Genomic DNA, 144,179 nt, shown 5'->3' on the forward strand with positions numbered 1-144,179 from the left:
GGGTTGCCATTTCCTATTCCAGGGGATCTTCCCAACCCAGAGATCAAACCCATGTCTCTCGCATCTCCTGCATTAGCAGACAGATTCTTTACCACTGAGCCACCTGGGAAGCCCCTTTGTAAAGGGTAACAGACAGTAAATATTCTTACTTGCAAGCCATTTGGTCTCTGTCGAAACTACTCAACTCTCCCATATAGCACTGAAGTGGCCATACACAATAGAGAAACGAATAAGCATGGCTGTATTCCAATAAAGCTTTTTTTCATGGGCACTGAAATATGAGGGTTATGTAATTTTCATGTCACGAGATTGATCTTCTGTATTTTCTTTCAACCATTCAAAATTGGGTAGCTTGCAACCGGTACAAAATAGTAGGGGATGCCAGATTCAGTCTAGGGGCCATAGTTCGTCCATGTCTGTTCTGCACGTGAGCAGGACTAGCCCCTCCAGTGACCACGCCCCCAGCAACATCACTTCCATTTTGTGATTTAACGTTTCGCCTTTGCCTTGTTCGTTCCTAACTCTGGCTGCTACTGGGTGATGGCCAACAATGATCCAGAAACTTGGGTATTTTGGTTAAATCTAAATGCACAACACAGCAACCCAAGGGGTAGTCTCAGGGGGGATCAAGACCAGGCCAGGAAGGAGGCTAGGTTTCTGATTTCCTCTCCTGCTGTGTTAGTGTATGCAAAGATGCAGTTAGACTTTTTTCCAGAAGAGGCAGCAGGTCAAATCACAAAGCAATGTAAAAAAGGCATTTTTTACATAATACCTTTTGTAATGCCCGTTCTGCATAAAGGCTCCAGGCATCTTCTCCCATTTAAAACTTGAATTGGCAGCAAGGAAAGATGCCTGGAGTCAACCGAAATCTCTGATAAACTTCCCCCACAGAATGGAGAGAGCTTATTCCAACCCCTTCAACCCTGTCTGGGAACTTACACTAATTTCACAACTCCCAAAGATTCACTGGGACCGCCTCCGAACAATTCACAGTTGAAATCCTTGGAGGGCACCATTTCAGGCCTCTTCTAGCTTTTCCCTGTGATATTTCCTTTTGTCTCAGAACCCATTTTGATTTGCTTGTAACAACATCACATGCCGAGCCAGAAAGGAGCATCTCTCACAAAAATCCTCCTGAGATTTATTGTTTTGGTTTGATCTGCTGTTTTTTTTCTTAACTGTGGTACTTAAACCCTTCCTCAGCATGACTGGTACAGCTCTGAAAGCATTGATTTATCCCTTAAAGTTCATCCAGGGAACTGCCTGGGAGCATTTATAGAGCAAATGCTTGTTTTAAAACAGAACATAATTAACACAACCATGTAAATCAGCTATACTTCAATTTAAAAAATAAAAGGGGAACATAACAGGTTGAATATTGTAAGCAATTTTATGATTTTAGAAAATTTTGATCATTATTTTCACTAATTTAAAACATAATTTTTTTTCGTTTACAAAAGTAGGGGAAACATGGTCCTAGTGAAATTCACAGCTAACTAGTAATTTCATGAATAAGTTCCTTCAGTAAAAATGACAATTATAAATACATACATACACTTTTTTTTATATCTGCCTCTATATCTATGTCTGTCTACATTTTGATCAATTGATAGATAAATAAAACAGCAGCTAATATTTGAGCTCTATGTAGCAGGCACTGTGTTTAGTAAAATCTCATTGAATTCAACTCTTATTTGAGAAGGGGATCATTTACCCCACTGAAACTAGTCAATTCTAAAGGAAATCAACTCGTCAATGTTCATCAACGCTGAAGCTGAAGCCCCAATACTTTGGCCACCTGATGCAAAGAGCCAACTCAATCAAAAAGACCCTGATGCTGGGAAAGATTGAAGGCAGGAGGAGAAGGGGACGACAGAGGATGAGGGTTGGATGGTATCTCTGATTCAATGGACATGAGCTTGAGCAAACTCTGGGAGATAGGGAAGGACAGGGAAGCCTGGCGTGCTGCAGTCCATGGGGTCGCAAAGAGTCAGACATGACTGAGGAACTCAACAGCAATTACAGACCAAGAAAACACTTCCTCCATTATTCTTAATTTATAAATCCATGAATCTGTCCCTTTCCAAGTACATTTTGCTGAGGATTTTGACTCGTAAGGGATGCAGGCAAGATTCAGTTAAGTGTCATCAGCTAAAGAACTAGAGGGGACAGATACGTGGATGTAGAGCATAGACATGTGGACTTGGGGCAGGGTAGGGTGGGACAAACTGGGAGAGTAACACTGACATATACACACTACACTACATATACACACTACACTACATATACACACTACCATGCGTACCATAAATGGCTAGCGGGAACCTGCTGTACAGCACAGGGGGCTCCGCTCAGCACTCTGTGATGACCTAGATGGGTGGACTGGGTGTTGGGAGGGAGGCTCAAAAGAGAGGAGATATATGTATGTGAGTGCTCAGTTGCTTCAGTCATGTATGACTCTTTGCAACCCTTTGGACTGCAGCCCACCAGGCTCCTCTCTCCATGGGATTCTCCAGGCCAGAATACTGGAGTGGGTTGCCATACCCTCCTCCAGGAGATCTTCCCGACCCAAGGACTGAGCCCACCTCTCCTGTCTCCTGCATTGCAGGCGGATTCTTTACCCACTGAGCCACCTGGAAAGTCAGATATACATATACAAATAGCTGATGCACTTTGTTGTACAGCAGAAACAAACACAACACTGTAAAGCAATTATACTCCGATCAAAGGGAAAAGAAAAGAATTTGAGGGGAGAAACACACTCAAAAGAATCAACTCGAAAAGAAGGCAATGTTCTGAGTCACAGGAAGAAAGACCCATCACTTACCTGCAAACATATTTCAAGCCTAATTCCGTCATTGAACTACATACCCTAGAATTCAACTTTGCAAATGAAAGGAATCCACTGCCTTTTATTTCAAAGGTGTCCGATGGCCAGGGCTGCTGGAGGCTCCAGATAGTTGGCACTGACTGTGCTCACATCTACCGTCTTCTGTAGCCCCTCATGTGACCTCTGAGACAGGACTTGGAGGCAATTTTGAAGCATTCTTCAAAACCCCCTGGAAACCCTGAGGAAAAGAGGACACAGAAAGGCCCCATTCCAAAATGTCACTTAAGACGTGGAAGGCTCTGTAGCCCCTGCCCAGCTGAGTCATTTCAAGGCTTCCAAGGAATGAAATGTGAGAGAAGATAAACTCTGCTTTCATCTTCAAAAACATCAAAAAATAAATAACATCAAAATGCAGGCTGGATAAGGAAGGCTCCAATGTGCATACATAAGTAATGGTGCATTAATCGGTCCCAGGGGATTCTCAAGCTCACTAGACTTTATTTGCTATAAAACTGGGGATCTGGGGAAAGATGCACTCAAGGATTTCAGCCAGAAAGTGTCTCTATCCCTCTGCATCTGTGAGTGCTTCCTTCCTTTCTCAGTCAAAAGGAGAGAGATGGAATTGATCAATTTCTCAGGCCCTCCACTCCGGGAAGCTCCACTGATGCTTCTTTGCTATATTGGCCATTTTATAGATGTCAAAGCTAGCCAGTTTTGTATTTATGTATTATGTATCTTTGATCCATGATCTAAGTAGCATTTCCTCAACTTTTAAAATCTTGAAGAAGACACTTTACACCCACTAGCTATAATAAAAAGTATGAACAATAACAAGTGTTGGCAAGAATATGGAAAAATTGGAAACTTCATACACTGTTAGTGGGAATCTAAAATACTGCAGCTGCTTTGGGAAACAGTCTGGCAGTTCCTCAAAGGTTAAACACAGAATTACCTTTGACCCAGAAATTCCACTGCTTAGATAGACTACCAAGAAAAATAAAAACATGTGACTACACAAAAACTTTTACACAAATGTTCATAGCAACACTTTTCCTAATAGGCAAAAAGAGGAAATAACCCAATATCCACCAACTGATGAATGGATAAATAAATGTGTATATATCCACACAACGGAATATGATTCAGCAATAAAAAATGAGTGAAGTATGGATACATGGTACGGCACAAGTGAACCTAGAAACCACTATGGTGAGTGAAAGAAGATAGACACGAAGACACAATATATGATTCCATTTATATGAAATAGCTAGAATAAGAAAATAGTACATTGGTGTTTGCCAGAGCTGTGAGAAGTAGGGAGTGACCACCAAATGGTACCGGGCTTATTTTTGGAGTGAGGAAAATGTTATAGATGGTGATAATGGTTGCACCATCTTGTGACTATCTACCAAAACCAAAAAATCACAAATATACAAATCCTCAGGAAGAGAAAATTGTTTATTAATAGTTTAGCAATTGCCAGGGCTGAGCTAAGCTCCTACGGGCAGCCCTTATGGTAAGACCATGAGGCCGGTGATAATCAGTTTTAAAGTTGAGGAAATAAATGAAGGTCCAGATAGAATCCATGACTTGCCCAACATCACCCCGCTCTAAGAAATAAACCAAACCAGTTCCCTCCCAATCCACCATCCATCGTCTTTCTTCTGGACTGCAGAAGGCTGCTGCCTTGCTTGTGTTTCCTAGGAACCTCAAGTAGAGCCTCAAATTCCTAATCTGTAATAGCGGAGGTCTCTGTACCTGGCCCCGCTAGAGTCTGTTTGTTATATAGTACAAGCTAGCAGATCATTGTCTGGTTCCCAGGACAGGGGCTGGTCGTCAATCCTTAGCTGTTCAAATATGCCGTATGTTTTACCGCAACTGCACGTTTCAGTCTCCTATGCGTGGGATCAAAGACACGCATCTGGTGGAGGGAAGCTACCTGAGGTTACCAGGGATGGAGAAACTGAGTGTGGAACAGAGTACCTGGTTCTCAGGCAATCCACTGAAGGCCCAACTTCTCCTCCCCACTCGTTACCTGCCCACCCTGTCCGAGGCCACCACCAGCCGGACTTTGAGGCAACCTCTTGAATCTGCCCCCTTCCAGGCTGGAGACAGCAAGGTCAGGTACCCCTCCTTCCTCACCAGCATGCCTGACTTTTGTTCATGTCTCGATGACAGTCACACAGCGGTTCAACTAATTCCCAGTGTTTCCTTCGGTCCTAGGGTGAGAGGGCGGGGGCAGCCACAGGCTTTAGGATTCTTATCAAGCCCTACCTATGTGTTTATTAGGAGCAGGTTTCAAAAAAAATTATGTCTAAAAAGCATCTCAAAAAAAGCACCTCTCATCCTTCCCGTGGACCACATTACCTTCCTTCTCTTCCCTTCCTGTGTCCGATTCTTTTCGACCCCATAGACTGTAACCTTCAGGCTCCTCTGTGCATGGAATTCTCCAGGCAACAATACTGGAATGGGAAGCCATTCCCTTCTCCAGGGGATTTTTCCAACCCAGGGATTGAACCCTGATTTCCTGCATTGCAGGCAGATTCTTTACTGTTTATGCCACGAGGGGCGCCCCCTTGATGATGAAATCTAATTCTAAAACTAAAATAGCTATCAGCTGGTATAGGATAACAACTTACTTCATCTAGTAACAATATAATTTACATTGTAAAAGCCATAAACTGCCCCTAAACAGTCTCAAAAATATAGAAGATATATCATGAAATTGCATGAACATGGAGCATCGAGTCCTTCCTAAAGCCTGGCCAACCAAGCACAGCCCACTGGTGAAGATGGCCAGAGGGCTACAGAAGTCTTCCTGTATACACGTGACTTCCTTAAAAAGGCTGCTTTCACCTATTTTTAATTTTTTTTTAAATTGAAGTTTAGCTGATTTACAATGTTATCTTTTTCTTTTTTGGCTGTGCCGTGTGGCTTGTGGGTTAGTTCCCCGATTGGGGATTGAATCCAGGTCACAGGAGTGAAAGTGCTGAGTTCTAACCACTGGTCTGCCAGGGAATTCCCATATTATCCTGTTTTTTTAAATCCCGTTCTTTTAGGTGGTATTATACCCCTGTCCTGATAACAAATAGTGCAGGAGATTGGCAAGTGCAGAACGAGGGCTGAGGTCACTCTTCAATTGGCTGGTGAGACCCTCGCTTCACTACTGGCCTCAAACAGAACAAAGATGCCAAGGACGGCATCCCCTTTGTCTTTTTTTCCCAAGAGAAATACTTTATTCTGAACTGAAAAGTTGAGTTCTGGCCAAGGACGGCACTTTTTAACCACCAACAGCCCCAGAGGGTTCTGAGACCGTGGCTTAAGTTCAGATGCCAGATTGTTTTTGTCTTCTTCTGCTGGTGTGAAGGCTGGCAAGCTGATCTAATGAGGCCTTAAGAGTCACAGATACATATTTGTTAACAGGCAAAATGCCGTTTCCCTCTTCAGATTCTTGGTGGCATGGGAACAGTACAATTATTTTAAAAATCTGCTCAAGTTGTCTTTTTGAAAATTTGAAGCAAAGTGTTGTTTCCATACATCATGAGGAAGACAGCTTAAAAGGTTTCAAGGCGCCCAGTATCCAGAGCTTCTAAATATCTCCCCTCTGATGGTCTCCCATCCTTAGAACAGCTGCGCTTCCACAAAGCTCTCTCCCATGCCCTTCATTTGCTCCTCTGGGAGCAGCGAGGGCCCAGAAAGGAACACAGACTACTCTGGGGTCCTAGGAAGCAATGAAGCCAGGATTTGACAGCCTTTTCTGATTTTCCACTAGATACACCTGTCCCAGGTACTGTGGGTCCTGGCCAAGACCTCTGAGAAGTCACCTGTTTGTAGCAAACACAGACCTCCCCAGCTCTGCCTTCCTTCCGGGCGATCATACCACGCAGCACTGAGTCAGCGCCTCCGAGCACGGGAAACCACTTGGTAAGACACAAGGGTTAAAAAAATAAGCCGCATGACATTTATTTTGTCTTGTTAACATTAATATCTGTAGAAACATTTTTATTGTCAGTATAAAAATTAACAGGTTTTATTAAATACTTTCTCCAATTTCATAACACGTTAAAAATCAGTGTCATCCGCATTCATGTTGCACAGCCAGAGCAGAGTGAGAAGGTGTTTTGAAAGCAAAACACAACACGTTCATACAGAACGAACACCATGGCAGTAACATGACATTGGCATAGGGCGGGATCTTTCGGTGAGATCCTGCCAGAGGAGGCGGAAGCGATCCCTTAAAAAGATGGAAGGATCCCCCAAACTATCAGCAGAACAACTCAGTGTTTCCATTTTCTCCGACAGGGCGTGAAGATTCTAAGAGACTTCTCTGTTGCCAGTAAATCTGGAAGCTGTGATGAAGATTCGCCAAAGAGAATGCAGGCTGATCTGATCAATGTGCAACTTGGCGGGGAGAGGGGCAGAAGGCCAGCGGCTGGACAGAACATTCTTTTAGCATCTCGATGAGAGTTCCTCCTTTGAGGAACAGATTAAGGCATCTTTTTAGGAGAACGCTGGTACCGTTTGTCTTGGGGAGCCCAGTGAAAGGTTTATGGGCCCAATGACCAAGCTGCACCAAGACAACACACCTTCTCATCAATGGGCTCTTTCATACGGGCAGTTAGGTGGTTAAAGACCAATCATCTGACAGCAGAGCTGAAATACAAATAAACCAAAACTTCACTTCCCCCAAATTAGTCACATTTTGTAAATATTTCTCTTTTCAGAGGATCTGGTAACTAGTTAAGTTCAAGCAAGAGATTAACTAGTCTGGTGTGCTGCCTGCATAGAAATGCCACTTAAATTACCAAAAAAAAAACACAAAAAACGATTGTTTTGTATATTACCAATTCATTAATAAATTAATGTCATATCATTTTTCCCTGAAAGCAAAAGTACTTTTCCACCTCTGCTCGGTGAAAATTAAGAAATTCTATGTAAGAAACAGCATTTAGCAAATAGCTATTTTTTAAAAAAAGAGAGAGAGACCAATTTTCTAGGTGCGCTGGGACATCCATTTAAAATCAATACAAAAAATAATTCCTTGTAAATATATAATATATATTTATACATAATTTGAATATATTTACATACATCCAGCACCTATATACTGCAATTGTGCTCTATAAGTGTGCGCTGACATATATTTTCTCCAATTATTACAAAATTCACAAGGCAGGCAGAACGGGTGTTTGCCTCAAGTCCGGCTGGTCCACAGCCAGTACCCACGGTGGGTCACAAGCACGTGGCGGCCCATGGCAATCCATTGCCCCCACAACCTTCTTGTTCTCCTGGTGAAGATTACAAGTCTCCAACTGGATAAATTCTTTACACGTGTGCTGATCACTTTTCCAAATATTTACTCCTCTGATCCATATATACAAGCCAAGCCAACAGGCTCCTGGAGGCAAGGCCCCCCCTGCTCAGTACAGCTAAGTTCCTGATGCCACCCTGTTTGGGGACAGGGGGACAGGCCCATTCATGTTTTAACACTGCCGTTTCTATGTGGATACTGAGGAAGGCAGGGTTCGTAAGGCATGGGGTCCGGAGAGAAAACAGAATCATCTCCCGAAGAGCAAGAACTCCTTGTGTCAGGGTAACTAGGTGAATATTGTTCAAGAAGCTGACTGAGGTCCAAGTATTCCTGAAAGAAGGGAAGAGAGACGTTTTATTTCATCTCGGGTCAGGATAACAAGGTGAATATGGTTCGAGAGGCTGACTGAGGTCCAAGTATTCCTGAAAGAAGCGAAGAGAAGACTTTTATTTCAAACACAGGCTCTTGGGATGTTGATATGGGAGTCAGGACAGGATGGGGGCACCCCCAGCAGGGAGATACCCACCCAGCCTAGCTCCCACAAAGACCACCTTGAGACCCTGACTTTATCTCCTCTAGGTTACCCTTCAATAGTTACAAACTATTGCCAAGTGGGGAACCCTAATACCCAGCTGAATGGTCACCTCGATGGGCACAGACCCCAGGACTCGTTGATAGACCACATGGTTCAAATCCATGCCGAGCAAAATGGGGAAGATATAAGAAGCTGTGGAAGTCCAGGACCTCCTTCCAGTGCTGAGACCCTGAATATTTATGTCACGAATTACATCTTACTATTGTAGCTTCTAGGATAATTTAAAGGGAATATGTCTTCATTCAGCGGGTAATTTCACAGATGCAATTCATTACTCTCAGAAGCTCTCTGAGTTGAAAATGTAAACAGGTTCAAAAAAGGCTTGGATAGACTCATGTGTGTTACATCCATAATGGACAGCAAAAGAACAGTTCAGGAAAACGCAGGCTACATTTCAAAGTTTTGCAGGTTTGAAATTCAAAAAGGGCTCTTCTGCTCCCTGAAGCTGGTGCTGCTCTCGGAAAACCCACCCAATGGCCCCCAGATAATATTTCTTTCGACTTAAAACAGGGTGAAAATCTTCTACCTCCTCTTGTGCAGCCCGTGAGCTAAGAATGGCTTTTAACTTTATGAAATGGTTGGGAAAAAGGGGGAAAAAAAAAAAAATCAAAAGACGAATAACATCTCATGGTATTAAACTATGTAAAATGTCCTAAAATTTAAATTTTAGGGTTCATCCAGTTTTATCTGAACGTAGACACATTTATTCATTTACACATTGTCTGCGCCTGTTGCTACAGAGATCCACAAAGAGGCCCATGAAGCTAAAAATATTGACTGTCTGGCCCTTGACATAAAAGGTTTGCAAACTATGAAAAGATTTTTAAACTGGGGCCCTACTGGGTCTCACTGCCTCATCCAGGCTAGCATGTTGGGGTGCTTCTGCTCACACCCCCAAAAGCCAAGGAGTATACCATGATGCGTGGTTTTGCTGAGAAGGGGATAAAAAGGTGTAGACCACAGCACAACTAGCCTTGGTGTTATCAGAGAAGGGCCCACAGAATGTTGGCAACTATACATTTTAACAGACAGGAAAAAAGGAAAAAAAACCCAACCCACCCCTATAATTCATCACCAGGTTTGGCAAGAAAAAGAGTCCCCATCCAAGAATGGGGGATGTGTCAGCTCCAACAACATCAGCATGAACCACACGACTGGAAACAAACACGCCCACCACATCAAAAGAGAACTTTTTTGCTTACAATGATAAAAAATGAAATTTTGTCCTAAATGGAACCATTTTTCTCCAGCATGTGGTAATGATTTTCAGAAGGAAAGAACTTCGATTTTTATATCCGTTGGACAATATGGCATTCTGCTTTTTTTTTTTTTTTTTTTCAATTTTAGGATGCTAGATGTAAGTTTCAGGGTGAAAACAGGCTCACTTTAAATGTAAATATATAAATAAATGGCATAGAGCATGGATACAGGATCATTAAAATGGAACTTTAGTGCTTTTTCAGTTTCTAACTGAAGCCATAAATGTTCAGATCTGATAGGGGAAAAAAAAACCTAGAGATATCAGTGAATTCCAAGTCTAGGGTTAAAGGAACTTATACTAGAAACAACAGTTTTGGCAGGAGAAGAAAGTTGGTTGTTTTTTTTTTTTTTTTCCCCTTGAACTGTTCCTTTCCTTTCAACTTCTGAAGGTCAGCTGTATTCATTTAAATGCAATCTCTCCCTTTATCAGCCACAGTCAGACACACAGATAATATTCCTGGCTTAAGGCTTCAAATCACAACATTTAATTATTTTTAAAAAATCAATCTGAAACTATTAAATACATTATTTTAAAATAAATGTATTCTTTTCCTTCTAAAATGTTTAGGCAGTTTTAATCTTTTCTGTTGTTATTAAGACAATTGTGGGGGTTTTCTCCCCCTGTCTGGGGGAACACTGTTCTATATCCTCATTAAATATCTCTAATTAATTCACTATTTCTCTCTATTGTGGGTTTTTTTTCTGGCTTTGATGGGTTTATCACCTTTCCTGCTCACATCACTTTCTTTCTACAACCAAAGATCACTCTCTCTGCATGAAGTAGCCACTGACATGGCTGAGTGTGGACAGTGAGTGACAGAAGGGGGTTTCTTTTGTTGTTATAGGTTATAACTGTTTTATAGAAGATACATATTTTATCAAAAGTTTTCACTCATTAAAGGAGTGACTCTGTATGTATACACTATGACCATCCTGCGTTATATAGAAGCTGGAATGGCACAACTTACTTCATCCCAACAAGTTCATTGGTAATGGACCACCAGCAGCCCTCAGAGTAATGACCAGCAGCCCTCAGAGTAATGACCAGCAGCCCTCAGAGTAACGACCAGCGGCCCTCAGAGTAATGACCAGCAGCCCTCAGAGTAATGACCAGCAGCCCTCAGAGTAATGACCAGCGGCCCTCAGAGTAATGACCAGCAGCCCTCACGCTAATGAGCAGGGCAAGGAATCCAACCAGCACAGAAACCCCAGCTCCCTCCCACTCAAATCTAAATGCTGCAGTTTTGGACATCTTTTTCCCCTTCCCCATCTTCCTACACACACACACCGTGGACCCACCACCCACATGCCACAGTGAGGGGCAGCCTCAGGTGGGGCCCTTTGTGTCTGGTTTTGTGAGTCGCAACTCTCAAGATGAAGTTCCAAGAAAAGTCAGGGTTTGGGAGAAACATGGTTTCAGTCTATCTGAGCCCTGGAACAATGATAAACTGTACCCCAGACTTCCACTGGGGAGGCTGCATTTCAAAAGCTATACAGGGGTTCCCCAGCAAGGACCCTTGGCTTCTGGAAGGAGGCTCTTACCTCATTGGTTGTGAGTGTGAGAATTCGATCCAAGTCTTCTACCAACTGCTTGAAGGTGGGTCTCTGTGAGGGTACCGCATGCCAGCAGTCTCTCATCATCATATACCTGGAAGAGATGGATTTCCTTGGTGAGTTACTTCCCTGAGGACTAGGGGTGTGGCTATAAGCCACTCTTAACAGTCAGTATGGAGAGATGTCCTCAGTTATGAAAATGTATCAGAACTGCCCTAGCAACTGAATTAGGAGGTGGTGATCCACTCTGCCAAAAGAGACACTGCTTAGTTTCTCTGTAAGGCACTTTGATTTACAAAAACATCACTTTATGCAAAATGCTTTAGGACAGTATCTACACCATCAAAAAAGACACTTCTGGGAATTCCCTGGTGGTCCAGTGGTTAGGACTCAGCGCTTTCACCACCAAGGACTGGGCTTCAATCCCTAACTGGGGAACTAAGATCTCACAAGCGATGTGGTACGGCCAAAAACCCAAAAAGACACTTCTGTTTTCCTGGTTGACTTCCAGTATCCCTGTGGCAGTGACTTATAAAAGGGCATCACATTTCCACACTTCTGGACACTGTGGGAAGAGCCAGGTAGGGGTGGGTGGGAATCCAGTTTTCCCTCCCCACACACCCCTGCCAGGACCAAAGCTGCTCTACTGTTATCTGCCTGACACTCTGGACAAAGGTTCCTCAGTTTTGAAAAACTGAAGTTTGATAAGCACAACATTAAGGCAAGGTTCTTATGAATTAATCTGTCGTCACTGAGCTATGCCTTCACTTCCTGATTAACTCCTGGACAGGCTTAGGCTCCCAGGCCTTATCTTGACGATGGGTTTCGACAGACCCTCTATAGTAGAAAAAGCCCCAGGAATGACAAGGAGCACAATAAATGCCTTTATATAATATACTATAAAATGTGACCATTCATCTGATGCCCACTGTGCACCGAAAAGCACTCATGGGATTACTGATATAAAATCCCCATGAAACAATACCCAAGAGACTGCAGTCTCTGGAACAATCCCTCTCCTTAGTTGACACTGGGAGCTGGGAGGAGAAACACCTTTTCAAAGCGCTGATTTTACTGCACAAGACGCTTGTCACCAACACAAGTAATTCCACTTAAAGTACAGGGTAGGTTTTGCTTGAAACCAGTTTTATAGTCAGATCAGGATTAACAGTCAGACTATATTAGCACCTGGACAAATTTTTAATCCTCTGCACTGAAATATGGCTAAAATATAGATAAGCAGACACTAGTTCATTCACCCTGAGGGCTGTGGTCAAAATCCATCTATAATAGCAATGGTCACAAAGAGGCTGCAGAAGCACCCACTCTCTACTCACAGTGCAGAGGCCACAGACCACTCATAAGAAATGGAGGCAGCCCCATGGGTCTCAGGCTTGTGCATGAGGGAAGGCTTGATGTATCTTCCTCTCACAGCGAGGACAGCACAGTGGCCCAGGAAGATTACTGTGGGGGCTCACTGTGGATGGCTGGGAGCCCTCGGCCAAGCACTCAACACCTCAGTGGGGTAAAGCTCACGCCACACCACCTCAGGAGGATGCTCTTTCTTTTGGACAGTCAGGCCTGTCCATGGAACTCTCTATCTCAGTTCTGGGATTGAGCCCAGAAGTCTCCGCTATTCTTTTTCTCAGGACGTATTTAGAAACCTGGGGGCCTAAGGAAACGGAACCAGCCAGGAGAAGCGTTAGTGGCGTGGTGGGTCCCCTTGGGGCATCAGGAGAGACAAGAGCCCTTACAGTTCGTTGGTGCAGTTTGCTGGCTTGTCCATCCTATGTCCTTCCTTAAGCAGCTTAAAAAGTTCCTCCACGGGAATCCCTGGGTAGGGCGAACCCCCTAACGTGAAGATCTCCCACATTAACACCCCGAAGGACCAGCTGCAAAGAGGGGAGAAAACAGCATTAGTAACCCATCTGAATCACAGAAACCTAAACACACCCAGTTAAGAAAACAAACTCCCCCGTGCTTCTTACATTCAAAGACAAATGACCGGGGCCCTCCTGCAGTTCATCCAACCTGCCCCTTCCTGCCCCCAGAAAGCATCCCCAGATGACAATGAGGAGATATTCTGATGGAATTTTCCATCAGCAGACAACAGATAAGTGATGGTAAACCATCACTCTTGGGGGAGGGTGGGAAGGGGAAACAAGGGATGGAAATTTGGTTCTTTCTTCCTCCGTCTACCACTTTCAAATAAAACTCTTTGTCTTTATGCAGCGTTATCAACATGAGCTTCTATGCTGGAAACACACCCTCACTGATTCTATTAGGGTGAGTTTCAGAAATGAAACTGACTTCAGTTTTGTATACAGCAAGAGAAGCAGCTCACTGCAAAACTGGAAACCACAAGGCTCTCCTTCTAGGACTGCTGAAGAGAACCAGTGGCCGTGGCACGGGCTCCATGCCTGCGCCAGAAACCCTCCTGCCCACACAAGAGTAGCTCAGCTAACTTTTTAACTTTTGGAATAATTATAGATTCACAGGAACTTACAAAAATAGACCAGCGCGATCCTCTGTACCTCTCACCCAGTTTCTCACAATGGTAACATCTTTCCACCAGATTTCCAAAGCTAGAATTCTAAAATACCGCTTGGAGCCTAGCCCTGATGGTATTTTTAAGCGTATCATAATTGAAATACTGTAGAGTTTTCACTCTATTGCTGTAATGTTATCAAGGCTGCAAAGACGAGGTTGGACATTTTTCAAAGGATAAACAGGGAGTAGGCTCTGTGGAGATCCCCTGAGTGGATCTCATCCCAACCAGCCTCCCTGTTAGGACAAACCTAGGATGGGGAAAATACGACAAACCGCTCTCAAGAAGGAAAAGTTGAAGAGCGCAAAGAACATGCCAACAGCTTGGCAAATTAGATGGCAGCTTTGTACTTGCACATCCGTGAGTGAGTTCAAGGGGGGAGCTTCCGCTCTGGCAGGAGCAGGTTAGCGGTTCCACCTCCCGTGTGCTTTGAAGCCAGGCAGATTAGTAACAGAGCATTGGTTACCAGCCTAGCAGAAAATCCGTCCTTTCTAAGGCTGGCTCCTGCACCTTCTCTGCGTGTGTGAAATGCAGCAGGCACCAAAGAAGGAAGGAAGGCGAGGAACGGACAAGATTTCTGCAAGTCAACCCCAGGGAGAAGGCAGCGACAAGGGAGTTACTCACACATCGCTCTGATGGGTGTACACTCTGTCGAAAAGGGCTTCGGGAGCCATCCACTTGACCGGAAGTCGGCCCTGCGAGCGTGGAAGAAATGTCAAACCCAGTATACTAAAACCACTTTACTTTAGCAGCCCTCACTGGGCTGTGCCCTGTTTATTTTAAGAGCTGACACTCTAATGGTTTTTGCTGGAGAGTCATTAGTGAAAAAAATATGCTCCAAAGGGACTATGCAGAGTGTGGGTGATGCACAGATACGGACATGTTGATAAAGGGTCGTTTCCTCGTGATCATACATCTTCCCCAGCACGTTGACACACCCTGGCCCGTTTCTAGGTGAAAATTAACCCAGAAACTCACAAGCTCCAATCTTTGCTAGGGAATTTCCGGACGAGGAGCCTTGTGAAGATCCTAGAGGCTGATTATTCAGTATATAAGACTGGTTCACTTTTACTGAGAGAGTCTTAACTCTTAGTAAGAGTTAAGCCTGAATTTGCTTATTGAGAAGTTTGTAAGGAGTAAAGCCAACGAGCAGGAATAAAAAGGCATTGGTTGTTCTAGTTCTGAACGTTATCTTTCACCTGGAATGCTCCGTGCCCCCAACACCCTCCCACCAAATCATCACCGTAGACTCACATTTGTGGTCTTTTTGTAATAGTCTATATTGTTGATATCTCTGGCCAGTCCAAAGTCAGCTATTTTCATCACGTTGTTTTCTGTTACCAAAACATTTCTGGCAGCTAAATCTCGATGAATGCACTGAAATTAAAAAAAAAAAAAAAAAAACTTCTTTCAAAATGCTGTAAGGATAAAAAGGTAACACAAGCACTTCTTACAATGTAGACAGAAAATACAACTGAAGTCAAAAATTGGTGTTTCTTTTCTAATTAAAGACTAAGGCCCCAACTATTTCAAAGAGCAAAGGTAGATAAGAAACCACATGCCTTTTTAACTTCAGTTGACTGGCATCCTTCACATTGTGAAGACTCAAATGGAATTTTTTCCTCTCTGCAGTTCAGGACCCTGTTTTCTTGCTCATTTTTGAGGCTGTCCCCCTGCTGAGTTCCACCCCATCCCTTCTCTTGGCTCACTCTCCTCCTCTCTCCCCACCCCTTCAGATTCCTTGGCTTAACTCCTCTCTCCCTCAAAACAGAGGACCTGTCCCATTAATTCTGTATATTTCCATACATCCTCATGGCTCCCATTCTTAGCTACATAGGAAAGATCTTCAAATTCTTATCTCTATCCTGACCTCTCTCCTGGGATCCAGATTCTCACTTTTATCAGGCTACAGGACATTGCCACATCCCTTTGGCACCTTAAGTTCAAGGTCTCTACTCTTATCTTCTTGGTCTTTTTCATACACACCTGTGATATACACACCAGACTTTTTTACACACTCCTCCCAAGTTCTTTTTGATTTCAACTCCCAAATGCCTCTCCGATCTGTCCACCCAGCTCCCTTCCCACTGCCACCAGCTTAGTCCGGGGTCTCATCACTGCCCACCCCCGTGCCCCACAGGAGGCCACAATGTCTGCACGGCAGTCTCTGTGCTTCCAGACTTAGCCCTGTTGCATCTTTTTTTCTGTTTCCCTCAAATTTCGTTTCTGAAGGAGCTGGTCATATCTGTTCCGGGCTTATATCAAAATCACTGCCTGTCTATCCAAATTCTCTGTCCAGTTCTCACCCAACACCTGGCCCCCACACAGGGCCCAACCTATATCTGCCACATACACAGGGGCCAGGCACTGAGATGCTTACTGCAGGGCAGTCGATTCATGGTACTGATGCGATCTCTTCAGTCTCAGAAAGCTCTAGTTCTTGTAACTTCTATATTTCCTTTCTCAAATGATATGCTTTTGTAAGCTGTTGAAAGCATTTTAGTTGTACTTTAATATACCAAAATTTCATCAGGATACATAGTAATTGGGGTCCCAAATCATCACCTCCTGTTTTTGGAAATGTAAGGTAGACAGAAGTAAACAAACATCCCTAACAAAGCCTTTTACACAGGTTCTGGGCAAAGGCAAAGTATTATATGAAGGAGAGACTCCTAGCAACCCCTCTGATATGGGTGAGATGGGGCTGATTTTAGATAGATACTACAAGAAACAGGCCATTTTAAAAAGAAGCAAGCCAAACTCTCCCTGAAGAATGAATTAGGAATCATTTCTTTCCACCCACCCTCCAACTAGTCCTTGTTTTAATCCCCGTCTGTGGCCCCCTGGATGGGCTAAGGTCATTGAAGAGAAAGCAAGAGAAGCCCACACGCTGCCTGTGCCCGGCCAGAATGGAAGCAGGAAATGTGAGAGCTCCCAGAAGCCGCCCGGGGATCCGGTCGGGGCAGGAGCCGGGTTCCTGGTTTTGGAGGCCTCTTCAAATGGAACTTCCAAGTCCTGGGCCAAACTCTCCCGGTGGTGTGCTCCCCGCCGACAAGACTCTGTGCGTTTGGCAAGCCATGCGGTCAGAAGAATCTGGCTCCCTGTGCACGGGGCTCCGACCACACATAAGGGCTCAACTCCGAGTCACCGTGATGGCGACCTCCATTTTCACTGTGAAAGCCAGAATCCATCACCAGCCTCCTGCGTCCCGGGGGGCTGGGAAACACCAAAGCCCACCCTCTGGGCTGAACAAGAAGAGACTTGGAACCAGTACCCAAGAAAAAGAAAATAATCAATGTCAAGCCAAACTTCCATCATCTGCAGAAATCTGAGTTGTTCTCCAGTGCAAAGAGCTGGCCGTTTTATATAACTAGAGCTCTTTGGAATATCTGGTATTCCTTTTTTTTTCTTTAAATAAACGAAGGTCAATGGGTCCCTAAGGGAAGGAAGACGAGTACCTCTATGACCCTGACAGTGTGCTGGGTGCCTCTGCACAGCTGATCACATTAAATTTCCAAGGCAACTTATGAGATGGGTGTTATCATAGCCATTATAAAGATGAGGAAGCTAAGCTTAAAAAAAAAAAAAAAACCAGCAAAAATAAAAACAGCTGTTAAAAGTTAAACACCTTGGAGGTTTAACTGTCCTTAAGATTTTATAAAAAAGAAAAATTAGTGTACTTTACACTAAAAATAGAAAGGCTTGCATAACTAGGATAAGGCTCAAATACCACGTCACCCACTGTGTTACTGTACACATCACAGTGTCTCTTAACTTGTCCATCTCCAGTGTCTCCAGCTTAAGCGCAGGACTGCAGGTTCATCTCTACACGCCCAGCACAGAGCCTGACCCCATCAATGTCCACTCAGCTGAATTTCTAATTACACTCCATCAGCAATGAGCCAGATGTCACAGCCAACAGTTCCTCAGGTCTCTAACAAACACATTGCCCTCCACTGGGACAGAATCCGTGTGGCACAGCTAGGATCTGACCTGTCCCCTGCTTTTCCATTTTCCACTACCCGAAATAAGCCCTCCAGTTTTAGAAGCAGGTTCCACTCAGGGCACCATCCTTAAGATCCTCATCTAGAACCTGCTTAAACCTGTTCTAGGTCTTTAATTACAGGTGGCCTTTGGCAAAGAGCTTTGGAAACACGACTGCAAAGCCTTAGGAAACAGACTCTGTCCCCTCAATTCCACCCTGGGTTGGCAAATGAAGCCCCAGCACACGGCATTTCTCCTCATCTTCTTGGTCTTCTTTATATACACCTGTGATACACACAGAATCCTTTACACTCCTCCTGAGTTCTTTCTTATTTCAACTCCCAATGCCTCTCCAGCGGTCCTCTTCTTGGTCCAGAGAGGCAGGAATATCTGAGAGCAAGATAGCTGAGTAGAAAAGCAAAACGCCAGGTCTGGGACCAGCCTCTTTATTCTCTGAACTGACGAGTCCTCATCTCAGAAATGAGCACAGTGACATACACACACCTGGGCTCAAAGGTTTCCTGGAGTTTCCTAACAGCCCCCAGCATATTTACCCAGAGGACAGGGATTATAAACACACCTGTTTCTGAGTTATTCTGGGGTTGCGGACAATACTGTATGTAAAATGTTTGCCCCAGGTCTGCTGGACATTAAGCTCTCAAAAAGTGGTAGTGATTAGTAGTGTAATTATGATTACAGTACTCCTAATAAGAGTACTTTCAGTTTGTCATTCTAAAATGTATTCTTTTCCCCATTTTGCTGAGTTCATCTGATCCTCTGTTCTCTTTCCACCACACCACACAGCAAAGCAGGAAGGCTCTGATCCTCTAGGCCAGGGTGCGATGCGGGTGGTGGGGCAGGACTCAACCATCTTCTGTCTCCTCCTTCTGCCTTCCCGAGACTCCTCTCTGGACCTCTAAACCACATTCTGGGTTTCCTCCTCCTCCTCTGAGGGTGTCTCCTCCGTCTTTTCCTGTGCTTTAAGTCAATCTGTGGACTTGAGAGGTTTCTCAGGGTTTGACTCCAAGCTTCTGTTTCTGCCTCTCCCCAACCTCCCTGCCCAAGGTGAACTCATCCGTTCCTGTGCCCTGAACCTATACCTTTTTCACTGGCTCCAGTGCCTCACCTAGCCCCCCAGAGCTGAGCTGCAGCCTTCAGCTTCCTGGCGGACATCTGCCTTTGAATGACCCTCGGACATACTGGAAATGCACCTGGGGTTTCCCACCGGAATCAATTCCTGCCACCGCCCCTGCCCCTCCCATCTTCCTCATCCTGATAAGCTGTACCACCATCATACCGCCGTCCAGTTTCTCAAGGTGGAAATCCAGCAGTCATCCTTGGTCCCTCTTCCTCTCCCTCCCGTATCTACTCCATCCTTTAACTGTCCTGATGGCAAAATATATCCCAAAGCAATCTACTTCTCTGGTATCTGTCGGAGCCAATAAACCTTAGCCAAAACCATGGTCACAAGTAGCCGGCTTTATACTGTGAACCTGATCCAAATCACTGCCCCTTGGAGGGGAGAAGGATGGCAACCTACTCCAGTATTCTTGCTTGGAGAATCCCAGGGACAGAGGAGCCGGGTGGGCTGCCGTCTATGGGGTCACACAGAGTCAGACACGACTGAAGCGACTTAGCAGCAGCAGTAGCAGCAGCCCCTTGGAGGCTTCCCCAGCGCTAAGAGCTGAGTCTTGCCTGGGGCTGTCAGCTTTGGAATGAGCAGGGCCTGCCTCCACACAGCCTGTCCCTCTGCAGGAGGGCTCAGCCATCACATTTGGTCCCCAAATCCTCCAACCCCCCATTCCTGCCCCCATGCCAGGGGCTTCCTCCACAGCACGATTCTCAGCCTTTCAACATGCTTACTTTTGTGCCCACGTTTATTGTTGATTTCTAAAACCAGCTTGAACATCTGGAAGTTCACGCTTCACATATTGCTGAAGCCTGGCTTGGAGAATTTTGAGCATTACCTTACTAGCATGTGAGATGAGTGCAATTGTGCGGTAGTTTGAGCATTCTTTGGCATTGCCTTTCTTTGGGATTGGAAAGAAAACTGACCTTTTCCAGTCCTGTGGCCACTGCTGAGTTTTCCAAATTTGCTGGCATATTGAGTACAGCACTTTCACAGCATCATCTTTCAGGATTTGAAATAGCTCCACTGGAATTCGATCACCTCCACTAGCTTTGTTCGTAGTGATGCTTTCTAAGGCCCACTTGCCTTCACATTCCAGGATGTCTGGCTCTAGGTGAGTGGTCACACCATGGTGATTATCTTGGTCATGAAGATCTTTTTTGTACAGTTCTTCTGTGTATTCTTGCCACCTCTTCTTAATATCTTCTGCTTCTGTTAGGTCCATACCATTTCTGTTCTTTATCGAGCCCATCTTTGCATGAAATGTTCCCTTGGTATTCCTAATTTTCTTGAAGAGATCTCTAGTCTTTCCCATTCTGTTTCTTTCCTCTATTTCTTTGCATTGATTGCCGAGGAAGGCTTTCTTATCTCTCCTTGCTAGTCTTGGTTTTAGAAAAGGCAGAGTAACCAGAGATCAAATTGCTAACATCCACTGGATCATGGAAAAAGCAAGAAAGTTCCAGAAAAACATCTATTTCTGTTTTATGGACTATGCCAAAGCCTTTGACTGTGTGGATCACAATAAACTGTGGAAAATTCTGAAAGAGATGGGAATACCAGACCACCTGACCTGCCTCTTGAGAAACCTATATGCAGGTCAGGAAGCAACAGTTAGAACTGGACATGGAACAACAGACTGGTTCCAAATAGGAAAAGGAGTATGTCAAGGCTGTATACTGTCACCCTGCTTATTTAACTTATACACAGAGTACATCATGAGAAATGCTGGGCTGGAAGAAGCACAAGCTGGAATCAAGATTGCCGGAAGAAATATCAATAACCTCAGATATGCAGATGACACCACCCTTATGGCAGAAAGTGAAGAGGAACTAAAAAGCCTCTTGATGAAAGTGAAAGAGGAGAGTGCAAAAGTTGGCTTAAAGCTCAACATTCAGAAAACTAAGATCACGGCATCTGCTCCCATCATTTCATGGGAAATAAATGGGGAAACAATGGAAACAGTGTCAGACTTTATTTTGGGGGGCTCCAAAATCACTGCAGATGGTGACTGCAGCCATGAAATTAGAAGATGCTTACTCCTTTAAGGAAAGTTATGACCAACCTAGATAGTATATTCAAAAGCAGAGATATTACTTTACCAAAGAAGGTTCGTCTAGTCAAGGCTATGGTTTTTCCAGTGGTCATGTGTGGATGTGAGAGTTGGACTGTGAAGAAAGCTGAGCTCCAAAGAACTGATGCTTTTGAACTGTGCTGTTGGAGAAGACTCTTGAGAGTCCCTTGGACTGCAGGGAGATCCAACCAGTCCATTCTAAAGGAGATCAGTCCTGGGTATTCATTGGAAGGACTGATACTAAAGCTGAAACTCCAATACTTTGGCCACCTCATGCGAAAAGTTGACCCACTGGAAAAGTCCCTGATGCTGGGAGGGTTTGGGGGCAGGAGGAGAAGGGGATGACAGAGGATGAGATGGCTGGATGGCATCACTGACTCGATGGACATGGGTTTGGGTGAACTCGGGGAGTTGGTGATGGACAGGGAGGCCTGGCGTGCTTCAGTTGATGGGGTTGCAAAGAGTCAGACACGACTGAGCAACTGAACTGAACTGAACTGATTGTTGATTTCACTTGCTGTCCCCCACAGTGCCCGCTCCAAGAGGCTGAGGATGGCATCCATTCCAGTCACCCACAGGGAGCCTGACCCAGCGCACCAGGCATCCGAATCAGGAACACTCAGGCATATTTGCTGAAGGATTAATGAAAGCACCAGGCCAGCCTTCTACCACTTTTATCAGGAGTAGCTCCTTGCTGAGCCCCCAAAATCATCCCCCCTCCACACCAGAGCAGCAGGACAGAGCAAGAAGGACTGGAGGGTCAGATGTGGGGGAGCCTGCAGGCAGGATGGCTTCCTAGGGTTTTACTTAGCAATTCTTCCAAGTTACAGAAAGGTAAAATAGAACAATGGATATCCATGTTTGCCAGATTCAATTCTTAGGCTTCCTTGCTCTCTCTTTCTCTCTATACCCAGACTCCCCCCACTTTCTCTCTCTCTCTCTCTCTCTCTCTCTCTCTCTGTATCTCTCTCACACACACACACACACTTTTTGTGGCTGAACCATTTAAAAATGAGTTGCAGACTTCATTAGCAGGTATCTCCTACCTTAACACAAGACCTTTATCACTGCCCCCAAATTTAACACTGAAACAGTCACATTATCTAATATACAGTCCATACACATATTTTAAATGCTCATAAATGGTTTTTACAAAAGCTGTCCCCCTACCTCCCACCCAGAACAGGAACCTAGTCCAGGATCACACATTTAGTTGTCATGACTCTTAAGCCTCTTTTCATCTGGAACCCTCTCTGCAGGATTTTTTTTTCAATCTTTTGTGACTCTGACATTTTGAAGCAATGTCTTGTCAAATGTCCCACATTCTGGATCTGATTGTCTGACACGTTAGCTGGCAAAGTCTGCTGCAAACACACACACGTACACATGCACACAACTTCACTCTGTCTTGGTTTCTTAAAATCTATACATTGGGAGATTTTATAGGAAAAAATATTTTTTTGAAAAATCTTCAACTCTGGACTCTTTTGCTAAGGAGAAAAAACCAGAACACGTGGTAACTCTGGCTGTGTTCCCACCTGACTACAGACAGCAGGGGCCGAGCTGCAGCGGGGCCCTTCCTGAATCGCTACGTGGTGTGATGCGACAGTGGCCACCTTGCCCCGTCAATGACCGCCATGGCCAAGATCCAGCGGGGGGATAGAGGGTCCACGCCCACCAGAGGCTCTTACTTCTTTGGGGACACGAGGAATTACTGATGTTTCATGACATGCCAGAGCAGATAAGAACTGACCCACCTCTGCCCAAGGAAGAAGCTATGGACCGTCCCCGAAGTGTGGGCCAGGGAAGGACATCTGGGGCCAATCCAAAATGCCCCAGGGGACATCTGGGCACCCGTCTAACTGCTTTCAGAATAATTCAGATGTTTCAAGTTCCAACTGCATGCGGCATGCTCGGAATGCAAGTGATTCACCTCAGGGGACCTGGCCAACTTTTAACCGCAGAGGGTCAGCTCACGAAATGAGACAAAATAAATCCCGAGAATACCTGGCTCTCGATGTCACCATAACATCCCATCATTTGATCTCCATTCCTAGAATCTTTAACTTGATTTCAAACTCCAAACCACAGAGACGACACCCAAAGTCCACATCCAGAGACTCAAGAACCACAAAACAAAGCCAAAAGATCATCGGCACCAAAGGCAGCGCCCCCTAACCCCGCTGCCGTCCACCTGGAAAGCTGGTTCCCCAAAGGGTGCCGGCCAGCCCATCTCTGAGAAGAGACATCTTCTCTGCTCAACTCTGCGGCGCTGCTACAGGTCTATGACGCAACTCTGGCTGTTAAAGAGTTCATCAAACCCCAGTATGAATAATGCAAGACATATTTTCCAGGTTGTACAAGACAGGCCAGGGCTTGATTCGGCAAACGAGCACATCCAAATGGTCTGTTTTCTTCACATATTTTTCACTGGAATCCATCCAACCAAGGAGAAGGGGAAGGACTCACTTTCTGGGAAGCCAAGTACTCCATGCCCCGGGCCAGCTGGTAGGTACACGACACCAGGTCCTTGAAGGCCATCTGCTCCTCGGGAACGCGGTTGATGTCGTAGGAATACTCCATCCCGGGTGGCCTCCGGGCGCGCAGGTATTCCCGAAGGTTGCCTTTAGAGGCGTATTCAACGATGACATAGAGCGGCCCTGTGGATGGAAAACACGAGCTGGAGAGGCAGCGAACCCTGGAGCTGCCCTGGGGCAGCTCTGCCAAGGGGTTCGTAGCTATTACAACTCAGTGCTTTATTATTATTTTTTTTAATTTAAACATACAGAACGGCACACACAAAAACAGAACACCTGCCTTCTAATCTCCCCCCAAATGACAACGAACACCCGGTCGAGGTAGACTCAACAGTCTTTAATAAAACAGAAATGCTTCGTGAGTGCCCCTTTCTTGTCATGTCCCCTCTTAGAAAGCAAGGGCTACCATAAATTTGCTGCTCTCATTTAATTTTAACAATTTTACAAACACATGTGTATCAATAAACGATGTATATTTTTAGCAACATCAATAAGTAATAAAGACACAGCTTTGCAACAGTTTCCCCCCACACATGATCTTTCTGGAAGCCAGTCAGGCTGATAAAAAATAGATCCAGATCATTCCGTTTAACGCTTACATAGATTCTACCATATAAATATACCGTGCTGTATTCATCCACTCCCCCGATGGGTGTGTTCAGGCGTGGGCCATTGCCCACGTTGTGCGACGAACTCTGCAAGCCAGTGCATGGCTCCTTACACACGCGTGCGATAATGTCCCTATGGCACAGACCAGCCTGTTTCCGTGTGTAAATGTTACTGGCACCCAGCGAGGCCAATTCATTTCTGTATTGTTTGTGGCAGCTTTCTCACTCCAGCAGTAGAGGTGGGTGGCTGCCACAAAGCCAAAAATACTTACAATAACCCTTTACAGTCTCCTGACTCCCGGTAGAGACCTCAAAGGGAAATTGCCGAGGCAAAAAACAGGCATTCCAAGTTTATTAATTATCATCAAACTGGTTCCCAAAGTGACACAGATCATTTATGAGAGAAGCCAGGGTTCTCACTCCCCGGAGGAAGATAACATGTCCTTCCTGTCCCCTCTTTAAGGCCACTCCTGGGGACTCACCCATAGCAAGACATGGTTCCTCAATCCCATTTCAAGGGAAGAACTTGTCAACCAAAATGCAGGATCTTACATTGGGAACTCTCTCTCTAAACATAATGAGATGGCCTTTTCCAAACACCCTCTAGGTTATGTCCAAAAAACAACAGGACGCTACAGGCCTTCCCATCCAGGGTCGCCCAACATCCACCTTTCCCCCTAGACCCCAGGCATGGTCATCAGGAGCGCCTTCCTGAGGTGGGTTTTATAAAAAACTTTAAACATGTGCTTAGGAGGCTCTAGGAGCAAGATCTAAACAACCATACACTTCTAAAATGACGCTGATGCTGAACCCTGGGTTATGTGAATGAATGCATTTTTTTCCTCCTACTCACCATCCTGAGTACAGGCTCCAAGGAGATTTATGATATTTTTGTGTTTCCCAATCATCTTCATCATCTCCATCTCGGACACCAGATCAGAAAGGTCTTTCTCAGTGGCATCATCTAGAACATTAGGTAAGTTGCAGATCAGTTTTGCTACTGCTGGTTGATGAACATTTGGTTGAAACAGAATGAAATTGAATTTCTGAACCAGAAAAAGACTTTCCAAATCACCACTCTCATCTTACTGGTGAAGCAGGAAATGCCCAGAGAACTGCCCTCCTCCATGTCAAATAGCTAATTTGGGGTCAATAGTGTCAAAAGTCAAGACAACTATATATGCCTTGGGCGCTAAGGCCAATTCTTTCCCAGCAAACCTCACAGACATGGGGGCATTCTTCTCTACCAGGAAATAATTCCACCCTCTGGCAGATAGCAGGTATCTCAGAAAACCACATCAAATTTCATGGGACCTAAAAGCAACTGTGAAGACTTCTGTGGAAGAGGAGGAAGGGGAGGAAGATGGGGGCATTTCACATACTTCAGACTGTCTCTGGATCACAGGCTGCTAAGCTGAGCCCTCAAAGCCCACAGGGCACTCACAGATGGATTCAGACAAGGACAAAAGTTCCCATACCAAGGACAAAAGTGTGCGTGCGTGTGTGTGTGTGTGTGTGTGCCCGCTCCTGCATCTTGAGGGGCTGAAGGTTCTCGCCTTCTATGGGCTTCCCAAGGGGCTGGGATTCCCATACTAAGATAATTAAAGTTTTTAAAACCTCTCTGCTCCATAATTTCAAACAAGAACAGCTTAGGTCCTGCATATCCTGGCTTGCAGTTAAGCTTCCAAAAAGTGGCAAGATTCTTCCTCAGGTACCTGAATTGAACTAATTCAATATGGGAAAATCTGAGCTCACCCCAAAAGGAGGATAGGCCATGGATAGAAGCCATGCTGCATAAAGCTCTTTGGCTTCACAAAAGGAAGAGCAACAGAAGTGCCTGGAGTGTAAAATCCACACGGACACCCATGGAGGAGCGCACACCTGCCCCTCAGAGGGCGAGGCTCCACTGCAGTGACACACGGCGTCCTCTCTAAGCTCTGAGATGCCCACTGGCTATTAAAATGACCACGGCTGATGTCTGTGGTCTTCCCAGGCATCACACCCAAAGTGGGGAGCAGCTCAAAATGTCCTCATTTTCCTGGGGAGCCATTCAGATCCAGAGCTAAGGAAAAACAACCAACAAAACACCCAACACCTTTCCAACGATTTCTACCCTGCTCCCTCCTCTCAGGAAGAGACGTGATGACTCAAAATCCCATGAAAGAAAGAAAAAGCCTGACCCTGGGTGTCCACAATGCGTGAGACTCCCCACCACTGCCCAAGCACACACATTCTGAGAACAGACCTGTCTGCCAGGACATGTGGGAAAAACTCTGCTTGGGGTGTCTTTTCTGAGATGCCCACAATGGGATTTATAATGTAACCGTTTCCTATAACTCTTCTCATAAAAGAATACTGTGGGAAGATGAAGTTAATGGTTAAAAGGTCTTTAGGCTCTTTGGCTGTAGGCATGAGCAGGGTTGGAAGGTTAACACATAAATATTCAGGCTCCCACGAACGCCTCTCGACGTTCACATCTCTGGGTCACTGCTCACTCGTCCCTGAACATGTGAGCAATTCTACACCCGCATCAATGCCATGCGCTCCCTCTTAGCTTCCTAAGCAACTCTCCCAGACCAGGGCCATTCCTGCTCAGTGCCTCTTGCAAAGGAGAAGGACTGGCCTCCTCTCTCTGAGCCTTCTTGGCTCCCCCTAAAAAGGCCAACTTCCCTTTATTTGTAAGCTAAGGTTTGTGTTCTGCATCCAACGTGCCAATACTCATCTAAATTAATCAATTCTATATGAGTCAATATTTTCTAAGCATTTCCAAATATAAAGGGAATGAGCTACCACTTTCTAACAGAACTGGCTTTTCTTTTTTATAAGTGCACACTGCTCAAGATAAATAGTCTGTCCGAGATGCTGATTTATACCGAAAACTTCTCAACCCCTAGGTCAACTATGTGCTCTTTGACCCCGCACCATGATAGAGTTCACACAAAAGGAACATCCTTGATAAGGCAACCCCTTTCTCCTCCCTCCCCACACCACCCCCTCACCTTTCAACATCTTCACGGCCACAGTGACTGCTTCCTTGGGCTTCTCCTTGTCAATTCCCACTGCTTCAGCCATGACCACTTGCCCAAAGCAACCTTCTCCCAGGGGTTTGCCCAGCGTCAGCCTGAATGTGTAAAGGGAGGATTAGTACACGGCATCTGGTACAGCGAGGGAAATTCCAGAACTCAATATAAAAATCTTTCAGCAGCTTACAAAAGCATGGAGCATTTATCATATGGAACTAATGAGACTTGGGGAACACACGCGTCTGAGTATTTTCTTAGTGACGCTTTAGGGAATGTCAGTGACTGCTGGAACAACTATTGAATGTCACATTTGTATTCTTGATTTATTTTCTTTAAGGAAGGTATCCTTGCGAGTCAGGTGGTCAGCTTTCCTAAGTGCTAATGAGGAGAAGCTTTGATCTTGAGCCCATCGAATATTTGTAATTTAGAATGTCTCAAAGAAAACCGTTAAACCTGTTATTTTTTTTTTTTTTGTCTCTGTGAAGTGATGTCTTTAAAAATCACTATTATTTAAATACCAATGGATTTTATGGTCACATTCTGGGCCAAGTTACAAGATATGAATCTTAAACACATTTCAAGGAATCTCTGTTTTTTCATTAAAGGAAAAAGAGAACTCTAGAGAGGGGGGATTTTTCTGACATATTAGTTCAGAAATCCTTATGACTACCCAAAATTAATAATGAAGAAAATCCAAAGTGAACACAACAAACTAAGTTTCTAAGGTCAGAAGTGCTACATGCATCATGCTAATAGCCATATAGACTCCTTGGACATCGGAAAAACCAACAGAATGGAAGCGACTTTGGAATACTTACAAATGTGGGTTTTCATTTAAGTATAACACAGCAAAGTACTGAGCTGCCACTAGTAAGCAGTACTTTTGCTAAGTACGCAATGGTTTGAAAAAGTTAAAGCAAAGACCAAGGGCAGCGTGTGCTATGCTGAGGTCATTCCCTTCCTACCCTGAGCTAAAATTAAATTTAATATCTTGGCAGAAAATAAACATTTGCATTGGAAAAATGGCTAATTTATGTCCTATTGCCCTGCTACTACAAACATAACAATCCTTTCTTTGTACAACGTCTGCCTCCAATCTAATAAACTGCTTCTAAATAGCCTTCATTCATTGGAAATCTGCTCCACCTATGGTTGTGCTAAACACTATTCTGAAACGCTTAGCACTCAGATTTTCCGCACTTAGGGTACTCTGGGTGGGAGCTGACAGACAGACTCCCACTGTTGCCGGTGGTGTCACAAGTGGCAAAAGCTATGGCTTGAACCTGGGAGCTACAATTTCTTAAAATATGATCACAGCTCCCCGACTCAGTCCTATATCCATAGGAACGTGCACAAGAACCCACCAACTTGTTTAGTCAAGCCCAGGCTCGTGAGAAACACCCCCTTCTCACACTCCACAGGTGAAGAAATCATTCTTGGTTTTTTTCTGGTGCCTCACTGGTAAGAATGAAGTAAACAAGTCCTGAATGAATGAACAAACAGCACACAAACAAACTGGAAATCACTTCCGTTAACACTCTAACAAAATGATACCAGTACAGTAATTTGGCTCTAATTTATGGCGTATATTAATATCTCTAAATGAGCTGTTAGGAAACAAAACTGATTGGAGTTGTGTGAGTCAAAGTTACAAGTGCCATGTAAGCTACCTCTCCTTCCAAAGAAAGGCTCCTCATCCCATCCAATCTCTGGAAAAGCTTATCTTTGTATTTCCAAATCTGTGCATGAGTTCCTTCTCTAGTCATTAGACACTTCTCCAACATAATCTCAAGAAGACAGAGCAAATGTCAAGACCAATAGGGTAGCTGTACATAAACAAGTCAAAAGCTTATTCCAGTTGATTTGATGCAGAGGTAGAGTCAGCAATTTCTACCTTCCATTACTCTCAAGCTGTTTAGACTCTAACCACTACAAGAGAGACCCTGGAAATGAGCTGACAGCCCTTCAATGACCATCATATTCACTTCAGAAGGTAGACTTGGGGGCTGGCCCCTGGCTGGAAGATCGAGGGCTGGTAGCCCAAGATCTGTCCACTGGCTGGATGTCCATCTTGCTGAGATTTGAAGTTCAGATCTCACCGGTTATGAAGGGAAATTCACAGGAGCCAAGAATTGTGCTCAGTCTGGGGAGGTCTGTACCGTGATCTTCATTTTATAGAAATGAAGTTCAAAAAGAATCAGGTAACTCATACAGGGTTGCCCAGCCACTGCTGGCAGAGCCAAGATTCAAATCCAGCCCAAGAGAATCCAAAGTCCATGAACTTGATGCCAGACCAAGAAATACACAGCTCTCAACAATGCCTTCACCAGAGCCCAGGTGGCCACACTTGGACTGATCTTATTGGAACATCTCTATATCACCCAATAAGGAAAATATTATGGACCATAAGAAATTCAATGGCAGGTACCATATTTGAAGATTTACAGCCCAATATTATATTAATAACTAGTAAAAACAGCACTGTTGGGTGAAGATTCTTAAGGCAATTTATATTCTATATCTAATCCCTCTAAAGAAATGAACCATAGGACTGTCATGAACCAGAAGTTAGAATGTCAATTCTGTTTTATAAATGGGATAATCCCACTCATATTCCATTTGACTGGATCTAAATTATCTAGAAAGTAAAAAAAAAGAAAAGAAAAAAATGCTAACAAGGTACCATTTTGTTTGCTGACTAGCCATGGCTTAGTAGCTCTGCTTTAAAAGAACTATTAAAAAAGAGCTCATGACAGAATCAGTTCTTTATTTTTCCTGGAGTTGGTTATTTAAAAATATAATCTTACCCATTCCTGTTGATGTCATCACAACAAGACTTTGGCAATTAAGCATCATAAACAGAAAACGTCAACCCAATGTCCCCATTTATACTTAAGTCTTCATTGGGAGAAGTGTCCCCACTCAAGTACTCACTTATCTCTTGGAAACTCCCATTTGGGATCTTCTGGCAGCTCGTACTCGGAGACCCCCGCCAGCATGGGGGTGTCTGCAGTTGAAGAGAGGCGAGTTGTAATCCTCACCAACGGGGTATTGGAGTTCATGGAGGAGCTGGACTCAGCAGAAACCTGGATACAAAATGCAAAGACACAGATGTAATCCTGGCTCCACCTGAGAAGACTGGGAGCCGGCCAGAGCCCAGCCATTGGTCAGCTCTTAGAAAGCAAGGGGAGGGTGGGTTGGCCAAAGTCATGAATTTAGGACCAAACATTTAGGAGCTGGATTCCAACTCCTCGGTCCTCCTATCCAGGCAGTATGTGCTAGATTTCATCCAGCTTGTATGTTCCTAAAACCAGACGTCCAAACATTTTTTAGACATTGCTTGATTTAAAAAAAAAAAAAAAAAAGTCTTGTTTCCGCCCTAAACAGTCAACATATCATCTGAGAACACAGAGCTAGACCCCCACAGGCTTCATTCTTGCCTTTTTGCCTGGGCTTGTATCAGAGCCCCAGATTAGCAATCTCCTCCTGGCATACCAGCTCAGATGGTGAATCAATGCTACGCTTATGACATTCCACAAAAGCTTCTGGAAAATCGGCTCCTCAATCAGCTCTATCTTTTGAAATGTAAAGGCGAATATGTCAAGGATCTAGCTCTAGAATTTGAATGGGAAAAGCATTCTGGCAGCAACAAGTGCCTTTATTCAAGGGTAACCAGAGACCCAGGCACTGCGGACCACTGTCTACTTCTCCCCCATTCCTTCTGGGAACTAGCTGATGACCAGGTCAACTTTGGTTTCAGAAACTAGTGAACAAAGAGTCAAGGGAAAGAAAAATACCTCTTTATTCACAATCTTGTGGGAAAGCTCCCCTCCCCATCCCCAACGCCCCCAGCAGCCTGCAAGGCTTTACAGAGTGTTCTCAGTTTACGCTCATTCATTATAGTCTGCATTTGAAAAAATAGCTATTTCTTAAATATATCATCTTCTCTGTGCTGGTTTCTGTAAAGGAAAGTACCATTACGGGCTGCCTGACCATCACCTTATTCTAAACCATGAACAAGACCGGCCCAAGAGAACTGGAATCGGGTTTGACGTGACCCCTCAAACGTGGCTCTGTCCCCTACGTGACTGTCACACCAACCTTTCTCCCCAGCAGTGCTTACAAACATTTTTAAAATCAAGATGGCAAGGATCAAGATGAACAAATTTAATGAGGATGAACTTTCAAGGCAGAGCCTGGACCATTCCCACAGGGAACCAGAAGATTGCTCTGGGAACGTCCTACTTAAAAAAACTTGACTCTCTCCTTAAACCCAGACTGCCCTTAAAAACAGGTAGGAAACCTGGGATATCCAAGAATAGATTGGGGGCGGGGAGGCGGGGGGATCATTTCAGGAACAGGAAGCTGGTATTAGTATTACTTATAATATCAAGAAGAAGGCAAATTTTAACATAGAATTTCTATCATCTTTTTAAATGTACATGAAAACATTTCTGAGCCTTCTGAGCAGTCTTTTGTCAAAGGGAATCATGCTTAAATTTTATTATGTAGACTCTATGATCAATGCTTACTCACCATGAGCATAGTAAACATATATATATATTTATGTGTGTATTTAATGATATATATACATATATGTATTTTAAAGGAAGTTAGCAGTCATTAGTTTTGGAGCTAAGAGGGGCCTCATGGACAGATAAAGTTCTAAGAGGCTTCACACCTAAGTGTCTGGGCCACAGAGGCAAAGAGCAGAAGCAAAAAGACAAAAAGGTAAAAAAAAAAAAAAAAAGACAAAGGTAAACACGAAAAGCCTGCAGAATCCACCTCCGCAATACGCTGACCTCAGCTGCAGGGCCCACCAGTAACACCATCTCCACAGCCTCCACTGACCCCATATATGTCTTGAGCTCCATCTGCAGGGAAGGACTCAGAGAGATTTCAAGGAACAGGTTTGGCTAAAAACACTTCCCCAAATCCTAACGCCCTACATCAGGTCATGAGCTATGGATGCCAAAGGAGATGGGTGTTCGCAGACGAAAAGGTGTCCCACATGAAGAAGCACAAATCACCACTCATCACGGTGGGAACCCAGCTTGAAGGTCACAGGCCAGAAGACTGGGAACAGCAGTCAGAGTCAGTCTGGCAATGAGACAGGACAGGCCCCAACCAGACGAGGTCTGGCAGAGTCCACAGCCAGAACACCCTCTCCAAGGCCAGTAGCGTAGCCCTGCCCACTGGACCTCAGGGATCCTAGAACCCCTGTGCAGAGTGTGCAGGGAACTTGGAGACGGAGAAACCCCTGGGGTGGTGATGGGGGGAGCGGCTCTGGGTGAGGAGGCCCGTCCCGCCTTCTCTGGTATCGGTGAGGTTTCCAGGACACGATGAGCGGGGGCCGCCTTCCCACAGGAGGTTAGAGGACACGGGCACTGAAAACAAGTCTCAGGAAGGATCTGTGAGAGCCTGAGCCCTGGTCACCTCCGGGGAGACAGGTTAGAAGTTGAGCAGGGAGGGGGTGGAATATATCTTATTCCAGAACCTTCTAAAGCATTTGCATTTGATTACCATGCATATGTATCTCTTTTACATTCTAGAAAAACAAAGAACTTTTCCTTAATGACAAAAATATTTTTAAGAATGAGAAGGATCTGGGCTGAGGCATGTCATGGGCAGGAGTCGGGGGCATGGAAAATGGGGCATATTCTTGAAATATACTGATGTCTAAAATGAGTCAAAAATGACGAGATCTTGGCTCTCATCTCTTCCCTGGGCTACAGGCTGGGTGTTGGGGCATCTCTGCATCCTTCCAGGTGGGTCCCCAGTGACTCCCCCAGCCTAGCTGGTGCCACCAATCCTAGCTGGCATCCTTCCCCTGCAAACTGTTTACAATGTGGGACCCTGAGTGGGGATAGGGGCAGTCCCACCTGGACCAAGTGCCCCACTGTGAGCTGTAGGGTCCCTATTCCAACACTAACTGTGAGAGCTTCCGCTAGTCACTTGACCTTCCTAAACTCAAGTCTCCTCGTCTGTTAAAAGGAGGCCAGAACAAGGAGATCCAACCAGGATCCAAGGAGACCCAACCAGTCCAAGGAGATCCAACCAGTCCCTCCTAAAGGAAATCAGTCCTGAATATTCACTGGAAGGACTGATGCTGAAGCTGAAACTCCAATACTTTGGCTACCTGATGTGAAGAATTGACTCATTAGAAAAGACTCTGACACTGGGCAAGATTGAAGGAGGGAGGAGAAGGGGATGATAGAGGATGAGATGGTTGGATGGCATCACCGATTCAATGGACATGAGTTTGAGCAAGCTCCAGGAGTTGCTGAAGGACAGGGAAGCCTGGCATGCTGCAGCCCATGGGGTCACAAAGAGTTAGACATGACTGAGCGACTGAACTGAACTGAGAACAGTTCCCATGTCACTGAATTACTGTGAGGGTAAAATGAGGTCATACCCACAAAGCGTTTAGCCTGGCACCTGCTAAGAGCTCAGTTTGCTACCAACATCACAATGGCTTCTCTTAGCATCTTCTCTTTTTTTGCCTGCACCCCAGTGGTATATGGGAACTTAGTTCCCTGACCAGGGACCGGACCCATGCCCCCTGCATTGGAAGGTGATATCTTAACCACTGGACCGCCAGGGAGGTCCCTTAGCATCTTTTTAGAGTCATTTGCTGCTCAGATTCATGGGAGTTTATGAGGATCCCTCTCTCTGGGGAAGCCTGCAGACTTGCAGCCTAGCATTGTTCTGTGTGTGAGATGCTGTCTGTCAGACGGCATGCAGCAGGGAGAAAGCAATTCCACCACATTACGGGTAGGATTTGCCTTAATGGTTTGACAGATGAGACCCTCTGCTCACAGCCAGGGTGGGTGGGTAGGGCTGGAGGAGTCCAGTGGGCAGAAGAGCAAGCCTCAGAAATTAAGGAGTCAGGGGACAGTCCCAGGGCAGGAGGAAAGCTGGAGAGTTAAGAAAGCCCTCATGACAAATAGGGCTTAGTGGCTGCCTCAGAAAGAAAAACGAAGCATTCAGTCAGAAGTTAACTGCTCCGCGGCTAACCTGTGACCCCAGAGGAATCTTTGCACAAACCCGTGACAAGAGTTCACACCCATACACATCTTCCCCCACAGACAGAGTGTCTCCCACAAGGTTTTAATGCGAAAGCTTTGAAAATGGAAAACCTTCCCCAACTTTGTTGCTGTCACTAGGATGAAGGTTATGGAAACTTTGTTCAGATTAAGGGCAGAGGTTTAGATTCCATGGACAGATCTGGAAGATACTTCTGTTTAAAAAAAAAATACACAAAGAGAAAAAAAAGAGAAGAAAATGTCCCGAGTGGAAGAATTGACAGAATTCAATCCCTCTGTCTACAGAAGGTATATCATAATTTTACCTCCATGCATTTTACTATGCTTTTAAAATCCCCTCTGGGACTGTAAAACATGACTGGCTTTCTCTTCATTCCATCTTACTCTGAGCGCTAACGTGTTTGCAGGGCTGGCCCAATCCCTTGCAGGCAATTCCTCTGAGGAACACCGTGTTTCTAGAGCTTCTCTCTTTTGGACCACATTCTCTAAGGAATTCCACTGAATTTCATTCTGAATCCTGCTTCTGCAACACAGGTAATCACTCTTTTTTTGGGGGGGAGGTGGGAACAAAATCAAAACCTTCCCTCCCAGATATGCTCCTCCAGTTCCAGGTTTCCTTTTCCTCTGATTTTAAAAGATCCCATTGATAGTGATCACTGAGTTACTTAAAACAATAAACACTAACACTCTAAAATAAGCTGTTTCCCCACTCCCAAATCCTGGCAGGCCCTTTTCCATCATGTTTTGCCACAGTCTCCACTCAGCTTCCTCTCTCTCCGGAATCTCTTTACCATAAATTCCTCGTGCCATAAATCAAGCTCTTAACCAAATGTGTTTTTTCTCCTATTTCCACAGCACATAAAGGAGATTAGGTAAGGAAGCGGGTTTTTTTTTTTTTTTTTTTTTCTTTTCTTTTTAAAGGGCCACCAAGACATTGTGTTGTCCTTTGATACTAGATTTGATTCATCAATGAGAGGGGGGCCTGCAGAGAACAGGGCAGGCAGAGGTATAGATGCCAGGAGGAGGAGGACTCACACGTGGACCACAGCCAGCCAGAGAAACCCTCTGACGCTCAGTCCACGGATCCACATTCTCAAACCAGAGCACGAGGCCCCAGAGCTAACACAGTGATGCTGTAAGTACCGCCTATCACTCCCCAATAGCAAACAAAGTGCCTTCACCACCTAGAGCTGGTGGATGAGATAAAGGGTCAAGGGATGGGGGAAGGGAGGATTTGTTTTCCTTCCATGACAAATTTTAGGTAAACAGGCAGGGGAGCTAATTTGACACTTAATTTCCTCCTTTAGCAAGTCTCTGCCTCCCCAAACCTCTCCCCAGAGAAACTCTATCAAACCCCGACCGGTCTCATCGGCCCAAACCCAGGTCTGATCTTAGCTGAACTTCGTGTCTTCTGGAAGCTGAGAGGAGAGAACAGCCAAGTGGGGGCCAGGCGCCCACATGCAAGGGCAAATTCCAGTTAAGCCATCCATGACCATCCGATTACCTACATGCTTGCTGGAACCAGCCAGTTCCATTAGACCACTTGAATGACCAAAATACAGAGAATGTTCCAAGATCACGCTGTTTAGCTGCTAGGCAGCAAATGCGCTTCTAGATGTGGGCCTGCCCTTCACAGAATTCAGTGGGTTTCATAACACGGCCCCCAGAACTGGCTCCCAAACCACACATGCCATCTTTGACCCATTCACGATGTCCCTGGGAATGTGTCCTTTGCCTCAAAGATACTGTTATAAAACATGACCTTGTCTGACCTTGATTTTTCTCTGGTTTTTGATCTATCTGTACCAGTAATCAAGAGGGTGAAATTAAAGTCTGGGGAAAGAAAAAAAAAACAAAACCAAAAACCAACCCTGCTGCCCCGTCCTGAGATGCTGGTGGTGAGCCAGCATGAGGTGCATGCATGTGAGGGGTTATCTGCTGATGCAAGTGTATCTCCATCCCGCCCTACGGAAGAGTCTGGCTCTCGAAAAAGACCTGGACGTGCTCACTGAGAAACCAACTCAACAAACCCAGCAATGCTGCCTACCTCCTGAACAAACAGCTCACTTCCTTTCACACCTCTCTGCCCCCACAGAACTAATGTGTGCAACACACGAAAAGTACAGCCTACCCGGCAACTCATGGATGTGTCAGGAAGACTTCCCAATGGCCACACCATCCACTAGCAGCCCTGGAGACCTGTACAAGAGCCAACAGGCTCGGGCAGACTACCCTCTCTGGGCTGGCTCTTGCTGGTCCCCTTGTCTGAGACCCAGCTCAGAACACGGAAGGATCCCTGCCAAAGGAAATGGGGAGACGCCCTACATCACCCACCTCCCCCACCAAAAAGCTATTTCTCTTTCCCCAAACATCAAAATCCATAAAGAGCCTCAACAAACTCATGGTTACCAGGAAATGATCACAAGGAATTTCTTCTTTGGTACCAGAGAAAAATATTTTTGTGTCAAAAACAAATAACAAACTCGTATGTTGGTCTTACACTGGTAAGTCCAGTACATGTTAGTAAATGTCAACAAAAAAAATCCACAAAAGGATAAAACAATTTTTTTAAAACCTGCTCTTGTTCTAAAAAGGGAGCAACGATGGATCTAGTGAGATGTGGTCTCTGCATGTCTTGGGAGGGGCAAGGATCAGGGCCAAGAAGATGAAATTCCAGGCACATGCAGGACGGCAAGTGCCTAGGAAATACTGAGGAACAGTCCATCCCCAAGACATCTAATTACAGCTTACCTGTCGCCAGGTAAAGGCATGCCTGGCATCCCTGTGGTATGCTCTCTGTCATCAACGTATCTGCAGGCCTTTCTGGGGCTTTTCATTCCAGCCACAGTCCAATAACCCTCTTTTATCCAGGTATCTGATAAACATTCTTCCACCAAAGGGGCCATGCTCATTATGGACGAATGGCTGTTTGTGAAGAATCAGTGGGTCCCACATGTGCAGCTGAGATGTGTCAACATCCCCCCAAATAAACGCCCAGAGATTTGTTTTTCCAGGGGACTGGTACCTGCCCACTTTCTACTGCTTCTCTTACACTATTTGACCCTACTGAAACACAAGGCCATTGCATCTCAAATGAAGGCCCCCAAATAACTTTGGAGCCATTGGCAAAGGCCACAGGCCATGTCTTGCATGAAACCTGTGTTAGACTAAGCACTCAGAAAATTAAGAAGAAAGGAGGGGCGGGAGGGATAAACAAAGAGGAAGAGCTAGAATGCTGCCTTCAGTTACACACAGGGAAGGAGAGGAGAAAGGAGCAACTTAGACTGAGATGGACAATGAAGAACACCAGTCAGCCAGGGAGAAACAGCACAAAGACCAGAGCTGAGTCAAGGGGATTTTAAAGGCATCTGCTTCTTCTATATGAAATAAAAAGAAGAGCACTATAACAGCTGCAGAAAAAAAAAGTATGATGAAATAATTACAGGACAATGGTCTAGCTACACCAAATTAAAGGTTTCTTCCAGAAGGTAGCATTTTTCCCTATTAGGAAAAAAAAATAATAGAGATGGGAATACCACTCCCTCTTTCAAGTCCCTAGAGTCAGGATCTCAAGATAGTAGCTGTAAAAATGGTCCAAATGGCTGTAAAAAATGGTCCTGAGGGTCGGGGAGGGGTGGCCACACCACCTGAAGGTCACTGAAGGTACCATATTATAAGAGTCATCTTAAGACTGAACTCTCCCAGAGTCAGGCAAGTGGCCTCATCATCAATTCCCTGGCCCCAAGAAAGATATGCTCAGTCGCTTCAGTTGTGTCCGACTCTCAGAGACCCCATGGACTGTAGCCCACCAGGCTCCTCTGTCCATGGAATTCTCCAGGCAAGAACACTGGAATGGACTGCCATGCCCTCCTCCAGGGGATCTTTCCAACCCAGGGATCAAACCTGCATCTCCTGCGTTGCAGGCGAATTCTTTACCGATGAGTCACCAGGGAAGCCCCGAGAGACAATGTGCCACTTTAATAAAACAGCATTCTTGGAGGCAGGGGGAACCAATGACAACTTTCTCCCCTGCCTCACCCTGCTGCCACTCTTAAGACCATGTGGGCACTGCCCTATACTTGACACACTCCAAATGCTACCCTCAGCCTCCACTTTTTTTTTTTTTTTTTTTAGCCTCCATTTAGAAAGACCTGCTTGAAACATAGATTCAACGAAGTCAACAAGGACCCATTCAGCCCAGAGTTCGGAGCTGGGCTGAGAACAGCCATATCTGTGCCAAAACCACTGCTGACCAACTGGTTCCTAATGTTTCCTAATGCCTTGTCCAGAAAATATCATTGCCACCTGCAGTCAGGCTGGGATTAATCCAGAGTTTCTCAGAGTGCATTTCAGAATCATCTGAGGACTTACTTCAGATGCAGATTCCTGGTCCTCTTCAAAACCTACTCAACCAGCATCTCTGGAGCTACAAGTAAGGCATCTGCCATTTTAACAAGCGTGCTGTACACACCGAGTTAGAGCCTGTGAGTTAGCCATTTTCCTCACTGTTTCAAAACTCATGTCCTTATTGGAACCAAGTACAAAATACTTTTGGAAACACTACCTTCACACCTGCCTTCCCCTTCCACCTTCGCAAGCACTTCCAGCCCCACCAGCTGTGCCAGGCTTTGGTTTAAGGCAGAGGTGTTGGCTCCAACTTGTCCCATTTGCCTGAAGCAAAAGTAAACCCACCGGGAGGCACAGACGATCAAAAAGCAACCAACAAAACTGAGGTTAACAAGCTCGAGGGTAACAACTAGTTGCCCGTTCAATATACAAATCATTCTGCCACCAAATCCACAGTCACGCTCATGGGAACACCCAATCAGAACATATTACAGGCATGTGTGTGTGTGCGTGCTCAGTCATGCGACCCTATGGACTGCAGCCTGCCAGGTTCCTCTGTCCGTGGGATTTTCCTGGCAAGAATACTGGAGTGGGGTGCCATTTTCTCCTCCGGGGAATCTTCCTGACTCAGGGATGGAACCTGCATCTCCTGCACTGCAGACAGATTCTGTACCACTGAGCCACTGGGGGGACTACAGGATTCTATTTTAAGAATCAGAGGTGGAAGCCAAATCCAGTTAAGACAGACCTCATGGGGTAGTAGTTCAGACACCTCCAGGTACAGGTTTCTGACCTTGACTTCAAAAAAAGTAAGTCCAAGAAAACCAGAATCCCTTCCTTTCCAACAGGCATCAGTCTATCGCCAAAAAAAGCATTCGATCACAGGGACAACGAGGGCTTATGCCACTGCACTTGAGTCCCACCAAACACAGCAGGGTGTTACCTCTTGGGTTATTTCCAGTCCTGCAGATGAGCTCAGAGTCTCGCACCACTGGGCTTTCTCACCCTCAGAACTGACTCAGCTGACCTTACCAATGCACCAGGACTTGACCTTCCAAGCTCCAGACACTGATTGGACAGACGCCCACGAAGAGACCGGTCAGAACCACTAGCACAGGGATGCTCCCAAAAATAGAAGCACAGAAGCAGAGGAAGAGACCCAAGAGCTGGCTGGGCTTGGGGAGTGGTAAAGTTCTTCAAACTCTTTATCTACTTTCTGTTACCTGTCTCCGCAGGGGGATGCGCTTGGTCAGCTTGTGCACAGCCGGCTGGCTGCTGAAGTCCGGCTTCTTGGTCGTGTTCCTCATCCGGCACAAGATGACCGTCACCACCATGCAGGCGATGAAGAACACCCCTATGCAGTAAATGGCTATTTCCAGGTAGTCTGGGGAAGCTGGGATCTCCTTTTCTCTTACAGGAGCTAGATTGCAGATCACAGGAGAGGAACAGATAAGCAGGCCACAGAGTTAGGAGACTGCACTGATGCTTCCTGGCGTTAACTACAGGAAATCAAAAAGTGACAATCATTTCCAAGGCAAGATGGGCCTCCCAACAGCTCAGCGCTGCAAGAGGCATGGGCTGTGGGCCTGCCGTGCACCTCTTCTAAACAAAAGTGAATAACTCTGGGCTCCTTGTTTTACCACTGGGGCCCAGGTAGTGTCTTATCACTACCTCAACGGACCTCCGGAATCCAGATCATGATGGATTGGCTGACTCCAAGGTACGAGGGTCAGGTTACAAGGTCACATTCCGTTAAGACATATGGGTAGGGTAGGACAGTCACCCACACCCACGACAAAAGGGCTGCCTTCTCCCTTGATGGTCTCTGATGCAAACCATTTAAAAATTCTTAAATATGAACGTGCCCACTTTCGTCTCTAAAGGAAGAATGCCTCTGTCTTATTTGGGTGAGCTCTTCCAAAGGAAGATGTGACCAAGTCATTTGCCCAGAACACAGTTTCAAAGCAAACAAAAAAATTATTCATCTACTGGGCTGGTTGGAAAAGGTTCATATTTCTAAATATAGTCCAGTAGATTATTTAACTAAACAAATGCTTTTAATAATAAAGACTGAATTGGTTATAGTACAGAATCATTATGTCTATACAATAAAAAGTATGTAACATTCTTTAATAACCATTTAAATTTTTGTGTATCTGGTTATACACATGTCACAACTTTTAAAGAAAAAACAGAGATGATGTCACATGTGAGGGCACATAAAACTGCTTAAGTTAGAAACTCTTACACTAACTTCCAATAATCTGCTCCCTCCTTGGTCCTCAATGATCAATCGACAAGCAGTGTATTTCCAAATAGTACTTTTCTCAAACTGCATTCTTAATTAATGTGCTCGTACTGTCAGGCAAATCGGTTAAGAAGTGCCAGTCGGGCACTTGTAAAATGCAATACTGCAAGTAAAAGCAAGCTCAATACACGAGGCATCTCACTGTCGCAAAGCAAATACTCAGAGCGGATTCACAACAAAAGGAAAAATGAATGCAATGGCATTATTTAAAGCTTATACATTTGAGTCAGAAAACTATTCGCAAGATAGTCAAAACTCTTAGCAGCACAGCACAAAATGAAATGATCAATTTATTTTTGCTAGATATAAGCATGCAGGTAGGCACCAAACTCTAAAAATAAGGAATTAATAACTGGAGTGGAACATATGAGCTGGCAAACCATAGTCTATGCAGTTTCACAAAGGAAATGACAAAGAGACAGATGTATTAAAGAAGATAGTAGTTAAAACTTGACTAGGGTAGAGATGTCAGTTAAAAGATTTAGACAGCGGCAGTGTTTAGGCAAGAGGGCTTCAGTGATGTTGATTTCTCTGTAGGGTAGAAATAACATCAAGCCCAAGATGGCAAGAGCATGCTTTGCAGTAAAAGCCTAAGAGTCTGTTCCATTACATCATGCAGCAAGCCACCGATCCCCAAGTAGATAACACACTGCTTCTGAACACCCTACACACAGAGGTATTTCTGCCCAGGAGCCTCAACATACACCCATCTATTTACATCTCATTAAAAACAGGAAGTGGAACAAAAAAAAAATTTTTAAGTACATATGGGATTTTAACAAAATGGAATTTGAAATGAGAAAAATCACTTTGAATTTTACAGAGTGATTTCAACTTCTTCCTTAAAAGAAACCAGGATGGGTGAATTTACACATTGACTCAATAACTCACTAAAAACATAAGATCTCTCGGGGTTTGAAGGGTAAAATTTCACTTGATCATAAATAAGTGCGCAGGTGGGATCTCATTGCAAGTGAATTTCCAAGGCAACTTTCTTATCCCAGGGGGGTAATTTTAAACATTTTGAAAAATCTTTATGTGAGGGGAAAAGGGACCATTCCTGAGAACAGAAGCTGTGTTAATTTCATAGCAATCAACCAAGAAGAGGGAAAAAACCATGGAGAGAAAGAGCAGTATATACCTGGCAGAACTGTCAACCATGCAGAGTGAAAGGATATCCCAATAGAATTACCCGCCAAGCACGTATATTCCCCAGCATCCTCAAAAGTTACATTCCGAATATAGAGAACCTCAATTTCTTTGTCCGTGGTATTAACACCGGCGGCCTAGAAAACAAGGAAAGCAAGAGAAAAGGCTAGACGACACAGGAATGATTGTGGAGGGGGCCATGGAACCACGAGGCATTGCACCGGGACCTCCTGCGGGTACCGGCCACCGGAAGATTCCAATCGCAGCCCATCCACAAAGCCCACAACCAAGAGACACTGAGCAACACGGAGCAGCTCACCTCCACAGGCCCGTCACCACACCGGCTTCACCACCTAGACATACATGCATGCGATCAAAGGCATGGAAAAATCAACCCACAGAGATCCATTCTCTGGGTCTTTGCTTGCTTGCTTTGGATGGAGGAGTGATTTTCCAAAAGTAGGGCACCCAGAAGTCCAAGCTGGGTTCTGGTCCTGTTGGCTGCAGACTCCCACCTTGAAAAAAGGATGGCTCTGTCTAAATTGTTGTATTGCAAGACAGCACACTGCAGGTTAGTCCAAGTGGATACTTGGCATATCCTTCCAGGCCTGTGAGAACCACCAGGGTGGGGTTCTGTGTTGGTTACTAGGCTCTGGTTACTTTTACTCCTGTACAACCACCTTGACATACATTGCATTAAAAGAAAATCGAAGAAAACATGATATTGATAGCAAAGAAACTGGGCTCTTTTTTTTTCTTTTTGCAACAAAAACATTTGCATGTGAATCATGACAAATTGGTGGCTCAGACAGTAAAGAATCTGCCTGCAGTGTAGGAGACCCGGGTTCGATCCCTGGGTTAGGAAGATCCCCTGGAGAAGGGAATGGCTAACCACTCCAGTATTCTTGCCTGGATAATTCCACAGAGGAGCCTGGTGGACTACAGTCCATGGTGTCGCAAAGAGTCAGACATGACTGACTCATGTCCCTTTCATATGAAAAACTGAGAAAAGCAATCTACTGTCTTTAATAGCCAGTCCGCAGTACATTTATTCACGGAGATGGGATATCCTTGAACTTGGGATAACAAGGTCAAGGACAGTATTCTGTTTAAGTATCAATTAGGTAACAGAGAAAACGGTGCTCTGTTGAACCAATGATATTTCTCTAAAAATCTGCGGTTGGGAAGGTATCAAATTCTGCTGTTATGCAAATGCCACGCGCAACAGGCACAATGGTGTGTGTCTGCAACAGTGCTGATGTGCAACAATGATGGGAGATGTGCAGCCTGAACAAGAAAAACCAGAAGGAACAACTTCAAAACTGGGTGGGGGGCGAAGGGCAATCTTCAAAAGAAATTAGAGCAAGCGCTTTGAACATGTGTGGGTATTTTTCCATGGCTGCTGGCATCCTACCAGCTGCATCACGGAAGAAAGATTATGATGAATATACCAAGACCACAGAATCACCCTATAAGCTGCTTGCAATCTCCCAAAGCACCAGGTCTTTTCAGCTTCTATATCCAGCCTTCTTTTAAAAAAAAAAAAACCAAAAAAAAAAAACCAAACAAAAACGTTGTTACCTTGCTGTTTTGGCAGGACAGTGAGCCAGGCAGACTGGTTGGCCTGCCCTATATAATTGGAGACCTTACAAATATACTCGCCAGCATCCGCCTCAGTCACATTGAACAGAGCCAGCACTTCCGCATTGGAACTATTTATCCCCGAGTGCTGGAATAGACACAGGACAACAATATAACGGCCAACCCGGAAGGACTTCACAAGGTCCCGCCACCAACACACCACCAAAAACCACCTCCATCTCATCTAAACAGCAGCACCAAAGGGCTGTGGGTTTAGAAGGAAGAAAAATAAGTCAACTGGTGGACAGTGGAAGTGACCCAGTGGAGAGGGGAGGGAGGGTGTGATCAATTCCCTTGAAGAAAGGGCCCACAGGTCCCCAAGCGGAGCATCTCTTTCCAGCTTTTTGGATCCTGGGTGTTTGTAGCTGGAGAGCACACTTTGGTGGTTTGATGTTTTGAGCTAAGCTACCTATGGTTCTACTGGAAGACTGTTCTTCTTAAGGACATTCTCTATGAGCAACTCAATGTGGGAGATGTGTCAGGCAGTGTGCTCAGAAGGATTTATGCAGACTCAGCTACCGGTTGCTATCACCATCTTGAAGAGCAAGACAGATCTAAAAAATAAAGAGGCTGGTGCTATTAAAACTGGGTCTTGCAAGGAACCAAAGAAGAACTCCATGGGGAAAAAGGTTTCCTTGTTCTACATTTCACGTGTGCAGAAATACCTTCTCAAGTTTATCATCTAAACCACGTGTGAAAGAACTTCAAAGGTTACGGGATTTCTTTTAAAAGGAAAATCTAAATTGTTTCTAAAAGGTGGCTACTAAAATCTGATCCTAACATCATATTAAGAAAAAACAACGTCAGTGGAACAATCAACGTTGCGACAACACCTAGAGTTTATAATGCTCTTTCCAGCTACTCCAATCCACTGATGTGCACAGCGCCCTGTGGGGGAGATACTATCACGATCCCCACTTTTATAGATGTGCAGCTAAGCCTAAACATCTCATCTAAGATCTCTGGGCTGATAAACAGCTCAACTATTCTGACTCCAACTTTAGTAGTCCTCCCACTGCCCCATGGCTCCCTTCTGAGATTTTATTAGCAAGCCTAATGATCTGCTAATTCTCAAACACACTCTGTGCTGAACACATACAAGAGTCATCTTCTCAAACTCAAAAGGAAATCAATGAACCTGTGGCCAAACTCATCAGGGGAAACCCAGTCGTGGGTATCTTTGGATTCAGAACTTGCTCACCTTCAGAACCTTGAGATAGGGCAGCCCGTCGGGCCCATATTTACTGCCGTTCTTTTCCACGTGTTTGATCCACTGGATATGGGGCTGGGCATCGCTGTACACTTTGCAGACAAACTCCACATCGCCTCCAACCACAGTGGAGGCATTTGCCGGCAGCCCGGCTTGGAGGATGGGCCGGTGTGGTGATCGCTCTGGTGGAGACACAGAAGGAAGGGGGAGCGGGGACGGGACACGGAGAGATGAACAAATAAGTCGTGTTGTCCAGAAGGCTGCTAGTGAACTCAAGCCAAAAAGGCCTTGAGTCTGCTGGCTGACTCTTTTGAAATAACACCATGGCCCGATGCATAACAAAAAACGACTTCAAAGGAGACGGCTGGAGCGCGACCCTTGTAAAAAGAGTACTTATTTAGAGAGCTGAGAAAAGAACCTAACTACATTCTCGAGTCATTGTTGTCCATGGCCACCTAATGAACAAGAATAAGATTTTATTTTGAGGATCTAAAAGACAAATGGTGAGGGAAAGAGTGCCTCTTCACTTATTTCATTTGGGACCATTTCAGAAACTCACCTTGATCATCAGCTTAACATCTCAGGGACTAACTTTTGAGGTCACCCTGAATTCCAAAATGGCATCTATAGGCAGTGTCTCCCCGCACCTTTCTAAGATGCTCTGGGGAAGATTTACAGCCCTTGTTTTGAAAGGAAAATAAACTAAAATCTAAAGCCCAAAGTAACGAACAACTGGTTTCATCCCTTTGCTGTGGAATTCACTCCATTTGGTCATTCTTTGTCCCGCGCCCCGTTCACCTCCCTGTAAGTACTCCGGGTCACTGTCTGTCCCATGCTAGATGCACAGGCAGACGCTCCTCAGCTTACTCAGATGTGGCACCAAAAGAAACACAAAGCAACACTGGTTCACAAATCCCGGCACCGTCTCAGACCGTCTTAAAGGAGGCCCCACAGTGGGTAAGCCAGCAATTACTTTCCACCCTCGCTTGTCTGCGTCTCTCTAGGGAAACTTTCCAGTTCAGGGGTGGTCTTTGCAGAAACCCTGCAGAGGCAACTGCATCAAGATGCAGGAACGACTACATAAGGTTCCTCAAGAATCAAGTAACAGACCAGCCTGCTGCATGATCTTGTCTACAAAGATAGTCCACAGAATCACAAATGGACCAGAGCCTCGCTACACAGCAGCTCGGTCAAGAGTCACACACAGAAAGAGAGTCCATGCACCAATATCACCCCATGCCCACCTACCTGCACGTACCTGCTCCTGTCTCCCTCCCCACACTGTGGGTACTGCTGCCTTTAACCTCCAGCCTAAAACATCACCAAGGGAAATGAGGACATCCCAACCAGCTCGATAAACCGAAGATGTCTCCACACCACGCCTGAGCATCCTTAAGCATCGCACTGGAAACAGCAAATTAAAACGACAGCTATCTAAGCCTTTCTATATTGGGGCTTTCAGATTAAAATGTCATTTAGTGGAATTTGTTGGACAGGAGCCAGACCATGTGCAAATTGATTTTACTGCGTAAGCCTGTGGCTAGCCTTTAAAAACTTAAAAAAAAAGAAAAGAAAAAGTGCCAGCAGTTACTCTTTAGCACATTTCATTCTAGAATCTTCCATCACTTCACAAACACCTTTATTTTTGCATTAAAAAGACAGGGTTGCAGAGCCCAAAGAAGGCATTCATTTGCCATGGTTTCACCCACATGGGCAAAGCAAAGAGCCCGGAAGTCGAGGCTCCTAGTCGTGGGGGCAGAAAATCCCAAAGCTGGAATCCTTTCAAGCATCACTAGAAACACTCACTGCTTGGCTAAGACGCCATCCCAGTGATGCGCCACTGTGAGCCTCCTGATCAGGCCTGGTGGCCAGGTGGATGCAGAGGGACCTGCCAGAGGCCAATAGGGACAGCGTTCTGGTTCAACCCCAGCTTACCCCATGCACGTGAAAAGAACAGAGTTAAGTCCACACACACTCTCCCCACCAGGCCTCCTCCTAAGAGACTTATCAGCCCAAGGGGCACTGGTCCCGCAGGCTGGACACTGCCGGCCAAGCTCACAAAACATGCTCCTTTGCACCTATCAAATACTGAGGCACTTTACTCCTTCCCACAGAGAATTGAATGTTAGGTATCAGTTCCTTCTCTGGCTCAGTTTTCCAGTTTTGTACGCGTGTGTTTGCGTGTTCTAAAGATAAATATTTACAGTGGACCTAAATATTTATTCTTAGAAACAAAGGTACTATAAAATCTTAAATGTCATAAGCCAGATCAACTGAATTTCAAACCAAGTCCCCTTTCTTCAACATGCTTGTTTCTCATAAATCGTTTCACAAGCAAACATTGTGCATGTAATACCAAATAATGATGCCGTGAACAATGAGGGCTTTCATACGGCACCGCAGCCCTGGTCTGCGCCAGGCTTCAGCAGAGAACTTCATCACTGGGGCAACACTGGCAGGGCCCACGATGGAGCTGCAGTCTTGTTTTACTTGTGGTCAACGTGCTGCTGTGCTCCAGTTATTAAGTTATTCCATTGCTATCCGGACTATGTTCACCCAAAAAAAGAAAAGAAAAAAGCACCATCTTCGCAATGGTTTCATGTTATTGCATTTGCAAATTACAGCATACCAAATGTTACCGCTTACAGTGGTGAATTCATCCTTTCAAATTTTCTCACCTTATACAAAATAACCTCTGAGCCACCCCCTCTCCCCCTCGGCCCTTTCTCACTTTAGGTACAAAAACTGCAAGCTGGATCGCTCTGTAATCGAAACCTTACACCGCCTTCCAAAACTTATTACAGCTGCCTTCAGTATAAAATGAAACCTTAGAGAATGTTATTTAAAATGTTTTTAAAAAGTCAGTAGGCCTCATGTTTCGTTTCTCCACATCAGGCTTTGATTTCCTTTGCAACCTTATTCTCTGCCCTTAAACAAGTCGGAGAACGAGGCCTGAAGCATCTTGGAAGAGATCCCAGGATGCCAGGCTCTGCCAAGAACGGCGTTCCCCTTTCTCAGATCCTTCAGCAACCACTCTTCCCTGTGTCCATCAGACCCCCAAGAACGGGGATCACCAGTGAGAGGATGACAGCACCTGGACTCCCGTTCTAACTTCTGAAAAACTGAGGTGAACGCAGGGTGCAGATGGCCGGCAGGAGAGCAGGCTGGGGGGCAGCCCCCAGGAAGCGGGCAGTCCCTCCGAGGCCCAGGCCAGCAGGCACTGGGAAAGCGAGACAGGGCCAGGGCCAGGCCAGTGGGCATGAAGCCCCTCCAAGAGCGAACGTGCTCTCCTCAGCCCTGGGGGTACTCCAATGCCCTTGGGTCTGCAACTTTTGGGGGCAGCAAGCTGATATGAAAAGAATTTGTTGTTGTTCAGCTGCTAAATCGTGTCCGACTCTGCAACCCCATGGACTGTGTGGTCCACCAGGCTCCTCTGTCCATGGGATTTCCCAGGCAAGATAGTGGAGTGGGTTGTCATTTCCTCCTCCCGGGGATCTGCCTGGACCAGGGATCGAACCCACGTGTCCTGCATTGGCAGGCAGAATTCTTTACCACCGAGCCACCAGGGAAGCCCATAAAAAGAATCAGTCGATGAATTATCTTTGGATGAAAGAATAAAACCCAGAGCTGGCCCATCTCCTGTTCTTTTGTAATCACAGAAGTCATATCTCCTCTACCAGGAAGGATTTCCTTTTAGGCAAGGGGTCTCTCACAGCATGTTTAACGCTCAGATATTATAGAAACCAGATTTTGCTCTTTATAAGGGGAGCAATATACATGTACAGAAAAGCCAACAGGCATCTCATATCTGTGTTTTTACTGAAATGTTTAAAAATACATATTCTGAGTTCAGCAGGTTGCTGATGCACAGTGCATGGGCCGGAAAGAAGATGAGCACCCTTACAGTAGAGATCCTGAGGTCCCTGCGTAAGCTCCAAATTTAGACAGAACGGAAGGCAGTCCAAAGGGTGCGGCTGCGGCCGATGGGACAGTTGGCTGCCTTGCTGGAATGAGGTTCCACCAAATAAACGTGTAGTAAGCACAGCCTGGAGTGCTTTAAAAAACACATTCTCTCCCCCGTATTCTCCCTTTGTCAAGTACGCCAAGAGTCGACTTTACCAAAGCAGAAGGCCCAGCTGCTGAGAGTCTAAATTTTGAGACAGGCTCTCTCAAATCCTACTCTGGAGCTGGGACCAAGGCTGCAGGAAGAAAACAGCCTGTTTCATTCCAAGGGGTAATTATTGAGAAGGAGAGAGAGAAAATACCTGAGTGACAAAGAATAAATCTTTGTTAATTGACCATTTGAAACTTTATAACATGCCCGTCCCTCCTCTGGACATAATAATAGGTTTGCTTGTAAGAGATCTACAACTTTTGCTTTAACATAGCAAAGGCCATAAAGAACGTCCACTGGGCAGAGAGGCCTCCTGTCCATGGGCTCCGTAAATACACATCCCCAGGATCAGGAGGAGAACCAGCTTCTTAAATTACACCTATAAATTAATCAAGCCCGGAGTCGCCGGTTTCCCAGCACACATTGGTCTTCTAAGTATTTCTCCACAAAGTTCAGCAGCGCTTGCCACAAAGAACCATTTCAAAGCCACACTCTCTGGCGGCAAAACACCGAGAGACTCCAATCACGGTGCATGCCCAGGACCGATCTGGAAAGAGTGAGCCTCCTCCTTCTCGGGCACCCATTCATTTCAGGAACGTGAAGAACCCTGCCTGCCCTGTCTTTAAATTAAAATCAAAATTGAATTACCCCTCCTCTGAAATGGCAGTTTCTTAGCAACTCCAAGGGGCTGAATAGGGAAAGAACATTCTGCAACTTGGAGGACACGTGAAAACAACTGAGAATTCTTGCTCCTAAAGCCTAGCCTTGCTTTTTTTCTCAAGAGTAGGCAGTGGTGGCTTTTGTTGCATAAAAAACAAAAACAAAACAAAAAAACCCGCATTAAACCAGTTAGCATGAGGCCTGGTTATTAGGAGAGCCGATCAAAAGCCTCTGATGTTTGAGGAGCCCAAGAACCTGCTAAAGACCTCACGTGAATTACAATTAGTAGAATGAGTTCATTGCCTTGTCAAGACTCTGCTGAATGCCCTCTAACCAGCCAGGCTACATCTAACTAGGTTCTGGGTTTTCTTTTCCCTAAGCTTCCTCCAGCATCTAGAGACTGGCACGAAAGGAGGTCAGAACCAAAAAGTAATCTGGAGGAAAAGGGACAGTTAGGACATAGGATGAGAAGGATTGCTGGTGTCTCAGAAATAGTCAACGCATCTGTAGCCAGGACTTTGCTTGTCATCTTCCAGAAAGGACTGGGGGATGATGGGTATCAGAAATTACTTTAAAAAGGAAAAACGCACTTTGGTGGAAGGTGACTAGTTTGCTGCTCTCTTTCCATTCTACATGTACCCTCATCTTCCTCCTGCTTGGATATCTGATTCTGGGGGTTCTAGACAAAGTGGCCTGGAGAGCCAACTTCCTCCAAAACATACGTGTGTCTCTGCAGAGAGCAAAGTCTAGGGAGCAAGCTGGTTTGGGAAAAGCCAAAATGTTCTCCCCAGCACTGAGGTTCCTCAGTGACTTAGGGAGGCTGTGCTATGTGAAATGCTAGAAGCAAAACACCACTAATTCCTTTGTGCTTGCTCGATGAGGTGGAGATGCAGGGTGAAGCGCTGGCTGAGGCTGGATGCACTGGGAAGCCCAAAGCAGGCGGAGGCATGGTGCCTTCCCTAATTAATGTCATAGACGGTATTATTTGGCTGGGAGTTGAGTGGCTTCTACCAGCTGGGTGTCAATTTAAGTCTTCTTGGGCAAATTACGGGAGCGGGGCCGTGTGCTATTTACACCCCAAATGTTTATGATACCCTGATCTCTGTGTCTTCAAAAAGTTAAACTGGATGTGAAACTGCTTTGGCAGCCACAAAGGTACGCCAACTTTAGGTTCAAACATGCCCTTTCTTTTGTGAAAAGGCTTTGGGACGATGAAAAAGTTCCGAGATGGAGAGTGGTACAGTAACGACTGTATTTAATGATGCTGTACTGTATCCTCAGAAATGGCTAAAATGGCACACTTTATGTTATGTATATATTACCTTAATTCTTTTTTTTTTTTTTTTAAAGAATCGTGGCAGAGGTGGCAATCTCAGGGTGAGATCTAGTCCCAGGGATCCTGGAAAAGCCGCCTTCTCCATTAGTTAAGCATGTTTATCTTGTCCAGTTGACTAAATGAAGGCTTTCCTCTCACCAGGCACAAGGTCCCTGCCTGTATTGTGCTTGGTTTTCAGGCTGATGCAAAACTCAGACGTCAGTCTCCCTCCTGAGGAGCTGGGGTAAACACAGCTGAGCACAGTCATGCTGGGGAGCTCCATCACTGAGCCTCAGCACCCTGCCACTTGCTAGAGTCCATGCAACATCTTTCAGGAATACAAGGTTATCAGCTGGTGTCTGCAGAGCTGGCCTCCCTTCATGGGAAGAGGATGTTGGAAATGTTAAAATCCAGGACCGAAATATACTCTCTTAATACACAGGTGGAACTCTGATTTAGATTTTTTTTTTCCCCCAAATGATTTGCAAAAAAGCTAAAAAAAAAAAAACAAAAAAAAACAAACCACCAAACCATGGGGGAGTCCCCAAACACAGCAGTACTCAGAATGAAGCTGTTTAGGATGAAGATGTTGGTATCCAAAAAGATCCAGTGAATCTACGTCTAGAAATAGGTCCTAGAAAAATATTAATTAACCTAGGTGGCCAACAAACAGGTGTGAGCAAAGTTTGTCAGTGGAGCCTCTCTTGTAACTGGAAAGCAAAAGATGAACATAAGCTAAATACTCAGCAAAAGGGGACGATTATATAAGTTACGTCCACAACAGACAATATACAGACCACTAGAAAGACTGAAGCAAAAAGCTACGCACAGACATGGAAAGATGTCCACAGTAATAATGTTGATGGTTTTATCAACTTTCACCATTAAAAAATCTGACTTCAAGAGGAAGTCCAGAAAAACCTATCATGCTCATCTCTCAGACGCCTGACTCCTGGGGCTGTTCAAGCAGAAGCAAAAGCTTTCAGCCCATCTGAGCAAACAAGAAATGCCTCTCTTTGGTAACGAACCACAGGAGAAGTTGGACATTAAAACCTCATTTGTTTTTTTAGAGGCAAACTCAGGCCCCGAAAATAAAAGTGATTCTAGAGAATAGTTGCTTGCTCATAAGCAGCAGCATCTAAAGAGAAGCTTCAAAATAGTCACCCAGGTCACAAAAGGCTCCAATCTGAATCCTTCTCTTTTCACCAACCAAGCCAGATGAGAGACCTCAGGCCAGCCCTGCCCACTGCCCACTGATCACTCAGTAATGGCTGACACTCAGGGTGGTTTTGTTTCGTTTGGCCAAAATGTAAAAATTTAAAGGACTAAATCCTTCATCTTTCAGTTATAGTCCAGAATGTATACTGAACCAAACAAAATGAGGAATTCCTTTTCTCAGTAAAGCACAACTTCCAAAAAGACTCCTCCAAAACAACATCCAATGCTTATCTTTAAAAAGAGCACTTTCATGCACAGACGATAGAGAATGTCTGGGGCACCTTCTGACCTGTGATTTGCACACTGATTTGGGATGGACAGAATTCCTGTAGGCTTTGTTTGAGAGAATTCTCTTAAGTGGGAGGCTCTGGGAGAAAGAAAAAAGAGTTCTATTAAGATCCAGGAAGCTCCATTTCTATTTAATCACCTCACTGTGGCAGTTTGGGGGGGTTTGCACTGTGAACTGACCTGACGGCCCCAAGAGGCCAAAGCACATGTTCCATTCAACCGATTGTCCCAAACACCCTCTAGGCCAAGCACCAGATGCCCCACAGATAGAGGATTAATCATTACAGTACAATCAATAGACATGACCCCTGTGGAATGATCTTTCCCTCCAGACCAAGGCAATGATGTTCTTACCTCCACATCTCTCTCTTCTCAGAAGGAGGAACAGAAAAACTTCCCCACAGAAACACTAACACCCTCCCTTCAGCCTTTTCTTCTCCACTTCCCACCTGCATCTGATCTCCTCATGGTGAAAGAGTGTCGGTACCCCAAGATGCCACATTTCCAATTCAAACCTGCTCTTGAAGTTGGGAGCACATCCTTATTACGACAGGTCATTTCTGTCCTAGCTTCCTGACTATGAAAAGAAACCAAACGCAAGACCCCAATGCACAGCAGGGTGTTCTAAGGGTGGGGGAATTCACAAACTAATTCTGGTGGAACTACTGTTTCAAAGGGGAAGGATTTGTTGGTGTTTCTACATTCATCTTAATGAGAATAGGCATAATACAACCCAACAAAGGTCTTTTGTTTAAAAAGGTGATCGGTAATTGAAGCTGTGTGAGCTTAGAGAGAAACTAGGAAGATTGCTTCAGAGAAGGCAATGGCACCCCACTCCAGTACTCTAGCCTGGAAAATTCCATGGATGGAGGAACCTGGTGGGCTGCAGTCCATGGGGTCGCTAAGAGTCAGACGCGACTGAGCGACTTCACTTTCACTTTTCACTTTCATGCATTGGAGAAGGAAATGGCAACCCACTCCAGTGTTCTTGCCTGGAGAATCCCAGGGACGGGGAAGCCTGGTGGGCTGCCGTCTATGGGGTCGCACAGTCAGACACGACTGAGGCGACTTAGCAGCAGCAGCAGCAGGAAGATTCCTTACATTAGAATTTGCAGTTCAGTATTCTTGCCGGGACAATTCCACGGACACAGAACCCTGGTGGGCTACAGTCCACGGGGTCGCGAAGAGTTGGACACAACTAAGCATGCACACATGCAATGTTAAGAATCACAAACTCTCAAATATAAGTAACTCCAACTGTTTCTTATTATTTCAGTTCAGCACATACTGATCAAAATCTTGCTAAGTTCTAGTTCAATTACTAGGCACCCTGACTACCACTGATGAATTTACATCTTCATGCCATGCTTACTTGCCCACACCCTGATAGCAGCAAGCTTTCTCTCTGCCCTCTGCCCCCACCTGAATCATTTCCAGCTATGGTGAAGAGACCCTCTTACAAAATGCTGTAAGTCATACACTTATCCTTAACACGTCTACATCCTCTTTGCCCACATCACAGAGTCAATGCCAAAGAATAAACAGGAGATCAAATATTAGCCCTCTCCCCAGCCACCTCTAAGCTAGGCCCCCTGCCAGAATAAAAAACAATCAATAATGCTTCCTTTTTCAACTCTGGGGCAGAGGGCAACTGATGGGTTGCAGAGAACATGACAAATAGGCTGATATGGCAAAGTTCTAACATGCCCCATCCAGGCCAGCATGTGCCTGCTCCAACCCCAGGAGCTGGCAGCCATGGGTACCACCTGCTCTCAATGCCTGGAAGGAGTCACCTCGAGCTGGTGTTAGTCCTGCAGGAAGCACTTTCTGCTGGTCAGTATATCCGGGGCTAATATAGCCACCCACTGAGCAGCTTTTGCCCCTGGAATACCTGTTATGAAATAGGTATGAAAACCCGCTCTGTAGCAACCAGAAAGCTCGTTAAACAGTAGCTACTGAAGGAAGTTTTGAAATCTCTGTCCTGAAGGAAAGGAGAGGACCAACCACTCCTTTAGCCAGGGCTGGGCTGAGTGTGCATGTCTCAGCTTAGAGCTGTGAGAGAAGGTGTGGGACCCCCTATTGACAAGACTAGCAATCACATGGGTCCCATTATTTAAAAGCACCACTCACCTACTGCACTTTCCCAGTGGTGCTACAGGAAAAGCATATCATCACCCCCATTTTACAGATGAGAAAACCGAGGCTCAGAAGTTCCATGACTTTCAAGGCCACAGAGCTAGCAAAGGAGGCAAACAGAATTTGAATCACTCACTCATGTAATTCCCACAAGAACCTCCAGAAGTGCTACCCCGAAGGAGTGGAGACCCCTGAGGGTTGATGTGACAGCAAGGTTAGGAAGAGGAAGAGGAATTGGCTGCTGAAGCCACAAAAGCAGTGAGACTCTGCTTCCTACTCAATCCCCACTGGAGCTCCAAGATTCCATGTCAGTGTTAACAGGCCCACTTAGGAATGCACCACTGTGACCTATTCCCTGGCACGGCACCTTCATCCATCGTCAATAGAGGGGCCTTCTGCCCCCCTCCAGCTGGATTTCACAACGTTGAGCTGGCACACAAAACCAGCATCAGGAGAAACACCAAGTCTTAAACTTAGAACAAGAAATGGAAAAGAATTCATTGGCAGCAAAATCATGAATATGGAAAATCAAATGAGGTCTGGCCAGGAAGCTTCTAGGTCAAGATGCTTCAAGTTAAGAACCCCAAGGGGCTCTGTGGAGCCGAGGGTTGGCGAGTGCCAGGGAAATGCACAAGAGCTGTAAGTTGGAAGGCTAGAGTCAGGTGTCAGGAGCATTTAAATCTCCAGATACACGGTGCTGCGCTGTTTCATGCTACCTGGGCCGTGGCTGCCCTCATCACACAGAAAAACAAAAGCAGCATCCAGGAGCCACCGCATGATGGAAGCCAGGACACAGAAGGGTTTCTGTAAGGAGCAAGTGGCTGGGAGTGATCCTAATTTTGAGAGCCTCAGTAATAAGCCAAAAAGTGAAAGTTGCTCAGTCATGTCTGACTCTTCGTGGCCCCATGGACTGTATAAACCGTGGAATTCTCCAGGCCAGAATACTGGAGTGGGTAGCCTATCCCTTTCTCCAGCTGATCATCTCGACCCAGGAATCGAACCAGAGTCTCCTGCATTGCAGGCGGATTCTTTCCAACTGAACTATCAGGGAAACCTGATCCAGCCAGTTAATTAACAAACTACACCATTTCTTCTTTTTTCTTAAAGCCTACTTTGTTCCAATAGCCCCCTCTCCCCACCAAAAGAAAGGCCCACTGCCCTGCAGAAGTGTGGTTGCAGGGGCCCTGACTTGTCCCAGTCTCCTCCCTATGGCCCAGGGATCACACAGGGTCCTCTGTCTTCCTAGGACGGGGCTGCCCCAAGCAATAAACAACTGACACAACTTCTCCATGACGACAGGCTGCCAAGCGCTGCACACCAGGTGTCAGCCCCTTAGGCAGGCCTATCAGTCAGCGTTCAGAGTAACAGACTTCATTCCTTCCCAACACACACCTGAGGGACAGGCAGCACTGCGATGGAGTCCTTCCTGCTTTCAGGCTGAGTTACAGTGGACTGATGTCAAGGGCCAGTGGCCAGCGCCATCGTGATCTGCCACTGAGCACATCGGGACTGGCGAAGGGGACTGAGTGATCCCTCACAGCCAGAAGGGACACCTGGCCCCTGAATGGCTCCCAACAGTCCCCCAAGACACTGTCATCTGCTTACGGCTCTTGCCCGGGGAGGATGAGTCTCTGGTAAGCCAATTCACAGGAGGCACGGCTGGCCTCTGCAAATCCAGAGGACATGTTCCCACCTCTGCTGTCTGTGGGCTTCCCTGGTGGCTCAGACAGCAAAGAATCTGCCTGCAATGCAGGAGACCTGGGTTTGATCCCTGGGTCAGGAAGATCCCCTGGAGAAGGGAATGGCAACTCACTCCAGTATTCTTGCCCAGAAATTCCACGGACAGAGGAGCCTGGGGGACTGCAGTCCACGGGTTGCAAAGAGTCAATCATGACTGAGAGACTAACACTGCTACAAGTTACCAACCCCCCCCCCGCCAAATACCCAAGGCCAGGTGCAAAGCTCACAAGTTACCCGCTGGTCTCTGGGAATGCAAAACTGGACAGGGAACGGACACCAAGCTCATAAATCAAAGCCAAAGAAAGGGTCTTTATGAGTAAGAAGGAGCAACTGGTCTTCTGAACACCTCCCTTGCTCCCTCTCTCTCTCACTTTTTGGGGGTTTTGGCAACAAAGAGCTGAACATGGGGTTCACCTTTCTTGAGCCTGGCTGCAGCAGCTGCTGGTCTACAGTACAGTAATCCTAAAACAGAGACATCAGAGAGGGTGCAGGCAGCGTTAATCTAGAATTTGAGAAGACCCAGCTCTGGAGCCCCTTTGAGATGCTGGCAAAATGACTTACCCACTTGGAACTGGGATTTCCCCGACTATAAAATGGGGTGAGAGGTGGAAGTGGAAGTAACGAGACCAATTCGACGAACTCAAAGCTCTCAAAACTCTACAACCTTCTTCTGCAAGTTCAAGCAACTATCTCATTCCTGGGGCAGCCTCAACAACATCTTTAACCAAAGGTGGACACCTCAGCAGAATAAGTGACTGCCAGCCATTGGCCAGTTTCATCGGTCCCAACGTGCCATCCAGTTTGGTCAATAAGACTTCCGATTGAGTCAATAAAAGCCATTTAGGATGTCTTCTGATTCTCAAAGGAGTTTCTGGTTTGGCAAAAAAAGAAAGCAGTAGCAGTATTTGTTGCTAGCCACCTAGGTACCCACTGGGTGTTTTCATCTGTTAGGCCAACGAATTTCTCAAACCACCAAACTGGGTTGAACTGTGGCCCCAGAAAAGATAAGCCCACATCTTAACCCCAGGAATCTGTGAAGGTGACCTTATTTGGAAATAAGGTCTTTGTGATTAAGTTAAGTATCTCAAGAGGAGATCACCATGGATTGAAGATGAGCCCCAAATGCATTGACTGGCATCCTTAGGAGAGAAAAGGCAGAAGGAGATTTGAGAAAACACAGAAAGGAAGGGAAGACAGAGTCAGAAGTGGAGTGATATGTCCCCAAGCCAAGGACTCCCAGAGCCACCAGAAGCTGGGACAGAGATATGAGTGAACTCACCCTTGGGGTCTCCAGAAGGAACCAACCCTGTGGACACCCTGACTTCAGAATCTACAAGAGAATAAATTCCTATTGTTTTAAGCCATCTGGGGGCTTCCCAGGTAGCTCAGTAGTAAAGAATCCACCTGCCAATGCAGGAGACACAGGTTCAAGCCCTGTGTTGGGAAGATCCCCTGGAGGAAGGCATGGCGACCCACTCCAGTGTTCTTGCCTAGAGAATCCTATGGACAGAGAAGCCTGATGGGCTACAGTTGACGGGGTTGCAAACAATCAGACACGACTGAGTGACTGACCACACACACACAGGCTTATTCTAACCCCCAAACATTCTTTGAAAATATAATGGAGGCAGTTCCAATTATTTATTAAGCTTTTTTTTTAATTCTTTCAAAGTATTCATTGAATTTGTTACAACATCGCTTCTGTTGTTTTATGCTTTGGTTTTTTGCCTGCAAGGCATGTGGGATCTTAGTTCCCCAACCAGGGACCACATGTTCATGCCCTGCATTGGAAGGTGAAGTGTTAACGACTGGACCGCCAGGGAAGTCCCTCAAGGATTTATTTAAATACAACTTAAGTATCAGAGCTTGATCTCTGGGTCAGGAAGATCCCCTGGAGGAGGAAATGGGAACCCACTCCAGCATTCTTGCCTGGAGAATCCCATGGACAGAGCAGCCTGGGGTCACAAAGAGTCTGACTGGACAGGACAGATTACACACACATGTACCTTGTGTACCTAAGCCATCCAGGCTATGACGTGTTACAGCGGCACCCTGGAAACTGATAACCAACACAGATGAGGCAGGCATCACCTCAGAGCGGCTCAGAACAGCTACATCACTTGTCCCAGGTCGCTCGGTCCCCAGCGTGTGGGCGGACAGAGCTGCTATGCTCACAACACCAGGCTGCATTTATCTAAAGTGGGTCTCAGCACCTTCATTCTCAGACACAAGAAGGGTGAGACCAAAAATTAAATGACTTCTCCCAGGTTGCAGCTTCTTTCTTGGTGGCAGGGCCCCGGGCAGGATCCAGCACTCCAGCCTCATTCACAGATGAACGATGGCAAACGCTTGCCAACTCCCGGAGCCAGGTCTTTTAAAGAGAGCCCGTTTTATTATCAGCACAATTACCGAGATGTGGAGCTTCACACTAATTTTCCCTTGCAAGTAAATGGCTGAAAAGTAATGGTGTCAATTTTAATGAGGATCAAGCAAGGTTCTTAAAAGGGCTCCCGTAAACCAAAGCATCTCCCTCACACACAACAATGGCTTGCTGTTTAATTCCAGAACACAAGAATGTCACTTAAATTACACGGCTTCTACATGAAAATGCTTATGGGAATGCCTTTCCAAGGAAGAATTTCAATAAAAAGATCTCACCCGGTTTGATGCATCGTCATATCTAAACTGCAAGCCTATGTCTCAAAGCAACAAAAATAAAGCCTCAGAGAACGTGCTCTAGGACAGGACTTCACTTTCTCTGGGAAAGCGTCTCTGAACTTCTGTGAAACGGAGATGTAGCTGAGAGGCTGCTATGAAGCAGCAGTATATTAAGCTCGGACCTGCAGGCCACCAGAAATTCAGTGTTTGTGCCTGAATCCTTTTTGTTTCCACTTGCCGAGATGTTCAGAACGATTCATCTGCCAGCCCTGTAAGACTGCCTGAGACCCTTCAGCTGACTCAATTCTTATTTTATTACCACTTCTCAGAGCAATTACTAGGGTTTTTGAGCAAAAATGAGAGTATTTCACACCTCCATCTTTCCTGAAAATGTCTTAGACTCCACTGACTTTTGGCTTCTATTTATAAAGAAGGTTCAAGGCTTGGAAAATTATTGGGGTTGAGCTTTCATGGATATTCCCAACCAGCATTGTGTCATTATTGGCCCACGTTTAGCTGGGCGAGCTCCCAAATTTGTGACATAATCAGGCCTTTCTCTGCATTACTCCATACACTCTACGCTCTCTCCACATTACACCACTGAATCATACGCTCTTTTCAACAAGACTGATTGCCAGGGGATTAACATTAGACAGCACAATTCCATTATTCAGCAGCCCAATTCAAATCCAACCCTAAATGCTAAGAGAGATTTCAGGGCTTCACAGAGATGAGCTGCCAGAAAGCTGAAAGGGGGGGTGGGGTGAGGGGCTTTTGAATGTTTTACATAACAACTCAACCTAAAACCTACTATATAAGCAAGAGCCCCGTGGCTGAAGTGGCCGAGATATGACTCCTAATTCCTGGAATGGCCCCAACCAATCTTAATGAACAATTTGTAGACCTCTGCAAAGCCAGGATCCCCAAAGACTGCTATAGCACGATGATTTTATTCCCATAATAAATTACTTATTTTCAAAATTAAGTATTTAGAACTTTCAGCTTCAAACCTTTCTTTCCTGAAATAGAAACACTTGCATGTCAAATTCAGGATGAGTCAGACCCAAAGTGAAATACAAGTTGTATGTTCTTTGATCAACAGACTTATGGTACATCAGTGCCAAGATAAATGCTTAACTACTTTTTTCTGGTATTTGGGTGTTACTTCTCTTTGTGTTTCTTTGGAGAAATACCTGTACATGGTGATTCCCACTAAGAAACATTCCACAAATATCTTTGTAAGAAAAGAGAGTATAAAACTCAGGCTTTTATGAATATCTATAGAATTCACATTATGCAAAATCCTTTCAAATTTCACATTAAGGATTCTGAATAATAAAATGTTACTTTTTTTCCACTGAATACTCACAAATGGAAATTTTAAAAAGACTGTATCATACTTTCTAAAGCAGGGTTTCTTAAGAATTTAATTTAACCTGCTAGAAAATGAAAATGGTTTTCTATTTAATTTTCAATTTATCTAAAACTTCAAGTAACCAAATCTATGTAATTTGGTTAATCAAACTTTTGCAAGGTTCCTTAATGGCTCTTTGGGCAATTCAAATATCTATGGGTGGCGGAGTAGGGGGGAAATTTCCCTGGTGGTCCAGTGGTTAACACTCCACACTGCCAAAGCAGGGTGTGTGGGTTCAATCCCTGATCAGGGAACTAAGATCCTACATGCCATACATAAAGCATGGCCAAAATATTAAAAATATATATATATTTATCTATGCGGTCTCTCTCTTCAAGGAGTTTATATTTTATTGAAGGAGAAGAAATGCCCACATGTAAAATAATACTAGGGTCTCATGCCCAGGAAATGACGGAGGAAGGCCTTTGTTTATGGATACACAGTGGGTGGGCATGAGTTTGTGGGGTTACAGAGGGTCACATCAAGGCAAACTGAACCAAGGTGAGCTTTGAGCCTGAGACCTTAGCAGGAGCAACCTGGCATATATGTGCAAACTGATTAGGTAACCCACAGCAAGGACTCATGGACAACTGGCCACTTTGAGAGTCAAGGTAGATGGCAATGAGCAAAGACGGCTTCTACAAAGAAAAGACCTCAACCCACCATCGCAAAACAAGACACGTCCTTGCTGTAAGTTTATCTATCCTCTAACAACACAGCGAAACCCCCTTTCTTCATCAGTTACAATAAAACCCAGCATAACAGACCAGACTTGAGAAGAAATCTGAGTTTCCAGGACAACAAGCTATGTGGTCTTAAGATATTTCATTAAAAATAGCTTAATTCTCTAAGCATTAAAGTATTCCATCAGCCCATTAAAATAGTTCTCTTTTCACAGAAGAAATAGGTTCTAGGAATGGATGTTGAACTTGTGGTGTCTAACGACTTTCTTCTGATGGAACTGAATGGCTCCTTGATATTAACCTTCCTCCAACCAGCTATAAGCTCAGTCATTAAAATACCTTTTCCTTTACTCTTCAGCCAGCATTATACAGTTGACCTTCTTTCAAAAACAATGTTCCCCCATGGCCTAACTGGACCCATTCCCTACACATGCTAACTTTTTTTTTTTTTTCAGAGAAATCTCAGTTTCCAGAACATCAGCACATTTCGCATCACATCCACGTCACACAAGAGGATGCTTGGGAACCAAGGGGACCACAATAAATGCATGTAACTCAGCTAATCAGGAAACAGAACACATGTCAAACGACAGAAGCATCCTTCTCAATGACAGCCTGTATTTAGAAAGAAGGAAAACAAACCAACCCTCCTGAAAGTACAGGGAGAAACAGCGCTCACTTTCACAGCTTCAAATGAGCCAAGCTGCAGCAGGATGGCACATGGCTGGCACTCAGGGAGAAGTAAACTCACCAACAACGTCGAGGTGGTACGTATGATTGATGGACCCGTAATCGTTCTCCACCACGCAGGTATAATTTCCTTTGTCAGACGGGACCACGCTTTCCATAATAAGGCTCCAATGCTGGTTTCGTACCTGCAAAGAGGAAAGGCGGTTACTGGACAAGTTTAGTACAGAATACCAGGTGCTGTGCTTTCGTGATTTGAAAAGAAGGTGAGGGAGACAAGGAAGGTAAAGAAGAATCACCCAAATTCTGAAGTTTCCTCATAATAAGGACTCAGACCAGGTGACAAAGGAAAACCATGATTATCATCACAGTGAGCATCTGGCAAGCCGGCATTGACATGTTCAGATTTGAGAGGGTGTGGAGGAGGTCGGTCATGTCATGGGCTTGAGGGTTCCTCCAGAAGCTGCCAAGTGGCCAGGGAACGCAACACTAACCCCAGTGTCAGTGTTCCTGGGCAGGTGAGCCTCAGACTGGTCATCCACTGGGAACCCTTAGACTTTATGGCACCAAGGAACCACACAGAGCCAATGCCAGGGATGTGAACATGTACTGGATACCAGGTATTACACTGGGCAAAAAGTTCACTCTGAAAGATGTTACGGGAAAACCCGAACGAACTTTATTGCTAACCCAATATTTCCCTGAGCACTCCTTTCAACCTCAGCAAGTTTAACCTTAACTCCTCCAAGGAACCCACAAGGTAGCTACTGTTACTGTTCCTGAAGCCTTCTGGTTTGAAGACCTCCCAGCACTTTCCGTGCGGCCCTTAGATGCTATTGGGACATCAAGAAGTTTCAGCTAGAAACTCAGATCTGCGCCCCGCCCCATCACTGGGGGTGGCTGAATAAGATGCTACATGTCCCTGAGATATATACTCAGAATTCCAAATATGGGAGCAATGAATCCTTAGGCAACTTAAGGTGTGTATCCATCTGTTTACAAAATCCTTGAGACTTTTCAAAGTTAAGCAGAACGTGAGAAAATAAGTTACTACGATTCTTACCCGAGTTCTGTCAACATGCAAACAGGCTAGATTCTAATGTGCCCACTTTGCTTTTAAAATATTTCAACAGACTCGGGTTTTCAAGCAACTATGATTTTTTCCCCCATATTAAGAACAAAATGCAGATTGCATCATTCAGGCTCACAGCTTTAATAGTTCTCTCCAAATCCATATCATTCTTTAAAGGCATTTTGGACAAGGCATTCTGGGGAAGTGGAAAGAAAAAAATAAAAAGCCAGGGCCTACTCATGTTAACTATTGTTTCAGGAATTCCAACTGACCTTCTGAATGATTCCCTGAGCGCAGCAAGTGTTTTCTGCCTTAATCACATAAAAACCGATAATACCAGCAGAGCCTCTGCAAGCACATGAGTGATTCAAGGAACTAAATTAGCAAAGAAAGAAAATCATCTCATGAATGCTCCATTATACATAACAGGAGGGCAGAGCAGCTGTCCACTTCGAAAAGCAGAGCCAACAGAGGTAAGAGATTAGACGAACACGCTGTAGTACAACTCTCTTCATGTGCAGCACAAGCCACCACGGCAGAGTGCGGTGACTGATCCTGAGTCCAAAAACAAGCGAGCTGGTCATTCATCACTAACAGTCTTAGGAAGCATCATGGGGTGAACGCTGGACTCTACTTCTTAACAGACTACAAGCCCTGCATCAAGACTGAGCTCTGAGCAGTCACTTTGTTTCAGCTACTGCCTGAAGACGACCCCCCCTGTACAACCATGGAGGTTGTTTCAGAGTCTAAGGTCCTAGAGCTGGTGATAGGGCGCTGGTCTCACTGTCACAGGCAAGAAGTCTGGCAGTAAATGAACTTGCAGGCATCAGAGCCACAGTGGAGACAGTCCATTCTCTGTGTTGGGAGAAGATGCATTTTCTGCCCTTGGCTGGACCACAGGCTTTCGGGAGACCCAGAACAAGAGGCTATGCCTCCTCTTAGAAGGGATAAGCACCTTCTCTGAAGCATGCATTAAAGGGATGCTCAGAAAGAGGACAAGATGTAGATGCTAAAATTTTCAGTGCAAGGAGAATTCTCTACCAAAATCCTGGGCCTCAGGGACTCCCCTGCGGCTGCAGGCTCTAAGCATGGAAAGTGCTTGATTTAACTTAGGCCAGACGAGCCCACAGTGAGACCCTCCCTCACCCCCAGCTCTCAGGAATATCAGGAATGGGACTTGCCTGGCCTCTGAGGAACTGGTCACATGCAGAGTAACTCAGGCCCTGACGTCACCAAGCCACGTAATCCAGCGTTTAGCCCTGCTGTAAATATTCAGTTCTTTGAGCCCCCGCTCAAATGTCATGGGCCTAAGCCCTTAATCATGGTTAGTGCCTGTCTCTGGACCCCGTCCAAACTGTCAATGTCTTTCTTGTGCCTGGACCCAGATTTGGCACAGAGCGGATTCCAAATGGAGCTGAACCTGGACTCTGCAGAGAGGGCATGGTCTGCCTCGGCCCAGACGTTAAATCTTGGCATATGCAGCTCGGCATGCCACTGCCTTTTTCTTTTTTTTAACCCCCGGGCATATGGTCAGCCGCAATCTTTCCTCAGGGCTATGGCAGTGCACGTAAGATCCCTCTACAAGGGCATGTTCTCCCATGGATATTTACTTCCTAGAGGTGCACGACAATAATGTTAATAAGTTAACATTTATAAAATGCTTTCACAATGAGAAACACATTTACCAAACAGGATGTTTCTGCCCTTCCAGAGACCTTGGTACTCAATCAATATTACCCCATACGATGCTGCTAATATTTATTTTCTTACACCATGGCTCCAATATTTGATTCCTTGACTTGCCACCAGTCCCAAATGTTATGAGCTATGGCATTTTCCAAATGGATGCCCTTGGAAACCACCAACAGGGAGACAATTTGACACGTTTGTAGAGGACATCCTACCATTAACTATTAGTTGCTTAATGACAAGCCAAGAGCCTATACAGAGTAACTGTACAAAAATAGGGAAGAGGCAGAAAGGTTTCTGTGCTTTTTAAACAATGTCCTCAGTCGCTTAGTCATGTCTGACTCTTTGCGACTCCATGGACAGTAACCCACCAGGCTTCTCTGTCCAAGGAATTTTTCAGGCAAGAGCACTGGAGCAGGCTACCAGGGGATCTTCTCAACCCAGGGATCAAACCTGCATCTCTTGTGTCGCCTACATTGGCAGGCGGATTCTTTACCACTGAGCCAACAGGGAAGCCACCGTATTAAACTTGATCTTAGCTAGAAGGCCATGACACACACCATTTCCATACCAAGAATCTGAGTAAACCTAAAGAAACTACAAAAATGTATAAGATGTTATCTTCAATATGTTTTTCTCAATTCCCCAGGTTTTGAATGCTCCAGCGTTTCTGCCAATTAGGTCATATGCACATAAACCATCTTTGCATTCCCAGAAGAGGAATGTGAACATCTAATAAACATATGAAAAGATGTTAACCTCATTAAGGAGCAGGGAAATGCAAATTAAAACAATAATGAGACACGGTTACTCACCAGTTGATTAACAAAAATTAGAAAGATCAGTGTCATTGAGCACTTGGTGAGGGTGGAGGGAAACTGACTCATAACAGGAATGAAAGTTGAGAAAAATATTTCTGTAAAATAATTTACTCACACCTATTAAAACAGACATTTTTTGGGGGGACCCTACTTAATTCCACTTCTAGAAACCTTGTCTACACAAAAAACAGCAGAATTACTTCAAAGCACATGACAAAATCATTGCTTCAAGCACAGCTTGTAACAGAAAAAAAACTTGGAACCCACAAGGAGCAGACTCATTCATAATGAGTAGTTTATTCCAGAAGACTAGCATACAGCCACTAAAAAATATGAAGCCTTCTTTTGTCCAGTGCTGGTAAAATATCATTAATAGTTATTGATGAATGAAAACAAGTAGCAATGGCACCCCACTCCAGTGCTCTTGCCTGGAAAATCCCATGGACGGAGAAGACTGGTAGGCTGCAGTCCATGGGGTCGCTGAGAGTCGGGCACGACTGAGCGATTTCACGTTTACTTTTCACTTTTATGCATTGGAGAAGGAAATGGCAACCCACTCCAGTGTTCTTGCCTGGAGAATCCCAGGGACAGGGGAGCCTAGTGGGCTGCCGTCTATGGGGTCAAACAGAGTCAGACACGACTGAAGTGACTTAGCAGCAGCAGCAGGCTGAATGCAAATGTCTATTTATGACTCCCTTTTGTAAAAAATACAGACACACACACACACCACAGACACCCTTCTAGGTGCATATAGGCCTGAATCTGTAAGCATGACTTATATACAAGGTAAAATAAGAAAGAAAATATACTAAATTGTTAGTAATATATATATAATTAAAGCAATGGGATTAAAAGTGTTTACACTTTTCTCATTCTCACTTTTTAAATTTAAACATAAATCCCCCATGCACACAACAGAAAATGTGAACGAAAACTCTAGGCGAGGAGTTGCCCTGCGGCAGATCCACTGCACAAGTGGCTCTCTCGCAGACCGACCTCAAGAGCCCGGGAGAATCGAAATCCTGCATCAACCAGTACATGCACAATTCCTTCTTTTCATTCCTGCCTGTGGCTAAATCTTTGTGGAATTCATCAGTATTTTTCATCTGCCAAGGAACAAAAGGAGAGAGCATGGGGTTTCAGAGTTAATGTTCACTAAAGACTTTTAAAAATAACATTTCAATACTAGAACCAAGTCGACTTAGCTAACAGCCTACACTCTCTGACTCGCCATCCAAAAACTAGACCCACAAACATTCCATACCCTGTCATCGCAAAGACAAAAGGTGGCCCAGGCAGGTTTTTTTTTCCTTTTCGAAATTCCTCTGTTACCTAAAGCCTCTGAGTTGCCTGTTAAACCCCTAGCCTGCAGCTGACAACCGGGAATGTCCATTGAGTTGGGAGGACACCAAAACACCTGGGTGAAAGGTCAAAGATCCAGCTGTCACCTGGATGTTTGCCTTCCACATTGCAAAAAACTCTGGACATTTCTAAATACCCAGGTGTTCAATAACAAGCAGAATAAACACCCAGAAGCTGGACGGAAAGTTGAACTCTGTGCCAAGTTGAGGAATGCAGTGTCCATATGACGATAAATATTCTCACAACTTCCTTCCACCAGCATCAGGGTTCAAACGGGTTCAGATTATAGAGAAGGACAGCCCTCCCTTTTAACTCTGGCCGTCATAAGGTGCCCCATGAACTGTAATTCAACACAGACCAGCTGTCATTAGGACGCACAAAATCTTACTATCCCCTGCCAGACTCCCATTTTCAGCTGGTTCCTGGGGTATTTCAAATCATCTCTCTGGGATGTGTATATATGAACTGAGCTTACCTGTGCCAAGCGCTGGGGCACGTACTGCTGCCTATCACTGGGCAGACGTGAGAGCCAACACCTGTTTAATGCTTAAACACCAAGTTTGCTTTTCAGGTGGTGTCCAGAGAACAGGCTGGGCGGGCGCTGATCTTCTGGAACCTGTGGCAGAAACTCTTCCCTCTACTCAGTAAGCAATGGATCTCTTTGGAGGAGACAGGAAGGGAATATAAAATGCAAGCCTGTTCTCTTAGATGTCTATTCCCTAAAAATGCCCAGAAAGGTGCTCTGAGGACAGACTGCCAGTGGGGTATCCACTGCCTTTTGAACTTAACTCTTTAAAAATTTCAAGGCCCTCCTTGAAAAGCTAAACACAGAATCACCATATGATCCAGCAATTCCATTCCCAGGTATGCACCCAAAGGAATTCAAAGCAAGGGCTCAAACAGACACTAGTACCCTGATGTTCACAGCAGCAGCAGCAGCAGCAATAGCCAAAAGGTGGAGACAACCCAAGTGCCCATTAACAGATGAACGAATAAACAAAACGTGGTCTTATCCATATAATGGAGTATTATCCAGCTGTCCTTATAAAAGAATGAAGTCATGATTCACGCTACAACATGGATGAACCCTGAACACAAAAGTGAAATAAACCAGACACGAAAGGACAAATTTCCTATGATTCCACTCATATGAGATACCTAGACAGGTGAATTCAGAAATAGAAAGTAGGTGAGAAGTTACCAGGGCCTGCGGAAAGGAGGAACAGGGAATTAATACTTAATGGATACAGAGTTTCTATTCTAGGGGATGAAAAAGTTTTGGAAAAGAAATGACAAATTTTATGCCACGCTTTTACCACACACACACCAAAAAAAAAAAAACAAACACCTCCCAGGTCATGGAAACTGGAAGAACAGCATCATATCATCCCCTAAGCACCCCCGACCCATGGCTTTGCTCTCAACAGTACGCTTTGATTCATCTGGTATTTATGTGCTCCGGGGAAGTTATTACCATCTCTGTTTTTCATTTATCATAACAGTGGTTTTTATTTCATTTTTTTTAACAAGACATGGAACCATGTTTGAAAAAAGCAGTTTAATAAGAGCATGAACTTTGGAGCAAAAATTGCCCGGATCCAAATGGCAGCTCTGCCACCGAGGAGCCATGTGACAAGCCTCATCTGTAAAAGGGGCAGAACAGCTCACCTCTTTGGGCCAGAGAGTGATGCACACAAGGGGCATCCAGAACAGTCGAGACACAAGTGAACAGACCACACATGCCAGCAGATACCAACTACACCTGCTTCTCATCACAGACAGCCTGATCTGAGATGAAAGCAGAAACATCTTAGTTGAAAAAAAAACCTCAGCAAAGTATATAAATATATTACAAAGTCACATTAGTCGTGACTTTTCCAAATAAACATACTTTGGGGTTAAGCATAACATTTAATAACCTAGAAAATGTAAATCTAATCTACCCATCGAAACAACCAGTTCAGTTATGATCATAAGAAAATGATTTTTTTGTAAAGTTGTCTTTTCTTGGACCTGAAATATACTTGGAAACTAATAGTCTATGCTGTACAATGCTTCTCTCTGCCAAGTGGTTCCGTGGAAATTCTAACCTCTTGAATGTCATGGACTCTTGTGCCAATTCCATGGTCATGTTGAGGGAGAGATTTATCCCATGGTCTCTCCATGGGTTTTATGCAGTTGGTGACTCAAAAGATGGTTTTCGAGAACGTTTTTCTCCTCTATGCCTAAATCATTACCTAGGAATGAATTAGGAATGGAGATGGCCTATTATCTCAGCCATCTTCTCATTTTCCTATGTTTAACTGTGACAACTGTCCAGAGCCCTACTAAATATCTGGCCTTAAAGGCAATCTCCTGGGACTTCCCTGGTGGTCCAGTGGCTAAGACTCCACGCTCCCAAGGCAGGGGGTCAGGTATTCGATATCTAGTCAGGGGAACTACATCTCACAAGCCGCAACAAAGATCCCAAGTGCCGCAACAAAGATCCAGCTCAGCCAAATTAATTAATTACATATTTTTTAAAAAGCCATCTCCTTATAAAAAATTTGTGCAGTTATTTAACATGAAAAATGCCTGATGCTACATCATGGCTATGCTACTAAATCACAAGTTTTAGGGCTGGAAAGGATCCAACACGGGAGATTTTCTATCCCAACTTCCCATCTTAAGGACAGATGACGTGAAGTACAGAGCTTAGCCAACTTTTCAGCTGATGTTAAAAAAAGCCCAGGCATCAGCACAATCAGGGAGATGTGGTTTTGCTTCAAGCATGCTTTGTCATTATAAATAAATTAATAACATCCAACCAGCCTTTGCCCACATACTAAGAAAAACAATAATTTGACTCTTAATCACCTAAGAATGGCTCAGCATGAGTTCTTTGATAATAAGACTGAAACACAGAATACCAGGAGTTTCACGGGCCATTTTAATTAAAATGAGCTTTCTGTCCTGTTTCATAATTTTCTCCGACTTTGCTTTGGTTTTTTGTGTTCCTTTTCCCTTCAGTGGACACATAGGCTTAACGCAGTAGATCAGGGCCAAAGCACCTGACCCATCAACAGGTGGGAAGAGCTAGACAGACAGGTTAGCCACAGGAGCACAGCTGTGGTTTATGGAATGAGATTTATGAAGGAGGGAAAAAAAAAAAATCGCAGAAATAACACAATTGCATTTGCAGAAAATTTCAAGTTGCTTTCTAGAAAAAGACATCTTGGAAAAGTTGATACTTTGTTTCTTCATTAAATAAAAGAGCTAATGGGTGGGAATGAGAGGAGAGGTCATTTAGACCAGGTATGCGAGATCTTAGCTTCCCAACTGGGGTTCAAACCCACACCCTCTGCAGTGGAAGGTGAAATCTTAACCAATGGACTGCCAGGGAATCCCAGAGGCACAGTTCTTTCCAAGTGTATGTAGGCAACAAAAAGAACATCAGAGGGAAAGACCACCATCATGACCCTGCTCCCCACTCTGCCCTGTTCAGCCCCATGGGTCTGGAGCTCAGACCAGTGGGAGTGGCCCTCAGGGGAAGGTCAGCTCTGTAACCTTTAGTGACTTCACAATCTGGAGGCCCACAGACCTGGGATGGGTCTAATATAGCATTAGCAAGGCTTAGACTTTAGGGAACTACATTTTCCCAGGAGATGAGAGAGCTCTGTCTTTTCAAGTCCCAGAAGCCCATGAAGCTCAATAGAATTTCTAGGAGTGCCCAGTATTTTCTAGAATGAATGACCAATTCCATAACTGTTGTGAAAATCCCTTAGTGAATCCAGGCTGACTACCCTTGCAATAATGCGGCAATCTCCAAGGCCAGTCAAAGCCACTGTCCCAGCCCCTTTCTCCAAAGAGAAAACCCATCCAGGTAAGAGATACACCCTCATCAGAGCCAGCCAGCACCCCATGTTCCAAAGGTGGTGGTGGTGGTGTTTTAATCACTAAGTCTTGTCTGACTCTTTTGTGACCCCAATGACTGTAGCCCACCAGGTTCCTCTGTCCATGGGATTTCCCAGGCAAGAACACTGGAGCAGGTTGCCATTTCCTTCCCCAGGGAATCTTCCCAACCCCAGGATCAAACCTGAGTCTCCTCCACTGGCAGATGGATTCTTTACCACTGAGCCACCAGAGAAGCCCAAAGGTGTGGTACTCTCTGCCTTTCCCCCTTTCTGTAGAAAAGCAAAACAGATTTTAGACTTTCGTCCCCATACACTCAAATTCCACTCCTCTTTCACTCCAGAAATGACTCCAACATCAAACAACCAAAATACTTGGGACACCTCTGCCTCTATGAGAAGAGGCTAAAGGTTGCTCATTTTGCTTTTAGAACGTAGCTGCTCTTCATTTCGGAGAAGGCAATGGCACCCCACTCCAAGGAAAATCCCATGGACAGAGGAGACTGGAAGGCTGCAGTCCATGGGGTTGCTAAGAGTTGGGCCCGACAGAGTGACTTCATTTTCACTTTTCACTTTCATGTATTGGAGAAAGAAATGGCAACCCACTCCAGTGTTCTTGCCTGGAGAATCCCAGGGACGGGGGAGCCTAGTGGGCTGCCGTCTATGGGGTCGCACAGAGTCGGACATGACTGAAGCGACTTAGCAGCAGCAGCTCTTCATTTAGCGGGATGTTATCATCAATAATCAAAACCAAACAGCACCCGGTGAAAATCAAGCAGCGCTTCCTCATCAGGCACCCTCAGGCTTCCAGCGTGTTTATAATCACTAATTCAGACTTGCAAAAACACTCCTCAGGCAGAATAATGATGTTGGTCCTATTTATTTTGAGAACAGGAATTTCCAGAGGCTCATCGACCCTTTGTACTCTTATCTCCTAGGAAGGAAGTGAGCTAACCACCAGGATTTTGACTACCTTTCTGATACTTAAGCTATATTTAAATAAATCATTGAGGGACTTCCCTGGTGGTCCAGTGGTTAAGACTTTGCCTTCCAATGCAGGAGATGAAGGTTCAGTCCCTGGTTGAGGAGCTATGATCCCACATGCCATGCAGTCAAAAAACCAGAACATAAAACAGAAGGGATATGGTAACAAATCCAATAAATGCTTTGAAAGAATGAAAAAAACAATTTTAATAATAATTGGAACTGCATCCATTATATTTCCAGAGAACGTCTGGTGGTAAGAACAAGCCTGCATGTGTGTGTGGTCAGTCGCTAAGACCTGTCTAATGCTTTGTGACCCCATGGACTGCAGCCCACCAGGTTACAAAGCCTGTCCTTTGTCCATGGAATACCCCAAACAAGAATACTAGACTGGGCCCTCCTCCGGGAGATCTTCCTGACCCAGGGATTGAACCCGAGTCTCCTGCATTGCAGGTGAAGTCTTTACCACTGGTGTCAGCCAGGAAGCCCAAGAACAAGCCCAAGGGCCCAATTTTAGTGGTTTAACCCTTTCTTTACAACCAGCACTGCCTAATGAAATCTGTGTCTGTTCATTCCTTTTTAAAAAAAAAAGCCAACTCCAACCTCACTTTTCCCATCTAAGGACGGAACAAAGAGACAAACCGCCCTTCTGCTATGGCTTCCCCCAAAGAGCAAGTTGTGGAAGACAAGCGGAGTGCATCCACTCCACGGCTTCAAAGGCATCCGCCTTCCAGCTGATGCACTCCACACAGGAACTGCCCACACGTGCACTTAGAAATGCACTCGGAGGGTTTCCCAATTATCCTCTGGGCTTTTGGCTTCTAGAAAGTCCTCTTTCAGTGTTAAAAGCCATAAACTCTTAGAGATGAAAACACTAAACCCCTTTCAAGATGAGTCACTGGGGATGGTATTCCAGGAAAGGGCTCCGGGGCACCTTGGGTGGAGAGAAGCCCTACCTGACCACAGACGTGGTGACACAGGGACTCGTGCATCATCCAGAGTGATGCTGGTGTGTTGACACAGTGAGAAGGGCACCAGGGAGGGTCCCCTAGGTACCACCTTGCTGCCACCAAGGAATCCTCTCCCACGTGATTCTTAAGGACCTGGCCTCTCAGTCTGTGCACACTCTGTATTACCCACTGCGCAGGTTCCTCCAATGGTCCCATGATGCTCATGTCTCCTGATATTCATGCCCTGAGTCACCACCTCCCTTGGTGACTTGCTTAACACAGAAAACAGCTATCAGTGGTGGAATGGCTTGTCCACAATTAGGTTGCAAAGGCTTTGACCTTGGTCTTCCTCATGCTCTCCTCTGTCTTGTCTGTTCTCCCCCAGGAGGCCAGCTGCCATGCTGTGAGCTGCCCTACAGAGAGGCCCACATGGCAAAGAACTAAGGGTGGCCTCCAGCCCATGGCCAGTGAGGAAGTGAGGCCCTAATCCAACAACCTGCAAGGAACTAAACCCTGACAACAACCACGTGAGTGAGTCTGGAAGCAGATTCTTCCCTGTTGATCCTTCAGATAAGAGCCCAGCCTTAACTGAAACCGTAATTACAGTCCCTGTGTTCTTGCCTGGAGAATCCCAGGGACAGAGGAGCCTGGTGGGCTTCCGTCTATGGGGTTGCACAGAGTCGGACACGACTGACGCGACTTGGCAGCAGCAGCAGCAGCAAGAAGCCTTGAGACAGAAGGCCAGCAAAGCCACACCTGGATACCCGGCCCATGGAAGCTGTGAGTGGATAAATGTTGTTAAAGCTACCAGGTCTCGGGGTAATTTGTTACGCAGCAATGGGTTACTGATACACCCACTCATGTTCCAAATGCACCAAAGAATTTCACAGTAAAGTTCCTTAAGTCTTCCTCACATACTAAATTGACAAAGCTCTCCCTTTCCAGGCTAACTGATCTGGAGATCCGACTCTTTCTGAGACAATCTTCCTTCCAGCTTGGCCCAGAATCCTTTTCTGATCTCCTTTATGTTAGTGTCTCAAGGAGCCAACGTCACTGAACATCCACCGGAGAGTACACTCCTCTAATCTCACCCGTATGGGTGGGTGTCCTGATGGCCGGATCTTTATCTGCCTTCCTGCTGGACAAGGAACCCTGATGAGCTAAAGGCTGTGTTTTGCCCAGAGCCTAGGACGGTGCCTGCCACAGAGGGCACTGGATCCATGTCTGCTGAATGGATGAACAGAGGCCTGAAGGGGCATCTTGGGGGAGACGTTGTCAATTTCAACCTCTCCAGTGAATGATGAGACTGAATTTCACCACCTCCTGTAATGGGCTCTTCAGAATCCTTGAGGATGGAGGACAGAGAGATTGCCTCTGTCATCTTGGAAGCATTCTCTCTTAATAAGTAATATTTCATACCCCAGTCTCTCATCCAAGTCCATCCACTATTCACACAATCCTGCTCAAACAGGGCAACTGTACGTCTCAAATTCTGCTCCAGTTTTACAGACCATAAAACATATAGAAAACAGACTCTCAACTTTCGACCCTTCTTTTATTAAACTCTCTTCATATAAAGAACAACACAAACGGGGATTATGATTTAAAATCACATGCAAGTCCGAGGCAACTTTTTTAAAATATCAAACGTGGTAACGATCAATTATGATAATTACTGACTTTTTTAAAAAGAGAATATTCCTTCTATTATTTCCTGCTAACTTCGGACTACTTAAAAAATGAAGAAAAAAAAATTTAAGTAATAGTATTAAGTATTTTTAAACATGTAAGTATTTTACAAGCTTCATTCTACCTTATAGCCTCCAATGCGATGCTCCTGCTTAAATTCCTTCCCGTTTTTCAGCCACCTCATGGTTGGTGTTGGATTCCCCCCAGCTGGACAGCGGAACTTGACAGTGTTGGCTGCTGGGACCGCGTGCAGCCGTTTTTCCATCTTTTCTGTGTTGGTCCAGTATGGTGCTCCTGTTTTGGAAAACGACATTATAATGTACATAGATGGACAGCTGCATCTCCATCAATAAACCCCTAACAGGTTTGTATGTGAACGATCCGACACTTCCAAAACTTTGGGGTAATATTTATCAATACATTAGAGAAACATTTTCTGAAGTCTGATCCAGCTGGCCTCCCAGAAGGTCCCTGGAGATGGGCTGCCTAGAGTTTATTAACAGGGAACTTTTCTTTCCCTTGTACTTGCTGCCAGAATGTAAATTCATGAATGTTTTAAAATGCTACTTTAGACACAAAGCGACAATACATACAGTAAGAACAGCTGAGCTCCCCCCACCCCCAAAAATAAATCATTTTAGATCGCCGCACCTGTGAAATGATCACACGTACAAATAAACAAATTGTGTTCAAAAGCCACATCAACTCATCCGCTGGCGCTTTAACGGGTGATCAATAGTATAGCTTAGCATCTCAACCTGTGCATGTTCAGTCATGTCTTGATTCTTTGAGACCCCATGGACTGTAGCCCGCCAGGCTCCTCTGTCCATGGGATTTTCCAGGCAAGAATACTGGAGTGGGTTTCCATTTCCTTCTCCAGGGGATCTTCCCAACCAAGGAATCAAACCTGAGTTTCTTGTGTCTCCTGCATTGGCAGGCAGATTCTTTACCACTGAGCCAGCTAGGTAGCCCTTTTATTTGCAGACATGGGCCCAAAAGTTCTCACACATTTAATTTATTAATCCTGACAACAATTCAATTATAACCCCTGTTTACAGATGGGGAAACTGAGTCACGGAGCAGTAACCTGCCCGAAGCCACAGAGCTAGGAAGAGGTGCAACCAGGATTTGAGCCAAGGCAGTTTGATTCTAGGGCCCACTGTCTGCCTCCCCGACCTACTCTCATAGCACTGGAATCCATACCTTTAACCTCTCTGACACGCAGGACCAGCATCCGAGACAGACAGCCTCAACTGGAGGCACGCTGCCTCCTTTATCACTGCTCAGGATTTCCACTGACAACATCCTGTATGGCAATTAACTCTTCACACGCATGTTTCTGTCCCAGCAAACATGTAACCAAAATCCCCATATCCCTCTGCCTAAAGCGTCCATCAACAGGGCCTGGAACACCCAAGAACATTCTAGAACACTGAAATTCTAGAAGACTTATCCATAACTGCTTACAAGGGTTAGACTGAGCAACAATTCACACCCCCCACAAACCAGAGGCAGTGTTGGGGGGAAGGGGCTTTGTCTCCAGTATGATTTAGAAATTTCCTCTCCTATTCTGTGGATGGCGCAGCACATTCCTGGCAGGGCACCAGTGCCCTTCACTTAACAGCCAGGCTGTCGTGGTAGAAAGAGGAAGTGGAACAACTGCATTCAGAACACCCACCCCTCTTTGCCTCAACCTTGCTCTTGAAACCTGCTATAAAAGGTGGAGTGAGGGTTTCTTAATGTGCTGTGTCTTCTTTATCCATCTGCTTATCTAAGTGTCAAGGTGGAGGGTGGCGGCGTGGGGAGGTATGGCTGGTATGGACATGATGCTAAGGCACAGCTAAGTGAGGCAGAACTGGTCAGTCTGTGTTCAGAGAGAGAACGCCCAGGGGAGGGTGGGTGGGGAACCCGGGCAGAAGGACCAGAGCCGCGTTCTCGCCTCTGCATCCAGTTGTGTCTGTAATGAGCAGGCAACTTGGTAGCCACTTGACCTGGGATGTCAAACGCCCATACACACACCGAGTCTTTTTAGGGGGTCCCCAGGGAGTACTCAATTTCTATTTATCACAGGTCTCCCAGGGCCTGGCATATCCCGAAACAATTTCAATCATCTTTCATTGGAAAAGCTTCTACTTGGCAAAGTCCATCCACAGCCACTGAAAAAGAAAGCGTTAAGAGCACAAAATAAATAATGAGCTTTGTCGCCACACAAAGACTTTTACAAAGCTGACCTAAATGAAAGGCATACCTCCTGCTGTCAGGTGTCTGCATTCGTGTCATCTGTTTAAGTAAACACAATAGCCTATTCATATGAATTAGCTAAATATTAATGGAGTCACTCTTTCAGATACCATCAATTACAGCTGCCCTGATCCTATGGAATGTCTTTTCTTTTTTTTATATAAAAGAAATCAACAGATACGTGCTGTGTACCATTAGGCACGGTTTCCCTGTTCCCTGGGTTAAAAAGCAGACTGAGCTTTAGGCACTAGGAAAATTGCTCTGTTCCTCTCTCACAGGGCTAAGCTGTGGGTGAGTCTGCAACCTGCCCGGGGCGGGGATCACCCACACCACATGGGCACCTATGGTTGTAGCCTGTGGCAACAGTACATTGGCAGTGAGCACCTTCCACTTGGCGCCGGAGTAATGATTTAAGGACAAGAGTGAAAGAATTTTGCTGGAACTTCTGGCAGGTAGCCACTTTCCTGGGGTGAAATTTCAATCATCAAAACTGCACCTATAAAACCTGCTCGTGCAAAACAGACATGGCCGTGTTTCTCTTCTAAAGGCTCAGAGATCACAGGTGAGTGGGGCACCATGAAATCTAATCAACAAAGTAGAAGCCAACCGCCTACATGACCACCACTGGAAACCTGAATTCACGACATCTGCTCTCCCTGAGGAACTGTAAAACTCGACTCAACAGAAACAGCCAAGGTTTCGAGGTTCCCTGAGTAGCAGCAATGGGTCACCACCAACCCCCATCCAACCCCACTCTGGGTGATAACATCACACAGGCATGATGTGCTTTTGTGAAGAGGCCTTCCTTCAAGGTGTCCAGCTCACAGATTTTATTAAGGGTGTGATGCTGGAGGGGAGGGGCTATTTTAGTGTTTTACAACGGCTCTTTCTGAAACAAACTAGCTTTGCAAAACTTGAAGAATCTGGAAGGTCTAGAAAAATAATTACAGGAATAGCTCTGCTGTGCTTCCAGCATCAGTGTCCTCTGCAAACTCTTCCTGTCTTCAGTGTTTCCCACTGTGTGTGCAGTGTCGGACACGTGGACATGCCAGGGCCCCCACTCCATAAACTACAACGCAGCTGGAGAGAAACAGGGACCGGCCCATGAAAAACCTCCTCTCCCTAAGGAGGCCTTCTTCCATCCAAGGCGGTGAACAGCATGAACAACTTCCATTCGCGGGAGGAATTCATTAACGAATTAATGATCTACAAAGGCAGAGACAGCTCTAGCACTCGGTGGGCACTCAATATCGATGGCCAAGGCCACAACATGTTGCCTGAAAGAAGTGTATGGTCTCCACTTTGTAAACCTTCCCTGGAATAATCTTAGCGATCTATTTAGTGGAGAAGGAATTGTGGTACAAACCCCTGATGACATAAACATGGATCATACCTAAATCAGAAGTAAAGAAGTTGACCTAGACATAGGTATGGCCCTTTCTGCTCTGACACGCTCAAATCTTCTGATGTAGTACGTAGCAAAAGTATGACATTCTTTTAGTCATTAAAAACTAATGATGATCAACTTAAAGGGACAGTCAGACCCAGCCAAAATAAATAAGTACAATCTCATCCTCAAGGCATACTACTCATTATCATCTTCTACACTGAAACAGATATTGTATGTTAGTAACGATGCCAAGGAAGTACAACTTTAACACAGAGAAGCCTCTTCACGTGTGTCTGGTGAAGCAGACTCATAACCCCACAGAAATGTCCCTCAAAGTTCCCTCCACACAGCCTTTCTTAACCCCCTTCATCCCACCAGTAAAGATGCCCTCCTCCTGCTCTGGGCCCCCATTGTCTCAGTTATGTGCATGTTTCCATGCCCAGGGCATTTCTATACTGAAATATATCCCTTTCAATGTCTGCTGACCAGCAAGAGTGGATCACCTGGAGGTTACAGCTTAAGTCATCTTCAGACGATGGAGCAGACACTCCAGTGTTTACTGAATGGATGGATGGATAAATGGATGGATGGACACCAGATGGACAACTGTTCAAAGCTTGAGCTATAAAATGAGGGTGTTGAACTGAAAGTTCTGATAAGGCCCTTCCCGGTTCTAACATTCTTTTCAGGTATCCGTCTATATCCTACACAGATACTGAATCTGTCAGCAAATGGTGGGATCAGAGGCTTTGTTTTGACCCTGTGACTTAAACCTAAGGAGAAAACATGGACTGCTGAGCCTGCTCCCACAAAAACTCATGTATCTCCACTCTAACATCTAAGGTTTATGGTGTTCTCTCTCTTTCTCAAACCAAATAGAGAGAATACAGCCTGGGGGTTTAAAGGAAAAACATGAACTCATATTACCACCGTACCAAAAGAGACCTCACTGACCATCTGGCCCAACGGCTGGTCTGATCAATGTCATTCCGAAAGGTTAAGTGATTTGATCAAGGTCACACGGCCAGAGGCTGGGCCGAGGCTAGATCCAAGTCTCCAACTCCCTGAGCAGTGCTCTTTCAACCACTCCATGCTGCCCTTTGAACTCTCCCATGGTAATTAAGTCAAAAGTTCAAGATTTATGTGAGCTGTGGCCGCTGATGACTGCCAACTGTATTTTTATTGATGTAAAAATAATAAAAAAAAAACACAGCCTGTTTCAGCTCCTAGATTAAGCCTCACAAACTCTCTAAAGCCCCACTAAGGCCTCTGTCTTAAGTCTATAATTAGGGCCTTTAAAAATATCACTAATCAGGACATTTCAATGCTTTGACCCTTGATGAGGGAAGGGGTATGTGTCTGAGAGCTCTCCCCTATCCTCGCCACAGACTGCACTTCCTCTGACTTCAGTTTTGCATAGAGAAAGAGAAAACAAACAACAAAATATGAAGATGTCAGTGAAGGTGTGACTGCAGGGGGCAGGAGGGCTTTATTTGAGAAGTTTCATTAAAAACGGCAACTTGCTGATCAGCAAGGCATTCAGTAAGATACACTGTAAAACAAACCAGGCAGAGTGAGCCGTACTGGGAGGCCAGTTGCCCACGGAGGTCCCCAGGCTCTGCCTTAAAAGGGGACCGCCGCTGGACCAGAGGAAGGCTGAGAAAGAAAAGATATTCAGCCTGGCTGAGTAGATGGAACATCATCACTGGCTTCTGTGATGAAACACCCAAACCATGTGATGAGGTTTCACTGAAAAGGCATTTCAAAAACTTTAGGCAGCTTATGTGTTTTTTTCAAAAATGCATTTTCTTCAACTCCTGGAAACTTCAACACAACTAAGAAACCATCTTAGAGACCATCTCTACCAAGGAACAATCGCAATTAGAGCAAATGTGACTGTGATCTGCTACCATCAGTAGTCTGTCAATGCAAGCTCAGAATCTCAGGCCAAGAACCTTCATTTTCCCGTTACTTCCAAAAAAAAAAAAAAATCCCCTTGCTCCCTAGTATGGAAGATGGGCAGCTGCAGGTCTCAAGGAGAATAAAACCAAAATAGAAAATTATCTTCTCTCTCTTCACTCAGTAGTAAGAACCACACTCCACTTGATACACCCGTCTTACTATCAACTCCCTCTAGTTAAGCAGTCAACCTGAACCTTCTGTCAATCATGTTCTTCCCAAGAAGTCAGTCTCAAGCTCTTCGGAGACAATCATCACTTAAACACAAGCTGACAGTAATAAAAGTACCTTGAAAAACCGGACAGATGTGTAAACTTATTTGCTGCCAGATAATCCATTAAGATATCGAGTACCTAGGGAAGGCAAGGACTAGTTAAGTTATGCTTTTCTAAGCTAAAAGATAAAGCTTGAACCTTTCAAAATCCTCAACCTGGATGCACTTCAAAAATTAGCATTTGAAATCGCAACTTTCTGTCCAGAGAAAGTCTCTTTCACCAAAGGGCATATGTAACAGCATTATTTCCTGGCAGCCAGGCTTGTAATGACATCACAAGATTGTTCTGCTCAGGGAACCGTCTAGCACTGGTAAAGTGTGATGTCATCAGCAAGTCAGCTGCTAAAATATGACCGGAGAATGCCCTTCACATCTGTGATGGAAGGACCTGACTTAAAAGCGGGGGGCGGAGTGGGGGTTAGATCAATCAAATCAGCTCACTGGAGGGATTTTCAAAGCACGTGCAGCAGGATGTTAATAGATGCTATATTTTAAAAAAGGGTCTTATGGTCAATCAGTTTGGAAAACCCTGGGAATGGACAAAAAGAAACAGATGTTTTACTACAGAACTTCTCAGAGCTTGTATTAGGCTGATAGACACCATAAGTCTTTGAGAAAGGGTTATGGTATGAGATATTCTCCAAATTCATTTTAAAATACAACTGATTTTTGGCAGAGGATTATTTGGAACCAGGGTTCCCAAGGATATTCTTTGAGAAAGACCGACTTATTCTCTTCATGTACAGACCAAACCTGAACACTGCTCTGTTTTTAATGGGATCTGTAAAAGAGATTCTGGGAGGACGGTGATACCACAAAATATTCATTCAACATCTGGGCTAGTCATTGCCCTTCAGAAGTAATCTAAGGGGAAAGGCAGGTCCGAGAGGCTACCTGATACTGAACATGATACCATACGTTGTACGATGGAACATGCAAACACTCAAAGCCACTCAATCGGCCAGTATAAACAAGGAAATCTACAGAGGAGCCCACTTTTGAGTTAGGTCTCCTAGGATTAAGTAGAAGTTCAGATATACCTGAACACTGCAGAACATTACCATAAAAATCAAACTAGACCTGGAGGTTAATGGATAGCAGTTTCATGGCCAAAATGCAACAAATCTGCCTTAATTTTTGACTGTTATTTTTACCATTATATTTGGCTACAATGTTTTCTGTACTCTGTACAGAGTCTAAAAAGAACTCAGCTACTGCTGCTAAGTCGCTTCAGTTGTGTCCAACTCTGTGCAACCCCATAGACGGCAGCCCACGAGGCTCCCCCGTCCCTGGGATTCTCCAGGCAAGAACACTGGAGTGGGTTGCCATTTCCTTCTCCAATGCATGAAAGTGAAAAGTGAAGTCACTCAGATGTGTCCAACTCTTAGCAACCCCATGGACTGCAGCCCACCAGGCTCCTCTGTCCATGGGATTTTCCAGGCAAGAGTACTGGAGTGGGGTGCCATTGCCTTCTCCAAAAAAGAACTCTACCAGGCAGATAAGCTTGCCTTCTTAGAGTGCACTGCCAGAATTAGATAAACGAGAATATCAGCAACCGGAGTAACCTGCCATCTATTGTTCAAGTCAGATGATGGACAACTAATGTGGACCAAGCCCCAAAAAACTCTTCTTGGAGAAGCTCAGAAATATCACTGTCAGCACAGGGTCACTGAAGCATCGTTTGTTAACTTCACTAAAGGGGAACTTTCAAACACACCCCAGGGGCATTTCCAGACAATCAGAAGACACCGAAGGAATCCATTTGGATGCATGAGTGGTTTCCAGGTGGCTGAAAATGCAAAGAATTTGGTGCTTCTACAGTATTCCCTATTAATCAGGTCAAGCATTTGACACTTGAGGTGGCAAAAAATTGTTTTAATGGCAACATCCCCTTCCCCGCTTTGCCAATTACCCTGGCCATGGCATTCCTCTGTCCACGCCGGCCACAGCTGCTTAATCTCAGCCGCCCCAGGCCGCACCTGTGAATCACACCAGCCTAATCACAGTAACAGATGGCAGAGGCCACGCAGCCAGCTAAGAACTGCTATCACTTTAAATCGCGTCTAATGTTTCACGGGCCCCAAACAGAGGCAGTTCCCGACAGCAGTATCTCCCTGGTACAGCTAACACCAGTCCTTAATCACCCCAGAGTACCCACTTCAGGGCGAAGCTGGTGTCATTCGAGAGCTAATTACGAAGAACCCGGGTTGCAAGGTGAGGGCACGGCGATTCATTCAACGTGGGCTGGCATTCATTAAATGGAACAACCCACTACCTGGGCACTGGGCAGTCAGCACTAGTGTTCGGGATGCAAAGAGAGTCATCAGAGAGGGAGATCAGACAGAGAAGTAGTTCATTCAGCCTACTTGTTACATCACCTATACCTTCAGTTACATTTTATTACTTCCTGCATATTCTGGGTAACATGCTGTCAGGCAGGGGGCTGATCACCAGGACAAGTTCTCCGGCACGCCGACAGAACCTCGCTGAGTCTGATGTCCCAGTCAATAGCAATGGCTACCACACGTGGGTACCACATTAGAGCTGCCCACAGCTATGCGAACATCCTCCCCCCACCTGCATCATCACCCTGGGAACTGGCAGAGGGGCACGGCGATTAGACAGGCAACAAGCCTACAACTGAAATTGCAGCTCTGCTTTGTGTTCATTGAGTCACAGATTCTCAATCAATAAAACACAAAAACAACTCCTCTCTCCACCTTAAGAGGTTGCTGGGGGCACGGATTGAACCAGCAGTCAGAGCAGAGCCTGCCCCGAGCAGCCCCTTTTCATCACCATCAGGCTCACAGCCTCTCGTGCCAGAGCCAACAGTAAGAAGTGAGTGACATGTTCTAATCTACCAGTGTTATTACAAAGTCACAATAACAAGAACAACCTCGTTAAAAGGCTGGTACAAATGACAGTTGAAGACACTTTCCCTCCTCTTCCACCCTCTGTTTTACCAACAAGCCTTCTAACAGTAAACTCCTATTGGAGGCAGACCTGTGTGTGTGAATCCCTAAGCCAGTGGTTCTCACACTTACTGTGCATCAGAGTGACTTCCAAAGTTTCTAATTCAGCAGGAGGTCCCGGGTGGGCCCTGAGAATCTTCATTTTTAGTAAGGTCTTAAGTAATGATGATGCTAGTGGTCCAGACTGCAAGCTTTCTCTTGTCAGACAGTGAAAACTAATATAAGCCAAAATATTTCCCTTTTTTGCCTATGCTGCTAGGAGACTCAGAGACAAATCCAGTTCCCCACTGAAGCAAAACATTATCCCAGGTGCTGAACCACATTGATTGTCTCTTCTTCCTTGAAAAAGCCTTGGATCTATTTTAATAACTAATTGTCCCATTATTTAGGTCTTGTTTAAATTTACTAAACTGACTAATATCCTTTTGAGAAAATGAAGACTATAATATCTAAGACTATAACATCCAAGAATGCCAATGACCGACGTAAGGTCACTTTGGAAATATTCCAGCCATGGTACTGGAAAATACAACTTGCTGTATTTAATCTTTTATTGAATAAGCACTCAGAAATGTTTTTCTGAGCAGTGTGCAAATATGCACTCACTAACCTTCATAACAGCCCCCAAAGATATTGTTATTATTTCCATTTTACAGATGAAGAAACTGAGGCACAGAAGTTAAATTACTTGCCCAATTCAGCAGTGTTGGAGCAAGATTTGAACCAAGGCTGCCCAGCTCTGAGAGGCCCATATTCTCACTCACCAAGTAAAGGCGTCCTAGGGTCAGTTAAAGCAGTGCTGACTGTCCCTAAACATGCAAACAGCATTTGGTGTCCCCCTTTTCTATTGGCAATATAAGGCACACTTCCCTTATTTCTGCTCAGCAAGCAATACTATCTTAGCAGGCCAAGATTTCGCAACCTCTGCACTATCGACCTTCTGGAGAAGAAATTCTTTGTTACGGGGCTGTCCTGTGTATTGAAAAGATGTTTATGAGCAGCATCCCTGGGCTCTCTGATGCCACTAGCATCGCCCCACTCCTTCGGTGAAACAACCAAGCATTGCCCCGTGTCCCCCAGGGGAGGGGGAAGGAGGAGAGTCCCCCCAGGCGGAGAGCCACTGGGTCAGGCCAAGCAACATCGACAGGAAGAAGACAGGATGTCGTATGATTCAGCTGGCTTTACATCTCCAGATAGCGAGGAACCAGAGGGGAAAAGCAAACCAAGGAAAGAAAAGTCGTGAGTGCTTTCAAAAGAAAGTGGCTACTGACACAATAAGAAAGGACAAGCAGTACAGAAGGGTGTACAGTAACACTGCTTTATTCTCAGATTTGAAAGTCAGGAAGAGAAGACACAGTGGAGAAGTGGGGACTGCAGTCAACAGCATCCCAAGGAGTCGCCAGGGAGACAGCTACGAGTCAGGACTTCCCACCGAGCTCTCCTCTCTCGGGGACGTTCGGAGACGGCAATTACTTACTCTTGCTGTTACTGTTCTCACTGACAAAATCCTCCGAGCCATCTGCGTCGTCCTCATCATCTCCGGATGAGATGGCATCTGTATTCAAAAGAACACAGCCATGGTTGTGTTTTTGCAAAGCAAAAGGTTGAAATCATCTACAACTCAGTCCTCCTGGAAAGGGAATTCAACAACCCAGGAACCCAGGCAAAAAAAAAAAAGTCTGAGATCGTGTTTAGTTAAGATGGTTTTAATGGCTTAAATTTTCTCTCCGTGATGACAGTTGGTCTATATTATGATTCTTCATGTGTTCTGCTTTCACATTATTTAAACATGCTATAAAATGGGATATACTGAAAAGGGATTTTAAGCTTCAAATGGTATTCAAGTCCCCAACAAATTTACTGATTGTATAATATCTGAAGATTCTTTCCAACGCAATCTTTCAGCACTCAGGGTCTCCTTCAAGAAAGGAATTAGTCCCTAGAAAAACTTAACCCTGTGGTCTTCTGACTGTTTACTAATAATCTGAAAAAATAATTTTAAACACAGCCACAAAAGGGGACCTGGTTGCCCCGTGGAAGAAAAGTCAAGGAGAGAAACTCAAATTTTAACAAAAGGAAGCAGAAATCTTTGGCATCCAAATTTCAATCCTATGTTCTAAATGCCAAGGATGCCAGTGGTACAGGAGTTTAAAAAAGAAAAAAAAAAGATGTGTTTTTTACTTATAGGAAAGTGTGCGGTCTTAAAAATGTAATGTTGCACATGAGAACCCTGTCATAATTTTAATGACCAGCCTCTCTCATATACCAGGTCCCGTAGAAGAACTTCAAAAACAGATCAATCACCAACTGTGAAGCTCTGTGCCCAGCATCCAATTAGCAGACCCCACCGTGGACTTCACTGGTCTGATAACACTTTACCCAGGAAAATGACTACGGGGAAGAGAAAGCAGAGGGCTGGCAGGCTGACTCACCTGTGACATTGACCATGAAGTAGACAGTCTCACTGTCTACGTTCCTAGCAGCAGTACAAGCATAGAGGCCGGAGTCTCTAGGCGTGGCACCTTTTATCTGCAAATATTCCCCAATAAGCACTGTCCTATTGTTGGGCCCCAAGTGTACCCCATCCTTAGTCCAACTGATCATGGCGGCATCTCGCAACAGGCAGCGCAACTCTAGCGACTCCCGGGGTGCAGCCACGTAAACTTCTGGTTGGGAGATTTGGTATTTGGTTGGTGGCTCTGCAGAAAGGCGGGAGAGAGAAGACGGAGACAGATGGGAAAAGAGGAAAAGGAGAGAACGTCCAACAAAGGTCAGTGGAGGCCCCTTGACTCCCGGGAGAGGCAGTTCATGGTTTTTCTCTCTTTTGGCAAATGGCCCCAGGGGTGTCTGTCTGCCTCTCCTTGTACCCCAGGAAGCTGCCCTCACCAAGGAGCAGAGGAGTGTCCGAAACCAACCAGAGGAAGCACCCGGCGAAAGCTGCCCCACTGAGTCTCCAACAAACCTTACAGCATCCAACACAAACCCAAAACCCGACTGGCAAGGACACTGTGCAAGTTTAAAGTCGACTGTTGATCCAAAGCCTGCTTACCACCAACACCCGAAGAAGTCCAGCGTTGTGGCATTTTTAATTTGTAAAAATGTGTGTTTTCACAAATGGTTTCATTCCACGTGACTGCGCTGTGTACACACACTCACATACACACATACCTCTCCCTATTTGTGTGTGCTGACGTCCCCTGTTATCACAAATCTGAGCTTCTTAAAAAGAAATGCCTCAGTTTCTCAGGCTCAGATCAGAAAACTGCTGGTCTGGGAGACTGACGTCTGTGCTGGCCGAGCTCGGACACACTGTTTTCCTTAAAATGATAAAAGCCTGGAGGCCTTCACGTCAAAGCCCAAAAGAGAAAAGCCGCCCCAGGGAGCTGATAGGCGGTCCCCATCACACTTGTGTGGTAGGCTCTCAGTCGTGTCCGACTCTTTGCGACCCCCTAGACTGTAGCCCGCCAGGCTCCTCTGTCCATGGGATTTCCCAGGTGAGAATACTTGAGTGGGGTGCCATTTCCTTCTCCAGGGGACCTTCCCAACCCAGGAATCGAACCCAGGTCTCCCGCATTGTGGGCAGACTCTTTACCGTTTGAACCACCAGGGAAGCCCACTTAAATGGATCTTAGATCGCACTTAAATGGATCCAAAGGAAGGTGCGGAGGCCTGCAGGCCTGGCACTCCACCTGGAGAGCTGGGCTACTCCCTGCTCCCCAGCCCCCACCACACAGCCCAGCTTCCAGTCTCCTCAGCCTTCTTCTGCCTTGTCTCCTTTAGAGCTTTTCCTTTCTCCCTCGCCTCCCCACTGAACCCCCCCATCCTTCACGCCCCCCCGATCATGCACGCTCTCCTGGATGAGAGCCTGCCACCAGCCACCCCAGCCCAGAGCGAAGTGGGTCTCTCCTCTTCACCAGCTCCTGGGGATGGGCCACATTCGTGATGGACTTGTCCCGTCCCCCGAGGAGATGCCCAAGATGCTAGAGGGAGGGCTGATGTCTCTGGTTCTTTGCGAGCTCCTCCCCTGCCCCAGGCAGGCACACGGAAGGCGACTGTTACAAATCGGATAACGGTCCCAGTGACTCAAGAGGTAAAGAATCCACCTGCAGTGCTGGAGACACACAGGAGACGTGTGTCTGGGTTGGGAAGATGCCCTGGAGGAGGGCATGGCAACTCACTCCAGTATTCTTGCCTGGAGAATCCCACGGACAGAGGAGCCTGCTGGGCTACAGTCCATGGGGCCGCAAAGAGTCAGACAAGACTGAGCATGCACACGGTCCACAAACATGCAGGGCAAAACAGGCCCGGGAGGACCTAGCCTCTGCTAACCGAGTGAGAAGGAACCAGGAGTCTTTAAGGAGAACAGCCAGAGCCGCCGGCTGGGACCCACGAGAGTCCACGAGCTGGCTTTTGGCCTTCACAGAGAACACTATGAATGGTACCCGGAGGCCCAGGCCCAGAAAGCATAAAGCTTCCCAGCTCTGGGATGGCTAGGAATCTGGGCAGCATCAAAAGGCAATTGTTTTGTCCTTAAGTGTGGTCTGGACAAGGGTCCCCAATACAGTTACTTCATGTTTCAGTGCCAGGGTCCAAGAACAAGCGAGGGCCACACGCATCAGGTTCTAGAAATCCATGCCCCCCCGACCCCCGACCACCACCCACTGTGGAGGGCCAGGGCTCCCCAGAGGGGCACCCCCCAGGGCAACCACACCAGCAAGGGCCCAGACACTGAACAGGATGGGAACATAAAGGGGTAATCACAGCAAAAGGAAGAAAATAGAAGTCATATTTAACTTGGAAAAACTTACACCCCAAGACAAGGGCAGAAAGTCCCAACTGACAAGCAGGTTACATTTTGAATGCTTGTTTTTTCGCAATCAACAATTATTTTACTGAACACCTACTATGGGCCACATGCTTTTATCCTGGATAAACAGAACAGATACAAAAATAAACAGATAAAACAAAGAGAAACAAAAATACTCCCTGCAGTTGTGGGTGATTAATTACCGAGGGGTGACAGATAACAAATACAAAATCTACAAAACTATAAAGTCTGTGGAGTGGTCCCAAGTGTTAGGAGGAAGAAATATAGCATGTTAGGGGCACATCCAGAGAGGCAGGCTCTGGACTCCAGAACAGGAGTTGGCAAACCACAAGCCCCTGGGGCCAAACCCAGCCCATGGCCTGTTTTTGTAAACAAAGTTTACAGGTGCATAGCCATGCTCATCGCTTACATAATGTCCGGGGCTGCTGTGATATGACAGTTAACAGGCCTGTGGTTGAAACAGAGACCTGGTGACCTGCAGAGCCTAAAATATTAAGTCTTGCCCATTACAGAAAATTCGCCAGCTTCTGTTGTGTAGGATCATCAGAGAAGGCTTCTTTAGAGAGAAGGGAAGGGCAAAATGATGCCTAAAAGATACTGCAATGAACTTAGTTGGAAGGTCCTCAAATGGGGCCTCCTGAGGTTGTTCAAGTCATAATGCTGCTAAATTCAATGACTAATAAAAAGGTACTGAACTCTGGATCCTGAGCAGAAAAGGTATGGGAAGAGAAATGCAGGGTAGAGGGGAAGAGGAGGAGAACAAAGAAGTCAGTTTGGCCCCAAATCTCAGACCTGCATCCTAAAGTCAGGGCCACACAATGTTGCAATTGACAAGCCTCTCAAAGCCACGTGGCCCACCCCCTTTTACAGCTGGTCAAAGCCAGGATCAGATGTCATCTGAGTCCTGTGTCTCCCACAACTGATTACAGAAACAGCATCCACAATGTTAGAATGAATTGACACTGCCTCAGCCTGAGTTATAAAATAATCGCTATTTATTAGGACCAACATTGCATGATCAGCATGTCACCAAGAATGTTGTGGAATTTGCTTTCCTCTGAGCCAGAACTGGTTATCAAGAGATGACCCAGCAAGGAAACAGCTGGACAGAGCAGCAACACTTCCCTCCCTTAGCGGAGAGCCCGGGACCCATGTGGCCCATTCTGCTCTGTTCTGTCCCCCTGGCCCTCAGAAAAGGGAAAGCCATGTGACTACTTCATGGAGGCACAGGAAGACTCTAAGACAGTTTTTTGTTTTTAAGAAGAAAAAAAAAGGCAAGACACTTGCAGTTATGATGCAGAAAAATCTCTCTCCCAGATAAAAGGGAGAATTATGATTTCTCAAAGAAAAGCATTTTCACTAAGAATCCTCTCCTTCACCTAAAACAGGCAAACCACAAAATCTTGCTGAAACCTAGGTATCTAAGATGCTGGACCAATATCACCAAAAAGACATCACTACCTACTGCTGCAGGAGGAGGGTCACATCCTATTCAGGCCGGACACACAGGAGATGCTAGTGGAAGGGGTGCTGGTGGAGGACAGAGGAGTCTGATATGCTACAGCCCATGGGGTTGCAAAGAGTGGACATGACTTCGAGCCTGAACAACAACAACCTGTATGAGAAAAGACGACACCCTGAGTCCCAAGTGCACTCTGCTCCTGCTTAAGCTCAGGAATGCCCCCAAACACAATATTATTTTGAGAATCCAGCAAGCCATCCAATATGAACCTGATCTTCCAACTATAATTTATGGGGCCAGTCTCCATCACTATCACTCTTCAAGGCTGAAGACACTACCAAGATCACAAGTACCACTCTTTTCAGAGGATAATCAAGAGACTACCTGGATTTATGAAAGTGAAAGTCGCTCAGTGGTGTCCAACTCTTTGCGATCCCATGGCCTGTAGTCCATGGAATTCTCCAGGCCAGAATAGTGGAGTGGGTAGCCTATCCCTTCTCCAGCAGATCTTCCCAACCCAGGAATTGAACCAGGTCTCCTGCATTGCAGGTGGATTCTTTACCAACTGAGCTACATCCCATGGATGTAAAATGATGTTACTAATGATGGGCTCCTAGCTCAAAAGGCCTGATAAGGTGACAAGCTATTAAGAGTGATTTTAATTTCCGTGAAAACTATCACCCAGCTTTCCATTGAGATGATCAGCTTCAAGGATAGTAAAATAATTCCCCAATATACATCAATAGGGTGAAGATGTTCATTTATAAAATAGGGCCATCCACCTTCAAGACCTGAGACCATTAACTACTCCCATGGGGAATTCAGAAAGTGTGTGTTCCTCCTTCCCCAGCTGATTATTTCACAACAAGCTCATCTGAGGGTCTGGGGCATCTTTGGGGAACCCCAGCAGAATCTTGTGATACTCCCGCATAATGTAGGAGGACACATTTTAGGGAGGATGGGTGGATGACTAGAAAGGAGAAGAGGGAAGAAGGGGTTAAGGAGTCAGGGAGGGCGGGCAAGTGGGGTCTATGGTGGGAAGGGGTGGAATGACACACCCAGCCCTTCCCAGGCCACCCAATAGCTCCTGTGGCCCAGTTTGCGTGGTCCTGCGTCAAAGCCATCCCAGGCCAAGATGCCAAGAACACCTATACTTATTAGCAGGGACCCAGACTGGCTCAGTAGAGGCAGTTCTCACCCTGCCCCTCCCACGTGGCCCCAGGGGCTTGCTTCCCTTCTGGGGCTGCCATCTCCAGGTGACTACCCACCAGATGCTCCGCAATGCTCCGCGGACACCACCACAGTGGGAGCGCCCTCCTCGTGCTCAGAGGGGACAATGGACCAGATCCCCCAGAGCACCAATGCTGCACCTGCGGGGCCCTACCAACCCCTCTGCCTTTGGATGCGACCACCTTCCAAAGTCACATCACCAAGCCGCACCGCCTGCTCTATAACACAGGACGGTTGACATGCGCAGAGTATTCCCTGGAAGATTTAAACGATATCTTTTATGGCAATATTACCAGTTCCTGCATTTTTTTTTTTTCTGGTGATGGAGCACACTTTTTACTCTTTTTCACAGAGGAGGGGAGAAATCACAGGGAGCACGTAGTCCAACACGTCCCTCCTCTGTTCTCGCCAAAACACAACGGGAGAAGGTTCCAGAAGCCATTTTACTACACAGCAAGTGCTCTTCCAGAAGCTTCCATAGACAGAAAACGTCTCTTCACGCCTTTCATAATGTAAACGACAATCCACAACGAAGCGACAAGGCTGGTACCCTCGCACCAGCGCTGGACGGTCTTCGTCACCGCAGCTAAAAGCGCCCGACAAACAAGGCGCCGAGTTTACCTTCTGGGAGGATGAAGAGGCACTTGTTCCTACTTGCTGAGCGCACAACCAGCCGGGACAGCTCAGTTGTGCGCGTCTTAGGTTGCATCATCTGAACTTTCTCCCCATGAGTTTCAAACACTTGAGAAGCGCCAGCGGCATCTTACCACGCAGCTGCTTTCCAATAAATGGAGTAATCTGATATGAAAAAATGAGAGAGATGGGCACCCGTACAGCTTGGCAAAAAATGAACAGGGTGAATAACAGCTGCCTCAGCTTATGGTCAACGTGTGATTCCTGCTGGAGCTCCATCTCCTTCCCGCCCCTAAGAAACTCCAGAGCCCTGATCTACGAGAGCTACTGGAATTTAGAACTGAGGGGCGGCTGACTGCAAAGGGAAGAGGTGTGACGTCAACAGGGCAGAGGTCTGACGTCACGCTGACGTCACCAGCTCTACCTCTCAGGAAATCCACACGGGGACAGGAGTCCTTGCTGGAGGCGATCAGGGTCCAGGGAGGGGCGGGGAAGTCTTGCAAAAGGCAGAACAGGCTGTGGTTTCTGGGACTTCGCTGCTGAATTCTTCGCCCGGCTGAATTCTTCCCCGGTGTCATCAGGAGGCCGTCTTGAGACAATTGAAGCAGCGAGTGCGTTTGGAACGGGGAGCTATTTCAGGTAACACTTGACGCTGCCAAACCAGCCATAGCAGCACTTCAGACTGTCACTTTTTATAATGTTTGCCTATAAACTTTGCCCGTGTGGTTTTTGAAATGGCGCCCAAATGCAAACAGGGAACAGATGGGAACCCCGCGTCTTGCCCTGTCCAATCGCTTCGCGCGGAATGGATGACAGGTTTAAACTGTTAAGGAAGAAACGGCGTATGCCACAGGGACAACAAACCATGTCACTTCACAAATGCACCCTTTTCTGGGGTTTCCTTGGGACCGGTGTCTTTTCAAAGGTCGGGATGATCACAGCTAAGAAGGGAAACTCCAGCTTCAAGGATGTGGGGCGGGCGGAGGGGTCCCCCAAGAGGTCTCTCCATCTCAGAAAGTCAGAGGCATCCAAACCGTTAACACATTCCTCCAAAAAAGTGGACGAAAGGGAGAAAGAAACAGAAAGAAATGCCTAAACAGATCCCTCTGTGAGACAAGGAGGGAAGGGAGAGAGAGGACGGGATGTCCTACAAGGGGGTGTGGACGGCGGGGGCTCCCTTGGGAACTATAACACCCGCGTTTGGGGCGAGAATAGTAACCCAGCCTTGGTTCCCTTCTGCCACCTTGCACAAGAGGAACAAACATCCGTGCGGTGGGGCTGCCACTGTCTTGACAGAAGAGATACCCAGGATGAGCTGCACGTGCCCCCGGAACGTGGCAATCCACAGGCACACAGCAGGCAAGTGTCTGTTCCAGACTCGCCCTCTGGTCTTTACTATGGCCCACAGCGGCCACACCCCGGTCCTGGCAAGAAGTTTGAACTGGCCAATACCCTGCGTTCTGTCCATAGGAACGGAATACAGAACCGCCTCACATACACAGCACTGCCAAAGTGCTTTTCACCAGCTGGATGGGGTCCAGACAGACAGACACCTGGCATCACTTTTCAGTGACCCGTGGTGTCTTAGAACACAGGGACTTTGGAAGAGCATAGCCCCATTTTCTAAAGCATGGTTTCCATCTAGGTGGCATCCAAAGTTAGCTTCACAAAGATCTAAAGGTCCCGGGATCCCCCTCATGGAGTCAGAAATGACCACCCTTGTGTTCCCCAGCACGGGGGCCCTGCAGACAGCCAGAGAGCAGCGGCAGAGCTGGCTGTTTTCAGCTCAGACAGCCTTGAAACTTCGCCTTTACAAGAACGGGCTTGCAGAAGACAAAATCCGGACATCAAACGGAGGCCTTATAAGGCCTGGGTACTACTTGTTCCTTCGGGGTGGGAAGGGAGACACAAATACTCTGCACAATATAAAGATGAAAGTTCTCTACCTCAAGAAATACTGCCAACATAAAAATGGGGGCCTCAAGGAATGCAAAGCCCTGGAACACGGGAGAAGTAAACAGGCTGCAGTCTCCTCTTTCCAGCCCATGGTCGGGGTGTCTTCTAGACTCACGTAAGGACTTAACACTCTCCCTGTGGGTATCGTGGGGGCCAGGACGACCACTAATAAATAGCTGCCTCTGCCACAGAAGCTTGACTGTTCCAGAAACTCTAGCCTGGCTCGCATTCCCCCTGATCAGGCGGGATGATGGCTAATGCTTCCAATATGGTAACCATTAAAAATTATATATTTAGGCACACCCCTCCTATAATTTAGGTCTCTCTTTGAGAAACAGGGCAAACAGCTCTCTGAGTCTGAAAAGAAAGGATATTTGTTGCTGCCTACGAGAAAATAAATGCATAAATAGTCCAAGTGCCTTAAAAAAAGCACCATTTAAGAGTCACCATTATCGCCTAATATTTGGACCCAAAATGTAGAAATATCCACTCCCTAATTTGTCAGCATCCCTTGATCCAGTGTTTTACACTATTCATTATAGTGCTCTCCAATAGGGAGAAAGAACAACACAAAAAGATATTTTTGCTTCTGGACACAAAATGTGCATCAAACATTAGAGCAAAAAAACATTCCGGAGATCCCCACTGGACCACCAAGAGGTGAGTATCAAAACAGAACCATCTGCAGAAGGTCTCCAGATATTGGCAGCTGTGGTTGAGCAAGAACTTCAAACCTGAGCCCTCTCTTCAAAAACCATTTCCCAGAGAGATAAGCCATTAGATGATCTAGTGCCCAGGAAGCCGAAACGGGCGCTATGTCATGTCGGAGGGGCTCCCCCGGCCCAGGTTGGATGGACGGGGAGCCTATGTGCTCGGCCACCTGGCCGTCCAGGCCCCAAGCCTCCTGCCTTCTGGAGACACGTCTGCCAGACACAGCAGAGGAGGCTGGCCCTTCTCAAAACCTGGGCTTCCTCGGGCACGCTGCTCCAGGGAAAACCACATCATCAAAAAGCTGGCCCTGCCTACTGACCGAGACCACTGGAAAATCTCCCTCGTTTTCTCAGTGGAAGGTTTTGTACTTGTGTCACCGCAAGCAGGAAGGGGGACGAGGGGAGCGGGAGGGGAACTGATGAGGAGGTATACGGATAAAGGAACTAAGGGGCTTGGCCCGAGCCTTGTCGGCCCCCTCTTTAAGGTCAAGGGTGGCCTTGCCGACACTTCACCTGTAAAATGAACACACATCATCTCCAGTCCTGAAAACAGAACCCTCTGCACCCCCAAAAAAACACATTCCTCCCCGAATCCTGGTGACAGCCCTTGGCCCCAGGCAGCCCTCTTCCCTGTACAAAGTTGGCGGGGGGCATCTTCCTCATCCGATGCTCCTCCAGCTCCCAGAGCTGTTCCCTGAGCCCAAGCATTAGGTCTCACTCCTGTCCCCTCTCTGGTGACTCTTCAGAAAAGGCGAGAATGGGCTGGGATGTTAAAAAGACCAGACTTAGAACAGGCCTGAATCTCAGCTCTGCCACTTAGAAAGCGTGGGACCCGCGACAGGGCCCTCGGGTTCCTCATCACTCAGCGTTCTGCCCCTGCAGGTCAGGAACGACCATGAGACAGAGCGTGGAAAGTTCCGCACACAATGGCCAGCGCTTAGCGAGAACTCAGAGGTACCAGCTGTGGGGAAGACCTTGCCGTTGAAATCCTTATTCCTCGGCTGCAGTTGGCTAACCCTGAAAGGAGGAAACACCCCCTAAACCAGATTGTCCCAACTTGGAAGGGTGGGGATGATAGAAAGAGAGCCCCTAACACACAATTTAGTGCACATTTATCTATAGCTGCATTCTATTTTCTATCGGCCTGTATGTGCGTCTGTGTGCACACACATGTTCTCAAGAACAGGAATACGCACTGAGGCCTTCCTGCCCTTCTGGAAGCCCCTTCTCTACCCCCATACCTGTGGATGCGCCCTGAACTCCATCCCCGGCTCCTCCGGTCCTTCTGCCTACTTTCTGATCTCCATCTCTGCAGCGCTTCCCACCCCCACAGGCCAGTGCCCCTCAAGTCCCTGCTTGCAGGCTCCTATTTCCACCTGCCTGAGGGAACACATTACCTGGATGCCAACCGAGGTCCTCTCCAAAACAGGCAGGTAACCTTCCACCTTGTCCTCCTCCGCTGGCTTCTTGCTGAATAGAGTCTCCACGTGACATCAGCTCAAGCCCCACGTCTGCCCTAAAGCCCCTATGCTCCCTCTCACCTCTCATCTCCAAAGCTCCGCCCCCTATTCACTCTGCCTCTGCAGAGCTGTGCCCCGACTCACAGCTCTGGAAAGAAAGCAAAGGCGGATGTCACTCCCACGGGCCCACTGCTGCAGACCTCTGCCATCTCTCCGGAAGATCTCTGTAGTGCCTCTGCCATCTCTCTGAAAGATCTCTGCAGTTCTCATCATCTGTGGTAGGCCCCATGTTCATCATGAGCCACTAGAGTAATCTTTTGAAAAGCAAATCTTACCTCTAATTTAAAAAAAAAAAGGCAGAGGGCACAGACCACTCCACACTTTGACAAGATAAAACGCAAAGAACATCACCCAGGCTAAGGCCGTGGTTGCTCCTGGCCCTAGATGCCTCTCCCCGCCCACTCACAGCTTAGGCGTGTCTGTTCATATGGGCACTGTTCCCTCTACCTACAACCCCAGTCCCAATACCCTGCATGGCAAACTCCTATTCAGCCTTCAAAGCCCAGCTCAAATATCTCATCTGTGAAAACTCTTCTGATTCCCATTAAGACAGACTGCATGGCTCCCATCTCCAATTCATCAGGTCTTTGTTTCTCCATCTAGTATATTCCTACAGAATACAGTCTGTCTCCATCCACCACCCATTCCAAGTGAGAGTTTGGGGCGGGCACGCTGCATAAAGACTTTGCATAAACACCATCCAGACATAGCTTCCAGGGCCCCACTTCCAAAGTTCCTAGGCCAGGAGACCTGAGGTAGGGTCTGAGATTCTGGATTTCTTGCAAGTTCCCAGGTAATGCTGATGTTCCTGGTCCAAGGGCCATCTCATGAGAAGCCCAGCTCCAGGATCCCAGGACAAGCTGGAGGCCTGCTGTAGCAGTGATGAACCCAGTCCACTTGGGCAGCCCCTTCACAGCTCCGAGCCTCAGAGTCCTGCTTGGTAGAACTGGCTACCTCTGGGCTGGGTCAGGGTCACCATGGGGACAAAACCAGAGGCTGCCTGGGAAGGCCTTTGGCAAGTGGGGGTACCTCTGAGAGAAGTCCCCCACCCCAGCAGAGGTTCCCTGCCCACGCTCAAGCATGGGACAGGCTTCCTCTTGTGGGCTATAGCTTGATATGACTGATCAGCAGATTTTCTTAATATTTTTCCAATCATGTGGGATTGAAGGCAGGAGGAGAAGGGGACAACAGAAGATGAGACGGTTGGATGGCATCACTGACTCAATGGACATGAGTTTGAGCAAGCTCTGGAAGATGGTGAAGGACAGGGAAGCCTGGCATGCTGCAGTCCATGGGGTCACAAAGAGTCGGACACAACTGAGTGACTGAACAACGAAAAAATCACGAGGGAACCCCAATTTGCATTTGTCCGACTTTAAAACAGAGTTTTCTTTCAAAAGAACAAATCTACCACATAATATGTATATAAGTTACTGGAGCAGGGATTTCTGGAATGTTCCTAAACATTCAAGGATCTTGTAAGAGTCACCGTTATCAACAGCCGTGTACAACACCCGTTTGATTCCTTTCGTAAAGGAAGAGGCCTGTGGCTTATGAAAATACCATTTACTAGTCATTCATCCAACAAATCTGAGTTACTTGTAATGGGGGGGGCACAGTAACCCCCACAGAACTCCCTAAGAAAGAGGATCCCAGCTCGACCCATGGATGACTAATGGCAACCCCATGGCGGGCCACAAAAAAATCCTGAATGCCTGAGGCCCTGGGTTCCAGCGAGTAGGGTAATTGGCCAGCATTCCAGAGAGCAAGCTCCAAAGCCAGCAATCTGACTGCATTCCAGAAACAAGTTTTCAGGGGCGGTTGGTCAGCTTACCACCTTAGCATTATCTGTGGCTCACAGGGCCCATTACTAACATAAAGTGAATAACCAGTGCCAATTCAAGTGGATACATTTGCCCTCTAAGTCCCTTAAAGTGTAAATGTTAGTCGCTTCAGTCACGTCCGACTCTTTGTGACCCAATGGACTGTAGCCTGCCAGGCTCTTCTGTCCATGGAATTTCCCAGGCAAGAATACTGGAATGGGTTGCCATTCCCTTCTCCAGGGGATCTTCCTGACCCAGGGATTGAACTCCAGTCTCCTGCATTGCAGGCAGATTCTTTACATCTGAGCCACCAGGAAGTCCCTTAATGGTCAGATCACTGTCCAAATGTGACATTTTCCCCAGCCCCTCCCTCAGTGAGTACATTCTGAATACACGAATACTTTGAAAGTGACCCCAGTGACAAATGGGGGCGGAGGCGGGGGAGGCAAGAGGGAAGGGAAGGGAAGGTGAAGAGTTCTTCCCAGAGGGCAAGACTGCCTCCTGCATCTGTAACTGGGGACCTTTTGGGGGTATTGTTCAGCAAGTTTACTTAAAGGGCTTGTCCTTTCTTCTCTCAGCAGGACCCCAGTTTCAACACCGGTTAGGAGCCTGCAGATGTATCCCTAGACGGGTTCCCTCCCCCAACAGCATCCCAGCCATTTGCAAATGAAGGGACAGCAGCTGGATACTAGGAAACAGATGGGCTTCCTCATTTGCATGGGTTTGATCTGGCAGCCCTGGCCCTGCAAGTTCAGGCCCGGCCATAGAAGCAACTGCGTTTGGGCAAAAGCACAGATTCACAGCCCACAGGGTCTCCAACGGGCAGCTGGATCAGAAGGACCCCTGGGAGAGGTACCCCTAAAGTCAGAGGGGGCGGGGAGCCTCTGCAGTGGGCGGGGCCCATCCCCAGCTGGCTGGGCCCCCGCAGGACCCAGGGAGGCCAGACAAGGGACAGGGATCACTTTTCTCCGGTGATTTGCGGAGAAAAGTCTCTCTAGGGGGATCCTGGGCTGGAGGACTGAAACCACATTCATTCAGGAAATTCCAAATTAAGATAGGCGCCACCGTGGTTAACCTTTCTCCCCAACTCTGAGCCGCCTATTTGCATGGAGGTGAAGGCTTCAAGAAAACAAACAAACTTTGAAGAGTCTCTACCTCCCCACCACGAGCGAGTGCTCAGTCACTCAGTTCTGTCCAACTCTTTGGGACCCCACAGACTGTAGCCCACAAGGCTCCTCTGTCCATGGGACTTTCCAGCAAGAATGGTAAGTGGGTTACCATTTCCTCCTCCAGGGGAATCTTCCCAACCCAGGGATTGAACCTGAGTCTCCAGCATCCCCTACACTGCAGGCAGATTCTTGACCGCTGAGCCACTGGGGAAATCCACCTCCCAACAGAGCGCCTTTCAAAACCCTCAAGAGCATCTGATCTGGAAAGGGCTGTGCAAGGCTCCCCAGTATCTTAGCTTCCCGAAATGTGGACAAGGGCATACCAGGTCCTTTCTTAAGTGGAGACTATTCACCCCTCTCCAGGGCATGAGGAGGGAGCCTTATTCAAACCTCTGAGTCCCCAGGCAAGGCCCCGAAGATGGGAGCAGAATCATGTTCATTACCCAGTCCAGGCCCTGGCTTCCTGGGCAATCTCCCTCCTTCCACATGGGTCAAGCAAGAAACTGCAGCTCCAGATAGACAAGGGGAAAGAAGAAACGACCTATACAAGGGCCAACTGCAGGCTGCCCCTGACCTCCTCACTCGCCATAACTTTAACTGTGGGCACAGGTGGCTCAGTGGTAAAGAATCTGGCCTGCCAGTGCAGGAGACGCAGGTTTGATCCCTGGGTCAGGAAGATCCCCTGGAGGAGAAGGCAATCCACTCCAGTATCCTTACCTGGGAAATCCCATGGACAGAGAAGCCTGGTGGGCTACGGTCCACAGGGTCGCAAAGAGTTGGACAAAACTTAGCAACTAAATAGCAACTACAACAAAACCTCTCACCTGATGGGCAGAGAGGCCAGGACAATACCCAAACTGGGCACAGAGTAACCTGGCCGGCATGTCTGGCTGGGGCTGACTAGAGGGCCAATGTGGTGGGTTTGCCAGTGAGTCAAGGGGGTACCCACTGCCTTCAAAGACCAGCTTCAGGAAGCTGCACAGCTGGGGGACCCAGAAAAATCCTTGACATGGCACGTAGGCTGCCTCTACCCCGCGTGGCCTGGCCTCCTTCTGTAGTCTTCTCTCCAGCACACTGGTCCCCTCGGGGCTCCCCAAACCCCTTCGAGACACGCCACGCTTTTACTTCTGAGGACCTTCACCTCAGAATGGCTGGAAGGGGCCCCTTGTTTTTTGCAATTATTTGACAAAAGCCCATCTCCCCATCCCCCACTCCACAGGACTTGAGACTTTTTTGCTTGCCACTCTTATCCCCACTGAGCCTGGCACAGAGTAGGAAGCAGTAGGGTCTCAACTTAATTGAGGGGCAAACTACGCACCCACAGCGATTACGCTGCAACGTGAAAGCTGTGCCACAGCCACGCCACAGCACTAGGGTCTGGAAGCTGCGGCTACATCAGGGCTTTGAGGTTCAGAGGGGACACGCTGTGGTGCTGCCTCCCCGCCACGCATCATACAACTTCTCCCCCACACAGAGACACCTGCTGAACACTGGTGTCCTCTGCATCCACCGAGCAGGTGATCGGTGCAAAGTATGGCTAACTGAACCAGCCCTGATTCACCCCCACGTCTAGCTGGAACCACTCAGAGAGCACTTTAAAAAAAAAAAAAAATCATCAAACTGAACTCCATTTGCTTTAAAAATGGGCTCTGTTCCTCAGCCTCTTTTTTTCCCCTAGGACATTCTTCCTGGCCAAGGCCGCAGGAAGTGTAGGTGTTGGAGCTTCTGCCCTTTCATTCTTGGAATTTTTCCCCCCTTTTATTTTTACTTTGTACTTTTTTTTTGCTTTCCTGGTCTCTGACATTAGCAGGCCCAGCATGCATCATGTCCACGACCGCAGGTTGCAGGAGCCCTGGGTATACCAGCAGTCTCATAGGTCGGCCTTGACCCAATCTCAAATCAGAAGATGCTCAAGAAAAGCTTAATACAACGTCAAACGGAGAACCAACACTGAACACTGAGCAGGTCCCAGGGCAGACCACCCAAGGCACTCGGGACAAAAAGAACAGGATGGCCTGGAGCTGCTGTGTTGGGGGCAAAGTCCTGCCGTCCTGACTCCCTGCCACGTGACTCAGCCTGGGACACTAACTGGGACTCAGAGCAGCCACCCTCTGATCTCCTGGGCAGCAGAAAGGGTTAGCTTCTTACCGATAAGCGACATACCACCAGAGGCCGTTCCAGAAGAATCCCAAGGCAGTAATTACTGGAATGGTTTTACTGCCATGACTTTTCTTCAAATAGCTTTAGGGGAATAGATGTGGACAGATGAAAAGAAACAGCATTAACCAGCAGTGTCCTTACATGTTTGAGAGTCAGATGACAGATTTAGGAATAAGCAGGCCCCCAAAAGATCCCACAGAAGACCCTCCTGCTCAGGAAAGAGGCATGCATTGGGGAATCTTTGCTGCACCAATAAACTGATCCCAAGGCCTGGGCCCATGCTCACTAACTATGGAGTCTTGGAGGAATCATTTCATCTCCAAGAGTCTAGGTCAAGAGTCTCGTCCGTATAAATGGGAATGTGAATAGCTGGGGTCTGCTGCGTTATTAAGATTAGAGACGGTGTGGGGAGGAGGATCTACAGGAAAGTGGGTCAAAAGGAACAGATTTCCAGTTACGAGAGAAAGAAGTCCCAGGGATAAAACGTAAACACGAGGACTGCAGTTAATACTGCCGTATAGTCGGTATACATGAATGCTGTTGAGAGTAAATCCTGAGTGTGTTCATTACAAGGGAAAAAAACTTGCTTTTTCTTTTTGTGTGTGTGTCTATATGAAGTGCTGGATGTTAGCTAAACTTACTGTGGTCCTCATTTCACAATACATATAAGTCAAATCATAACACTGTACATCTTAAACAGTGCTGTCTATTATATCTCAATAAAACCAGGGAAAAAAGATTAGAGATAATATGTCAAGGTACCTCGCACAAGGTCCAACACACAGCAGGCACTTAACAGATGTGATAACAATAAGAATTATTGTTATCATCTGCATTCTCATCCTCTCAAGGAATGAATGGGCTAAAAAGACGATGACCCCACCCACACTGCCTACCCCTACTCACACCCTCATCCTTCTTACCCCCGCCCCACCTGTCCTGTCAGGTAACCCCCACGGGCTGTAACATACAAATAACCACTCAGCTCCCCTCCACCCCCAGTACCAAGGATACCATAACCAGCTCCCTGCCATGAAGACTGGAAGTCCAGACACCTGTGCACTGAGGAAGGCCCAGCAGGCCGCCTGGAAGAAGCCACCACATACCAACCTGGCAAGCCCGTCTTAACATGCTTTGGACACCCCTCAAGGGCCAGGACCCAGGCAGAGAATGCAACACCCCTCCTTCCCACCAACCAATCCCATAACCCTCTCTCCATCCTTCTTTCTCTTTGGCCAAACCACACAGCAGGCAGGACCTTGGTTCCCCAACCAGAGATCGAACCCATGCCCCTTGCAGTGGAAGAATGAAGTCCTAGCTGCTGGACTGCCAGGGAGGTCTCCCCCCATTCTTCTTCATAGGGCCTTTTGACAATGCTTCATCTGGAAGCCCCCAAACACAGAACTCCCTGAGAAAATACATTGCTCTTTGTCAAGCGCACATCCCGCTATTATTACATAGCTGCGAATGACTTCTTTCGACAGGGAAAAAAAAGTCAACCCCGAACTACTTGGACCGCAAGCAGCAAGAGGATCCAATTTCTAAAGTCCAGATTTGTAAACGCCCCAGATAATAAAAAGGGTTGGCTAAAACCAGGGCCAAGAGCTCCCTTTCTATTTTAATTAATGTAAAAACCTCTCATCAGAAGACTTGTCATCCTATATGGTAGGGTAAACATCCCTGAAATATTGACCGGACATCCTATCTCAGGTTTTAACTTCAAGGAGGAAGTTGGGTAGGGCGGGGAGGAAACAGGCACTTACTGAGCACCTAGTATCTGCCAGGAACTACAGTGATGGCTTTACATCCATTTGCATTTAATCCTTAAGGTACCCCTTACAAGATATTTATTATCAGATAGACTTTTTGATAAAGAAAGGGAGGCTCAGAGAGGTTGTCTAACAAATCCAAGGTCACAGCACCAGTAGATCATAGAGTCAAACCTGCCTTGTCTAGCTCTCAAGGCCAAGTTCTTTTGGAGAGTTTCTGTCCCCAGAAAGCACATCACATACCATTTAAAATGATTTTATTCATTTCTATGAAAAAAAAAAAAAGCAAATGTAGAATTTAGGCTAATTATGTGGAGGATTCCTGGTCTTTTACAGATGTGAGTGAGTGATTTTCAATCGGAAACCTTTATAATATTTAGGATCTATAATTGTGTGCCCACCTGGGTCAGCTAAGAAGGCAACATGTTTCGATCAAGGTCAGGAGGCTTAGAGGGATGGGAGGGAGGTGGCTTCTTTGGAGGGTAAGGGGCTACCCGTGTGGCACGCAGGATCTTAGTTCTCTGACCAGGGATTGAACCCGGGCCCATGGCAATGAAAGGGCTGTGTCCTAACCACTGGACTACCTGGGAGTTCCCAAGGGAAGGTGGCGACTTGAAGGCAGTCACACTCCTTTGTGGCAATCTCATCATCTATTCACGATCTGAAGTTTAAGGATTTTCAAAGAGTTTAAACCCTCAACTCACCCCCACAAAGATCTTCCTATGCACCTTACAGCACCTCCCCGCCTCCCACTCCCCTCAACACACAACGCTGGCTTTTTCAACGTCTTGATATCTTTAAAACATTACAACTGGTCACGTATGGAAAAACTTAAGAGTAAATTGGCCTTTAAAAAGAGGTCACACATAGTAACTTAGAAGGAGTTCTCGCATAGAAAATAATCATCACAGTTTATACAGAGTTTATTGTACTAATGTCAGAGCTCAGAACTGGGCTCTTTCTTTCAAGTAAAGTGCTGCATATAAATCACAAAATATATACGTCCCTTGTCCTCAATTCTGAATCTATCGGTATTTTCCTTATAAGCTATTTTTTTTACCTCCTCATAAAACATGTTCACCACGACTCGACATTCTATATTATGCGCATTCCATTCAGACACGACTTGGAATTTACCATGCTTTAGTTGGACAGGGGTTAAAGGAAAGAGAAGGCCACACCTTAGCTCCCTGACTCAGTACAGTCAAGAAGAAGCTGACATTTTTAATATCCACATGAACATGGCAAAAGTCCAGGATGGGACGTAACTACTTATGGTATTCTGAAGTGGAATAAGTGACAACAACTCACACCCAACATCTTAAAACTCCATCAGTGTACAAAGTTCCTAAAACACAAATTACTGAAGCTCTAAAGCATGCCTATTTTGCTTGACACTCTTTAAGGACGACCGTGGTCTAAACTGGTCATTACATACCCTTTTGCATGAATCTATAAATGGTAAAAGCTTGAAGTTATACAAACAGAGGCCAGTGAAAGCCGGCACCCGCCACCTACCACGGATGTGGCTACCATCTTGGATTTCCTATCATGCCCTAAAATGGGATGGTAACAATCAGAACGAGTGAGAAAAAAAAACTTGGGAAGAGCGTGACCTCTATTAATTTCGGAAAGAAATATCTCCAGGACATGGGGGACCATCACGATGAAAAGGCCAGCAACTTGTTCAACCAGACTTCTTTACAGAACCGGCCTTCCCTCCCTTCCCCACCTCCTCGCGTTCCCTGATCCAGGAAAACCAGAACTGAATCTAGTGGGGTCACTCCAGTTCCACCTGAGTGACCAGGAGGAAGTGGCCAGTGTGTACAGATTCTCAGGCTGCCAGAAAGCCTTCAGGCTTCCCATAAAGATAAACACTGTCCCCAAAATGGAATACGAGCTGCATAGAACTTTATAAACTCAAGTTCAAGAGCCTCTAGCAAGTCAGAGCTGAGTTCTTCAGGGTTTGTTCATCGTGGATTTAATGATCAGAAACCCCTCTCCTCTTCGGCTTAAGGTCAAACATTCCACCCTTGCTTTAGGTCCATGATTCGGCACATACAGCCTTCAACACGGTCGCCGTCAGTTTAAAGAAACTACTACTAAAGACAGCAGAGTCAGAGGAGGACACGGGGAGAGTGTGACATGGTTAACCACACCAGGCCCTGCAACGCCAGGGAAGCTGGACCAAGAGCCATTGCTAAATCTCACTTGGATACAGCAAAAGCACAAAAAGGATGCAAAATCGAAGGCTAAAGTCATCTCTCCAGAAAAACGAAATAATAATAAAGACCATGCGTCTTTTGCACAGCCTCGTAAAACGCACTGGATCAGAAAACCATTTGTGGCATAGCCTGAAAAACTTCCAAACAATCACTTCTGAATTGCCTACCTAGGCAAGTCACCCTGCTACAAATCTTAACCAGCACAGCAGAAAGTAACACACAAGTTGTATTTCCTATGGAACCTAAAATCCCAAACTCCATTTCCCATGTTTTCCTTTAAAGACTAAAATAAGACAGGATTTTTAATGGAAATGTACAATTAAGCCAAACTCTGGGGGGAGGGGTGTGCCAGGGGGAGTAGCCTTTTAACAATTATCCTGGATAAGTAAACACCCAAACAAGAGACTGCAAACGGGAAGGCTCCTGGACACATTTTATTGAGAATGTAAACATTAAACAAAGCTCTTCCTGTTTAAACACTACCCCAGTTATTTCATAACCATGTAATTATTCATTAAGCTTGATATTGAAAACATCTCATAGGGTTTGCTCTAGTTCTATGAATTCTCACCCTCAACTTAATGGGAAAGACTTGAAAGCAACAAGTCTTCAGTGATGGCCTAGTGGGAGCTAGTCACCTAGCAGGTGTGCACCTGCTAAATCGCTTCTGTCGTGTCTGACTCTTTGCGACCCTGTGGACTGTAGCCCGCCAGGCTCTCCTGTTCATGGGATTCTCCAGGCAAGAATACGGGAGTGGGTTGCCAGGCCCTGCTCTTGGGGATCTTCCCAACCGAGGGATCGAACCGGAGTCTCATCATGTTCCCTGCATTGGAGGAGGGTTCTTTACCACTAGCGCCATTCAGTGCTTTAATTGGTTAAAATAAAAAGCAAAACACACACATACTTCAAATCTGCATGAGAGCGGACCAGTAGAGAAAGTATACAAATACCAATGCTCTGGGCTTGCTAAATTTTTGCTCTAGAAATAATATTAAACACAGCTCTTTGTCTATGAATTGTGAAATACTTTATATACTAATAAAGAATGTGTACTTCATTGTGTATTTAACTGCACAAGCCTGCATTTGGTTTAATTTACTAAGAATAAGTCCTTGTTCCTATGCTAACTATCAAGTTACAGTCAACTCTTAAATATTAACACTCATATTGAGGAACAAAGATGCAGATAATACAAAACAGAAGATTATTTTAAATCATTCATTCTTGGTATGCGGATATATTCTTTTTTTTCTTTCCTTTTAACTTGCAATTAAATGCGTATGGCTGATATTATGGCATTTACAATACTTCTAACAAAAGACCTAACCCACACTGGAAAACTCTGACAGTGGTGAGGTCTCCATGTAGATCCCCTGCTCCATCTCTCTGCTATTGAACTTTGGACCAATTCACATCAGTTAAGGACAGCATGACCTCAGAAGGTTGCCCCAAAACTGACTGCAAAAAAAAAGCAAACTACTTTCTTCCCAGGTTGTTACTTCCCAGCATCACACTTTCTGGAGGGTGGGAAAGTAATTAAAGGTTTGGGGTTGGAAAAGGCCTTTTATTTTAACTCCTACTGGGCTGGTGTAAACAAAGATGTCGTTAAAGTCAACAACGACTTAATTAACCAGAGTAGGTGACAATGTCAGGAAGAATTTGAAAGCAAGAGTCCTCTCTGCTACAGGGTAATCAAGCTTGACTATAAATAATTAGAACCTTAATCAACAGAACAGTACTTGGCATTGAGGACTGGCCGCCTTGAGTCAGTAACTGAGTTTAAACCCTGCACAGCTGGTCCCCGACAAGAATGACTGACCAACTGAAAATATTCATTTTTTTAGTCTGGAATATTAACAACTAAAATCTTCTAGAGATTATTTTCTTAAGTCAGTTGAGTAGACCCAAACCTACAGCTACCACTTCAGAACGTGTCCAGAAGACAAATGATACATGACAGGTGACGGGATATATGATCATGATACATGGTAGATGAGATGATGTTGATACATGACAGGATGATAGATGATGGATGGGATGGGATGATGATCAATGAGATGATACTGTACAAAGCTGAGACAACTGGAAAAGGATCCTCTAGAGGGAGGGCTCGGGCCCCTTCCTGGAACTTAGTCACATTTTTCTCTGGCCACATTTATCTAAACTGAGCTTCCACATTAGCAAGCCAAAAAGTCTTCCAAGATAAAGCCCTGTAGGATAGAAGGTCAAGGCTGAACTTACTTTATCCAAAGCTACAGTTAAAACACACCATGGAGGACAGACAGCGACTGATGGACACACATGGATGGGGGACTCTGTCCGTCTCTCTCCGATTCGCCAGGACCACAGCCTAAACTGGAGCTGCCCAACTCAGTCTGCTTCCAGTTGCTAAAAATTCTTCTTTCTCATCTATAATTAGATTACCTTCCTAATAGCCTCTGACACCAAAGCGAAACTCCTGCACTGGAAGAACTCATCTTAGGGCTCACATCAGTCGACAGGGGAAGTGCAGACCCTACAGAAAGCCAACACAGCTGCTCCTCCATCAGGGAGCAACTTTCCTCTCAACTGTCTCCAAAAGCCTAGATGTCTCCTGATGTGTTGGCAACTGAACAGCCAGCCCATGGGACTGGGAAGATGGGCGTGCCCAACTCGCCAAGAACGACAACAACTTGTCCCAGGTACTCATTAGACACCAGGACCTGTGCTAACTGCGTTTTGCATCCAGACCCACTTAAATCTCCCAGCAACCTTCTTGAGGCGGTCATCAGAAGGCTTCTGAAGATATTAGTATTCATTTAACATTAATAAAGAGACCCTAAAGATGATCTAATCCAGCCCTCAGATGACAGAAAAGGAGACTGAGGTTCAGGGGACCGTGTGCTTTTTCCAAAGCCGCCACCTCTTTGCAGGGTTTTGCACAGCTTCCACTAAACCTTTGTTTGAAAAAACCTCTCACAACTCTGGACGCAAACCTCATAGGAGCTGTGAACCCCAAAATATGACCTACCATTTCAGGGAATTCAGGCACCTCCCCTCAACCCCCAAGTGCATTCACAGATGCCAGGCTGGGAAGACCAGCCTCCAACAATACTCACATTGTTGGATGCACATTTCTACACAAAGAACTGCCGAGGGTACTGCATCCTTGTCCATCTCCACCCCCCTCCCCATCTCTGTCTCACCTCTTCCTACCAGTATGTGCACACAGATTTTTAAATTCCCTTCAATAATTAAAGACGATAAAAAGAAGTCCTCCAGGACCATTTTACACTTTATGTTGAAATAAACTCCCAATCACGCTGCCCTGAAAGTCGAAATGAAAAATGACATTTTCTTCCTAACCTGGGCCATGCCTGGGCTCACACTGCAGGAAACACCCCCGTTCAGCAGCCTCGGTGTGTGTACTGAGCCATGCACCCCAGGGAAAACCGGCAATTAGAGAAACATCCATTTTAATTATTAGCAAAATTAAAGACGTGCAGGCATGACTTTCAGAAACCAGGAACCTTTTCCCTCACGTTAAGCCCTTTAAACATGCATCCCCATCGCAAGTGACACTGGCGCCCACGTCACCAGCAGGCAGTTCCATAATCCCTGGAGCCAGAGCCTGTGAACGCTTCAGACACAAACTCCTACCGCGTTCCCTACCAGAAGCCTGAAAGCCACTGCAGCGTCACTACACCTGGTTACTACAAACCTCCGTAACTCTGGGTAAGAAAAAGGGCACAAGCCTCCACTAGTGACTGCTGAGCTGCTTTTGGTAAGAAGCACCTCCGTTTTAGAAAAAAAAAGATACGCCTTTATCCTTGCATGACTCAGGGTCTCAGTGGGAGCCCCCCTGGATGGGGACACAGCCCTCCCCTCCCCGTCTGATCCTGGATGGGCTTGCGGTCTTCTTCCGAGCAGGGTGTCTTTTCCAGAACAGCTGACTGACCCCAGCCCACGCAGGCCCCCTGAGCTCAGCAGGCACCAGGTGGGCTCTCAGCAAACAGGTTCATTAAGTGGCGATGAGTGCTAGGATCTGCCGTTTTATTCTCGGATTACCACTCAAAAAATAACTCAGCTACCAATATTCCCTACTGATGACAGATCTCGTGCGGCACCAAGTCGAGGCTGGGCTACCGACATCGCGGAAGGACCCGGGAGAAGAGGTTCCAAGTCTGCCTGGCGGGAAAATTCAGCCCTTGTGAGTTTTGTGCTCACAACTGGCCTCATGCCTTTCTGCATGTTCCAAAAGGCATAATGTGTTGCCTGCATACAATTTCCATAGCTGAAACACCAACGCACGCCCTGTTAGATCTGGAAGTTCTCAGAGATTCAGGAAAGGCCCAGGTACATTTCAAATTGACCTAAAATAGAATCTGCCGCTCTGTGACGTGTGGCTTAAGTATTATGAATTACAAGGGCTAAAAAGAATGTAATGTCTCAACCCTCTCCACTCTGAAGTTCAGAAGCTTTCTCTCCTTAGACAATGAAAATAAAATGTCAGCATTTCAGAGGTTGGCAATTTCCCTGCGTGACTCCTTTTGCCGGCAAATTGCAATCCTTTACATTGTGAGCAAAACTCTCTCGGGTAAGCAAGGGTAGATGGTATTCAACTCTGAGCTGCCTGCCACGGCTCTCCTGGCACTGGATGAACTGCCAGCCGCCTCCCTTACCCAGCACAGAGAAAAACGCACACGCCAAGAAACCACCAACTACACCACCCGGCCCGCAGTGTGACAGCTGAGAACCTTCTCTTATAATCCCTGGCTTGCAGGGGGCAGAGAGCCACAAGCTCCGCTCTTGGAGGTCTCCTTTACAACACAAGGGGCAGCTGATTCTCAAACAGGCCTTGACCTCAGTGCCACTTCCCCCAGACAAATCCCCAAACAAACTTGGTACCCCGAGAGCGAAATGAGATAACTTACCTTCCGGCTCAACCGTGGTATCGTCAACTAAATTGAAGGAGGGCCGGGCCAGGGACAAGGTTGCCATGGTGACCACAACCAGGCAGAGGAAGCGACCCCAGCTGACCATGGTTACAGTGCCGATCCCCTGTCCTCTTCCATATCTCCATGTGGACGTTAATCCCATCTGCACCCTTCCTCTACGAGCATGGACTGCCTGCAGCAATGCCTTCAGCCGGCGGTGGGCTCAGGAACCAAGGTGCTGCGGCGGCCGCTCGCTGGCCTTGCCGCTGCTGCTGCTGCTGCTGCAGCCTCTAGAGGAGAGAGACACTGCGAGTCAGTGAAATCTTCCCCAACACCAATTTAGTTCAACCCAGTTCTCTTTCATCATCTGCAAATACCTTCCATCCACACCTGAGTCCCAGGGGTTTCCACCAGACCGGTCCACAAAAACGTGTTAGGCTGATGGTTGAGAAAGCCTACTCTTAGGAAACAGAGATAAAAAGAGTAGCTATAGGACCCAGATACGTGCAGCCACTTCAGCTGGGCAAGTGGACTCTCTCCTCCTACCCACTGTCACCTCTCCCGCCCTCCAAAAGCCAAAGCTACGTGACCTTAGTTTCAAGGGCAACTACAAAAGCCAAGTTAACGATGCTCCGGCTGGCATTGCCAGCCTCTCGTTAATTTCTTTCACGCCAACTGGGCTTCAGAGGCGTCTGCTTCTGGGGGCTGGAGCTAAGTGGCTTGCTCCACCCTCCCTGGAGCCCTCGGGAGGAAGGGAGACCAGCAAAATAAAAAGAACCCCAGGAAGGCGACCAAAAATTCCCACCAGTTTACACTTGTCAAGATTCATTTTCAAATGCAGAAATGTATTTCAATCTTTTCGCCAAGCAGCCACTTACAAAGAATGAACGAGACTGCGATACATTCAAAGCAGCTGATCCAAAAAGAGATTCAAAGCTTGAATCCCATTCCACTGTGACGAATGGCAGCCCAGGCCTAGTGGAGGTCTTCAAACTAGAGAGAGAAACGGAGCAGATGCAAGCTCCTTGAATAACACGGGTGTTCATTAATGATGATGATGGTGACGATGATATGTAAATTATTCTCAGGGTAGGTGATTGGACCAATAACTTTCAATATGCTAACTTATTGGCTAAAATTTCAGAACAGAAGTTACCAGGGGGTGTTCAATGGGTCTGCTCACCCATTTAATTCAAAAGCAAAGAGAAATTTCCAAGCTTAAGATAATCCAAGACTTTACATTTGTTCGGTATCAATTACTAAGAATAAGAACCAAAATGCACAAGCTTCAGAGAATTTGATCCAATCAGATTCTGTGAATTATATATGAAAGAACCACATTTTATAGGATTTAGGGTGGAGGTGAGACCTTTAATATACAAATCTCGAAACCCCATGCTTTCTGCTTGCGGACCTCATGTTTCAGATTATGACGTAGGATTTCAATACTGCTCGAGCGTCCCCAAAGCTACATCAGAAAAAAACTTTCAGCCTTGACTAAGGATTAGAGTGGGTAAGGGGAAAAGAGGACGCTGCTCCACTTTCAGAGAAGGAAAAAAGAAAACCTCTTCTTCAAAAGAAAGCACACGTGAAACCATGTGATTCACAGCAAAAGAAGAGCGCGTGCGTCCACCCCGTGCTTTCAGACTGCTTGAAGGATTTCTTTGGCCGGTTTTTCTTTCCTCTTCGAGGTAAGAGCCTCAAAAGATAACTCCGTATCTATTTCTACATACACATGGGAGGAGAACACACAAACATTCTCACTGATTTACGAAGCATTTCCAGAATGCATGGGAATTTTTTTGCCTCTAACACAACTCCAGGAAAACCCCAGCAAGAGAGTGGGCCCCAGACTGCTTCCCCAGCCCGACTCACCCACCTGTCCCAGCCTTAAGGAGCTTCCTTTGCAGGTAGAGGCGGACAGTGAGTGACCTCAGCAAAATCTCAAGCCATCCCTTCACCCCATCAGCTTGCACCAGCAACTGACTTATGTAGCCATTTCCAGATCCAGGCTCCGCGGCCGCCCCGCTTCCTTCCCAAATCTCTGGAAAGTGGAGGTGGAGGGTGGCAGGTCTGCACAACTCCTCACCCGAGTGGACAAAGGTACAGAGGGACCTCCTGGGCGGGATAATGAGGTCCCCAGGCTCAGTGTTGGGAACACAGGCCCAGCGTGCCTCTGGCGGCCACAATCCCAGCTTCCTGCCTTCAATACCATAATCCTTCCTGGAGTCTGAGCCTCAGTGAAAGCCCCAGCGTGTTTATTTTTCCCCTTGAAAGGGAACTCTCTTCTCTGCTTGGGCGCGGGAGGAGTTGTCACCCTCCCAGTGATGGATGGCTCTTCCTGGCCACCCGTTCCCCAACCCCCCTGTCCATTTTCACCTCAGCACAAGCCTGCCCCCAAAGACAGGCAAAGTGACAAGCGAGAGGGCTTGGCTGGGGAGTGGTCCCTATACCAGATCTATGCAGTTTACAGTACATTCCCAAACCCTCCACCCTTCAAGAAGACAAGTCAATATAGCACCCACCTAAACTGAGTCTCTACCCAAGCACTTGGGAGCTTTGTTCCCGGCAGATTTCCCATCAGTCAAAAGTGCCAGGCAAGGTGAGGGGTGCCCAGGCCCCCAGGGGACAGACCCACCTTCTAGGCTCCAAGCCTCCCTAGGGCCCCCAGGCCTGAACTGAGCAGGGGGCTCTCACGGGGTCAGATGTGGTGGGGGTGGGAATTCCTCAACACACTGAAATCTCAAGACAAAATACAGGCTGACCCAGGACCACTTCTATTCCCCGTTAACCCCCAGCAAGCCAACGAGAACTTGCAGCAGCTCCGGGAGAACTCAACACCACCAACCCGGTTTCAGTTGTAGCAGTTCTTTCATTTGTGTGCTAGGAATATAGTGATTTTCTCCCCCTTCTCGGGGCGCTAAAGAGCTCAGAGAAATCTGCATTTTAATTGACATTCCAGGGCGAGAGAGAGGGGCGCCCGATTGCTTTTCTATTCAAACTAAACAGGCTTTTCAGATGAAAATGAGTCGAGGCCGGTGGAAGATTTACAGGGATTTGGGACCCAGGGGACAATGGGGTTTTAAATGTTGATAGCGTTTCACACCAAACACATAATGGGTGAAAGAAGGTTTGCCTTTAAGGGTGGTTTTATTGAATTGGGCGAGAGAAAGGAAGGTCCGGAGAAGAGTTTGCAAAGGAGCGGGAGGCGAGGGGGACTGAGGCTCCACGGCCCCGGGCCGGACCCCTGCGCCTGGCCCCGTGGCCGCGAGGGTCGGAGCCAGCGCCTGGCCCGGCCCTCGGCTGACTCCCCGGCGCGGCCCCGGCGCTGAAAGAATGAGCGCGCAAGTTAGAACTCGCCTGTGCTTTCGACATCTCCGAGCTGCTGCCGGTAGAGCAGGCAGCGAACTAGAAAAAGTCGGTCCAGTTCGCCCCCTAGCCCCAGGCGAGCCGCGCTCCCTCCAGCCGAGACGGCGGCTGCGGGCCAGGGAGGCCGAAGGGCACTGCAATCGGGAAACCGGAGCAGCCCCCTTCCCAGAGCGCCACCCCCCGCCCCGAGCCCTCGCCTACCCTACAGAGGTGTTGCCAGCCCCACCTCAGCGGACCCCTCCCGGGGAAGGGTCCCCGGCCCGGGCCTGGATGAGACGGAATGGGGGCTCCCCGGGCCTCGGAACGAGGCACCTTCGAAGATGCCCCCTCCGAGTCCGGGACCTACCGGGCTGTGCCACCAGCGAGGCTGCCCCGCCGCTCGCCCGCCAGCTCCGGGGTCGGAGGATCGCGCCCGGCCAGCGGGAGTGCGCCAGCCAGAGTTTGACAGGGAGGCGGGCGGGGGCGGGGGGGGGTGTCAACGCCAGAGGCAGATGTCAGCATCTGGATGGGGGTGGTAGCGGCAGAACTTCCCAAACGCCAGCCGTCAGCAGGCACCCAGCTCCCCCATCGCCTATGCAGCCAAAGAGGAGGCACAGGGAGCCGCCTCCACAGTGCCAGCCCTCCGTTCGGGAGTCCGTGCACCGGGCGTCTCGGGCTTCCACCGCGCCCACTGTCCCGCCCCGCGAAGCTCCCCCGAGGCGCCCGACTCGGCGATTACCTTGAATGGCAACGATCCCCGGCGATCGGGTCTGTCCCCGCGCCCAGCGTGGGTCGGGATGGAGCAAACGACCAACTCCCCGCAAAAAAAAAAAAAAAAAAAAAAATGTGGTACTCGCCGGCGCCAAAGTTCGAGGCTTCACGCGCACCCCAGGCTGCGGAGGCGCGCGGGCATGACGCCCGCGGGCTGCGCTCGGATTTGGGGAGCGGGAGGAAGAAAGGAGTCGGGCTTGGCGTTTCCTCCACCAAACTTCGCTCGCAACTTGCGAACGCTTGGAGCGCGGAGGAAAGCCGCGGCCTCGGGGCGCCCGGGCCCCGCCAGCCTGGAAAGGAGTCGCTGCGCCGGGCCAGCTACGCCGCGCGCAGACCCCGCGGCGCCCGAGCTTTGTGGCGGCCGCGCTCGCTCCTTTGCTCGCCCGCCCGCCCGCTCGGCTCTCCGCGGCGTTCTCCGCTGCCGCCGCCGCCGCCGCCGCCCCCTCCCGGCGGGTCACGCCCCCGCTGAAACCCGAGCCGTTTCCTGGACGGCGGCGCCCGCTCTGCCAATCAGCGCCGCGCGCCCCGCCGCCCCGACTCGGCACGGCTCCCGACGCCTGCAAGCGGCCCGAGACCCCGGCGGGGAGGGCGAGGGGGCCCGGGCAGCACCGGGACGCAGACGGGCAGCAGGCAGCATCCTCCGTGGATGCGGCCGGGGCCCGCGCCCCCTTCCTTCCCTGGTCAGTTCGCCTGATCCACGGTTTGCCGGGTGGTTACGTTACGTTGTCTCGATTCAAGTCAAAATAAATGACAGAAAGCCTGCTCTCTACCCACCCCCACCCCGGCCACGAGACTTTAAAATGCATCTGCGTGGTATTGGGGCGCGTGGGGGAGAAATAGAACGCAACTGAAACTTTGAGACGAGAGAAGGTAACCTGGGGCATGCCTGCCTGTCCATCAAAACGATAACGATGAGCAAAGAAGCGAGTATTTACGGAGGTTCTGCTATAGGCAGGGCACACGGAATAGAGTCTTCTTTTTCAACCGCACAGCCACCCTGCAGAGTAATATTCCCAGTTTCTGCTAAGGAAACAGGGTGAGAGATGTTATTTGTCCAGGGTTAACCAGCTGAGTAATGGCAGCAGCTGAGCCTGACTTTGAATCTGGCTCTCTTAGGGAAAAGTTCAAAACTGAGGGGGAAAAATTTTGGATTAATAAATTCGGAAGATTCTAAGGACTCAACTCTGCTATAAATAGCTGTATGACCTTGAGCAAAGCATTTCCTCTCTGAATCTTAAGATTCTTCAACTAAATGCCAAGCTGTAACTGGTTAAAGTTCATATCTTCCATTTACCTTTTCCACTAGGCTGTGTCTACAGGATAATTTATTCTTTAACATATTTGCTCTCCTTCCCCACTCATCCAGCTCCCAAGAAGTGGTGCCTTAAGTCCAATACAATATAGATAAAAACCTTAATTATTTTTCCTTAGAAAAGGTCATTAAACCCAGAAGTGCTTTGGAGTCCTAAAGATGGATGGCGCAGCAGTACCAAATTGACCTGGGAAATCGACTTTTCCTGCATTTAGAAAGGCAGTTGCTTATGGGTCATTGACACTGCACACTTCACAACATTTACGAAAATATTTTTTCATGGTGCCACATCATTAGAAAATCATTCTTCTTCACAATACCTCTCAGAGAACTTTTATGTAAAATTACCGAAACACCAGGAGTACAGATCCATTGAAATGCTTCAGGCAAATGGCTCTGAAATTCTGTTCTGGAAATGTGACAGCAAAAGTAATAGTCTGAGTCTCAAGCAAAATAAAATAATAAGTTCCCATGCTTAGGGGCAGGCTATGGTTTTTGGTCAAGTCTTTTAACCTGGATCAGTCCCAGAATCATTTAATTCACTTAGACACCTTAGCCAGGTGACCTCAGCCATCTACCACACCCGAGTTGTTCTGACCACATCAGTGCTTTTCAATGTCTCAGACCAGGCTGAGTGTCTGCCTGCTTGGAGGCTGGCACTTACAACTTTATATTCCCCACCAATGGGGAACTCAAGTCTCTCAGGACAGATTCCTTTCCCATCCTGCAAGGAATCCATCAGCCATTGAAAATGCTGTTAACACGTTCTCACATAAATTACTGGTGCAGGAAGCTGCCATCCCTACCCATCGTTCATCAGTGGCTCTGTGTACCCTGAATGAAAAGGAAGCCTTCTGCTGATAATGACAAATAAGAACACCTACTTCAGTGTCCAGATGCAGTCTGCAGAATTTATTCTTTATAGGAATAAAAAGACACCCATCCATCAAAAGCCCCTTATTCCCTTAAGAGTGTCCATTTTTAAGTGAGTGAAGCCCACAAGCCCACAACAGCAAACTCTTTGGTTTAGAGAAAAGCAAAACCATGTTTGGAATTTTAAAAAAAAAAAAAAAACAATCCTGTCATCATATTTAGGCTTCAAGTGACCTCAGAGGGTCTAGGAAAGCTTTCACACCAGTGAGGCTTCTGAATGAGAAAATAATCTCTTTACAGTTTTTTTCTCTTCCCTCTTCAAGTGGCTGGAACCCCTTTTGTCAATGGCCTCCTGTGAATGGTGTAGCTAATAAGCTTATTAATGAGCTTCCACGGCCGAGTGTGAATAGGTAAATAAGCCCCAATCTGTTGAGGTTCAGGGCCGAGGGCAGAAAAGCCAGCGAGAACTAAAGATGACAGTTTGAACTGGACAACCAACGCCTGCACCAGGTTTCAGCTGAGAGAGCCTCCGGACAAGGGCACATTCACAGCCCTTCACCCCCCACCGAGGTCCCTTTTCCTAGCAATTTTCCCCCCTTTACAAAATGTCTTGAGTAGTCACCCATTTTTTTTTTTTTTCCAAAAGCCCTCGAGACGTCCTTCTTTTTTCACTCTAGTAATGATACATCAATGGAAGGAAGGAAAATGAGGACACCAGAACTCTGATGCCCCACAAGTTTCAAAGAACAAACTGCTGCTCACCCATTCGTTCCGGGAAGAAGACAGTGGGGTGGGGGGACCCCGGCTGCCACGGGCCTCTCTCTTTTAAAGATTTATAATTTCTCTTTTAATAATTTGTTTTCTAATGGGTGGCTGGCCCTTCACCCGATGGAAAAGCTGGAGGAATAAAAAGGCTACTGACATTTAAGTGCTAATGAGCCCTTTTAATGTGATTCTGAGCACCTTGCAAAACTTTGAATTTCATTCTTTAAGCTACATCTCAAGAATGTCTGTAGCATAAAAGAAGCTTTTGAAAGGAGAAATCTACAATAGTCCAAAGACTATGGTTAAGAGTTGTTAATCCTAGGATGTGCTGATCAGAATGGGTGGGAGGATAGGAGAGACAGGACCCATCTTCAGGGAGCTTATGACATTTAAACAGAATCATGAGTCCCAGTACTGATCATCATCAATAATTCTAAACTTAGAACAGGGCTTGAATTTCCAAGCCAAGACTTCCCTGGAGAAAAACTTAAGTTATCTGAGTCTTTCAGGTTCTCAGCTATAAAATTTAGAAAACAATGGTGTGTGTGTCTGTGTCTGTGTGTGTGTGTGTGATAAGTTGCTTCAGTCATGTCCGACTCTTTGTCACCCTAGGGACTGTAGCCTAGGCTCCTCTGTTCATGGGATTCTCCAGGCAAGAATACTGAAGTGGGTTGCCTTACCCTCCTCCAGGGGATCCTCCCAACCCAGAGATTGAACCCGTGTCTCCTATGTCTCTTACACTGGCAGCACTATCTTGTAGTAATTTAATAGGGTCATGCAAAGCATTCACTGAATTAAGGTGTGACAGCATTTAGACCTTTTTATCCAGATGCCCGTGGTTCTGGAGAAACTCTTGGTACGTGAGAAATGCAGTGTGTTTGCAATGATTATCATTAGCTGTTAATTATTATTCCCACCTCCTGAGACTACTGGAAAAGTTAAGTGATTAAGTGAAGAGCTGAGAACCCACTAGCACTACATGGATATTATTATGAAATAATAATATGAAAACCTGGATTTCAAAGAGTCTGGAGCCACCATTGCTGGATTCCCCAACCCACCTCTGCCACACTAGAAGGACTGATGCTGAAGCTCCAATATTTTGGCCACCTGCTGCAAAGACGGAGAAGGCAATGGCACCCCACTCCAGTACTCTTGCCTGGAGAATCCTATGGATGGAGGAGCCTGGTAGGCTGGTAGGCTGCAGTCCATGGGGTCTCGAAGAGTCGGACGTGACTGAGCGACTTCACTTTCACTTTTCACTTTCATGCATTGGAGAAGGAAATGGCAACCCACTCCAGTATTCTTGCCTGGAGAATCCCAGGGACAGGAAGCCTGGTTGGCTGCCGTCTATGGGGCTGCACAGAGTAGGACACGACTGAAGCGATTTAGCAGCAGCAGCAGCTGCAAAGAGCCAACTCACTGGAAAAGACCCTGATGCTGAGAAAGAGTGAAGGTAGGAGGAGAAGGGGACCATAGAGGATGAGATGGTTGGATGGCATCACTGACTCAATGGACATGAGTCCAAGCAAGCTCCAGAAGATAGTAAAGGACGGGAAGCCTGACGTGCTGCAGTCTGTGAGGTCGCAAAGAGTTGGACACAACTGAGCGACTGAACAACAACAACAACTTCTGCCCCCGCTGAAAGGCCTGGTGGTGTCTACCCAAGGCCCAGCCCAAGATGAAATGGCTGAGTCATACAAATGGCCATCCAACTGGAAAGCATCACAACACTCATTGGTACCCAAGGCCCAGAAGCAGTCCCTGGGAGTGGCAGGGAGGTTGAGGGGATGGTGCTGAGCAGAAAACACTTTTAACACTGGAGAACGGCTTTAAAAAGAGCATCTTTGAACATGGGAGAAGCATCTGAATAAAAACTGGCACTATGCCTTGCTCCGATGGTTTACTAGATTCCCAAATGGCTTGAGGGATATGGATAGGTCTTTCTAGGGAGACAGTGTCCAAAGATGAGGCAGTATATATTAAACCCTGGCAGTCCAGTGGTTAAGAATCTGCCTTCCAATGCAGGGGGCATGTGTTTGATCCCTGGTCAAAGAATTAGGATCCTACATGCTGCCTTTTTGGTGCAGCGAAAAAGAAAAGGAAAAAAAAAAATTTACCATCATGCTGACTCCTGAATTTTACAGGGGAGGAAATCAGGATGCCGAAAGGGGAAGTGATGGACTCAGGCCACCACGCCGGCTGATGGCTGAGAAACCCAGAAATCTGGTCTCTCCATCAGGCTAGGATTCATTTCAGCAGCCACCAGAGCAAGACGTGGGTTTTTATCCTGACATTGTCAAGGACTGACTGTGTGATTCTGGCGAAGTCACTGAATGTGCACCTTGCCCCTCCCCCACGCCCACCACTATCCTTGGCATCACCCACTTCTGCATAATTGAGGTTTCACCTTTCAAGCAGAAAAGACAAATCTGTTTATGATCTCCACCCCCTCCCAGCTCTGAACATTCCTAGCCTCTAGAGAAACAGAGAAACTTGTCATTTACTTATCACTGAAGAGCGAACTGGTTACAGAAAGCCTACATCCACTCTGAAGTATTTTGAACCCTACTTTTCACCCCTATCTACTAGTGATGGTATCTCCCAGAAAAGTCCTCTAAGCCCTGGTCCATAGCTGCTTAAGGGCAACATACCACATACCGCACACCATTGCTTGGCTGCATTTGGCTCAGTTGGTAAAAAATCCGCCTGCAATGCAGGAGATACAGGTTGGATCTCTGGGTCAGGAAGAGCCCCTGGAGGAGGAAATGGCAACCCACTCCAGTATTCTTGCCTGGGAAATCCCATGGATAGAGGAGCCTAGTGGGTTATAGCCCATGAGGTTGCATAGCGTCAGACACGACTTAGCTAGCTGGTAAACCACCACCACCATTGCTTGGCTGCAAGACTCCATTCTCTCCTTTCACTCCCATCCCACACTCAACCACCACCTCCACCACAACAATGCCTCCCAGCGGACTGGAGAGAAAGCATACAGGTGGCTTTAGCTGGTGTAGGGCAAATGAGGATGAGATCAAGCATCAGGTCTTCCTGCCTCTTTCAGACCCCTCCCCACCGCTGCCTAGAGCTGTACAGTCCCATAGGTAGCTCCTAGCCAATGTGATCATTTCAAGTTAAAATTGAATAAGACCTGAAGTTCAGCTCTTTGATAGAACAAGCCCTGTTTCAAGTACTCAATAGCCACACGTGTCACATTGGACGGTGGAGATTTTAGAGGAAATTGTCACCATGGCAGAATGCTGTACAGGATGGACTTCACTGGAGAGGCCCCCTGCCTTCCCCTTCCTCTTCCAAGAAGATCTCCTCAACCAGGGGTGTCCCCAGGGGCTGCTTTTGCCCGTCTCCCCCCCAGCTCCCACATGCATTCCATCGTCTTGTGTTGCCAGCAGGGTTTAGGGACAGGTCCTCTTCAGAATGGAAGAGTGTCAGAGATAGCCAGGATGGTCTTTGATCACAGATACAGTATTACCGTTGGCTGGATGGAAAAGGCCTGCAGCATCACCGCCTCATTCCAGGACCCACTTGAAGCAGTCCCAGTGCGGGTTTCTGCAAGCCCTAAGTCCCTCCCTGTGAGGACTGAAGATCCCCCAAACCCCCAGGAATTCACAGCTGTGTGCCCAGAGCCGTGAACCAGAGGGAGAAAGGTCAGCTGAACCAAGATGGCAGTGCCCAAGGAGAAAGCCCTGTGGAATTTGACCTTGGACAACAATGCAGAAATAGGAGAGTTCACTGGGGACCCCTAAATCATAACAGGGCTTCCCACGTGGTTTAGTGGTGAAGAATCTGCCAGCCAACGCAGAACAGGAAGGAGACCAGTGTTTGAACGCTGAGTGGGGAAGATCCTCTGTAGGAGGAAATGGCAACCCCCTCCAGTATTTTTGGAAAATCCCATGGACAGAGGAGCTTTGCAGGCTACAATCCATAGGGTCACCAGGAGCTGGACATGACCGAGTGATTCAGCAAGCACACACATACACAAATCGTATGGCCCAGAAAAACCCAGCCTGCCTCTCCCCTCTTGTGGTCCAGGGCCGGGCACACATGCTGGCTAGTCGTGGACAGCTCATGAGCTGCTTTGTGCCTATGTGTCCTCAGGAGATACTAGGTAATTGATGGTGATGGTGACAGCCTCTTTGGGGGGCTTCCTAATTAGGGCATCTGGGAATATTTACATAGAGTTTGCACCTAGTCCCTGAAGTAAATTTAGAAGTTATTGCAGTGGAAGTTACCTTTCCTGGCAAGACCTGATTTCCATAGTGCCTTCCTCTTTCCCCTTGATTTTTGCCCTTCGTTTGTTACCCTATTTCCCGAGGGTGTGTCTACTTTGTCCAAAAGTGAAAAGTTCACTTTAATAAACCCAAGTGGAGAAGAGTGATGCGGCCAGGATCCTGCTGAACTAGGGAAGGAGACGGGCGGGGGAATCCAGAGCAGGACTCATCGTAAAACCACAAACCCAGTAACACTTTCAGCGTCCCAGCGCGGTCGTATTTTGTCCCCAGACTGGGGAGAAAGTCCATCAAGGGGCAAGCGATTTCTTTAACAGGTTTCTAAGAGCAGAGCTGAGCAAAAATTAACTCCCTCGCGGGAGCCGGAAGCCGGCGCGGCGCGGGGCCCGCAGGCCCGGGGAGCAGGTGAGACCAGGTGCGGGAGGCCGAGGTTCCAGGGGCTCCCTTTGTTCTCCGGACTCTGCGCTGTGAGGCGCGCGGCAGCCGCCGGCGCCCCCGTGTGGCCACGCGCGTCCCGGGCGCTCACAGACAGGGTGGATGGGTGGGCGGGCAGCGCCCCAGGATAAATGAGGGGGTGCTCCGGGAGCACGGCAATCTGGCCTGCGCCCGGCCTCACCCTGAAGCCCTTCCGGCTGTGCAGTTGAGGAGCGATTCATGTCGAGCTGTGTCTGCAGCAGGAATCCCGCTGGGACAGAATGTCTTACCCTGACACCTGTGGGTCCGGCATCCTGCAAGGGCAGGGGGCGGCCTCCCTTGGGGTCTGGGCTGGCGTGTCCCCTCCATCCGGCTTCCTCTGTCCCCAGCGGGGCCTGGCCCCACATTTCCAGCTTGTGGCCGCATCTCTCCACCTGGTTCAAGCCTGAGAAGCGCCTCCGCACCCTGATCCTTACAGCTCAGCTTCAACCTCCCGCCCCACTGTTTGGGTTTCCAGCCACAGCACCCACCTGGACTGCCACCCTAAAGTGTGGGAGTTTCCAGCTCCCCTCCCAACAAAGCCAGTCTGTCCCAGATCTGAACTGTCTTTGGAAAAACCTTACAATGCACCCCTCCTTTTGGGTTTTTCTCCTGCATCAGGACAGCTGCCCTGGCTCCCCAGTCCCTTAGGATTCTGGAGCAGCTTCAGCCTCAGGTCTGTTTTCTCCCAGGAGGTGGGGACCACCGCCCTGCTCTTTCAAAACTCAGAGCCTTGGTGGCTCCCTATTTGCAAAAACCATGACCCTGCGCTCTTAGCACAGACAGGGTACTTGGTGGCTGACATTTACCGGGCGCTTACTCTGTTCCAAGCAAGTGTGATCGTGGCCTTACAGGTTATCCCATACAGGTCAGGTACCACTCTGACCCTCATGTTACAGATCAGGCTGTGGAAACATGAAGAGCTTGCCAAGTCATACAGTCATGAGGGAGGGAGCCTGGGTTTGGAGCAAGCGCTTGTGCCTTATGCTGCCAGCACCCTGAGCTGGTGGTGGGGGCCACGTAAGATCCAGGGGTCCATGAAGGTCCAGGGGAGGGGCAGCAGCTTTAGCCAATGGATGGAAATGCAAGCCAGTGGGGCCAATTCTTCTGAAGCTTCCAGAGAAGTCGGCCATCCCATTCAGATGATGACAGCTGTCCCTGTTTTTGGACCGGCCCCTCTTTCAGCTAGCCAGTGGGTCCGCAGATTGTACCCTCTGCTGTCCTGGAGTGCTGGGGACATGGGCCCTGGAGTCCAGCTATGCCAACCATGGGCTTATCATCTGCATCCTCTTTCTACATTCTCCTCTGTAGACAGAGATAATACTAACACCTGCTTAGAAGAGTTTTTGTACAGATTGAATGGGAGGCTTCAGGTAAAGTGCTTGGTTCATGGCAAATGATCAGTCCGTGTTAGCTAGTATTATTATTTCCAGCCTGAATGAAGAGACATTAAGACCTATCTCTTTGAAGCCCTAACCCTGGCTTTGTTTCCTGCTATTTCTCTTTGCTGTGAAACCATGGGCAAGTTACTCCACCTCCCTGAGCCTCTTGTGTCCTTATTTATAGGTAATGAACGTTGAATGTCACTAAGTTCAAGTTTCACCTCTAATAGTCTTGACTCCAACAGCAGCTCAAGCCGTCTAGGGCAGAGTATCGCTCACTTTCTTCTAAAGATCTTCTCAATATCACACAGAAATTCATCCCAGTGTGGGCTCATCATGACGACTAGCAGATTCTTTGTTTTATCCGACTGAGGCATCATTTTGTCCCATCCTCTCAGGACAAGGAAAAGACCCATTGTAAAAAGTCCTCTGAGTGCTCCAAAACAGGAATCAAGACATTTGTTAGCCTCCTCCATACAAGACAAGGCATCACTTCAGAACACCACTGGGTTAGGGGTGCCAAATTTAGCTATTTAATAAATTACAAGACACTCAGTTAAATTGGGATTTCAGATAAACAATGAATACTTCTTTGTACTCCCTAATATTGCATGAACAAATACCGCATGGAATGTACTTACATGAAAAAAGTATTCATTGTTTATCTGAAATTCAGATTGAGGTGAATGGTTTATATTTTATATGGCAACCCTACACTGGGTAGAAGGCACGCCCACAAGTTGCCTGGCTGGGGAAGTCCAAGAGAGATGGACCTTTTTCCAGAGGTCATTGGGAACTAATTGCCTTCTCCTTCTGATGAATTTGTGTACTGACAGTGCTATTTGAATATTCAGTGATAATCTATTATAAACCCATGCTTCCAGGACTACCTGGACGGTCCAGTGACTGAGGCTCCAAGCTCCCAATGCAGGAGTCCAGGTTCGATCTTTGGTCAGGAAACTAGACCCCACATGCCACAACTTAGACCCAGTGTATCCAAATAAACAATAAATAAATATTTTAAAAAACAAAGCATGCCTCCTCTTGAGTTAAATAGTAACTATGGTATTGACTGCATTGTTGGAAAAGACATGAGGCTTTGTCATCAAGCGTGTATGTAAAACGTATGGCTACGGTCAGTGCCAGGGGCAGAGGCTCGCCATGGTGGACAAGTCACAAAGCCTGTGATGACAGAACAGGCCTCTGAGCCCCTGTGCTTCCTCACCTGATCTGTGCCATCCTACAGGGATTAGCTGATGGGCAAAATGTAATTCTGTCCAAGATGGAAGCGGACAGACCCTCTGCCAAGAATATATCCCCACACACCTGGGCCATTTTTCTGGCTGCTGTTTAGTGCTGGCCCCTGCTACTTTACCTGGCTCTGTTTCTCAGAGCTGATTCTCCTGCTCAAGCATGCTGAATTTCCAGCAATTCATTATGAGCCCATCAGTGTCAGCCATCTGCTGTGGGTACCATCCCCACATAAGCCCCAGAGATCATGGGGTAAAGAATCCACCTGTCAATGCAGGAGACACAGGAACTGCAGGTTCAATCCCTGGGTCAGGAAGTTCCCCTGGATGAGGAAATGGCAGTCCACTCCAGTATTCTTGCCTGGAGAATCCCATGGACACAAGATCCTGGCGTGCTACAGTCCACAGGGTCAAAAAGAGTCAGATATGACCGAAGAGACAGCATGCACACATGCATGCATGCTGCTATAGCAAACTGCCACAAACCTAGTGGCTTGAAACAATGCAAATTTAGTATGCCGTGGTTCTGTGGTTCGAGTCCAGTGGGCTCAGCTGGACTCAAGGTGTTGGCAGAGTTTCGCTCCTTTCTGGAGACTCTGTGAGGGAGAATCTGCTTGCACGTTCATCTAGGTTGTTGGCAGATTCAGTTCCTCATGGCTCCAGGTCCTGTTTCCTGGCTGGCCAATCACCAGGAGTCTCTCTCCTCATCCTTCTTCCATTGGCAAAGTCAGCAACAACACAGCAAGTAAACCTCTGACTTCTCCCTCTCCTGCATCTCTTCTGTTCAAGACAGAGAAAAAGTCTCTGCTGTTAAGGGCTCATGTAATTAGACTGGGTCTACCCAGGTCACCTTCTTATTTTTATGTCCAAAATTTTAATTCCATCTGCAAAGTCCTATTACCAGGTTCTAGGGATTCACACAGAGTCGGACACGACTGAAGTGACTTAGCAGCAGGGATTAGAGAACAAATGTCTTTGGAGCGGGGAGGAGGGAGGCATATTCTGCCTACCACAGATGGGGTAGTGATGCTTTAGGGTAAAACAAGGCACATTCATTTCCTACTTGTTGTTGTTCAGTCACTAAGTCATATCTGACTCTTTGTGACCCCATGGACTGCAGCATGCCAGGCTTCCCTGTCCTTCACTGTCTCCTGGAGTTTGCTCAAACTCACGTCCATTGAATCGGTGATGCCATCCAACCATCCCATCCTCTGTCACCCGCTTCTCCTCCTGCTCTCAATCTTTGCCAGCATCAGGGTCTTTTCCAATGAGTCATCTCTTCGCATCAGGTGGCCCAAGTATTGGAGCTTCAGCTTCAGCATCAGTCCTTCCAATGAATATTCAGTGTAAAACAAGGCATATTCATTTCCTAGGGCTGCTGTCACAAATTTGTCGCCTCACAGTTCTGGCGTCTGGAAGTCCCAGATCAAGGTGTCAGTGAGCCACTGTTTTTGTTGTTGTCGGTCGGTCATTAAGTCATGTCTGCCTCTTTTCCACCCCATGTGCTGCAGCATGCTGGACTCCTCTATCCTTTACCATCTCTCAGAGTTTGCTCAAACTCATGTCCATTGAGTCAGTGATGCCATCCAACCATTTCAGTGAGCCATGCTCCCGCTGAAACCTTAGGGGAGAATCCTTTCTCTCTTGTCCTCGCTTCCAGTGGTGACCGGCAGTCCTTGGCTTCCTGGGGTTGCAGCTGTGTCGCTCTAGTCTCTGCCTCTGTCACCACGTGGCCTCTCCCCGTGTATCTGTGTCCAGATTTCCTTCTTCTGATAGGGACACCAGTCATCCTGAATGAGGGTCTTACCCAAATGACCTCAACCCAATCCCATCTGTAAAGATCCTTATTTTGAAATTAGGTCCCATACTATTCATAGGTCCCTTTAGATACTGGGGCTAGGATTTCTGCAAGTATTTTGCAGGGGACATAGTTCAACCCCAAACACAAGGTAATGCCAGAAAGGTACCAGGCACAGAGCCTGACCTCTGGTCTCTGCTTAATCAACAGTAACAGTTGGGGGACTTCCCTGGTGGTCCAGTGGTTAAGAATCTGTCTGCCTGTGCAGGGGACACAGGTTTGATCCCTGGTCAAAGAACTCAGATCCCACAAGCCATGGGACAAACTAAGCCCACACATCTCAACTAGAGACAAGCTCACACGCCACAACGAAGATCCTGCGTGCCTCAACTAAGGCACAATGCAGCCACAAATAAAATAAGTAAATAAAAATACAAACCAAAGAAAACAGTAGCAGTTGGCATGCACAAGTGACGTCTCAGACACTCTGGGTGACCGTGGCCATGGATGTGGCCAGCTGGTGCGTGTGTGGCAGGAGCCTGGAAACCGCACTTCCTTCCGTCCTGCCTTCCTGACCATCTCTCCCCCATTCTGTGGTCAGCTTCACCCCCGCCCTCTACTCAGGCTGCCCCCTTGCCTGTGATGTCCTCTCCCTTCTCCAAATCGGCATCCTGGTCGCTCTTCAAGCCCCACCTTTTCTGAAAGGCCATCTCTCAGGTGGCTGCACCCTTCTGAAGGCTGGGCCAATTAAAGAGAAACTGGAAAGGCTAATTTCACCCTGCAAGTCCCACTGCTCAGCTGGCTGGAAACGAGCCTTCCTATTAGGAGATGTGGATCAAAAACTCAAGGGAGAAATGAAGATAAAGCAAGATGCTGATTCAGTGGCTCAGAAGGTTCAGAAGAAGAGTAATTTTCAAGCAAGAAATTGCACCGTCTCTCTATCCGGTCTGATAATAATCCATCTTGTAAACATGAACTGTTCTTCCTAGAAAGAAAAACAATAACATCCATACACCCTGGCCAAGTTAGCCTTCCAGGGGCCATAAGTCTTTTGGGGGGGGGGGGGGCGTCTACAGGACACACAGAGCAATGTCTGATTACCCTCCCCTTGCACATTTGTTAATATCACGTTGGCCTGAACTAAAATGCAAAGTAGGAAAGGGCTGATACATTCCATCAGCAGTCCAGGAATCTCACACCATTTTTTAGTACCTCCACGTTTAATCAATTAGAGCACGTGCACACCCAGAGCAGTCCCCAGACACAGCCGCGTCTGCTGAGAGAGCTGGCCTCAGCACTCACTCTCTAGGATGACTTCCAAACACTTGAGCGTCCTGACCTCGCCTCGTTTCCGGAAACGTCCTTAAGCTCGTTTCCCCCAGCACAGATGGGAACGGAGCTGGGTGGACGAGGGACAGCTGTCACTGCCGGAGGAACGGAAGAGATAGGCAGCCTCGCTTGGGGCTGAAGGATGCCCCAGAGGGAAGTCACTGTCTCCCTCCAGACACGGTCCCTGGAGGCTCTCACCTACTGGGGAGGCGCTCCCAAGGGCCAGGCAGAGGGTCAGCTTGGCACCTCCAGGATCTAGCCCAGGGCCTGGGAGAGATCAGCATGGGTTGGCAGCAGGAACAAATGAATGAAGATGGTGGACTCGAGGCGGCCAGACCAGGACTGTGGGAGCTGTCCCCGCTGGCAGTTGCGGCTGGGTCTCAACCCCACCTGAGTCCCAGGATTCAGGCCTCCGTCTCCCAGGGACATCGCCTGGAACCGGGCCTGGGGCAGAGCGCTCAAGAAATGCAGCCAGCTTTTAAGCGCAGGCCCGCGGGTCAGAGCCTAGTGCCATGGCCGCATGGGGTGGGGAAACCGTTTGCAGCTGTTTATGCGATGTGTATCGGTGGATAAATAAACTTCATTTTCCAGAGCTGCCAATCTCTAAACATGCAGGAATATACATTCGCTCAGAAACCTAAAAAAAATAAACAGACGTGGTGATGTTTGAATCTTCCTAGCGTCAGGGCCCTGGGTCCCGAGCTACTCGCCTTTCAGCTGGTTAATAAACCCAGTTTATGGATCCCTCCCAGAGGCCTGCGTGTAAAAGTTCTGCTCAGAGGAAATGCTCCCTGTTAGGACGTGGGGGAGGGAGACTGTGAGCAGCAGATCCTTCTAGTATCTCTTCTGGTGGGTCCAGGCAGGCCCCGGCACAAGCCAGGTAACTCTTGGATGACCCAGGAGGTGGCCACTGACATCCGCTACCCCGAGCCTCAGCTCAGCCTAATGCAGGGAGGTTAGGTGAGCCAGGTGAGAAGCCAGCCATGTCTTCTAAGCCAGGACCACCCCCCACCTACCCACCCCCGCTTTATTGTGACTCTGAGGCACCTTAGACAGCATCTGCCTATGTCCCCTGCCTCCATCCTCCCGTGGGACACTTGCACAGGAGAAGAAGGGAGAAGATTTTGACTGTGGGCTCCACCCCTTGTCCGTCCAAAAGGTACCTGGAGATGTTCTCGCCTCCTCCCTTGATCTCATCCATCACAAAGACAGTACGCTTATCTCACGGCACCAGTTCACAAAGCCAGTTCCCAGTGGTCCCCCAGGAGACCCATAAGGCAGCCGCTCATTCATTCATTCATTCACTCACTCATTGGTGAATCAGGAGATTGGCGATCCACTCAGGACCTGGTCCTGGTCCTGACGCCAAGCATGACAGCAGCTGCCTTCAAGGGGCATAGAGTCCGGGGCACACAGAAGCCAGGTTTCAGGAAACAGAAACCCAGAGATGTCTTGGGCAACTTGGCCAAGGTCTCACCTAGTAGGTGACAGACAGAGACCCAGGGTCTGGGTTCGATTCCCAGATGGAGGCTCTTCCTACCATTCAGGGGAGCTGCATCCTATCCCCACATTAACTTAGGGTTCAGGGTTTCTAGTTAGGAAACGGGGTCAGGGGGAGCAGGGAGCAGGGTCAGAAAAGAGAGAGAAAAAGTGAGAAGAGGAGAAAGAAGGGAGGGGAGACCGTTTCAGTGGCTCAGGCTACACTCCCCAGCATTTCAGGCCTGAGGTCACAGGCAGGTAACACCACTCCCTCCATCACAATCCCAAGTGAGCACCACAGTGCCAGCACCTCTTGGTCCTGAAAGGAACCCCCTTCTCCTTCTCCTGGCAACACGGCTTAGAAACACAAACTGACCACTCCGTCTGGTGCTCAAAGCAGTAGAGACCCGCTCCAGCCTCTGAGGACAGCCTGGTGGTGGAGGACTTACAGAAGCAGGGCAGCCTCCAAACCCTTCTCCAGGCGTCTCCAAGGGTTGTTTTACCTGAATTGTCCCCTTCAGTGCTAACCTTAGGCCCTACCTAACCCCTCCCACTCCACACACCCAGGCAGCAGAGGCCACCAGGGTCCTGCTCCCAGAAGGACATCTGGACCTGCTGCCTCTCGTCATTCACACCCACACAGCCCTCACCCCCCCCACCGACTCCTCAAACTCACAAGGGACAAGAGACCCCCCTGGGGTCTCTTTCATAAGGGCACTAATCTCATTCATGGGGACTCCACCCTCATGACCTGGTCACCTCCCAAAGGCTCCACCTCCTAACATCACCTGGGGATTAAGTTTCTGCATATGAATTTGAGGCAGAGGGGACCCAAACTTCCAGTCTGTATAGCACTCATCCATGCTTCATATTTTTTTTTTGCTGAAAGACAGGGCTGGCCCAGGGAGGTGAAGGAAAAGCTGGCCCAGCTCAGCCACTGGGAGCTAAAGGCAGATCACAGCCCTTCTCTGGGTGCAGTTTTCTCATCTGCAGATTGGATGGGGAAAGCGCCGACTGGCTGACCATGTTCTCATCAGCAGTTCTTTTCAGAAGCAACAAGGAGCAGCATCAGGCAGGGAAGTTCCTCCTGGGGAGCAAGCGCTGGTCTCCCAGCCTCACTGCTGACCTAGGGACCCTTCTGCTGTCACCTGTTTATATGTGTTAGTCCCTCAGTTGCATCCAACTCTGTGCGACCCCGTGGACTGTAGCTCTCCAGGCTCCTCTGTCCATGGGATTCTTCTAGCAAGAATACTAGAGTGGGTTGCCATTCCCTCCTTCAGGTCTTCCCAACCCAGGTATGGAACTCAGGTCTCCTGCATTGCAGGCAGATTCTTTACCAACTAAGCCACCAGAGAAGCCCCAAGCTTACCCTGTGTGGCTCGGGCAGGCTCCTCTGCCTGTTTCACTCTGTGGCCCCCTCCATCGAGAGAGTGGGATTAGTTTTGGCAGATCCCTGACCATGGAGCCCCACCATGAAAGGGGAGGGGTGGGACTTCCCTGATGGTCTAGAGGCTAAGACTCCACACTCCCAATGCAGGGGGCCTGAGTCCCATCCCTGGTCAGGAAACTAGATCCCACTTGCCGCAACTAAGATTTCGCACACCACAACTAAAGATCCCACGTGTTGCAACTAAAAAGGTCCCACAACAAAGAGAAGGGCCACAGCTAAGACCCAGCAAAGTCAAATAAAATATTTTTTAAATATATTTTTAAAAGATGAAGGAGAATTCATTTTGATATTTGGCAAAACTAATACAATTATGTAAAGTTTAAAAATAAAATAAAATTAAAAAAAAAAAAAAAGATGAAGGAGAGGAGTAGGAGAACTTTGGGCTGTGTCCCAAAGAAGGCAAGGATCAGAACAAGGCTTGAGGCAAGGGTGTGTCCAGGCCAGCCCCCAGCAAAGCCTGAGAAGCAGGACCCTGCAACCATGCAGGGCACCTGCTGGGGGGCCAGGTGGCAGCTCGGTTTGCCCACGTCCCCTGATCTGGAACCCCAGGGCACTGAACATCCAGTTACGTGGGTCATCAAGGTTGGGTTTCTACATCAGACTTCACTTACCAAGGCTTTCCCTGCAAAAACCAACATGACAGGCACGCAGCACTGGGTGATTGAAGGATCCTTCTGACAGTTCTACATCCCTTCCAATCAACCTGTTAATGTCACACATTTCTACTAGTGGAACTTTGCGACAAATAGTGACAAACAGTTCACAGGTGAGTGTAGTCAACGAGACGTGCTTTAGGGAACAGCAGCCGATCCACCTCTTTCTTCTCTAGTCCTCACTCTCCATAATCATTCATTCAACCAACCAACTAGCCAACCCGCTAATAATTTTTGTGCATCTGCCCTGTGCGGGGCTCTCCCAGGGGCACTAGTTCAATTCCGTTCAGTCGCTCAGTCATGTCCAATGCTTTGTGACCCCATGGACTGCAGCACGCTAGCCTCCCTGTCCATCACCAACCCCCGGAGCTTACTCAGACTCACGTCCATCGAGTCAGTGATGCCATCCAACCTTCTCATCCTCTGTCGTCCCCTTCTCCTCCTGCCCTCAATCCCTCCCAGCATCAGGGTCTTTTCCGGTGAGTCCAAGGGCACGAAGGATCCAGCATTAAATAGGGCAGTGTCTTTGCTGCCCCATAAAATTCACATTCTGGAGGAGACAAAGCAATAAGCAAGTAAATAAATAAACACAATAATTACAGATCGGAATAAGGGGGAAAATAAAGTGATGAAAGTTAAGAGTACCTGAGAGGCCTTGTCCTTGTCATCCTCTGAGCCCCAGTCATCTAAGTGGGCAGCCACTGTCTGAGCAGGTCTCCACTCACCCAGCAGAGCCTCTGAAACTGCTGTGTGCGCGTGGAGCACCTGCTTGTAAAAATGCAGAATCTGATTCAGCTGTTCTGGGTCCTGAGATGCCGCGTTTCTCCCTGGCTTCCAAATGATGCCGGTATAGCTGGTCCAGGGACCACAGAACACAGAGCACTCCCTGCAACCCTGACCGAGTGACTTGTCCTTGTCCAGCACAGGGGCTATAGGAGAGCTCAGAGGGGCCTCTATCAACTGCCAGGACCACCCTGAGACTTAAGCAAATAAATTTACCTTTCCCTGAAAAATATTCTGTTCTAGCCAGGTGTGTGGTGTGGATGGACACCTGAACCATGGAAGGAAGATATGTGATGGACTTGTCTGTGTGGACTGAAGCCATGAGACGCATCTCTGCACCAGCCATTTTATTCTCCTGGGATCTGTCTCTTTGTATTCCTGAGACTCTGAGACCTGTACTCAGTCCCCGGGCCCCCCAGGCTGCTGTGTAAAGAGCACTAGTTTGGACTCCACAGCACTCAAGCCCTAGCTACATCATTGACGAGCATCCAGCCTCTTGGTCCTGGTGGCCCAACTATGCAGAAGCCAACACCACCTACTCTGCTTTCCCTTCAGAGCAAATGGACATCATTAACATAAGGAGCAGTCAGATCTAGAAGCCTGGATGGTTTACCCAGCCTTGAAATAGACCAGAACCCTTCACTGGGAATTTGAACGAAGGTGGTTGAGAGTCAGCCATGGCATATAGTTCTAAGGAACTTAGTGCAGCAGAAATGAATCTGCAGCAGTTGGAAAGACAGCGATGGAGAGTCATAGAGAAGCCTTGTATAAACATCATGCAAAATCGATGTTTAGAATACTGCTTGATACACAAGCTCTGCGTGAGCACAGAGCTAATCTCCCCACTCTCTTCTTCACCCTCCTACTGATCTTACAGGACCCTTTATTTTTTCCCTTTCTAAGTCCCGTGTCCCTGGCCGAGCCATCCAGTTGTACCTGAAAAGCAGTGCTATTTCTTTAAGCCTCTTGTAGGTCTCCCTGATTTTCTTTGGCATCTGGGTTGGGCATCTCTGGTAATCTGACCCACATCTGGGTGCGATAAAGAACAATTATCAAGCTGGAACATGCCCCGCACCAAACACACCTACTTAATTGGTGCTTTTCTTAAGCTAACGTTTCACATTATTTGGGCCTCCCCAAAGCATCAAGTTGAAAAGGCAGAGCTTGTTTAGTGAAAGCTTCCTTGAGGTCTAGATGGGCCTCGTATGTACCATACGTGCACAAAAGCTTCCAGTGCGTGCTGGGCACAGGCCTAATTAATGATGCTTTTACTTATTAGCAATAACCAACTTCACATGCACAGCTTTTTGAACTTGTTTCTGGAACCCTCTTCTGAACCACAAGACTAGAATAGAATAACGGGCACTCTGTAAATATTTGTCGAGTGACTAAATAACGTGGGTGCAGTCAAGCATGCTGGCTAAGAAGGCTGGAGACACTGGCTTCAGGAAGATCTAGGATCCAGGTCTGGATCTCAGTTCTGTTTGTCATTTTTCGTGCGACCATAAGTTCTCTTCGTTTGTGTCTTCATCAGCTTAACTGATTAAATGCAAGTAAAATGATTAAATTAAATCACATTTACATAACTCACTATTTGGTAAGTCATAGGTATTTGAAAAATGTTAGCTACTAAAAGGTGACCATATTGCCCAAACAGGGACATGTTTAGCAGTGAATATGGAGCCATAATAATTACACCACAACAGCAGGCATCAACCAGGACTGCCCAGGCAAGCGAGGGCATCTGGTCACCCTGGCTGTTCCTACCTAATACATGAGGTCTTTACAGATCATCAAATCCAACCTACTTCTTTGACACATGAAGCTAGTGAGCTAGGGAGCCCTGGGGAGGTTAAGAGTGACCTGAAGTGACATGGCCTCATAGCAGACTCCAGGTTCAGAGTCACACTGCAGGTGCTAATTCCTCTTCCTCAAGAACGACAGCAAGGCTGAGAGACACTGGGAGGTGCTGGTCTCTGTCATTGTGTTTCGGCAAGATCTCATTTTGCAAAGGACAACAGTGAACCTCAGAGAAGTTAAGAACCTCGCCCAAGGCCACGCAGCAGTATGTTCAGATGCCGGGATGGCAGGCATCTCCCAGACTCTCTCCCACTGAAGTGTAAGCTACGTGGTCTGTAACAGCACAAGTGCTGGTTTGCACGCTGACATCATTTGTGAAATCAACAACTTATGCTTTTAGTTCACGCATCTTCCCTGGTTGTGTTTCAGAGCTCAGTGATCATCCTGATTACTGGTGCCTGACACAGACATTCTGGTTACAATTCACTACTCTTTCCCCACGCTCCCACATCCATTTCTGTTCCTGTTTCTAAAAGACTGTGCTCTGTAGAGAGTGCAACAGTATTATGTTGCCTCTCACACAGAAGTGTGCTGAAGGTTATCATTTTCAGCATCCATCACACTGCTGACAATCCAACAGGAATCACCAGGGACCCATCTTTCCCAATTTTCAAGACATGAAAATTCTCAGGGACTTCCCTGATGGTCCAGTGGCTAAGAGTCCGTGCTTCCAATGCAGGGGCCCAGGGTTCCACCCTTGGTCAGAGAACCAGAGCCCACCTACCACGATGAAGACCTAAGATCCTAAGTGCTGCAACTAAGACCTGCCACAGCCAAATAAACAAATAATTTTTTTTTTTAAATTTCTAAGAAAAAAAATTGTCAGAAAGGGCTCCACACACCCCTGCTGAAATGACCTACCTCCAGTGCAAAGTGATGGGTGACATTTCCTCCTAAATAACAGAGCCTAGTTTACACCTAATCGGTTTCCTCCTCCCGGTCTTTCTTCTTTGTGCAGGCTTGCATTTCTCTCCTAAATCCTGGAGAATCACCATTTATCTCACACATGTGAGGGAGCAGGCTCTGCCTGGCTCGCAGGAGTCAACTCCATGCTCCTGTTGCCAAGGCCATGTCCAGGGAATTCACTTGGATGGCTTGAACCTGGCCTCGGCCATGGTGGGAATATTTGCACCACAGAAATCAGCAGACTATAAATCAGGGCTTCTTTTTTTTTTCTTGGAGAACCAGTGGTTTGACGTTTATAGCTCACCACTGCATATATGGCACCGAATCCAAACCCCGCCTGGCTGCTTATGTCACATGCTTTTTATCAACTCAGTCTTCCCAAATTTCTACCACTTTTCCCAATACCTCTGCTCTTGCCTGGTGATTGTGGGCAGTCAAAACACCACAGTTACAAAAGATACAAGTATCATCCAGAACAGAATTTTTGACAACTACGTTTCCTGCCCCCACCTCCACCCATATGAGTCTGTTTAGTCCACTGCTTGTAAAACTGCGCTTACAGAATCTCTTTCAGATCCATGCCCGACACATGCCTTCGCTTGCTAAAAAAGTTATCCAGTTTTCCTCCACTCCCCGCTCCCAAGTCCCACACAAAGTGTGATCATCACATATTTTTGCATCTCCAGCATGCCCTGGGTCTTGCCAGGGGTCCACATATGGACTGAGTTTCTTTTAAACAGGATAAGTTTCCCAGCTCTCAATTCTGTCTTTAAAGATCTGACAAAGTGGGGCTGCAGAGAGACGGACGCACAGAGACCCCCCCCCCCACCAGCTGAAAACCGCTCTTTCCACAGAACGCTCATTTACAGAATTAAGTTACAGCCTGACTGTTTCAGTGGATGGTCCCAGACTGGGGCAAACCTCTGAGGCTAAAATTTGAGCTTCCATTTTGCATGTGCAGTGCAATTTCTAGCGAGTCTATTCCATCGTCCACCCTGCATCTCAGCACTACCGTGCATCTTGGTCAGTCTCCATGCACGAGGTTTCCGGGTAACAGTACATTAAGGCTAGGGTGCAACTGTCCTTCTCTATAAACATTTTTCTACAGCGGTTTTAAAAACCAGAGATAAAGCTGACCTTGACAAGAAATCTTATGAAACTCGACCACCTTCCTGCTGTTCTGACTCTGTTAGAAATGACGGTTTGGGGCCTTGCATAGGTTTTCATAAGACAATGCAAGCCTCTTCAAGCAATGAACCAGTCACTCCTTATAACTTATCTGTAACTCAGTTATTTTGGAAACAAAATGAAGAGACTAGGAAAGCTCACTAAAAATAGTAAGTCACTGCTTTGCAAGAGCTGGCTTTAAGACAATTAATTATGCAGCAGTAATGTTCTTAATCATCTCTAAAGGAAACTATTTGCTCATGGTACTAGAAGAAATCAAACAAGGATCTCGCTTTAGCTCTGCATTGTAAGCTCATTATGTAGGGTCGTTTGGGCCTGACTGATTTCTGAGTCTTTCAGAAAAAGACCTGGGTAGGACTATGGGAGGCAGAAGCTGCATTTGGGCCGCCTGGGTGTTATCCAGGAAAAAGAATCCAAGCACATTCACCTATCTTCAGAACTTACTATCCCAAACAACATACAACTATTTTTTAAATTCTAGATGTAGACACAGACATAGAGAATGGATATGTGGACAGAGAGGGAGGGGAGGGTGGGTTAAGCTGGGAGATTATGAAGGATGTATATACTCTACCATGTGTAAAATAGATAGCTAGTGGGAACCTGCTATAAAGCACAGGGAGTTCAGTTCGGTGGTCCGTGATGATCTAGAGGGGTGGGACAGGAGGAGGGATGGGGGACATGGGAGGGAGGTCCCAGAGGGAGGGGATATATGAATACATATAGCTGATTCACTTCATTGTAAAGCAATTACATGCCAATAAGAAAAATCAATGAATTCAAAAAAATCCCAGAGCTATGTTACCATTACCCCACTTACAGAAGGGAAACTGAGGCACAGGGTAGTGCCCTAACTCAGTTCAGTTCAGTCCAACTGCTCAGTCGTGTCCAAGTCTTTGCGACCCCATGAACTGCAGCATGCCAGGCCTCCCTGTCCATCACCAACTCTCAGAGTTCACTCAAACTCATGTCCATTGAGTCAGTGATGCCACCCAACCATCTCATCCTCTGTCGTCCCTTTCTCCTCCCACTTTCAATTGTCTCCAGCGTCAGGGTCTTTTCAAATGAGTCAGTTCTTTGCATCAGGTGGCCAAAGAATTGGAGTTTCAGCTTCAACATCAGTCCTTCCAATGAATATTCAGGACTGATCTCCTTTAGGATGGACTGGTTGGATCTCCTTGCAGTCCAAGGGACTCTCAAGAGTCTTCTCCAACACCACAGTTCAAAAGCATCAATTCTTCGGTGGTCGGCTTTCTAGTTACTTAGTGCCGTAACTAATCCACTATAAAACAGCTCTGAAGTGGCTCCAATGAGGGACAAACCCAGGGTGCACATGCACACCCACCCCTCTAAGTAGACTGTGGTCCTGAGAAAAGAAGGACTCGTCCCAAGTCACCCAGACCATCATGGCAGAGCTCGGCCCCCGGTGTCAGCATGTCTTTCGGTCTCAGCATTCTGCCTCCATGAATGACACTCTGAATTCAGAGACGTCTGAATAGGGGGAGATACAGCTTGTGAGTTAGTGTTCTGATACAGAGCTGTGCCTCCCGCCCTTGATAAAGAGCAGCAGATTTTATGTCTCTAAAGCAGGGCTCGGCAAAATTTTTCTGCAAAAGCCCAGATAGAAATAATTCAGGTTTTGTGAGCCATGTGATCTCTGGTGCCACTTTTCAACTGTGCAGTCATAGCAAAAAGAGCCAAAAAGATCCAGAAATGACTGCATGAGGTTGTGTTCCAACAGAACTTGGCTTTATGGACACTGAAATGTGAATTCTACACAACTGTTTTGTGGCAGTAAAATAGATGTGACATCAATTGCCATGTTCATCAGTTTTTTCCTTTCTTTTTTTTTTTTTGTGGCCGTGCTGCATGGTATGTGGGATCTTAGTTCCTTGACCAGGAATTGAACCTGTACCCCCTGCCTTGGACGTGCAGAGTCTTAATCAGTGGACTGCCAGGGAAGTTCTTGTTTTTAACCATTTTTATGTGCACAGTTCAGTGGCCTGGAGTACATTCCCACTGTTGTGCAACCATATCACCGTCCAGCTCCAGAACTTTTCCATCGTCCCGAACTGAAACTCCACCCAAACTCGGCAGTAACTCCCCACTTCCCTCCCCCAGCCCTGGCAGTGGCCCTGCACCTCTCTGTCTCCGTAAGTCTGACAACTCAAGGTGCCTCGGATAAGTGGAATCACATAACGTTCGTCCCTTTGTGTCTGGCTTATTTCACTAAGTGTGATATGAATTTCATGCAATTTTTGCGTATCACAAAATATTATTCTTCTTTGGACTTTTTAAAAAATAATTTTATTGATTGATTGCTTTTTGGCTGTGTCGTGTCTTCGTTGCTCCTCAGGCTTTTCTTTCGTTGCGGCGAGGGGAGCAGGGGCTGCTCTCTAGATGCTGCGGGCTTCTCATAGCGGTGGCTTCTCTAGTTGCAGAGCACGGGTTCTAGGGCATGAAGGCTTCAGTAGTTGCGGCACGTGGGCTCAATCGCTGCGGCTCCCGGGCTCTAGAGCGCAGGCTCAATAGTCATGGCATGTGGGCTTGGTTGCTCTGTGGCATGTGGGATCTTCCCAGATCAGGGATCGAACCTGTGTCTCCTGCCTTGGCAGGCGAATTCTTTACCACTGAGCCACCAGGGAAGCCCTGCACTTTTTCAATGATTTAAAAATGTAAAATCTTTCTTACCTCACCTGCTACACAGAAGCTAGATTTGACCTGTGGGCCATAGTTTGCCAACCCCTGATCTAAAGGAGGTTTTCACAAATGCAGGTCTGACCATCTGTTCTTTGCCAGTCCTTAAACTAAGGCACAGAGAGGCCTAGCAACCTGCCCATGGTAACATAGCAAGCGGCCTGCCTTAAACGGGCAGCTGGGAATCCGCACCCCCCAGCTTGGTCACCAGAACAGAGAAGTTCAGATCCCTGAGTTTTCCCCCCAAAGTGGTTCCATGGGGAGTGAGTCAGTAGAAGTTACTTTGTTGCTGGGGAACGAACAGTGGGGAGGTCTCTCCCAGCGGCCCATCCTGGAGACGATTGGCAACGCATTAGACGCGCGGGCTTGAGAAGAAATGTCAAGTACGCACTCGTCCTTCTGACTGTCGTTCAAGTCAAACACACCGGGCCAGACCGTGAATAGGCAGCTTTATTCACTCAAGCCCTCTTTTCATCGGAACATGCATTACTTTTATATACAGTGACTTGCCAGATGCTTAAAAGACACGTTTAAAAGAATAACAAATGCTCTTCTGTTCCTTTCTGGTGGCCGAGGGGATCTCCGGTTTACAGCACTGGCTTCTCAGCAAACCCAGCCTTTCCCCTGTCTTTCTTCTCTCCAGAATTCACACATGTGGGCTTTCCTTCGGGTCGCCCCTGCTGGCAGGATAGGGGCCCTCTTGGAGGGTGGGGGTCAGCCTCATGCACACCTGGCAGTGACCAGAGCACGCTGACTCCCTGAGTTGAACTGTGAATGTAGCCGGACAGCCCGTTCTTCTAGGTCAGTGCCGGTGAGAAGGGCAAACAGAGCTCATATGCAGGAAAATACATAGTTGGGGTTCATTTTCAAAAGCTGGAAACAGAGACCCCAGGGCAGGGGCTGAGGCATGCCTGTCTTTTGCCGTGTCTTCCAGACTCGTTCCTTTTCACAACCGCCCACCCCAGGAGTCGAGATGGCAAGGTCCTAACTGGAGGGTGCTTGTTCCTGGGGTCTTGGCTCGGCCTCCACAGTTTGGAGGGAGTAAGCTTCCCTCTGTGACATTATAAAGTGGATCCCTGGAGCAAAGTGTCCCCCGGGGCCTCTGCTCAAGCAAAACACAAGCTTTCCATTTTCATTTAACTATTGCATCACGTTTGACTGACAGTCCTGGCTGGTCCTATGGAAACTGATAAGGAAGTACTATTGTAAGCTCCTGCCTGGAGCTTGAGCCTCAGGAAAGCCTACAGATAAATATAATTTTGGATCAGGTTTTCTTAATTTGAAACCAAGAGTCCTTATTTACAACAGACTTCATTTGGGGACAAAAATGAATGGCTAGGGAAACCCCATTTCTTCAGTGATTCCAGTTCATTGTAACTTCCAGCTTGGATGAACTACATGACCGATGAAGTCGTCTTTATCATCAAAATGAAGAGAAGAAGGAGAAGTAGCAGTAGCAGCTGCTAATCTGGTAGTTATAAGATGGACATGGTCGGGAGGGACTACCCTGGGGCCCCAGTGGTTAAGAATCTGGGTTCGATCCCTGGTCTGGGAACTAAGATCTCACATGTCATGAGGTGACAAGCCTGTGCACAGCAACTGCTGAGCCCACATGCCACAACTTAACCACCCCTGGTTTCTGGACCTAGGATGTTGCTTATTTCCTCATGACCAAGCTTCTTCATACCTCCTTGTCCATGCAGGGACCCAGGTCATTCTTTTGGTCCAGGGCTCTCAGCAGATCCCCAGAGTTCTCCAACACTCATGTTGGAAACTGGGGCTCAGCTCCCTCTTCTGGGGTGCTACTCCAAGTCATAAATCAAGGTCCACTCCCACCAGCCAAGGCTGTATCACACTTCTGTGCTTGCTGGCTTCCTGCATGGCTGTGATCCTTGGCAACTCCTACTCTCCCCCAGGGTTTCAAGGTGACACTAGAGTGTCACCTTGCCCCCCTTGGGTCTCCCAGGGACGGAGTCTGGATCCAGAGTCACATCCCTCAGCAGCCCAAGCCTACACCTCCCGTCTGTGGGAATGTCGACAGGCATCCCCATGGGGAAGGGCTGCCTCTGCAGCACTCAGGTTGGTACCTGCTGGCAGCTCCACCGGACTGGCATAGAGCTCTGGTGCCCAAAGCACAGGGCTCATCTCTAATCTCTCCATCCACAGGGTCTTGGTGAGCCGCAGGTGCCCCAGAAAAGAGAAATGGATCAGGGCAGGTCATCAACAACCTGGCGCTGGTAGAGATGAAGGCAAACTGCTGTGGAACCAGACGATCTAAAACCTCAATACAGAGAACAGAGCTGGAGGGTCAAATCCTCAAGGTCAAGTGCTTGAGCTTTTCCATTTCCGTGCTGATTAAACAGAAATGTATATATTATACTGTATACTTCCCTGTTGTTTTTTAAGGAGAATTTTGACAGATTTGGTGGTAGGGAAAAAAATAAAATTTCTGTATAGAGAAGACCATAATCACATTAAATGTCGCATATGTAGTGAAACTATATGTAATTTCGTTCTATATTTTTCAAGTCTCCTGTAAATGTGTTATCGTATTTTCATAACTTAAAAAAAGAAGGAAAAAACAGATGAGAGGATAATTTAAAAAATTAAATGTCACATCAGGAAAGTGATTTAGAAAATCTGTAATAGAGGGCTACTATCTTTATGACATAAGCAGTTCTTCCAGGACAAGAAGAAACAGATGTCCACTTTTTTTTAATGGCAAAAAAACATGAAAATGAAGTTCTTCTAGAAGAAATATAAATGACGCATACATACTTTAAAAAATCAACCTCCCTAGTAATCAAAGGATGTGAAAACATAATCAATTTTCAGACACAATTTTTCACCAATCAGAAGGTTTAAGAAACCAACAGGATGCCTTTTTAACAGCCCAATATTCTGGTGGGACTGAAATTTGGTCAAGCTTCCTAGATGGCAGATTGTGATATATGTCAAATGTCTTTTAACAATATCGTTAGCTTTGGTCCCAGCAACTTTACATGGAAAGAAGTATGGGTGTGCACAAAAATGTATTTATAAAGCACATTCACTGCATTGTGGATTATAATAGTGAAAGACAGGAAACCACCTAAAGGGCCAAGAGTGAATTAACTAAAAAATAAAGAGCCAAATCATAAAACAGTACATAATTGTTACACTTTAGGGAAAAATTTAATGACATGAAAAGAGGTTCACAGTAAATTAGGTGAAGAAAAACATACAGCATTGCAAACGGTATGGTACTGTGACATTTGTGTTAAAAAAAAAAAAAATCCCAACTGGTATCGATATAGAAAATCTACACATCTATACACATCTACACACATCTACACACAATCTATACACATCTGCACATGTGTACTCCAAGGTGTTAACAGAAGTTGGTTTGGAATAGGTGGAATTGTACATTTTCTTTTTCTCTACATTATCTGATTTTCTGCAATAATCGTGTGTTTTTATAAAGAAAAAAGATTATTTTGATGATAAAAATATATACACAAACAAGACGGGGCAAAAATATCTGCAGCAGAGACTCTTTCCGTGTGTGCCTGCTGCTTTTCTGCTTACACAACAACTTGTGTTGGTTTAATACTTTTGGATTTTGCTTTCTTTCCTTGAGAACACTCTAGACATTGCTCCATTGTCTTAATAAGTCTGGGACACCTGACTTTTTTCCCCTTGTAGGCTTCTGCTGCCCGAACGTCTGAGAAGTCTTTGTTTACCCTCCAAGTTCAATATCTTGACCAGGATGCAGCTTAATGTCAGAACTAACGTATTTTTTTTTCCCTATGCCCTTTTGATCTGCAGGTTGGACTTTATTTCTGATGATTTATCTCTCTGAGTGGTGTTTTTCCTATTTCATTTGTTGGGTCCCTAATTCAGAGACATCATTCATCATTATATTGGATCATCTTTGTCCTTTATTACCATATCTCCTCCAACCTACTTTAATCTTTTGCCTTTTTTCCTGTGTATTTACCATGAATAATTTCAGTAATTCTTCCTTGTCAGTAATTTGATTTCCAGTGGTGCCTTTATTATTCCTTACTTCTAATCTATTAAAGTCATCAACACTGTCTTTTTAAACTTAGTGTGTTTCCTGTGCTCTGAAATTTTTAAAAACGTCATTCTGTTATTGTATAGCATCCTACTTTTAAGGTCTTGTCTTACTGCATTTATAGTCTTATTAAGTTCTATTATCCAGAATGTTCATAAATGGTTCCTGGAATAGGTTTTCACTCAAGACAGGCCCTTCATCTTTTTTTTTTTCCCAGCTCTGTTCCTTTTCTTTCATTTGCTGTCGTCGTTTTCTATAATGAGCTTGCATGATGGCCGCACTGTGTCTTACCTTTCCTCTGAATAGCAGGGGAATTTTCCTTGACCCCTTTTTTGCATTATCTGAGGCTCACTATCCTGTAAGCTGTGTTGTGGTTTATTTTACTAAATGCTTCACTCTTCTGTAGTCTGATGACACAAATATGGGGAAGGAGCCGGGTTGTGGGGTAGGGAGCATGGCCAGTAGCCTTCTCTTGGAAACCAGGGCTCTGCTCCCTCTTCTGGGGTGCCACTCCATGTCATAAATCAAGGTCTACTGCAACCAGCCAAGGCTGTATCACACTTCTGTGCTTGCTGGCTTCCTGCATGGCTGCGATCCTTGGCAACTCCTACTCTAAAGGTGACATTTAGGGCTTTCCAAATTCAAGGGATCCTTTCACAGGGCTACTGCTGCTGCTGCTAAGTCACTTCAGTCATGTCCGACTCTGTGCGACCCCATAGACGGCAGCCCACCAGGCTACCCCGTCCTTGGGATTTTCCAGGCAAGAGTATTGGAGTGGGGTACCATTGCATTGTCCATTTCACAGAGCTAGTCAATCCTAAAGGAAATCAACTATGAATATTCACTGAAAGGGATGATGCTGACAAAGTATTGGAGTTTCAGCTTGATGCAAAGAGCTGACTTGTTGGAAAAGACCCTGATGCTGGGAAAGATTGAAGGCAAAAGGAGAAGTGGGTGGCAGAGGATAAGATGGTTTGATAGCATCACCAACTCAATGGACACGAATTTGAACAAACTCCAGGAGATAGTGGAGGACAGCAGAGCCTGGTGTGCTGTGGTCCACGGGGTCGCAAAGAGTCAGACAGGACTGAGTGACTGAATAACACTTACTCTTGTCTACTCTGCTAGAGATCCTGTTTCTCTCCAAATTTAAGAGTATTAGTAAAAAGGCTAAATTTCATCTAATCTCTTTCTTTTCTTGGAGAGACAGTTTGAGAGCCTGGCGGCCTACAGTCCATGGGGTTGCAAAGATTTGGACGACTTAGCGACTAAACCACAACCATAAGGGACAGAAGAACATGTTACATGACACCATCAAGATATAAACACCGAAATCCAGAATATGTTACCAATAAATGACATGAGAAGGGGAGCGGGCAACAGTTACAGGTTAGAAGACAAGGAACATCAACGAAATTGCAATGTTTGGTGGTTGCACCATGATTCAAACAGACTGACTGCAAAAGGAGGCTTCCCAGGTGGCTCAGTGGTAAAGTGTCCACCTGCCAATACAGGAGCCACAGGAGACAGAGAGTCGGACACGACTGAAGCAACTGAGCACACACACAACTGCACAAGGACATCCTGGGGGGAATCAGGGAAAACTGAAACTGGACTGAGTATCAGATGATACGAAGGAATTATGGGGGCGGGTTATAGTATTATTGTCATATAAAAAATGAGAAGTCCTTATCTGTTACATAAACCCACTAAAGAAGTTACAGGTGAAATGATGTGATACCCAGGAATGAAATATTCCAGAAAACAACAACAAATGTGGGGAAGAAAGATAAAACAAGATGGCAGACTGTTGATCA

The 144,179-nt window shown here is 46.7% G+C and overlaps 1 protein-coding gene across 15 annotated transcripts; it reads right to left on the reverse strand.

Annotated features, from left to right (window-relative positions):
• Positions 1-6,768: 6,768 nt before the first annotated feature.
• Positions 6,769-114,287, reverse strand: FGFR2 (fibroblast growth factor receptor 2). Of its 15 annotated transcripts, none has more exons than XM_070780954.1 (18): positions 113,846-114,287; positions 109,756-110,048; positions 85,790-86,056; positions 84,835-84,912; positions 74,646-74,815; positions 62,129-62,252; positions 45,143-45,333; positions 42,293-42,437; positions 40,060-40,263; positions 30,385-30,535; positions 27,427-27,548; positions 25,281-25,391; positions 23,752-23,942; positions 15,353-15,475; positions 14,723-14,793; positions 13,305-13,442; positions 11,539-11,644; positions 6,769-8,563 (listed from the first exon to the last, which is right to left on the reverse strand). In XM_070780954.1, exons 2-18 carry the CDS (start codon positions 109,919-109,921, stop codon positions 8,501-8,503), a joined length of 2,421 nt encoding a protein of 806 aa, XP_070637055.1. In that variant the 5' UTR covers positions 109,922-110,048; positions 113,846-114,287; the 3' UTR covers positions 6,769-8,500. The 15 variants fall into 15 exon arrangements, with proteins under 15 accessions (XP_070637055.1, XP_070637048.1, XP_019808646.1 ...); XM_070780947.1 differs by lacking the exon at positions 42,293-42,437 and adding an exon at positions 43,882-44,029; XM_019953087.2 differs by having other exon boundaries at positions 6,769-8,471; positions 30,385-30,536; positions 40,067-40,263; positions 113,846-114,286.
• Between the last annotated feature and the right edge of the window lie 29,892 nt (positions 114,288-144,179).

Source organism: Bos indicus, chromosome 26 (genome assembly GCF_029378745.1).
Source record: "Bos indicus isolate NIAB-ARS_2022 breed Sahiwal x Tharparkar chromosome 26, NIAB-ARS_B.indTharparkar_mat_pri_1.0, whole genome shotgun sequence".
Classification (NCBI taxonomy): domain Eukaryota; kingdom Metazoa; phylum Chordata; class Mammalia; order Artiodactyla; family Bovidae; genus Bos; species Bos indicus.

What these genes read in the sequence shown, in the direction of transcription:
- FGFR2 (XM_070780944.1), bottom strand. Translation starts at nt 109,921, where the DNA reads ATGGGATTAACGTCCACATGGAGATATGGAAGAGGACAGGGGATCGGC. An exon ending in CTTCATGGTCAATGTCACAG is followed by an intron (nt 84,913 to 85,789) that starts GTGAGTCAGCCT and finishes TTTTGAATACAG; the next exon opens with ATGCCATCTCATCCGGAGAT. An exon ending in ATCGCATTGGAGGCTATAAG is followed by an intron (nt 62,253 to 74,645) that starts GTAGAATGAAGC and finishes TCCTCTTTGCAG; the next exon opens with GTACGAAACCAGCATTGGAG.